This window comes from Rattus norvegicus, chromosome 7 (genome assembly GCF_036323735.1).
Source record: "Rattus norvegicus strain BN/NHsdMcwi chromosome 7, GRCr8, whole genome shotgun sequence".
NCBI classification, from domain to species: domain Eukaryota; kingdom Metazoa; phylum Chordata; class Mammalia; order Rodentia; family Muridae; genus Rattus; species Rattus norvegicus.
The window spans coordinates 111,325,688-111,458,187 of record NC_086025.1 but is presented as its reverse complement, the minus strand read 5'-3'; the positions used below and the strand labels follow the sequence as shown (position 1 = coordinate 111,458,187).

Sequence of the window (132,500 nt, the reverse complement as noted above, 5' to 3'; positions counted from 1 at the left end):
AGGGAAGGGCATAAGACTTTGCAGGGACCCTCAGAGGCTCTGTAGACTGGCATTCATTAGACTATTCCCACGGACAGACATGCCCCCTCGCCGAAGAGCTGCCACCCTCCCCTCTGTGGACACTTTGCCTCTTGTCAGCCAGGCCTTCTTTGCTCTCTCATTCCCAGGCCCTGAGTGTCTCCTGTTCACGCTCTCTTTGCAGTTAGTCAGTCTGCTGGTCTTTCTGGGCCGTTTTGTTCGCACTGGAGATCTCCTGTGTCTTTGAAAAGAGTGAATAAGGAAGGAAGCTATAAAGAGAAGATATAGCCCTTTGGGCTCTATGACTTACGATGAAAATATACATATAAACATGCACTGAATGTGGCAACTGTCGCTTACTGCCCCGTGAACGCATTTTATAGACCCAATGCCTGAGTGACGCATTTAACTGTCACAGTGCTCCTTGGAGACAGACCATCGCTGTCTTACTGAAGTGTGGACACACAAGATGACAGTTCCAAATTTAAATAGCTAATAAATGCTACGGCCAGATTCCAGTCCAAGCCCTGTGGTTCCACCTGCCTCCTGATGTGCTCAAGTGTCCCCAGGCATGGGGGGGGGGGGGCGGGTATGATAGATTTTATATAAAGAAGAAGAAGGTGTCACAGAGGAGGGGACTTGGAGCTGGGCTTTTGCAAATGAGTAGAAGTTTGTAGAGGAAAAGAGAAGGGTCCCAGTGAGAAAGCTACATGTGGCAAAAGTCAACAGTGTGAATGATATGTCCCAGGAAGCTGGCCATGTCAGGGAAGAAAAACATGGAAGCCAAAAGGCAGGAGGCTGGAGGGGGTGAAGCCTGAGTGACACAAGGCCCTGTGTATCTGACAGGGTGCTGGTGTCTGGTCCTAAAAGTCATGGAGAATCTCTAAGGGACTATGAGCTGGTCAGGGACCCTCCTTCCTCCCCTTCCTCTCACTGCTGAACCACAGGGACACCAGGGCTGTATCCCTGAGGCCCTGGCCCCTGTGTACTATCTCCCAACACCTATGAGACCTCCCTGTATTATCTCTCATCATCCCACCCTTCTGCCCCTCACTGAGCCTCTGTGCTCTGTGTTCTGCAGGGGCCGTGAGGGCCTCGAGTATCTTCCCAATCCTGAGTGTGATCCTGCTCTTCATGGGTGGTCTCTGCATCGCTGCAAGCGAGTTTTACAAGACACGTCACAACATCATCCTGAGCGCTGGCATCTTCTTCGTGTCTGCAGGTAAGGCACGGGGTGTGCGTCGAGAGGACGACGGGGGTGGGCATCTCCTGTTCTAGCTACAGGCTGGGCCCAAGGGAGGGGTTGAACTGAGGATGCAGTGCACAGACCCCTGCTCCCATGCCGATGCCCCATCTTCCTCCTACCTCAGAGGAAAGGGCGCCAGGTCCACCCACCCCACTTGCCTTCTGCCCTCCCAGAACAAGCAAACTGAGGAAGAGGCAGAGAGAGAGGGAGAGTGTCCAAGGGACCCACTGTTCCCCAATCTGCCCCACACTCATACCCAGCTGCACTCTGGAAGCCAAAGAAGACTGCCCCCTCCCTCATTGCCCCCTCCAGGAGAGCAGGCAGGCAGGCAGGACCACACCCAGATATCTGTGCTGCTACATGACCTGTCACAGGTTTGCAGATGCCCAGGATGTGACAGGAACAGGAATCACGAGCCATCTAAGAAGCCCGATGCTAACCTAAGGGAACCAACCATGTCCCAGGTGCAATGTCTTTCAAGAACATTCACCTGTGTGGCCTCATCAAGTCCCCTCTGGAGTCCTGAGGGAGTCTAAAGCCTTCTCTTAGCCCCAGTTTTCTGCTTGGAAAACTCAGACTATGGCCAAATCGTTCGGCTCCCTTTGCCCTTCCAGCTGTGGGCTGAGCAAGGTGTTTAACCCTCTGGGCTCTTTTCCCCGGTGCAGCCTATGTGCGCCAGTTGTAGCCTGTTTGCTGAGCACGGGATAGGGAAGAGTTAGTGCGTACTCTGTTCACAGCACCTATTTCTATCACTACCCCATACTTTATAGGACACCTCGGTCTGCCCAAGTTTGTTACCATAGGCCCCATCCTTTGTAGCCAACATAAGATATTAAGGCAGGGCCAGCAGGGTAGCACAGTGGGTAGGAGAGTTTCCCACCAAGCCTAAGGACCTGAGTTTCATCTCTGGGACCCACACTATAGATGGAAAGAACCAACTTCCAAAAAGATAACCTCTGATGGCCACGCCTAGACCATGGCTCAGTTTTACAGAAAGAAAGAAAGAAAGAAAGAAAGAAAGAAAGAAAGAAAGAAAGAAAGAGAGAGAGAGAGAGAGAGAGAGAAAGAAAGAAGGAAAGAAAGAAAGAAAGAAAGAAAGAAAGAAAGAAAGAAAGAAAGAAAGAAAGAAAGAAAAAGTTTAAGGCTTAAAATAGTAATAGGAGACTATAGGAGACTTCCATACCCCACCACCACCCTGCACCCCAGGTCCATCTAGTCGAGGAAGCCCCACCCCACACCTCTCCTCCTGCTAGCGTCTCCCGCTCTTCTCCCTGACTCGCTCTTCCTCTCCATCCAGGTCTAAGTAATATTATCGGGATCATCGTGTATATATCAGCCAATGCTGGAGACCCCTCCAAGAGTGACTCCAAAAAGAACAGCTACTCCTACGGCTGGTCCTTCTACTTCGGGGCCCTGTCCTTCATCATCGCCGAGATGGTCGGGGTGCTGGCCGTGCACATGTTTATCGACCGCCACAAACAGCTGCGGGCCACGGCCCGTGCCACCGACTACCTCCAGGCCTCCGCCATCACCCGCATCCCCAGCTACCGCTACCGCTACCAGCGCCGCAGCCGCTCCAGCTCGCGCTCCACCGAGCCCTCTCACTCCAGGGACGCCTCGCCCGTGGGCGTGAAGGGCTTCAACACCCTGCCGTCCACGGAGATCTCCATGTACACCCTCAGTAGGGACCCCCTGAAGGCTGCCACCACGCCCACCGCCACCTACAACTCGGACAGGGATAACAGCTTTCTCCAGGTCCACAACTGTATCCAGAAGGACAGCAAGGACTCTCTCCACGCCAACACAGCCAACCGCCGGACCACGCCCGTATGAAGACCGTGGGACGGGGAACCCCCGGGAGGCTTGGCCCGCGGGCGGGGGAGGGACCACAGCAGCCACGGGGAGACCTTCCATACGCAAAAACAAAAAACAAAAAAAAAAAACAAAAAAAAAACAAAACAAAAAACAAACAACAAACAAGCAAACGAACGAACAACCAACAAACAAAACAAAAAACAACAAAAAAAGAGAAAAACATAGTAAGTAAATTTAAAAAAAAAAAAGAACAAACTACAAGAAGAACAAAATCAAAACCACTGGCTATGCGGGGAAAATATAACCGAGGGAAGACAAACTTTAAACAAAGCAAGAGGGATAAAATTAAAATAGAAAATAAATCTAAAAGAAAATGCATGATTTCCCATGTACCATTATTTTAACATTTAATAAAAACCAATTTAAATGAAAAAAAATAAAAGGGAACCAAGATAATGTAAAGCAAAAAAACAAAAAACAACAAAAAAAAACTTTAAAAAAACAAAAAAAATGAGGAAAGCAAGAGAGTATTTATTAGGGTTTTATGTTGCCTTTTTTGTTTCTGTTTTTTGTTTTAACTGCAGGGAGAGTTTAAAAATAAATAAATAAATAAATTTAAAACGCGTTCTTTTCCCTTTAACCCCAGCGGGCCCTGCCTCCCGGGGAGAGTAGGGGGTAGAGACTCAGGGCCCCCAGGGCCAGGGGAGCAATGGTCACTGCCAAGCCCCTGGATCTCTGGCTGGACCCTGGGATGCTGGAGAAGTTCAATGGCTTTGCGGCCAACTCTATCCAGCACTAATGGGGCAGTTGCAGGCCTCCAGGTGACCCAAGCCCTTGGTCCGCCCCTATCCGTTAGGTGCCTGGAGGTGGTGCACTTGGGGCTTCCCCGGGGCCCCAGGTTCCCAGTCCTTAATGGTCCTTAACCCACTGTGATGACTTCCTAGGCCTTGTGGAAAGGGAAGGAGAAGGAATGGCTGCTAGTGGCTCACAGAGAAGCCAGACCCCTGGAATCCTCAGGGGGAGCCTTCGGTGGGGCCAGTAACCCCGAGGTCCTGTCCTTGGAGGCAGGAGACACCCACCCCCAGGGGATATAGAGCAGCCCTCCCTCCTCACCCCTCACCTCAGGGCCACTAGATGACCCTGGGGTGATGGTGGACCCCCACATTCACAGGCCCCCGGCCCCCTGGGAAGGGGGCTCTTTGACCCTTTGGGGGTCCGTGGACTCACTGATGCCCCCCTGGGGGCCCGGGGAGTCCAACAATGACATTGCAAAAAGGTTTCTTTTTACAAAAGAAAAAGGAAAAAACAAGTGGTGATTTTTTTTTAAATAAAAAAACCACAGACTATAAATAAATGTAAATATATAATAAGTGAATTTACTTGCAAGAAAATCAAGTAGTATTTTTTTCTTTTGATTCTTTTCCAGCTTTAAACTGTGAAAACAAAAATCGGGGTGGGGTGGGGGACTTAAAATTTAGCAGGGAACTTGTAAAGACAAAACAAAACAAAACAAAACAAATATAGAAACCATTAAAACAAACAAACAAAATCCATTGGGAGAGATGTGAGCTGGGCACAGAGCCAGAGGGAAAGGAGAAAGGCCCCTACATCTTCCTTGGGACTGGAGAAAGAGTCTCTTTTGCCTGCAGGGAGGTGCTGTTGATGGAGAGAGGAGACACACACACACACACACACACACACACACACACACACACACACACACACTCTTCTTCCTACAGTCACACCCACAGCCACTGCCCCCTAGGCTCAGTCCTGCAGTCACAGCCCAAGTTCACCGCTCTATGAAAACCATTCCCATTCAACACACAGTCAGGAGTGTGGCTCAGTGGCAGCTGACCTGTGCCCCAAAGCCATGGAAACCAGCCCAACTCTATTGCTGGCCTTTGTGCTCCTGCGTGCCCCCTACCCCCATACCTTGCATATGTGTGGATGCACCACATTCTTGTACCTGGAAGGGCTCCAATCTGTAGTCTAGACGTCATGGCTGTGTGGCCTCTCTGGGCCTCAGCTTCCCACTGTGTCACCTTGTGGACACACAGACTTGAGCTCCAAAGGGCTCATTCTTATCTTTTGTGTCTGTGTGTGACTTTTAAGATCTGCCACCAGACCAGCTCAGCGGAAAATGGCCAGGAGCAATCAAAGCAGTCCGGATAGCATTAAGAACATTTCTAAATTTCTCTCTCTCTCTCTCTCTCTCTCTCTCTCTCTCTCTCTCTCTCTCTCACACACACACACACACACACACACACACACACACACCATGTGCCTCCTCACTGTGTTCCCCAGACCCCAACCCCACATCCAGTGTCAAAGCAAAAATTCACACACGAGAACAACCTACCCTGCCATGCAGACAGAGGGAGATGCGCAGTTCCAAAAGTCCTCAGCACGCCTTCCCTTTCTGAGTGAGTGGGGGAGGGAGGCGTCTTTGAGAGACTATCTCCTGCTATCTTTGAGGTCAGTGAAAAAGCAGGCCTTCTTGGATGGAAGATCTCCCTGTGTGGAAGAAATGTTTGCAGAATACTCTCCAGAGCAAGTACCAACCGGGTCAGGCCTGCGCCCCAGAGTGAGTTGAGGGAGCGCTCAGGTTTCCCCTTTCCCTTCCCCAGAGTGGCAAGGGCCAGATCAGACAAATGAGAACCAGGCTAAGCATTTCCTAGCAACCTCGCCCCTCCCCCAACTCCATGTGAGAGCCCTGCTCCTCCAGCATTAACCGGCCTCCTGCCTGTCTTTGCTACCCTGACACCGGCCTGCTCTGAAGGTTCTCTGCTGGAACTCTCTGGGAACTGGAGGGCATGCTGAGGAAGGCTCTATAGCTTCCTGTCTTGTGTCTGGAAGAGGAACCTTCTCTTCCCAGGTCAGCTGCAAGACAGACCACCTGCTAGGCCAGCCCAGAAGTTCAGGGAGGCCTTGGACCCCATGGCTCAGATATGCGGACCAGTTAACGTGCAGGGAGATCAGAGCATCTTCCAAACTGGGCAGAAAAACAGCACCTTGTCCTTCCTCAGCCCTGCCCAAGGCCCAGCAGATTCCAAACCATAACAGATAAAGGCCTAGAGACACAGGGAAAGGTCCTACAAGCACCTCTCTGTGGAGAGCTCTCTATGCTCTGGTCAAGTACTTGGACTTCTTCCCAGGAAGTGAGACCTGGGGTCAGGTCACCCAAACAAGACTCGTGGGTGAGAGGTAATGTCAGTGTGGCTGACCAAGAAAGGGCTAAGGGGACTGGGGGGAAGGGGCAGTGCTTCCAGTGGTGACTGACAGCTCATGCCAGCTCTGATCAAGTCAAAAAACAAAAAAAAACAAAAAAACAAAAAAAAAAAAACAAACCAACTTCCATTTTATTTTCTTGGCGGGTTCTCTTTTTTTCCAGACTGTTAACAGAAAAAAAAAATTTTAAAAAGAAGAAACCTAAAAACAAAACAAAACGACGAGAAAACAAAATCCTGGTACATGAAATAAAGATTTTTTTTTTATAGCCTGGTCCTTACTTCCATGAATTCCTTGAATTGCTTTCCCAGCTCGGGCATCTCACTTTAAGAAGTTCTCAGAGTTGAGGGGTGATAGATAGACTTAGACCACAGTCAGTAAGGTGTCCCAGCATCCAAAGTCATGAATCCTTTCTCTTCAGCCCTGGTGATGGGGCTCTCTGACACAGCTCTCTGACAAGTCCCTGAGGTCACTGCCCATCCGCTCCCTTCATGCTCCAACAACACTGGTCCTTTCCAACAAGAGCTTATACCATTCTTGAGCTCTCCTCCCCCATCGACATCCCACTACCACCTTGTGTGTACAATCTGAAATGGACATGGTGCTGGGGTATGCTCTGAAGGCTTTCTACAGAGAGAACCAGAGGTCGGCAGGAATGGGGAGGGTCTTGTAGGACCTCCTCAGTTTGGCAAAGTGGAAAAACAAGCAGGGATACTATGGAGGGGAGGGTGACTTGAACTTGACCTTGGAGAGAGGCCCCATCTGATGGCTGGTGGAGACCAAGGCCTGCCTCCAGCCTAGGCTAGTCAGCTCATGGAAGGAGGGTCTTTAACACATCTAAAAGTGAATTGGATCTGTTTAATTTGGTTCACTTCTAACTTTAAAGTCTGTGATGCCCAACAGGACTAGAAGAGAGCAGGGGTTTCATATCAAATAAAGACTTAGAAAGTATAAACCAAAGCCAGGCACTAGTGGCTCACATCTTTAATGCTCGAACTTGAGAGGCAGAAGCAGGCAGATCTCTTAGTTCAAGGCCGTTCTGGTCTACAAAGTGATTTCAAAACACCCAGGGCTACACACAGAAACCCTGTCTTTAGAAAGAAAGAGAGAGGGAGAGGGAGAGGGAGAGGGAGAGGGAGAGGGAGAGGGAGAGAGAGAGAGAGAGAGAGAGAGAGAGAGAGAGAGAGAGAGAGAAGGAAGAAAGAGAGAGAGAGAGAAGTAAAGAAAGAAAAAGAAAAGAGAGAAGAGAAAAGCAAAACCACTCACCTGGTACACAGAGTTTGGAGGGCGTTCTTTAAGAATATCCCTTTATTCCAGTGCTGGGGACCAGACCCAGGACACCATCAATAGATGTTAGGCAGGCACTCTATCGACTAAGCCATCTCCCAATCTGATAACCAGTTTGACATCCCACCTGCCTGTCACCTTTCTGAATCTGTTTCCCTTGACCTAGATATAGGTCAGGTGGCTGTGCCATGGATGAAAACAGGGCCAAGTTGATTTATAGTGAAGCCGTTAGCTTGCCAGCCAGAGCTCCAGCTACCACACTGACAGCCACCATCACCATTGACACACTGAGTGTTAAAATGGGTGGCATTTACTTGCCTGCTTTATTGGTATTATTGGAGGGGGGCACACACGTTGTCATAAGCTCTTACAGGTATATGGGGTTTCAAACTCATGTCTTCATGCCTGTGCAGCTAGTGTTTTACTCACTGAGACATCTTTCAAGGCCTCACTGGCTATTTCACTATTATCATTTGGAAAGACAAGACAAGGCAGGGGCAGGGGATAGAAGTCACTATAGACAAGCCATAGTCCATCACCCAGCTCTGGGGATTATCGAGTCTCAAATGCTATGGTCCCAGTGCTGACTGTGCCTAGGGACTTCCAGAAGGTCTTTGGGAGGCAAGTGGCAATCTGTGCTAGAGGAGGGAGCTGAGCCAGTATCTAGATCCAGGGACTGAGGAGGAAAAGACCACACCCACCCAAGAGGAGCAAGAGGCCCAGAAAGATAGGACGGCCCACCATTCAGAATGACTTGCTCAATTCAACCCTGAGGCAAAACATTGTCAAGGCCCCACAAATCTCAGGCTCTTTGGGGTTCACCTTCCATGAGCATGGGGTCCAAGGCAAGCTCACCAAAGGAGGTTCAGGGATCATAAGCAGAATGGCAACAGCTACAAATCAAACTGAGGACCTAGCAACTGGTTCTCTCCTGTCCCGACCACACATCTTCATGGTGAGAGAAACTAAAGGTTCGTTTGGAGAATTTGCCTCAAGGTAAATAGCGTGGGTAGTAGTCCTGACCCCAGCTTCTCCGCCCCTAGCGTTCCCTCTCTCATAGCCCCCATCTCCACTCAACAGGAGCGGGATACCTTCCACTGAGGGACACAGTCTCAGCCTCCTCACCTTTGGGAGCACAGTGGCTTCAAGCAGCCTCAGGATCCAGTTTCTTGCTCCCTCAACCCTGCCCACCATCCCATGGGATAGAGGTCTGAGGCACACCTCCCTCCTCCTCCACTGATACACCGGACTGGTTCCTTTTCCTCACCCTTCCAGCCACCCAACTCTGTCTCTCAGAGCATCTGCACAGAAAGGCAGACCGTGCTGTCTCAAAGAGTGTCAAGGCCAGCTTAACAAGGAGCATCAGTTTGGACCAGCTTCCAAGTGACACGTAAAAAGCTGGCTAGTGCCCAACCACCTCCCTCCTGCACCACTAGCACAGAGGTTCCGCATCTCCTGGCCAGTGTGTAGACTCCTCTCTGCCAGCCACAGACAGGACTTGGCCCTGCCTACTACTGGCAGTCACAGATGCAAATCCAATTCCCAGATATCCGGCTGACTTCCACAGCTCCTGCAGTCCAACCGCGTGCGTCTCTTCCCACCCCCATCTCAGAAGGTGCCACGCCTCCTTGGCAGCTTAATGTGGCCCCCGGAGAAGTGTTCATACTACAAACAAAGGCGATTTTTTTTAAAGGAAGAGCCAGTTGTTAAACATTTATCTGAATACCATTGCCTAAATCTCTAACATATAAGCTCAGTTGTGCATACCTTAGTACATGCCCCAAAGCACACATGCATGTGTGTGCATCCATGCACACAATTGTGCATGTATACCTTACACACACACACACACACACACACACACACACACACACACTTCTGGAACTTGATCCACACACAGAAGCATGTTTCTTCAATCTGCAAGACTTGATCTTGCTCCCATAGGACTTGCTGTGGCAAGGAGAGGAGGGAAGACTGGCATGGGACAGAGGGTGTGCCAGACCCCACACATAAATCCATGGACTTCTCATCTCAGTGGCCCAGGTCAGCTATGCACTGATGTGTGTGGGCAGACACGAAAATTTCACTATGTCACAGAGGCCAGGATCACAGGACACATGCACTTTGCATGAAGGGTATGTGGCTGTGTGTATCGTGCTCCTAGCCTCTGTCAAGACAGAGATGCATGGTGTGAGGGCAGATGGCTGGGATCTGTCTATAGTATGCAGCCCAGCCCAGGGCCAAACTCTGTTTCTCTCTCTCTCTCTCTCTCTCTCTCTCTCTCTCTCTCTCTCTCTCTCTCTCTCTCTCTGTGTGTGTGTGTGTGTGTGTGTGCGTGCGTGTGTGCATGTGCATGTCTGTCTGTACGTCTGTCTCTATCTATCTGTGTGTGTGAGAAAGACCAACACCTCTTTTTCAGTCTTCCTCTCCTGCATTAGCCAGAAGGACAGAAGAGATAAAACAATCATTGAAAAAAGATTTATTATCCTTACTTACAAGGTACTGTCACTGTCTGAGTGGTTCAACAATGGCTGTCTTAGGCCTGGTGATGGTGACACCCACCTTTGATCCTGGCACTCAGGAGGCAGAAGCAGGAGGAACTACATAAGTTTGAGGCCAGCCTAGTCTGCAGTGAGTTGCAAGACATCCAGAGCTACACTGAGAAACCAAGTCTTGAAAAAACAAAAAAAGGAAGCAAACAAAAAAGGCTGTCTTCACACTAGAGAGGCTGAGAAGTCAATAAAATCCCAGCTCATGTGCCTCAGTAGCCCCAAACCAGTGATGAAGGCTTGGAGGATTTCATGGTGGGACACATCTGCAATCTCAGCACTCAGAAAGCAAAAGCAAGAGGATCAAGGGTTTAACACTGCCTGGCTTGTGCTGGCTTTAAAGGCTCACCACCACAGCTCTGCAGGCAGCAAGGATGGGAAACCCGTAGTGTGCTCTGAGCTGCTGGCCATCCACTGAGAGTTGAAGGATGAGGAAGACAATCCAGGCCAGAGTAGGGTATGAGTGGCATGAAGAGAGAAGGAAGGGCATGAGAAGGGTTTATAGGTGCACGTGAAGCCACATATAGCTACTTGGACATTAGGACATGAGTTTGATTCCTCAGCACCCACATAAAAGGCTGAGTGTAGGGCCAAGAGAAGTGGCTCAACAGTTAAGAGTACTGCTCTTACAGAAGACCAGCACCCACTTCAGGTGGCTCACAAGCATCTGTAACTCCAGCTCTAGGGCATCAGGCACTCTTGTGGCCGCTACAAGGACCAAGCTCATATGTATAAACCCACTGACACATAAACACACACGTGCATATAATTAAAAGTAAAATTTCAAATAGCTACATGTGGCTGCACATGCACCTATAAACCCTATCACCGGGAGGAGTGTTGAGATAAGACCCTTGCTGGCTATCAGCCTAGCTCCAGGCTTAGTAAGAGATTCTGTCTCAGGGAAATAAGGCAGAGAGAAATAGAACAGGACACCCACAGCCCTCCTCTGGCCTTCATGTACACACATGATCATGCACACACCCCTAACTAACCCCTATACACTCACATGTACATACACCATATACATATACCACACACATATTCATGCATAGTAAGTAAATAATATAATTAAATTGAAACGAGCCACTGTCCACAATACAACAGAGAAAACCACTCTGGAGCTTCTGTGTAATCTCACCAAGCCAGAGGCAGAGCCAGGCCATGAGAGAGGGAGGGGCAGACACACTCACACCCTGTCCCCCGCAGCCTGTATTTTCCTTTACAGCAGCTCCTTGTGATTTGTAATATTACATCTTTGATTCAGCTTCTGCTTATGTCACTCCTCTGTGAGTAGAGCAGCTCACAGCAAAAGACACATAAATCATAAGGTAGACGACACAGGCCATACAGAAAGAGAAAAGACGCAGCATGACAAAGGGTACAAGCTTCCTGACAAGCGAAGCAAGCATCATGACTTCTGTGGTGTTCACTGTCAAAGTTGCATTACAGAGGTTTGGTTGAGCTTTGCTGGGAAAAGGGAAACGCAGAAAATCACCATTTTTTTTTTTTTACACCAAACCATTATTTTAAAAGTTTTAACGAATCATTGGGAAACTAAATATTTGCAATAACAACAACAACAAACGAAGGAAGGGAGGAAGGAAGGAAGTCCAAACTGGAGCCCAGATAACCAAAGAGTGGATGCCTCAAAGGCTTTGCATTTCAGAGAACCCAGTCCTTAAGAAACAGCAAACCCGGGGCTGGGGATTTAGCTCAGTGGTAGAGTGCTTACCTAGGAAGCACAAGGCCCTGGGTTCGGTCCCCAGCTCCGAAAAAAAGAACCAAAAAAAAAAAAAAAAAAAGAAAGAAAGAAAGAAACAGCAAACCCTTGACTTTTGAAATGCAGGAGAGAGTGAGAAGTGAAGAAAAAAATGTCTGTCCTGGATTCAACACACACGCACATGCACACATACGCCTACATGCACATGCACACATGCATGCACGTGCACACAAACGTACACGTGCACACATGCATAGGGTCGGGGGAGAGAGAGAAAGTTGTGTGACGTTAGCATAGCAGGGCCTCTCTGAGCTCATCTTTCTTTCCCATGGTTCAACAGTTCTCATACAGCACCAGAAGCTGGAATTCTCAGAGGAGACAGCGAAAGTGAAAATTCTCCATCTGGTGCTGGGCACTGGCTCAATGCATAGAAAACTTGTCCAGTATGCACAAGGCCCTGGACTTGATCTCCAGAAACATATGAACTGGACATGGTGAACCATGTCTGTGATACCAACAACACCCAGAAGCTCAAGTTTATCTTCAGATATGTAGAGGGTGGGAGACCAGCCTGAGCTATATGGGACCCTATGAAAAAAGTGAGGGGGATCAGAGGGAAGGAGGGGAAGGAAGGGAGGGAGGGACACTATAGCACAAAACTGCTGCTCTGTCCCCACGCCAGGCACAGATTTAAGCACTTTAAGTGTTTGCCCTAATAGCAATATTATACAATAACTCTTAATATTGCCCCATTTTTTAAATTGGGTTCAGAGAGGCTAGGCTGTATGTTCAGGTCACACAACAAGAAAATGATGACCCTGTACTAATAAGCCAGGCAGGACACTGCCGCGGCAGCTTACACCTTTCCAGCTTTCACAGGCCCCTGGAGACCACGTTTCTCCAGCAATGGTGTCCTCACCCATTTGTTTGCCTTCTTCCTCTCCCAAGCCACGCCCACACATCCCTGCTCTACCTTAGCTCACAGACATTGCCTGCCTGGAGTCCACATCCTACTGGCTGGCCTCTCTCCCACCTCAGCCAACTCCTATGTGGTTCATGAAGGCCAACACTCTCCCACAGGACAGCCCTTCAAATCCAATGGCTTCTGCTAATGAGTTAGTGGAGGTGACAGTAAGAGTGAGGTCTCTACCTACTGGCCCCTGCTTAGCACATGGCAAAGCCACTAATCTTGGGAGTTCAGTAGTCAGGCAAAATGAATTAGTTCAACTGTACTGTGTTAAGTCTAATGAACCAATGTTAAATTATAGGATAGATGGATGGATGGATGGATGACAGCTGGGAAGATGGATAGATAGATGAATTAATGGATAGATAGATGAGTTGATGGATAGGTAGATGGATGGGTGGATGGATGGACAGTGGGTGGATAGGTAGTGGATGGATGAGTAGTGGATGGGTGGGTGGTGGATGGATGGACAGTGGGTGGATGGGTGGTGGATGGATGGATGGATGGATGGATGGATGGATGGATGGTGGGTGGGTGGATGGATGGATGGTGGGTGAATGGGTAGTGGATGGATGGGTGGTGGATGGATGGATGGACAGAGGATAGTCTGTGAGAACAACAGATGGATACATAGATGTCTGAGAAGAGATTGTTGGAATTGGTGACTGCAGGTACAAAGGCTAGACTAACTGGGGCGTTTGGGAACCAGGGCTCATGGAGGGGAGAAGCAAGAGCAGGTACTCAAGTTCCCTCCTAGAGAAAGGTGGGATGGGGCTTCCTAGTTGTGCACACAGTGGGAAGCTGATAGCAGAGAGGAGGTAACAGCAGGGTGGCTCCCCAGCTAGCTGTGCCCAGGGAGACACTGACAGATTACAGTGTGCCTTTACTCTAATAGCACTGCGGCGTGCTCCTCACGCTGCTACAGCCAGCTCCAACCCCAGTGGATCGATACCAAGAACCAGCAGATGCAGAAGGGAGGAACCTGGGGGATCAGCTCGCTGCCTGGAAATGCTGTTCCTTTGGACCAGAGCTGCTTCATGGGTTCCAGCTAGGACCTCCTCTCCACAGGCTTGCTGGATGAAGGAGCTGAACTCCTGGACAGTGCAAAGTCCCAGGCTGTGTCTATGGCATCTCAGTCCTAGGAGAAACTTGCACTTCACACACCCTCACACACCCCAGCAGCCAGAGCTGCTGGGTTAAGTCACCATTTTTACTTAATTCCATGTCTTTGGTTTGTCCTTGGACTTCTGTTTCCCAATCTCTTCTTCTTGTCCTGTTCCTAACCATCCAGTAACCTAGGCCTCGGGTCTCTGTGATGAGAAAGACAAGGGAAGCCCACCCCACCCCCAGCTAAAATCCCCATGGACATCTCTTAAGGGGGGCCTCTGCTCCCCTCTTCTCATAGTGTCAGAGATGACCTGAACCCAAAAGTTCAGCCTTCAGCCCCTCTAGTGCTGGGATTACAGGAGTATGCCATCACACTCAGTGGTGCTAGGGGTGGCTTTTTGTGCATTAGACCAGTACTCTACCAGCTGGGCTATAACCCTAGCCCTCCCATATTATCCTGTCAGCCTCAGATCTTTCCAGAAAGGATTCAACAGGTCTTCGATGGGTCCATACCCAAGGGAAGCAAAGAGACTGGCGCAAGGCATCTAAAGCCCAGGGACTGCATAGATCAGGGTTCTCCCTCCACAGCTGGTATTCTCCTCCTCCCTCTCCCCCTCCCCCTCCTCCTCCATCACCAGATGGATCTCCAAGCTATATCACTCATAGATGAAACCCAAGACTTACTGGAAGCCAGAGAATCATTGGGCAAGGGCTAAGCCACGCTTCCCATGTGTCAGGAAGAATAATAGGAGGACATTGGGAGAGCATTTTTTAAACAAAAAGGAGAGAGGAAAGTCGAATGTAATAAGACATCTGTTCACTGTGCTTCTGGAACCACAAATCACATGTAGTATTGTGTGTGCATATCTGTGTGCCTCTGTGTATGTGTGTGCGCCTCATGTGTGTACCTGTGTGTGTGCCTCTGTGTATGTGTGTGTACCTCTGTGTGTATACATGTGCATGTGTGCATGTGTGTGCTTTTGTGTATACCTGTGTGTGCATATGTGCATGTGTGTGCCTCTGTATATAAGTGCCTCTGTGTGTGTGCCTCTATATGTGTGTGCCTCTGTGCCTGTGTGTGTGTGCCTGTGTGTGTATGTGTGTGTGAGTGTGTGTGTGTGTGTGAGTGTGCGCGCGCGCACACACACGCGCCAGTGCGCTATCCTGCCCAGGGAGCTTGCAAGTCTGTGGGAAGCAGTCCCCGACTGCAGTCCATTTCAGCTCACAATTCTGTCTCCCAAGTTCCCCGGTCCTACTCCCCTGTTCCCAGCCCTCACCCTACTCCTCCCTGCATTGTTTAGAAGATGGTCATGGGCTCATGCATGGCCCTGACCTACACAGAAGTCTGAAGAGAAAAATGACCTGCTCAGACTTCCCGTCATGCTCAAGGGCAGTCCTCCTGTCTCCTGAGTGCAGAGCTCCAGAATGTAGCCCAATGGCTAGAACTGCTCCAGGTGTCCGTGTGAGACCCACAACACACCCCACAGTCCTGGGAACTGCACAGAGGCCTTGTCTCTGTCTCATCCCCATTTCATATCTCCAGAGATAAGGGAACCCATCTCCTTATCTCTACCCTATCAGCCACCCCCAAACATCTATGTCCCACCCCTGCCCTTCAGACACCTCACTCTTAAGTCCCACCTTGCTCCAACCAGAATTTTGCACTAACACTCTCCAAAAAGCCAAGATGGAAACCTTCCAGGCTCTTTCCTAAGGCCTACCCTGGACTCCTCACACACTGGCTCCCATTACCTTCCTGCTCTTCTCCCAATAAAACTGAAGGAAAGCACAAGAAAGGGTCCCAGTAAGGGGGAGGGGAAAGGACAGGGGCACATACACACCCATAAAAAGTAAAACCAGAGGACAAAAAAAAGGAACGGATGGTTGACTAAGTCGTAGAGCCCTTGCCTAACATGTTCCATCTACTAGGCTCCATTCCCAACAGATCTCTGTCTGTTTGTATTATGTATGTATGTCTCTGTCTGTCTGTCTATCCATCCACCTATGTATATATCCATTTATCTATCCATCTATCATCTATCTTTCTATCATCTATCTTTCATCTCTTTATCTATCCATCTATCATCTATCATTAGTCTGTCTGTCCTTTTCTCTGTCCCAACTCCACCAGTGCAAACTTTTAGAATGTTGGACAACTTCCACCATCCAAGCCTCAGCTAGCCAATCTATAAAGGGGACGTGGGATCAATACTCACTTGTTGGCCCTCAGATGTGTGGTGGACATGCTTTGACAGCTCTTCCCTGGACACATGCTTTCCCCTCTGCTGCCCCAGGCACCTTTCCTTACCTAGTGTCTTGTGAACTCACCTGGTTTTTCCTTGTGCAGCTTCTTCCTGCTCACGGTACTTAGCTTTTGAGCAGTTTGTCCCAAACCGTACTCAGCTAACTTGCCCTTTATCCAGGAAGCTACAGGGCACTGGGCTGTGTTCATACCACTATATTCCTACCGCTTACCATGGAGCAGTCCCTAAAAGAATGCTGGTTGTGCTGGGGATTTAGCTCAGTGGTAGAGCGCTTACCTAGGAAGCGCAAGGCCCTGGGTTCGGTCCCTAGCTCCGAAAAAAAAAGAACCAAAAAAAAAAAAAAAAAAAAAGAATGCTGGTTGCATGAATGAATGAATGAATGAATGAATGAATGAATCATTCCTGACCACTCTACCACTGGCAGCCTTGGGGACCAGATTCTGGTGAGTCATCAATGCCCTGTAAATGCCACGTGGAGAACAGAATGACCTCCTCTTTGCAGTCTTTTCCGCCAGCTGCATCCCAGAGTCTGCCTCTCCCAGCCAGCACACCCAAAGAGCCTTCCAGGACAGCAGAGGCTGCACTGACAGGCCACACTGAAGCTCAGGAAGGCTGAGCACCCAGCGGGGAGCCCAAATCTTCCCACCCCTGCCACCGAGGTTCTCCAAAGCCTTTGACCATGAACTGGGCTAGGAGTGGGGACAGTCCTTGCCCCGGGTCCAGAGGCATACTCAGGAAAGGTGGGGACACACTCTGCCAGGCTGATTGATTGGCTGAGCATCATGTGCAGTCCACTCTGAGCTGCCCTGTCTCCTCCATGCCTCACTTTCCCCCTCAAAGAGCGATCATTGAAAAGAGCCTCATCTCACTGGCTTGGACTGTGTGACAGATGGAGCCACCTAAGCAGGCGAGCTGATAATGCAGGAAGCCCTGTACCAATGCTAATGCCGTTGCTCATATTAAGATTATTTATATGTGTTAACACAGCAGTCATAAGCAGCCAGTGACTCACTTTTAAAGGGTATCCGATGCTCTGAATTGCGGCCCTGGAGCTGGCTGTTTTCCTGAATTGAGCAGCAGCGCCATCCTGTGGCCACATTGTAGAATACAAGACCTTCCGATGGGCAGCCCTGAGATACCCGGTGGAGGGGAAGCCGCTGAGGTTCCATTAGAACCAATCAGTGTGACACCAGAGGATGAGGAGAGACCTCTTCACCCCTGCAGACAGTTTTGTCAAGATATAAGTATGTATCATAGGTGTTTGAAGCAATATTGAGAACGTTTCTCAACATAGATTAAGAGAGAAACAGCACCCAAGGGGAAGTCCAACCGCATGCTCAGGTCTAGCCAGACCCTGCAGAAAACACTGTTCGTTCTCCGCCTAAGAAGACTTGAACTTCCCTCTGGTACTTGCACACTGTGTGACCTTGAATGCTAAGACACTTGGATCTTGGGTTTTGTTGTTTTCTTTGTTTTCTTTTTGAGACAGGGTCTCCCGTAGCCCAGGCTGGACTTAAACTCATTATGTGATTATCATGAGCTTCTGATCCTCCTGCCTCCGTGCCCATCACCCTCAAGTGCTGGAATTACAAATGGGCCTCACTGCACCCAGCCCCCAGCTCTTGCATCAAGCCTTACCAACAGGGGACTTGATGGGAGTCAGGCACACATGCCTGTAGTCCTGACGCCCAGGAGGCTGAGGCAGGAGGGTGGATTCAAGTTCAAAGCTAGTGTAGGCTACCTGATGAGATCCTATCTAAATACACATACTGGAGAGTGTAGCATGGCTTCACTGACCTTGTGCACAGCACCTTGCTTTCCTCATATCCCCCAGCACAGCCTTTGACCTTGACACCTTCTAGAAGAGGGAGCCCTTGGCCTCTGCACCCACAGCTCTACTCACAGCCAATCTCAGAGGAGGATCAAACATTCTTTCCAAGATCCAAGCCTAAAAAAAGGCCCTGTGTGCCCTAAGAGGGGCCAGTCAGGCAGATGTGGGGATGGGGTCCTTTCAAGGTCTCTGTTAAGCAGATGGCACCAAGTCTGCTGGAGACGGTGGCTCTTTTCCAACTGCCATAGTGACCCTCAAATGTCTGTAGTGTCCACAAGCCACTTTGTCAGTGTTTGGCCCTTGTCCTGTCAAACCATCAGACTCCCAAGTCCTGTTGGCACAGGAAGACACTGGTTCAAGGAGAGGAAATGGCTAATCAGAGGTCACACAGCGAGTAACAGGCACAAGCCTCTGGTACAGGCTCCTAGACCTTCCAATCCCTAAGAAACCTGGAGCTGGGGAGGCAGGGCCCCAGCTGCTCCAGTTCCAGCCTGCAGAAGGCTGTGTGGCCACAAGCAAGCCATTGGCCTCAGCTCTCTGTGCAGATGTCCCTGCCGTCTCTGCCTTTGTGTCCTTGGTCCCTCTCCTTGGTCCATAAAGAGGAGGGCATTCAGCCGTATCTGCAGGTTTTGTGGAGCAGCAGCTGCGTCTGTTCTCCCTTGAGGAGGTTTTTTTTTTTTTCTGAGCTCCCTAGCTGAGTTACTGCCCCTCTCCAAGCACCCACAGCATAGCACTGCAATTTATCTGCTAATCCCCAGAGGACCACGGGGAGAGTGTGCGGGAATGAGGAAGCCTGGGACTGGAGTGATAGGGTATGATGGGGACTGCAGCAAATGTGTAAGACCCGGACCGAGGGCACAGGTCCTCTTCAGATATCAGGAAGGGCAGAGTAGTATGGCCGGAGTTTAAGGGAATCCCTACCAGGGGGTGGTGGTGCACACTCTTAATCCCAGCTCTCAGCAGGCAGAGACAGATGGATCTCTGTGAGACCAGGCCAGTCTGGCCTACATAGTGAGTTCCAGGACAGCCATGTATAGAAACCCTATCTCCAAAACAAAAGAGAGACACAAGGAAAGAATATGCCAAAAACCTGATTTATGTGTGAAATACATAATTGAAATGTAAACTCGAAGTATATTTCATAGCCAGGAGCACGGCTTAGCGGTAGAGCATTTGCCTCTCGAGTCCAAGATCCTGGGTTCAAGCCCCTGTACCGCAAAATAAGCAAATAAGCTTATAAGTTATGAAATGTATTTCACGAAGCACCTCTTTAAGTATCACATCCCCAGCATGAGCCGCATCTCCTCCCTAGACTCTGAGCAGCTTAAGGACTTGAACTAAGTTGCCAGCCACAGATGACCAGTGATTGCTTTTAGAATCTCTTTTCGAGATTATGCCCCGGGCAAAGTTCTACCCAGGCTCTGGTCAACTGACCTGGGCTCACGGTCTTAAGCAAAGTCACCATCCTCTGACAAGAGTCTCACCCTTCCCTGAGGGAGAAGCATTTAGATTTCTTGCATCTACCCAAGGTCATATGGTTACTGGGAACCTGGGTCTAAAGTCAGTCTGAGCCCCTCATATGTCTACAGGCATTGCCTGAGAAGATCCCTGAGTAAGGCCTTGTAGTCACTTTGCCTCCATGATTAGGCTCTGCATGCATCTGTCAGGACAGTGGGAACCAGGTTACACATCACAACAGAGATGAGACCAGCCTTCTGCTGCTCAAAGCAGGACTATGGACCAGAGAGGGGAACCCTCCTAACCCCACACAACACAGCCAGACAAAGCCAACACTGATTTGCCTTTGGCCTCCGGACCCCAGACCCTGCTTCCAACAGAGAAAACTGTGGGAGGCCTGGTTGTTGCTCATCGCACTGAGACAGTCCAACTCTGTGAACGAGCTAAATGATTCTGAGGGAAATGGGGATCTATTTTGTCCCCTGTCGTCAGGGCTGAGCATCCTGATATATCTTGGGCATAGCGGAGAAGTGGATGGCTCAGCACTTGGAGAGATGCCCAAAAGGCAGGAAGTGAGGAGGATGGCCCAACAGGTGCCTCTCTATTCTGAGCACGGTCCTGTGATGGGTGAGTGTACATCCAGCTGAAATAAAAAATAACTTTCAATACCCGTCACCGGCGTGAACGGCCAACAGCCTCCCTTTCTTCTGAGGACAAGGAGTACGCTCCAAGGCTTGCAGTTGAATTGGCAACTTTGACTGTTTTGCTGGGGCAGTCCACCCACCCTGAGGCTGAGGTGGGCTGGTGAACTGAAAGTTTCTCCTTGCCTGCAAGCATCCTCCCACAGAAAGTAAAGGCTGCACATTTCTGGGCTGTCTGCCTGGGCACTGTGTCCTCAGTCCTGAGTCTTCTGTGAGGAAAGAGGAGGACAGAGTTCTGAACTTTGCCTCAGGGGGACAGAAAAAGTGGGCTGGAGGAGAGGGGGAAACAGTCTCCACTGAAGTCCTTGTGGTCCAATTTGCTTTAAAGATTAAAACTCATTTTTAAGGTGTGTGTGTGTGTGTGTGTGTGTGTGTGTGTTGCAGTATGCACGTGGAGGTTAGAGGACAACTTGTTAGGACTCAGTTCTCTCCTTCCACCATGTGACCATGTGGACTCAGGGAATCGAACTCAACAAACGAAGCAGCAAGCACCTTAACCTGCAGAGCCATAATAGCTAGTCCTGGAGCTCTCAATTCTCTGACGGTAAAATACTTTCCAGTGGGCTGACCTCATTGCTGATGAATTCTGAGTGAGTCCCATGAAGAACTCCATAGGTCTTGGGTCCTTTCTTCAGCAAAATATATAAACATTCACAATTTGTCACACTTGACATAGACTCTAACCACTATCCATCCACTTCACCTCAGGGGTGTAGCCAAATGCTTGCCCAGCCTTGTGAAAAACTCTAGCTTCAGAGTCTGGGAACTTTAATGCTGCAAAGGAGTAACACCTCAGTCCTAGTGGCCTGGGGTCAGTTTCTAAATTACCTTGACTAGCTGACCTTGGCTCCTCTTAGAGCCTCAGTTTTCTCATTGATTGAAAAACCTACCCCGTGTTTTAAGAAGAGCAGAGGAGATGCGGGTTGGCTCTCTAGAAGTGGGGCTGCCCACATCAGCTGTCCCATGACACATTGGTGAGCCTGCTGTAGAACCTGGGGCCTGTCTGCATAGGAGGCCAAGCCTTTCAATCAAGCGAATAAGGCTGGCACATAAGTACAAGATCTGTCGGTAATGAAGAAAAAAATCTAGCCACAGGCCAGCTGAGACACTTTGTCACCCTGACTAATCCAAATACCATGACACCTAAAGAGCTAGGAGGTTCTGCAGGCTCATGGGGCTGATTGGCAGGAGAGATTAAGTTGAGTAGTACCTTTATCCCAGGAAGTGTTTGTCTACAGACCAGCATGTGCCCCCGGCCCCTTCAGAGTCGTGGCCTTGTCCAGGAAACAGTGATGCTAGAGCCATCGGAGCTCAGGTCCTAGACAATGGCAGATGGCTCCATGACTATCCCCTTCTTCATCCCTGAAACTGAGGGACACCTCCATGCACACTGGGTTGCTTTTCCCACTGCCGTAATAAAATACCTGATGAAAGCCACTTAAGGTTCGAAGTTCCTGGGCGCAGTTCACCTCGGGGTAGAGGAGTCCTCATGGCAAGAGTTTGAGGCAGCTTGAACACTGCATCCAGAACTGGAAAGCAGAGAGAAATGTATGGTGATATTCTGCTCACTTCTCCCTTTCATTGACACTAAGGTCTCCAGGTGAGGGTGGGGGTGAGGGTGAGGGTGGGGGTGCCATGCACGTTTACAGTGTGTCTCCCACCTCAGTTATCGGATAAGTCCCCGACAGACACACCCAGAACACCCTGAGGTTCTAGATCCTGTCAAGCTGACATCAGTACTAACCACAACACGTGCTTTCTCTAAAGAGGCTCCCTGGATGTGCCCTGGTCCCAGTCCAGGCTCTTCCCTGGGAGGAACTCCACTGTGTTCCAAACCACTCAGTCATGCATTTGCAGAAACCAGACTGATGATTCTTAGGAAAAGCCATATTTTATAACCCCAAGCAACACCTCCTGCTCTACCTGCCCTCCAGAGACTTGTACCTTACCCAACATGACATCTTAGTCTCTTTTCCTGTGATAAAATACTCTGGCAAAAGTAACTCCAGGGAGAGAGGGCTTACTTTAGCTCACAGACTCAGGTTACAGTCTATCATGGCAGGGGAAGTCAAGGCCTCATGGGCTTGAAAGATCTGAACACAGTCCATCTACAATCAGAAGAGACCAGGGAATGCACCAATGCTAATGTTTGGTGCTCTGTTTTATCCAGTCGGTACAGCCCCACTCCATATTAAGATAGGCCTTTCCACAGCTATTAGTATAATCCAGACAGCCCACCACAGCATGGCTGAAGCCCTTCTCCCAGGTGACTAGATTTTGCCGAGTCGACAGTTAACACTGCCTTCACAGCGCCAACCTTCATCGCTTTCTTTTGACTCTAGAAAAGCTTTTGGCTCACTTTTGACCTTGAGGAGCTGAGAGACTGCAGAGGCAACATGGCAGAGGGTAGGTGATGTGGCCTCTGGCTTAGAAGTCACCAGTGCCCACATAAGTGGTCTGACCACCCCACGATACCATGTTGAGGAAGCCCAGACCCACGTGGGCTCAGCACCCAGGCAGACTCATAACCAAATGGAGAGAGGGAAGCAACCATTATCTGCCAGCTACTCCATCTCCATCGATTCTAACCCGGCAGCACCATAGACCGGAGGCCAGAGTCTATCAGCCAGTGCTCCCAGGCCCCGACCCACAGGAACTGAAAGACCAAAATAGGCTTGCTGCTGTTTTAGTGGCTGAATTTTGGAATGGTTTGTTGCACAGTTTAAATTTATATATTCTGTGACCAAAACACCAACAGGAAAAGAGGATTTAGGATCTTGGTTTCAGGGGATCTGAGTCTGTCACAGTGAGGAGGTGTGGTGGGGTAGCCCCATCTGTGAAGGCAGGAGTAGAGGGGCAGTGGCTGTTCACATGATGGAAGGCCTGAAGGCAGAGGGAGCCGGCTAGAGGTAGAAGAGGATATGACCTTCAAAGGTTCACCCTCGGTGATCAACGTGCACCAGGCAGATAGATGCCATCTCCGAAAGGTTCCTCAGCCTCCCAAAACAGTGCCAAGACATGAGCCTGTGGAGAAGAGTCTGGGCTCACATGCTCACACATTACAGATAGCAGAACCCAGGGTGACCACATGTTGTGGGTATTCTTCCATGGGGGACATAAACGAGGACGTACCCCTCCTTACAAGGCCTCAATAACAAACAAATTTGAAATCCACCAAAGTCCACCCTGAGGAACCAATGAGTTTGCTGGGCTTGTTTACAGACCATGGGCAACCCCAAAGTGGCCTCACCCCAACATGGATGACGACTTCCACACAGCTGATGAATAGAGGCCACCCCCACTCCTTCTGGCAACCTTAAATGACCTAGCATCACCTGAGTCCATGAGGCCACGTACACTCAGGGGAAGAATCACCTATTGTCTGGGCATTGGGGAGAGCAGCTAGCCTCTGGGAGCCACATCGAAAAGAAGGGAGAAAGGAGGGAAAGACATGATGGGAACAGTTCAGCAAAGATACGCGCCTCTTCATATTTTAGGGCATTTCGACTTTCTGTTCATCTGGGGCCTTGCTATAGAGCCCAAGCTAGCTTCAGGGCTGCCCAGGCTGCCCTCCCGTTTTCAGCTGTTGGGAGCTTAGGATCAGGTGACCCAGTGAGAACTTGCTTCAACTTTTTAACAACTGATCTAGAGCCAGCAGGATGGCTCAGTGTTCAAAGCAAGTGCCTTTTCTCACAACCTCCGACTTTGCCAGCTCCTGTCTGATGTCATGCTCCCCTCAGTTTCAGAGTAGGGGGAATCCCAGAACATGCTGCCAGACCTGTCTAGACGCCAACTCTTAAAGACATATACATGACAGGACCAAGGCAGTGACAGTACACCCTCGGAGCAGAAAGAACAGCAAGTGTAGGACCTGCTGAGAGAGGAATGAGAGCAGGTCATGGTGGCCAGAGCAGAGGTTGTGCAGAATAGCAGGGAGCTGGTCAAAACAGGCAGGGATGTTGGGCCATGGGAAGCTAGTCCAGCTCCACGTTGAGCTTCCCTAGGAAGTGTGGGAAGAGCTTTGATCATGCTGAGGAGCGACCCACTGGGAGTATGAATGATTGAACAACAAGAGGAGATGGTCCTATGAGGAAGACAGCACTCAGATATGGCTGAAATTACAATACAGACTAGAATGTGGTGGGGAAAGGAAGTTAATGATGAGGACCCAGCAGGACTCACCAGGGAACAAAACTTGGGAAAACTGGAAGGCAAGCTCATTGGTAATTTAATGAAATGGGTAACCCCATCCACATTGCCATTTTCAGCACTAGAAAGTGGAATGTCCTTTGACAGCCATTTATTTTACCCCTTATTATCTAGCATCTAGCATTTCCAGCTTGCATTGGCTGGGGGCGGGGCGGGGGGGGGGGCCGCGGGATCTGAAGGCCATAAAACTAGTCTTGCCTAAACCTGGACACCACATGTGTCTAAGATGTATTTTCTAAAAAAGATCTGCTGGGAAACTATCAAGGAGACCTAGACAGCCAGATAGAAGGAACCAACTTTAAATAAAAGTCCATCCTGAGTTTCTTTACAGGTTTCATAATTGCCTAGCACTCTTTGGCTGCAGGGGGTGTTAGAAGTCAAGAGGTCGCACTGAACTGCACCGTGTGAATCGTGATAATCAATTAACACGCAGACTCCTAGCCTGCAGCTTGGATAGCCCTGACTTGAATATCAATTTAGAGCGAGACACTCTAAATCTGCTTTAAAAAAAAAAATCAGAAATCTCCGTTGAAAGACTCTTGAGATCTGTGGAACACCGAAGCTCTAGCAACCCGGACTACACAGGTCATTTGCCACCCTGCGTACGTGCCACAGGTAACAAGCACAAGTAACGCGCCGGGCCACCCTCCAGGTAAGGCTGAGCCAGACCAACAACCAGACTGGAGCAAGCGAGAACGTCGGGGAATTGTGGGAGGCAGAGGCGGACGCGAAGCATTGTGGGACACCGCGCGGGTAGCTCTGGCTCCCCGCCCCAGCTTCTCTCGAACCGAGCGTGACCACGTTTCAGTTCTGAACCGCTCAGGGCGTCCCCAGATGCCGCTGACGTAATCACCTCACTGTGTCTGGCACCTCAGAGGCGAGGTAGGACTTTTAGCCAAGAGCTGTGACGGACTTCCGGTTGGGTCTCGCTTTACGGCTTGACGTTTTTCCGCTGACTAGAAGGACGTGATGGGCCATTTACGACAGCGCTGGTCGCGTTTTACGGCACCGGCCTGCGCGCGCATCTTCCCTCCTGTCTTGGTCCCTGCGAGTATCGAGGCTATCGCAGTTTCTTACCCGGGCTATCTGTCGCCATCCGGGCCCGCGGAGGCCGTTGCAGGTGAGCGGCTTGTTTGGTAGGACCCTGCAGACCTCGCGAGCCAGCCTGGGCTAGGCATGACTTCGGGGGCTCCCGGAAGAGCCTTCCTTTACGTCCTCTCCTGTCGTCGGTGCCCCTCCGCTGGGCGGGGCGGGATTCGGCCTCAGGTGGTCCCAGGCACGACACAGAGTGCAAGACACCGGACATTGTGTGTGGATCCCTCTCCCGACGCTTTGCTGAGGTGGATTGGGGGGCGAAGTAGCCTCCTCTAGGGGTTCGAACAGATTCTTTCTATGCTCCGAAATGGACGACTAAGAAGAGTAGGTTCCAGCTCTGGTCCGAAACAGAGCCCAGGAGTTGATGGCTCCATCTGTAGTGTCCACAGTGATCCACACCACATTGTGGCCAATACAGCTGTCGCGTCGTTTTAGTTTTTCCCTACCAGTTTCTTTCTGGTTCATTTGTGCAGACGCCAAAGGACCAAACCCTGCCCATCCGGGGAGATGATGCATGTCAAGCCTTGAGCCATCTTGAACTTGTGACACCTCAAGTTTACAATTGCTTTTGAGGCAACCTGTTGAGTATGGCTTAAAGTCCCAGATGGTCAGACTGCCAGCTAACTACAGGATAGCCAGAAGAAGGACTTAAGTAGGCCACCTTGGAAACTTTTCGTTAGCAGAGCTAACTTTGTGTCTCAAAGATGGGGTGTGAGGGAGCAGTGGTGGTAGTGTCCGGTATAGTACCCCGATATCCTGGGGCCTCTTACTTCCTGTCAGCTGTTTGAAGGCAGCCACCCCACCCCCGTGTTCTTCCTACAGCCTAGCATAAGCTCATATTTGGAGAGTGAAGCTCCCAGGTTTATTCCTTGTCCCTGTCACCTAAATATTTAGAGAAGGAGGAGAGGTTACTAAGTTCTCTACTGGTGTTCTGCAGTTGCTCTCCAGCCTTCAAGAAGTAGTGTGATGACTTTTTCTCTGGACAGTGCCAGAGGGTTTCTTTGTGCCCCCCACCCCCCTTGGTTTGGTTTTTGATGGGAAGTGTCCAGCAAACCCCTGGATTACACAGCTGTTAGCTTTTACTTTTCTAAAATGAGCGTAGTGTTGGACACTATACTATATATGGACTTCAGGGCCAAAGATACACTACCAGTGTTCAAATTTCTAATCATCTAGCACTGTGACTTTTATTTCACTGTACCTTTAAGTTTTCACCCAGAAAATGGGAACAGGACTTACCCCACAGGACTGTCTGAAGGGGTTAATAAGTTCGTGTGCTGTATGCAGTCAGAACAGTGTCCTGGTGCTACTGCTTATGGGCTTTTGACACAGCCACTTTTGCAGCCTTTACCCACTGAGCCTTCTCACTGACCCAGCCTGACCTTGGTCACCAATGGTGCTTTTGCCTGGTCGCATGCACTGTACAGGATTTGTGCTGATGGAAGATTGGAAGGACCGGGTCTAGCCAAAGGTTCAGGGGGTGGTTTTGTTTGTTTGTTTTTAGTCCTTTGTTTTTTAGGATTTCTTTGTTGCCGAGTATGCACGTGTGGGGAGGTTGGTGGTGTGAATGCCAGCGTGTGCGTGCCATGGCATTCAGCTGGAGGTCAGAGGCCACATTTGGGAGTCAGTTCTCGCCTTCCACTTCGGTTCCACCTTGACCTGCGGCACCTTCTCAGCAGCCCGAGGATCTTTAAAGCACCCCGTGCTGGTGCCTTTGTATAGCTGAGTGGTAGTTGTGCCGGATGACAACTGTCAAAATTGATGATGGCTCTCTGATATAGACTGTTTTAGAGACTGAGCTTAGAGAAGTTTGCTGTTGGATGCTTTGGTGAAGGTGTTTCTGGGGGAACTCATCAGTTTTACCATCTTTGATAATTGGGGACACCTTTCTCATATGTTATACTGAGAAAGAAAAGACGTGACACCCATCAAGCATAAGGTACACACACAGCTTCATTTCAAAGATGTTCCCCAAAAAAGAACCTGTCCTAGATTAGTGAGACATAGGAAAATGTTGCTACTGTTGGCAGTGTTATGAGTTTTAAGTGTTCTTAGACCAGTTTACAAGAAAACCCTGTCTATAGTGCTTGAGAGCTAGGGCTCTGCCTCGTGTGCACCTCTGTAATGCAGCTTCAGGGGAGGGTGGAGTGCCTGGGACTTAGCCCTTCCTTCTAAAGCTTCTCACACTGCTTATATTTACAGGTTTTAGAAGATGGCGAAGTTTATGACACCTGTGATCCAGGACAACCCCTCAGGCTGGGGTCCCTGTGCCGTTCCTGAGCAGTTTCGGGATATGCCCTACCAGCCATTCAGCAAAGGAGATCGGCTGGGGAAGGTATTGGGTTTCTTCAGCTGGGGCAGCTACTCCCCAACTCCCCATTTCCTTTCTGTTCTCTTTTTTTTTCTTCTTTTCTTTTCTTTTTTTCAGAGCTGGGGACCGAACCCAGGGCCTTGCACTTGTTAGGCAAGCGCTCTACCACTGAGCTAAATCCCCAACCCCTTTCTGTTCTCTTGATGGATATACTTCCTATGGGGATACCAGCTGAGGAAGGAATGAGTCAGATGCGGGGTAGCCGCACGAAGAGCATCAGAGGCAATGCTGAGGCCTTTGTCGCCCTTGCTGTGTGAAGTTTCTGGGTCAGCAGAAGCCTACTCGTCTAACCTGTCCTCTTCCTTGTCTTTGCTGTCCCTAACAGGTTGCAGACTGGACAGGGGCCACGTACCAGGACAAGAGGTACACAAGTAAGTCCCTCAGTGGGCTGCCCACACCTAGGCCTTGGGAAGGTCACTACTTTTTTCCGTAAGCCCCACTTGAAAATATTTTAGAAAGAAAAGGAAATGGTAGTGGTAGTTATTGGGAGTATACTCTAGAATGTGTGCATAACCCATGGTTTTGAAAGCAGTTCCTGGACAGCCAGAGACTCCTAAATGCTACCATTTACATTGTATTGCTTGGGACTTTCTGAAGCCATCAATCAATGGACTCTAGTCTTTGGGCCTTGTTTTAAAGTTCTGATAAGGGAAAATGCTTTTCTTGGTGCCAGTTAGATGTTTGGAAGTGGCTGCCTAAGGTACCAAGTTAAGGTGGATGAGATCAGAAAGAAAATCTGTCATGATCAATGGCCCTGTTCACAGCTCTGGGTGATGGTCAGGGATGGTGTTACAGCTCAGATTCTTACGTGACCACGCAGAGGTAAAGTGAGTTAGAGTGAGAATCTTGGGCTCTCTTGGTAAGTTCTTTAGCCCCAAGCTCTTAAACCTTAAATATGCATGTGAATCACCTGAGATCATGTCTAAATACAGGTTCCCATCTGTCAGGTCTGGGCAGGAGCTTTGAGTACCCATCTCACAAGCTTCTGGCCAGTGCTTCAGGTCAGAACCACACTTCAGAGAGCTGCCCTGAGCAGTCTGTAGGCAGCACCTAGCACACACTGTCACCTTTGCCTGCAGACAAGTATTCCTCTCAGTTCGGTGGGGGAAGTCAGTATGCATATTTCCACGAGGAGGATGAGACGAGCTTCCAGCTAGTGGACACAGCGCGTACACAGAAGACGGCCTACCAGCGGAACCGGATGAGATTCGCACAGGTAGGCCTGCACCTCAGAGCTCTTGCTGTGGCAGTTTCTGCTGCTCAGCAACCATCTTGGGATACTGATGAGAAAGGAAAGACTTGCAGGACTTTGGCCAATCCCACGTGGCCATTTAGTAACCAGTTGTATCAGAATAACTTGGAGTGGGTCCAGGGACGTGTTGAAGGATTTCAGGTTTCTGTTCACAGTAGTTCAGACATCACACAAGGCTGGGAACCCACTGCCTTGCTAAATTGCTCCATACAGCCTTTGTTAATTAGGTGGTTTGGTAGGGTGCCTCCTGCTACATAAAGTTGCAAATTAGCAACTCCAATAAAACTAGTAAACCCACATTAAAGTGGGAATGAGAGTCCAAGCTAACACAAGTACTTATCCCCTTAGCCCAAATTCTGTAGATGCTACAGAGCAAAAGTAAAGAGACGTAAAACTTAGAACTTCACACCCTAAACTTACTCTCAAGAGATCATAAGCCTTGTCTCCAAGGAGTTAACATGGGTCTCTCTCTGCTCTGCAGCGGAACCTCCGCAGAGACAAAGACCGGCGGAACATGGTGCAGTTCAACCTACAGACACTGCCCAAAAGTGCCAAGCAGAAAGAGAGGTGAGCATCCCTTCCTCCAGGTCAAAGTCCTGTTCCCGTATGGGCTGTGTTCAGAAATCACAGAGCCAGGACAAGATTGACAAAAGAAACCAAAACCTCCTAGCCTATCGCCATCCAAGACTAGGTCATGCCAGACGGGCAGGAAGTAAGTGGTTGAGGCGGGCATTTATGCTGTAAAGCTGTAGGTAAAATTGAAGTGGCTCTGTGGCCTCTAGATTCAGCGTACCTGGTTCCAGGAAGCATTGTTTATTCTCTATCCTTTGGGCCCTTAGGGTTGAGCACAGCAGCCACCACACCCTAGCCAGGGCTGCCTTGATAGTAACTGGGCTGAGTACTGGTCGGTACTAGTAGTATGCCTCTGCTCACATCCCCAGTGTGTGCCTACAGGGTCTCTGCACCTAAGCCCCGGTTTTCTATCCTGGTAGCAGCTAGAAAGGAAACTGCAGTTCAGCCTGAAGCCGACACTAAAAGCACAGCATTCTGTCTGTCTTTTCAGAGAACGAATTCGCTTACAGAAAAAATTCCAGAAGCAATTTGGAGTGAGGCAAAAATGGGACCAGAAGTCACAGGTAGTGTGTCCATACTGGGACTCTGTTGGGAATTGGATGGGTTTGTTTTCTTTTATGTGTAGAGATAGGAGTCACCGTGTACAGTTGCATGGTCTCTCATTCACTATTCACTGACTTGTATAAAGAAACCTTGTGGCGGAAGGTTTCTATGATCCCAGTCCTAGACAACGCTGCTCTTTGCTATCTCCAGATTTCCCTGATGGGGGCACTTCATGTAAAATGGAATCATAATTTGTGCCCTTTATTTAGTGTGCCACTTTTAAGATCTGTCCCTATCGCAGCCTGTGTTGGTGCAATCTTTTCATGTTTTCTTCGTGTCTGTTAAGGATTGGTTCCAAGCACCCTCAGAGATCATGTATCTTATCTGCATGTATCTTATGTGAGTCTGCTCGTGGACTTTAGCCCGCCTCTGGACTGTTTCTGTGGGTTAAGAGTATGGTTTTTAATCTCGGGTGATGCTCCTCTGTCAGCCACCTAGTGGTAGGTAGGGTTTCAGCATGCTGACCATCCTGCGTGTTCAGTTTACGTGTGAGTGGGTATAGACCGCTGGTATAAAACTTGCAGACATGGAGTCAGCTGTACTGACAGCTTCTCGCCCAAGAGTGGTTCTTTGTATAGATTGCCACATTTCCTTCAGCCATTCATCTTTCCACTGTGGCACTCTTACGAATAACACTGCCATCTTTGTGGGAGCTGTGAGCATGACAGACATGAGCGAAAGTGGAGTTTGGACTAGGAGTGTTGCCAGCAGCAAAGCAGTGCCTTCCGTGCACAGAAACCCGACTTCACTCCTGAGTGTTGCAGGGTGATAAAATCGGGAAGAGGCACTTTTGAGTTAGCTACCTGTCCTGTTGGGGTGCTTGACACCCTGAGAAGCCCCATGCTGAGCCCCTGCTTCCTTCTCTGCCACGAGTCACAGACCCTGTTTAAAAACATCCAGGACCAGGATGAGATGGCTCAGCAATTAAGAGCACTGGTTGCTCTTCCAGAGGTCCTGAGTTCAAATCCCAGCATCCACACTGTGGTTCATGACCATCTGTAAAAGAATCTGATGTCCTCCTCTGGCATGCGGTGTACATGCAGCAGAGCACTCATACATAAAATAAATAAAATTAAAAAAATTAAAAATAAACAAAACCCAGCCAGGACCATAACTGAATGAAAGTCCTTCCTGTATTACTCTGTCTTTTGCTTATTTGCATAGGATGTGAAGATTTTCTCTGTTCCCTCTACAGAAACCCCGAGACTCCTCGGTTGAAGTTCGCAGTGACTGGGAGGTGAAGGAGGAGATGGACTTCCCTCAGCTGATGAAGATGCGCTACTTGGAGGTGTCAGAGCCTCAAGACATGTGAGTAGCTTCTGCACTGTTACCCACACTCTGGAGCATGTCTACCTGCTGGGGATCAATGTCTCCTTAAGTCCTGCCCGCTCCAAAGCAGATTTTGAAACCACTTACAGTGCTATGTAAGACTACTGGGTATGTTTTTGAAAAATCGAGACCCACAAAAAAAAAAAAAAAAAATGCATTAAGTTTACTAAAAGTTCCAGTTTCTTTCCACTCCTGACATCCAAGAAAAAGCACGGTAGGTCAGTTGCTAAGCTCTTGGGGTAGGAGAGGCATGGCAGATGTTCAGGAGACTCCACTTCTGCCCTTGTATACCAGAGCGCAAGGAGAGAGCTTCATTCAACCCAGAAGTCCACCCGTGTGCGTGCTTCCATAGTGGGCTCAGTTCCCCAGGGAAGGTTTACTGTGCTCTACAGAGGAACATGGGAGCTAAGAAAGCAGGAAGCTAAACTAGCATTAGAGTTTGTCTCTCTTTTTTTTTTAATACTTTTTTATTAATTTTATATGAATATACTGTAGCTGTCTTCAGACACAGTAGAAGAAGGCACCAGATCTCATTACAGATGGTTGTGAGCCACCATGTGGTTGCTGGGAATTGAACTCAGGACCTCTGGAAGAGCAGCCAGTGCTCTTAACCCCTGAGCCATCTCTCCAGCCCTCTCGTCTCTTTTTCAGAGAGATTAGTTCCATCTCTTTCCTATGTACTGGACTTCTGAGATGGGCCTCCCTTTGTAGCTGAGATTTAAACTTGGCATCCTCCTGCATCTGCCTCCCTAATCCTGGGATTATAGACATGCACCACTGCAATGCCTGGCGTGCACAGTAGATGTGCCTTCTGACTCCATGGCGTAAGAGGTGGGCGGACCTCTGATTTTTCTCTCTCCCCTCAGCGAGTGCTGTGGAGCACTGGAGTACTATGACAAAGCCTTCGACCGCATCACCACGAGGAGTGAGAAGCCTCTGCGGAGCATCAAGCGCATCTTCCACACTGTCACCACCACAGACGACCCTGTCATCCGGAAGGTGTGCACCCTTTGCCCACTTTTGGGAATGTTGCTGAGGCTTGAGAAAGAACAGGGCATGAGGTGTGCAGGTGTCCTTCAGTATTCACAGGGTTTGAATCAGGACCATCCCATAGGTACCAAAAGCCATGGCTGCTCCAGTCCCGGTGATGTGACTTACCTGTCAGCCCTAGCAATCTTCCTTCCGTGTTTCAGTTCCTTCTGGGTTGCTCACAACACCTAGACATTGGCTACTACTACGTAAGCAGTTGTTACACTGTTATTTGAGGAACCTGACGGATAGAAGGTGAACGTGTTTATCAGGCAAACTTTCTCCCCCTGAACATGTGGTAGACATGTTGGACTGGTGGATCCCACAGAAACAGCTGACTATGTGCATAGCCAAGCCTTAGATGAGGTTCTGAATCATACAGATGAGACTTGTTGCTAGGTGCACTTAAATATGTTAAGAGACATGCTCAAATTCCAGCTCTGCCAGGCTGACTTTGCTGCCCTGGTGCCTTAGCTTTCTTACATACAAAGGTAGAAGGATAGCTAGGCTGGCACCTACTGAGTGGAGCGTGTCCCGTGCATCCACCACAGCCTGCTGCAGTGACTGAGAGCCTCACCCAGCCTATTTGCTGCAGCCTCCTCAGGTGACTGGGGTATCTTCCTTCCCAAGTGACCTCAGAGTCCTCAGTTCACTCTAGTCTCTCTCCTTCCTTTCAGCTGGCAAAAACGCAGGGCAATGTGTTTGCCACAGATGCCATCCTGGCCACACTGATGAGCTGCACCCGCTCCGTGTACTCCTGGGACATTGTTGTCCAGAGGGTCGGATCTAAACTCTTCTTTGACAAGAGGGACAATTCTGACTTTGGTAGGCATGGGTGTTTTCAGTTCAGAATAATTACTTAAGAATGAGTAGTGTTTTGATCTCTCCCGTCCACTCAAAGAGACCACTTCGGTGCTTCTGTGGGCTTCAGCTCTGAGTCCTCACACCACTGTGGCCGTGAGTTACTATATGCATAGAAGTGTCCTCCGTTTCCTCTTCCTCTCTGTACTATAAAGAAGAATGCATATGCGTGTATTTTATGACACATGTGTATATACACACTGTCAATGAATCACTCACAGAATTATAGCCGTCTGATTCTGTTTGAGTCTCAAGCCTCATTTGTTAAAATGCCAAGAGAGACACATTCTCTTGAGGAATCCAGAAAGAATGAGAAGGAACAACTGAACTATGTGACCAGTGTTGTTGGGTCGCACCTAACGTTTTCAGTGAGCCTCCACTTCCCTGTGCATGCCACATTCTGGGGGAATCCTCTGTGAGCAGATGGCAGTTCTTTGGAGATGGGCCCCTATGATCTAGGTCCGTACCTCTACCCATACTGCTGTGCACACTGCCAGTGACTCTTGGCTACCTGAGTGGGTGACATCCATGCTTGGGCTTTTCCAGACCTCCTGACTGTGAGTGAGACGGCTAACGAGCCCCCTCAAGATGAAGGCAATTCCTTCAACTCACCCCGGAACCTGGCCATGGAGGCCACCTACATCAACCACAACTTCTCCCAGCAGTGCCTGAGAATGGTGAGTACACAGGAGCAGATGCACTGGCTTCTGGGTTAGGTCCTGCTGCTGAGCCTCTGCTCTGTGCTAGACAGTGGTGTGAGGTTGGCCAGGCACAACTCCTCCTGGTAGCAGGGATTGGAGCCACAAAAAGGTCTGTGTGCTCAGGCATATTTCCTCTCTATGGAGTAACTAATAATGCCTGTGTCACATAGACAGGCTGTGGAATGCCTTTGGATAAAAGGCCTTTCCATGCCTTGAGGATATGACATTGAATGAAGAGCATTGCTTGCTTTCCTGTTAGCTCAGCAGTCTGCTTGTGGTGGAGAGGGAAGCAGGAAGGAACATGATGGCTCTTACTCTGTGGAGTGTGTTAGGCTTGGTCCTTGATACATAGTGAGCCTACACCCTCAAGGACAGAAGCACCTAGCCAGGGCTGTCAAGAGCAATGCTGGGTCTGCCCACTTGTTATCAACCCCAGCTCCTGAAAGCTTTGTCACTTCTGCAGGGGAGAGAGAGATACAATTTCCCCAACCCAAACCCATTTGTGGAGGATGACATGGATAAGAATGAGATCGCCTCCGTGGCTTACCGGTATGTCGGCTCTGGGGGGGGTCTGACCAAGATTAGAGCACAGAACCTGTCCTGTGCTGTCCAGGATGGTCCGTCCACGGCAGTGGATCTTGTAGTGAATGAGTCTTGCTGTCTTCTTAGTTACCGGAGGTGGAAGCTTGGAGATGACATTGACCTTATTGTTCGCTGTGAACATGATGGCGTCATGACTGGGGCCAACGGGGAAGTGTCCTTCATCAACATCAAGACACTCAATGAATGGGACTCCAGGGTGAGGCACCATCACAGTTGTGTTCCGGCAGTGTGTAGTGGGGTTGGCTCTTGGGTACTCACACAACCATTGTGGGTGCAGGGATATCTCAAGTTTCCGTCACTGCCAACAGAGTAGAACAGTCTAAGTTAAGGTTTCTACCTTTATCTTCAAGCACTTTAGTCTGTTCATTCTGGCTATTGGCTCCTGTGGTCTGTGCATCTGATCTTGACCTCACCTTATCTTTGGAAGCTCTGGCCTCTTTCTTTACTCAGCCTCATTGCCACCTCATGATCTCTTTATCCAGTTCTGTCACTGCTGACCTCCAAAGACTAAGATCTGGACAGACACGCACACACAGTCCTCTTTGCGTTATCCATTTCCAGTGCTGCAGGACCTTAAGGTCAGGCGACGTCCTTTCTCCCTGGCTCTGTGTGTGGTGCCCTGAATTAAAGTGAAGGGCACGGGTAGGTGTTGCCTCTGTACGGAATAGAGAAAGGGTAGGCTGAGGTCCAGGCAGCCTGTGATGATTGCTTGCTATCAAGATACGGCTTAGGGAGCCATTGTCTTGGGGCCAGTGGCCTTCTAGACTTCTCCTGTGGTATCTGTGTTTCCACACACCCCTGCCCCACTCAAGCGTGGGGTTTGCCCTGGTGGACCCTTAGGGTAAATTCCCCATGCAGCTTATGTCCCAGAGTACTTTATACTTCAGTGTTCTCTTGCCTCACAAACACATGACAAGAAACTTAATGGCTTAAAACAGCACCCACAACTGGAGTTTAGTGAGCAGGCATTCAGCCTGTTATGGTTTCATTCTCTGTTGCGGTGTCGTGGGTGGCAGTGACCATGACTGTAGAATGGAGTGTGTTCCATTGGAAAGTCCACTGGGAGTTCATTCTGGATCTTGCAGAGGTCAGGTCCTTTCAGTGGTCTAGCTGAAGTCCCTGTTCCTTGCCAGCGTTCAGACCCCCCTTTGCTCTTGAGTCCTCGCCCTGACCCGGTGTTAATTATAAGCTCCTGCTCATTGCAGTCCAGGAACCCAGGCAGCTCCCATCTCATGCCGGTGCTTTTTCCTTATTTTCTTACTCCATTTGGGAGTCTGCTAAGGGAGTCTCTCTTCCTGAGCCTGTCATTTGGTATCTCATCTGCCTGACCACTATTCCATTCAGTTCTGTGTGTAATTGTCCCCAAGATGGTGTCAGAGCTCTTCAGTATCACGGTTCTCTCACAAATTTTAAGGGAATCAGAGTCGGTTAGATGCTGTTCTTGGAATGGTGGGGACTCCCTGCCTTATTACTTTGTCTGCCTTACGACCTTGGACTGCCCCACTCCCCACATCTGGAAGTCGGTATGCCTGTGAAGAAAGCATCAGGTGCTGGGCTCTTCCTGCCCAGTCATCACAGGCTGCCTGAGCCTCAGAGCTGTCCTTACCAGTATTCTTTATCCTGTACAGAGGCAACACCTACCTGTGCCCTTCTTGGCCCTACCTCAGGCTGGCCTACCTGCCTCTCAGTTCTGACCATCCTTCTCTGTGTTTACTGTGAAGCCCCTTTTTACCACACAGCACCCTTGCCACTGAGTTGTGCCGGGTCACCCATCACCATCTGGTTGAGGGGCTGCTGTACAAAGATGGGTGGTCACCACTGTACCTCTGACTCTGGCATACTCTTCCCTTCCTAGTGGTCCCGTGTCTTCTGTAGGAAACCCTGGGGTCCCGTGGGAGGTGCCACCCTCACCCAGTAACCAGCTTTCTTCTGCAGCATTGTAATGGCGTTGACTGGCGTCAGAAGCTGGACTCTCAGCGTGGGGCTGTCATCGCCACTGAGTTGAAGAACAACAGCTACAAGTTGGCGCGATGGACGTGCTGTGCTTTGCTGGCTGGCTCTGAGTACTTGAAGCTCGGGTGAGACTCCTGTGCAAATGCTGGGGCAGGCCTGGATCAAAGGCTGCTCGTCCCTCCTCTACTTTGGGAAAAGAGCAGACCATGCATTACCACGGTACTGACCCCAGGCTTTGCCGTCTCTCTGTATGGCCTAGTGTGACCACCCATCCTCCTCCCAAATAGGTATGTGTCCCGGTACCATGTAAAGGACTCCTCGCGCCACGTCATCCTGGGCACCCAGCAGTTTAAGCCCAATGAGTTTGCCAGCCAAATCAACCTGAGTGTGGAGAATGCCTGGGGCATCCTGCGCTGTGTCATTGATATCTGCATGAAGCTGGAGGAGGGCAAATACCTCATCCTCAAGGACCCCAACAAGCAGGTCATCCGAGTCTACAGCTTGCCTGATGGCACCTTCAGCTCTGAGGAGGACGAAGAGGATGAGGAGGAAGAGGAGGAAGAAGAAGAAGGTGGGCAGAGTGGGCCTCTAAGCCTGGGTGGTTTGAGGGCTGGTGAGGGAGCCAGGCTAGCTCTGTGGTCACCTTCACCTTGGCAACACATGAGAACTTCCTGGAACTTTTTGTGGGGTGGCAGTCAGATCAGAAAGAGGGCAAGGAGAACATTAAGAGAAGGCCTGGGCAGTTTCGAGAGGATCCAAGGCTTTATGGTCAGATAGACCACCTGAAAAGCCTCCCTGGTAGCTACAGAAAGTTGCAGAGGTTAGGAGGGCTCAGCAAAGAGGAGGCCTTCAGCACTCAGGTTTCTTCAAGGTCCAGAAGGAAAGGGTGTGTGGCATCATGGGGTGAAGCTCATTTCTCTTTGTTGTTTTTCTTTCAGAGGAAGAAACTTAAGTGAGTTGGCCTGGTGCCTGCGTGTGTTAGCACCTAGCTGTGCCTGGGCAGCGTGTGTCCAGCTCCTGTTCTCTAGCAGAAGAAATAAAATTTAAGTCCTTTTGGTTTCTTCCTTTGTCCTGTGCTCCCATTGTGATCTGCAGCCCTTCCTTCTCCCAGCAGCCCCTGGGAAAGGGAGACCAGAGCCAGAAGTTTGTGTGGCCTGGCTGCTGCTGAGTAGTTCCATCTCAGCTGGGGCACTGAGAACTGCATTCCCTGTGGAGGGTGAAGGCCTTGAGTGTTAGTTTCAGAACCCATGACAGGCCCTTTCATGCAATTTGAGATGCATTATGGGGGAAGAGCCCTCACAAAAAGTCCTGTTACCCAGTGGTTCTCAACCTGTGGGTTGTGACCCCTTGGGGGTTGAATAACCTTTTCACAGAGGTTGCCTAGGACCATCAGAAAACATGTTGTGATTTGTTAGCAATAATAATCACAGTTACAAAGTAGCAATGAAAATAATTTCATGGTTGGGGTCACAATATGAGAAACTATTAAAGTGTGCTGGTATTAGGAAGTTTGAACTACGATGTCTTCCTAGCATGACCTAGGTGTGCCTTAGAAGTTATCACCAAGGGCAGGGCATGGCTGGGAGGTGGTCCTTGAGGAAGACCTCTTCAGTCTGCTGGGTGGTGATTTTAGTTACTTACAAGGTTGACCTGGGATGGGAAAGCCTCAAACCAGTCTGCACAAAGCAATGTGTCACATAGCGTGTTTAAAGGCTCTGTGGACTGCGTGCTTTTTTGAACACTAGTAATTGTCCCACCCAGGTAATTGCCCAAGTATTCTTGCCTGCCCCTCAGGACTGGGGTATGAGTGGGAGCAGAGCTGTGTAGGTAAGCATCAGGGTTGGAACCTTCCTAAAGAGGTAGGTTTCAGCAACATAACTGAACTTAAATAAGTCAGCGAAGGATGTTGGGCTTCATCCTTGGGTGTTGTAGTTTCTGAGAATCTCAACTTGAAGCAGCCCTGACTCAGAGTGAAAAGAACATTAAAGTAGTGTGACAAATGTCTTGGGCTTCAGGAGTGGACCAGAGTCCAGATCTCTTGCAGAGATCTGTTTGGTCCAATCCTACAAGAAGCTCCTGTAGCTATGGGCTGTATATCAATGGTTGGGAACCCCGCAGCACCTCAGCCAGGCCTGGGGTTCCTTTGACCAGTAAGTATCCATTTCCATCACCAAAGGCAGACCAATTTTATATGGTTCCATTTGGTGCCCGACCATCCTCTCCACAGTATCTGAAATACTCTTTATGGTGAGGTACCTTATCTAGCCAGGGTAGCTCCAGACTAAACCTGTGGGCTGAGGTCTTCACAGTGACAATAAACAGTTTATGTCTGCCCGGGGGGGGGGGGGGGGGGGGCGTTTCTCCTTTTGGTGCAAGTTCTAAAAAAAGCACCTGCATTCCTGGGTGTGCTTTTACCAGGACAATCATAAACGTAAATTTCTAAGCATGAGTGGGTGGAGTTCCGAGTAGGCTTCCAGAAGCATGGCTCCCTTTTTTTTTTTTTTTTTTTTTTTTTTTTTGGTTTTTTTTTTTCCGGAGCTGGGAACTAAGCCCAGGGCCTTGCGCTTCCTAGGCAAGCGCTCTACCACTGAGCTAAATCCCCAACCCCGCATGGCTCCCTTTTAATAGGAAGCTGCTCCAGCCACACAAAGCTGCAAAAGTCCTTCCCAGATGTTTTTCCTAAGAACCCTTGCTTCTGTATCGCCTTGTGAAGGTCGCTGTCCTTCCCCCAACAGGCACACAGTATTCTAAACAGGTGAGTAGTACCAGGGAGCCAGCCTTAATATCCAAATCCTCCTTCCTACACAGGGCTGCAATTTGAGCCTCCGGTTTGGGGAGTCTGAAGCAGGATCTCACACAGGCCTCTTGCCTCAGAATCACGATTGCTGAGATTACAAGAGTGAGCCACTATGCTGCCTCAAAATCCACTTAGCTTATCTTTGTTTTATGCAAACTTTGTCACTTTATTGACCAGTCAGTCAGTTATAAGGTGCTGGGAGTCGCTTCCCTTGCCCACCCTTCGGACAGCTGAACAGTCGAGTCTTTAAATAATTGGTTCATCTGTCTTGGCCTCATACTCTCCTCAGTCCCACAAAATTGACTGGCCAATTAGTTTCAGTATTCTAGAGTAATAAAGGGATATAAATGCCAAGATTTTCACCAAAAACTATCATCTCTGAGACGAGGAATAGTACAAATCAAAAGGAAGAGCCGGGTGTCCCATCATGGACCTGCTGTTCCCCGGGGCACCTCTATCCTCAGAAACAGCGCTCACAGCACGTGCGCACCACTCGCGCCCCGGCCGCCCCACTAGTCCCGGCGTGCCGCGCGTGGCACACGTGACCCGCCCCCTGCTATTGGCCCGGAGTGGGGAGAGGCGTGGCCGCTGTGGCGCGAGTCAGCCGTCGCTTCCCTCCACTGCAGCCTACCGTGAGAGCATCGCTGGGCCACGGGCGTCGGCAGCGTGCGGATCGGAAGTTCAGCCTGGGCACCGCGCACGCGCCAGTAGCAGTGCGGGATAGCGGAGACCGCGGCAGGTGTGCCGGGGCATCCTCACGTGATCCGGGGGGCTGGGGAGGGGCCTTAAAGGCCACACCTCCTTCAGGTCCCCCCCTGAGGGTGAAAGGTGGGTAGACAAACCAGACATCTGAAGGGTCCACCTGGGAAGACCCCTCCCAAAATGCAGGGCACATCCAGAATGCATAGAAACTGGGGAAACTGCCTCTCCTTTGGGGTGGAAGTTACCATGACAATAAGGGAGTCTGACGCCCTGGGAAAGAGGACTATGGAAATGAGTTGGGGGGGGGGGGCGCTTCAGAATTCCTGTGGGTCCTTGATCTTACCTGAAAGGGATGGAGACGGGATAGATGAACTCCTGGGTCCCGGGGTTCAGTCCTGGCCCCGCTCCAGATCCCTGGGAGGCTCAAGCGCTAGGTTTCTCGTTCCTCGGGAAAGCCGGCTGTCACCAGCTGCCAACCACGAGGTGCGAGGCCTCTCCTCTACTGTGCCGCAGGATGGGTCCCTCGGGGCTGCTGGTGGCCCTAGCCTTGCACCTGGCAGTGTGCTCCCGTCCGCACCGGGACTACTGCGTGCTGGGCGCTGGTCCTGCGGGCCTGCAGATGGCTGCACTCCTGCATCGAGCCGGCAGGGACTACGAGGTATTCGAACGAGAGTCCGCACCTGGCAGCTTCTTCACTCGCTACCCGCGCCACCGCAAGCTCATCAGCATCAACAAGCGGTACACAGGCAAGGCCAACGCAGAGTTCAACCTTCGCCACGACTGGAACTCTCTCCTCAGCGACGACCCACACCTGCTCTTCAGACACTACTCCCAGGCTTACTTCCCAGACGCCAGCGATATGGTGCGCTACCTGGGTGACTTCGCACAGCGCCTAGGGCTCCGTGTGTTATACAACACAAACATCACCCACGTGACTCTGGACAAGGATCCACAAGCCTGGAACGGCCATTACTTCATTCTGAGGGACCAGAAGGGCCAGGTTTACCAATGCAGGTAAGGAGCCTCAGGACACGGCTGGATTGGCCTCGAGATCGGAAAGAATAAGAGAAAGGGCATAGCAGTTATACTCCTTGCTCCCAATGGGGCTCAGTGCCAAGCTTTGGTACAGCCAGAACTTTTTTAAGGTGCGTTCTTACAAAGCTGTGGCTGAGTATGGTTGGAAAAATCTAGCAATGTATTCCCTAGGATTTGCCAGGCTCTCTTGACTTCACAATGATCCTCTGGTGTTGAGTACTGTGTGTGAACATAGCTTGTACCCAACAACCCTTGCGGGCAGGTCCAGCCTTTTGACACTACTACACTACATGTTCATCTACAGGCTTCAAACTCTAAAGCCATGCAATCAAGTTGTGAAACACACATATACACAAATTTCATATGTTAAGTAAGTTTGCAAGTTGTGTCGGGCCACAATCATAGCTATCCTGTATCCCATGTGACCCAGAAACCATGGGTTGGGCACATCTGATAGTTTCATAAAAATAAGTGTCCCCAAAACCCATGCTGAGACAAGCAGGGCAACGTGTCTAGGCAACATTAGACACTATCCCGTAGGATTTCAGAACAGAACCAGAGCAAAAGACCCAACAAACATGGCTTCCAGGTACTCGTGTTACCTTGCTTTGGTTTGGGAGACATTATGTGGGCACCTCGAACTTGTTCAATCCGCACAAGAAACCTAGGGAAGATGCTCCCTAATACCCATTTAGCAGGCACAGATCTGAGGCTCTGCTCTGAAGACCTTGATCAACAAGTTGTGTCTTACCACTGACATGGTGGGGCTACATTTGGGCTGAGGTTTTGCTAACCCCTAAGCCTGTGTTCTATCTGCTACTCCATGTTCCCTTCCTGGCTGTCAGCTTCACTCCTAATTATCATTCGTCTGTTCCTGCAGCTCAGAAAAAAGGGGTCGTCTTGACTGGGACTCTTGGGTTTTAGGTAGATTCACTGGAGTAGAAGGAAGTGAGGAGCAGAGAGGAAAGAGGTCAGAAAACAAAGTTATGTTTGCTGTATGCGTCCCTTGTGGCCAAACTATTCTGTAGCCTGCAAAATCCACCCCATTGTAATCCTCACAAGGATAGAGAGCAGAGCTAGGCATGATGGAGCATGTGCCCATAACCCCAGCATAGGGACACTGAAGCAACAGGATTGCCAGACCCAAGGCTAGCCCAGGCTACATATCAAGTCCCCATCCCAACAGGACTTTGGAATCAGGCCCTCTATACTCAGATTGTGGCTCTCCTGCTTTGAAGAGTTCTGATGCCCGAACCCACAGGGCCCCATGACTGTGAAACAGGCCAGTGGATACCAGCTGAGGAGTGGGAAGATTGAGGAGTAGATAAGATAAATGCACCAGCACAGTGTGGACAGAAGATGTGTGCGCCTGGCTTGCAAGTTACGAGAGGAACCTGAGTGCCAGGGTAGAGTACATCCCCCTGGGGAAAACTGACCTCATCACTGTGTTAAAAATTAAAAGAGATGGTTTTAGTTTATCATGATATCAGTGAGCAAACTTAATCCCCAGGTAAGGTCTCCTTCCAGTAAAGCATGAAGGACTGTGGATAGCTTGGAGAGAGAAGGGGTCAGTAAATAGAAGAGTCAATGGGGAAACATCTGAGTGGACATGTCTTGGTGGAGCCTGGAATCAGGATGAGGCAAGGGGATCCACACTGAGTGGCCGTACACCTGAAGAACTGAGTTGTCTTTCCGTGTCCCTACCTGCAGTGTCCTGCTTGTGGCCACTGGTTTGGCAGTCCCCAAACTGGTCGACTTCCCTGGCTCTGAATACGTGGAGGGGTACGAGTCTGTGTCTGTGGACCCTGAAGACTTTGTGGGTCAGAATGTGTTGATCCTGGGCCATGGGAACTCAGCCTTCGAGACAGCAGAAAACATCTTGGGTGTCACAAACTTTGTTCACATGCTGAGCCGTTCCCGAGTTCGGCTCTCCTGGGCCACCCACTATGTTGGAGACGTCAGGTATGCTGCAGCCCTGCTTACATACCCTGTCCCATACATCCTGTACTAACCTTGTACTAATCCTGTACTATAAGAAAGTGCCTGGGGCTGGGGATTTAGCTCAGTGGTAGAGCGCTTACCTAGGAAGCGCAAGGCCCTGGGTTCGATCCCCAGCTCCGAAAAAAAGAACCAAAAAAAAAAAAAAAAAAGAAAGAAAGTGCCTGTGGCCGAGTTCATGATTTCAGAGGCTAAGTCTAGCAGTATGTTCCTCTCTCATCAGCACCTCATAGCAGATGGTGTCACAGCAGCAGGCATATATGTCAGACAGTAAGGCTGCACAACAGGATGGACAGCCAGAACAAGGGGGAGGCTGGGCTCCCTTCTATTGCAGACCTCTACCTGGAACTTACAGGGGGTCCCAACAGAACTGCCTTAATCTCTTCCGAGGGCATTACCCAGTGATCTGCCTCTAGGCTCCACCTCTTAAGGATCCAGCACTGGGGCCTGGGGAGTGCTTGACTCCCGTGTACTAAAGCCCTGGGTTCAGTCCCCAGCTGCACACAAGCAAGGCGAGCTGACACGTACCTGAGGTCTCAGCTCGGCACTCAGGCAGTAGAGGCTGCAGGATCAGAGTCCCAGGTCCATCCTTAGATACCTAGTGAATTTGAGGCCAGCCTGAACTACATAGGACCTTACCTTTACCAAAAAAGAAAGAAGGAAGGAAGGGAAAGAAGAGAGACATTCACAACCTCCTGGTGTTACCTCTATGGGGATTAAGCTTCCCTTGGGTTAGAAAGCCTGGGATATGGGAGCTCCCCCATCCTCAGCCCTCCTGATCTCTTTCTTCTCTTGCCTGCTTGTGGGGCCCCAGAGCCATCAACAATGGCCTACTGGACACCTACCAGCTGAAATCGCTAGACGGACTCCTGGAATCAGACCTGGAGTATCTAGCCCTCGTGAAGGACAGCAAGGGCAAGTTCCATATCACCCTGAAGTTCCTCCTGGAGAACAGCAGCAACCAGAGTGCTGACTCCATTCCCCTCCCCCAGGACGACAATGACAACTTTGCCATGCGGGTGGCCTACGACCGTGTCATCCGCTGCCTGGGCTGGAAATTTGACTTCTCCATTTTCAACCAGTGAGTCTAAGTAGGATGGATGTTGGGACCTCTCAGCAACACCTTCAGACCTCCCTGGGGACATGGCAGGCTTCAGGAGAGCACTTCAGGAACGCAGGAGGAGGGTGCCAGGGGTCGTGTTCCCAGCAGCTCTTGCTCCTAACAACCCTTCTCACTGGCAGGTCCCTCAGACTCTCCTCAGGGACTGAGTTCAGCAAGAAGTACCCACTGATCAAAGCCAGCTATGAATCCAAAGGGAGCCGGGGTCTCTTTATCCTGGGGACCGCCAGCCACTCAGTGGACTACCGGAAGTCTGCTGGCGGCTTCATCCACGGATTCCGATACACAGGTAAGCCTGACTTCCAAAAGCATCGAAAGGATGTTCTCATGGTCTGGAGATCGCCTAGAGGAAGCATGACAGTAGACACCTCTAAGGGTGGCTGTGACATGCTCAGTCCCATGCAGTTAAATTAAAGTGTGTTCAAGGGGGATGGGTAGTCTAAGAGGTGCCAGTCTCACAGGGCTGAATAAGGCAGTGGTGTGTGTGCCCAGGAAGCAGCTCATGTACCCAGCATGTGGGAACACCTCAGTGAAAGTTCTATTGATTATGTCAGTTCTTTGTGCGAAACTTTCAGTAGTAAAAATGTCACTCTTCCACTGTATCTTCCACTGTAAGGAAAACAGAAAGTGAAGGAGAGGAATAGGTTGCAACATGCTGAGTATCTTCTAGATTATTTATAACAGTGTGTGTGTGTGTGTGTGTGTGTGTGCGCGTGCGCGCACACACTCGCACATGTGCACACCGCATGTACCATGGTGTGCATCTGGAGGTCAGAAGACAGCTTGCAGGAGTTGGACTCTCCTTCCACCGTGAGCTCTGGAGCTCAAACTCAGTTTTTCAGCTTGCATGGCAAGCGCTTTGACCCACTGAGCCATCTGGCCAGCGAGGCCTTTGTTTTTTCCTGAGGAAGCAGCTGAGGGCCAGAGAGATTGCTTGTGTTTGACTTGGTTGCTGGTTTTAGAAGGCGGCTTCTTCTGCCCCTTTCTCCCCTCCCTGGAGGAAGCAGTGGGCTGCAGCAGCTGAGTGGCCTGTTTAGCTGTTACCCACATTGGGGCTCAGATGCCGCCAGCTTGGTATGCAGCTGCTTGCAGGGCTTGCCTTGCATTCAGTGGATGGAGGATCGAGTATCTCCTTGGTCTCAGGAATCCCAGGGAAGCTTTCACTCAGGGCTGATGTTGTTGGTCTGCGTATCCTCAATCCCCAGTCCAGGGTCCACAGTGCTGAGGCTAGGGAGAGAAAAATGACCTGTAAAGGTAATGTTAGTAAACCATTTGTGTTCAGATCAGGCCGTGATAGCCCAGTCCCAATCCTCAAACTCCCAATCCTCCTGCTTCAGCCTCCCTGGTTCTGAGACTACAGATGTGCACTACCACATCTGGTTTGTGCTTTGTTTTCTTTGTAAGACAATAAGGCAGACGATGTGGAGATCAGAGGAGGGGCCCCTCACAGATCTGGATGCAAAAAAAAAAAAAAAATTGTGTGCTTATTGTAGAAATGTTGAAAAACACAAAACAGCACAAAATCTGTAATCACTTATTGGGGTCACACATGTGCCACAGCGTATGTGTCAAGATCAGAGGACAGCCTTTAGGAGTAGGTTATTCTCCTTCGACTATGTGGGACCTGGGGATTAAACTCAGGCTTGATGGCAGGTCAAGCCTGCCTACCTGCCAAGCCCTCTTGCCAGCCCGATGAGTTTCTTTGTAAAGCACAAAAAGTGAAAGGCAGTAGCAAGCTTAGCATAGGTCGATAGGTCCTCGTGCCCTCTGATGGGAGGTCTTGCCCCCACTTCCCGGTTAGAGTGGGCACTGTGGGGATGACGCAGCTGCCTCTGCTGCCTAACGCCTGGGAAGTAGTCCGTGGCAGGTGGCAGTGGTGAACACTTAAGCTCATCTGAGCAATCCTGGAGACCACCTGTCAATCTCCTCATCTGTGTCTCTGGAAGCAAAAGGGTGTGACTAGGAGATCCATGCAGGCTCACATCTCCTCAGGTAGTGGCTCCACTTTGCCCGTGGAGTGAGTGCCACATTGCCTGGCTACTGCTACGTGGGCCACAAACAAACCCTAAGGGCCTTGAGTCCATATCCTCATGTTTCCATTTAGTTTGATGACTTGTGTTACCTCAGGCCCAGGGTTTATACTCCAGTACCCTCTCCAGCTGGCAGGGAAAACTACACAGTGAGTCCAAGGCCAGCCTGGCCAAACTTAGACCCGTCTCAAAGTTAAAAAAAAAAAAAGAGGGGGGGATAAAATGTAGTTTAGTGACAGAGCACTTATCTAACATGTACGAGACTCCAGGTTCCTTCCGTGGTTCTAAAAGCAAAGAGGAAATATCACCCTTTGTGAGTTTGTTCGTTCACGGTTTCTCTTCCACCCCCGAAAAGAGAGCCTCAGCATGCTGTCACCTGCTCTGCAAAGGTCTTGCATCCTCAAGGCGCCAGGCTCGGTCTCCATCCCAGGCCCCTCGAGTTTCAGCCGCTCAACCTTATAAACTCAGCTTGGCCACTGGCTCCTTTCCTATGAGCAGCTGGTTTGTGGCCCAGCCTCATTGCATTGCGGTGTTTTATTAACTTTGGAAGAACAAGTAATTGTGTTCGGCCATATCATGATGGGCAGACCAGGTGTGAAGTAAGCCACTTCACTGCTGGCTTGGGCACCAGTTGCCTTCTGCAAGAGACCTCAGAACAAGACAGTGACAGGTAGACTTGGGCTGAGAAAGACAGAAGAGCCAGAACGTTCATGAGACCTTAGAGATGGCCACCAAGGAGGATGGAGAGTTCTGTATCAGGGTTAGACTCACCTAGTGTAAAGGACGACAGCTGGCAGGGAAACTTCCTTGTTCAGATAGCCTCAAGCCGAAGTAGACCACTCACACCCAAAGCCACCCCACCCATACTTTGCCTGATACCCAAGAGACAGAATGAAGAAGCAATGTTTGCCATCTGGCCTTGTATACTCTATATATGCTTTATATATAGTCTACATATACTCTGTATACACTCTACATATACTCCACACATACTCTACGTATACTCTGTGTAGACTCTACATAGACTTATACTTTTAGCTCTCATGCCACTGTTCCCAGGCCTGAGCCTCCCTCCACCGAAGCAAGATAAAATCTTGGCCCTTCCTCCCTCTGGCCATTTCAGTGCGTGCTGTCCACCGGCTGTTGGAGCATCGGCACCATGGCATCACCTGGCCGTCCACACAGTACCCCATCACACAGCTGACCAGCTCCATCATTCGGCGTGTAAATGAGGCTTCGGGGCTGTACCAAATGTTCAGCGTGCTGGCCGACATCATCCTGTTGAAGGAGTGAGTAGCCCTTCTCACTTAATCTCCTCCAACCCTGCTTCACCCAGTCACCCTGCCCCTCGCTTCTGGTTCTACTCCGTGTGCTAAGTGGCCCAGTTGTTTCCTGAGCAAAGGAGGCCTGCAGAGGAAGTCGGTGAGGTAAATAGCACAGGGTCTTCCAGACAGCCCATGTGTAAAGCGCAGATTATAGACATCTTACTGTGTGGTTTGGGGGAGTTAGTGAAGCGCTGCACTTTCTTGCCCCATCTACAGAATGACCATAATTAATTCCCTTGCAGCATGGTAGGGCGAAGATAAGAGACTCCTCAGGCAAGGGCCTGCTTGGCCCTTTTAGATCAAATGATTACTGGCAAATCCCAAGACACCCAGAGCCTGAGGACAGTCAGTACAGGACATGTCAGGAGAAAGCAAGGAAGAACTTTACAGAAAACAGGCAGGTGAAACACAGGAAGACTTCTAAGTCAGAGGACACCCCTTGATCCAAAGCCCTAGCTTCCCAACACCAAGTTCAGGGACATGGGGAGGCCAGGAGCTCATCGCACCACCTTGCTTCATCCTCAGCACCCTTTCTATGAGGGCCAGAGCTGTCTAGATCAGGGCGCTTTTGCCAGGACCCAGGCTTACTCAGAATCCTAGTCCCAACACCCACAATGGCCCAGCAGCCTCCCAGCACAGTCACTCTGCCCTCAGTAGCCACTAGCCATCCTTTTTTTTTTTGGTTCTTTTTTTCGGAGCTGGGGACCAAACTCAGGGCCTTGCGCTTCCAAGGTAAGCGCTCTACCACTGAGCTAAATCCCCAGCCCCAGCCATCCTTTTAAAAGGACAGCCATACTGTTGTCCCGCCTCCCACTCCTCAGAGCCAACCACTCCCCTTCTCCAAACACTGACTGTACATTCACCTCATATATCCTTTACTCAAGCCTGATGACCTCCCTCACCACAGTACTCTCGTCTCTACCTACAGAGACCAGCTTCTCCCCACTTTCCCTCATCCTGGAACACCCTTGCCCCTGGAATGGTATTACAGGGTGGGAGTCCACAGCACTGCACCTGTGGTGAACCTGCACCCCTCCCTGGTCCCACCCACAGGAACGCTACAGCATTTGAGTACCTGGAGGAGTTCCCTATACAGATGCTGGCCCAGCTGGAGATGCTCACAGGGAGGACAGCAAGGCACGGGATCTTTGTCATCAACATGGAATATGGCAAAAACTTCTCTGGGCCTGAGAAGGACGTCTTCTATTATGACCGGTCCGTGGCACACATAGAAGATGCCTGGATGTCTAACTTCCTCCACCCTGTCATCTACTACTACAGACACCTCCCCACCGGTGAGCTGCCCTCCACCCTCCCTGAGCTCAGCCAGGCCTCTTCAGAGGGCTCTTCTTGGACCACCTCTGTCTGTAAAACAGTCACCACAGGACTTCTGCAGCTGACAGAGGGCACCCGGGGGACCCTCGTAAGCCACCCACAGTCTCTGGGCACTCTGTAGTGAAAGGGGTGCTGTCATGTTGTGGTGCCTCAGAGTGGGGTAAGGAGCTGCAGGTGAGTAGTAAGAAAAATGGATGAGGGCAGGTAAGATGACTGGGTGGTGGGCAGAGGCACTTACTGTGGAAGCCTGGAGACCTGGGTTCAATCCCTGGAACCCATGTAAAGGTAGAAGAGAACCGACTGCTTAGATTTGTCCTTTGACCTCCCCCACACAGGCTCTGTGACATGGGTGCCCACACAAACAACAGTGATAATAAAGCAGACAAGGACAAGAACACAGTACAGAAATGCCAGGCCCAATTCACAGTTCTGTACTCACAGCAGTTTGACCTTGGCCATTTTACTTAACCTCTCTGAGCCTTGCTTCCTGGTCTACAAAATGGGATGGTGAATATCAGTTCACCTAGGACTGCAGGAGGATACACTAGATTTGCCAGCAGCCCAAGGGCACAGCCTAGGTACCATGCCTTTCAATTCAGAGCTCGAAAGGTCTCAGGTTGAAGAGGGTGCTCCAGACAGGTGCTTGTTACCCCAGGGGTAAGGAGTCTGGGGCAGGTTTGCCATAAGCTCAAGGCCATCCTTGGCTCTACAGTGAGCTCCTGTCTCAGAACTGAGTGTGGTGAGACATCCCTCTGTAATCTCAGTATCTGGGAAATAGAGGCAGAACAACCCTGGCTACTTGAGACCTTGTCCTGAAAAAAGAAAGAGGTGGCCCAGCTGGGGGTTGTTCCCAAGGGCAGAGGCAGCTTCAGAAGGTGGGGAGTGGGGTGTGCAGATCTATAGTCGGCAGCCTGAACACTGGCCAGCTAGGATTGGTCATCGCCTAGGGTCTGGTTTCCAGGGATGGTCAGTGTTAGTCCAGTGGCCTATGGGCTGGGCGCTTAGAGAGCAGGGGGATTCTAGATGAGCCCTGTGTGCTCACTGAGTGTGTGAGCACTCAGAAACCACAGGCAGCAGCTCTAGTTCCTCTTCCTCCATCTACATGAAGGTGGCTGGTGGCCAAGCTGACCACAGCCAGGCAGAAACACCACAGAGAGGCAATCATGAGAGCAGGGGGATGTGCCAGCATGAAGGACCTGGCTCTGATGCCTCCCTCCTCCCACAGAGCAAGACATGCGGTTCCGTCCTGCACAGTGGCCCCTGCCTCGGCCTGTGGCCATCCACCACATCGTGGAGGACTTCCTGACTGACTGGACAGCCCCCGTGGGGCACATCCTCCCACTGAGGCGCTTCCTGGAAAACTGTCTGGACACAGATCTGCGTAGCTTTTATGCAGGTAACCAAGCTCCCAAGGGGGCAGATGGTGGGGCGTACACTTAGTGATAGCGTGCTGTCATGCATGGGTTTGAGGCCTAGCACAGGAAAAGGAAAGGGAAAAGGAGGGCAGGAGAAAACGTAATGAAGAGCTAGAGACTACCAACATTATACAATTTTGGAAAAGATGCAGAGCAAACTAATGGAAATTAAATATGCTTGAAATGAGAAGCTCAATGTAAGGAGTTGGTAGATTAGACAGAGGTAAAGAGAGAATTGGTGAATTGGACAGCTAAATACAAAGAGGGACCTAGGGCAAGAACTCAGATAGTCTAGAAGAGAGAGTAACAGAAATAAGCCAATGTTTCTGTCCTTTTAAACCCCTGGGTGTTCTGAATCCAATGCTTTTTCTATCCTTGAGAGAATATGTCAAACAGCTGTCAAATGTCTGACGCCATTCATATCAAGTCAAGTTAGAGACTGGCTCCAGCCAGTCAAAGAGCATCCTGTTTTATCCTGAGTCTGCTTTGAAATGATGGATTGGGAGCTGACTTGCTACTGTGTGACCCCCAGCCCTAATCATCTAGAAGCTTCCTGTCTCAGTTAAGCATAGAGCAGCCTGTGAGCAGCCAACCTTGCTCACACAGACCCTGAAAGGCCTAGAAAAGAGAGCCCTGGGCTTCAAACTGCCTGCCCATTCCCCAGGCCTCAAGAGTCCACAACAGTCCAGTGCATATCCCCACCCCAAGTCCTAGATCCCACTGACTTATGCTCCCAGCCTTTGGGGGTGCCCTCAGCTGGGATGAATCCTTACAGAAGACCAGCTGCCATTTAACCACGGCACAGCTGCTAGCCCTGGCCTCAGCTTCGGCTGGGATCGGTCACCCTGGGTACTGCAGAAGGGTGCTGTCATCAGAAGGTCATGCTGGCTAAGTGACCATGTGGCTGCCCTCACATCTATCCTCTTCTCTGCCAAGGCGTCTGCTGGGAATCAGTGGTGAAGCAAGGAGGGGTCCTATGGAGCCCTTCTAAGCTGTTCACCTTGTGACCCTCAAGGCATCGTTCCTTATGTATTCCCCTCTTTTTACAAGAGGTAAAGGGAAGGGGGGAAATGAAAGATCTTCCCCTGAAGACATGGAAGGACTCAAGGCTCTGACTCTCCACTTTCCCACCCTGCCTCTAACTCCTAGCAAGCTGGGGTCTGTTTCAAGGCTTGTTTCTCATTCAAAGCCATGGCACTGGTGCTGTTTCCCATCCAGACCATGCAGGATGCGGTCCAAGACGTCCAGTGAATGCCTGAGAGAATAGAACCAAATCTCATACTCATAGCCAGGGGCTGGGGGTCACTCACTTTGGGGGATCCCATAATGAAATCTCAATTAGGTCTGGTGATGGCTGGCACTTTGAAGTCAGAACATGAATGTGTGTACATGTGTGTTGTGTTTTCCTCCACAAATTTAACGTCTGTTTGTTTTATGTGATATTTATCATTGCCACGTGGATTTCATTCTCCCCTCCTGGGTTCCCAAAGGGAAGATGCAGCTTACCACAGCATTAGCAGCTGCACACAAGGCAGGGATTTTTCTTATTCTGAATAGAACTAGCACGTTTTCACTTAAAGGAAATACTTTAGGGCTTCCCTTTGACTTTCCCAAATTGTGGGATCTCTGTAAAGGCTTTGAAGCCATTACTAAACAAGGTGAGATAAGATATCCTCGTTTGTTTTCCAATGCTGAGATAAAACACCATAACCCCCCTCCAAAAAAAGCAGCAATGTGGGGAGAAAAGGTTTATTCCTGCCTCTAACAGTTCCTTGAAAGCAGGAACTGAAGCAAGGGTAATGAAGGACGACCCTTGCTGGCCTGTGGCCCCCATAGCTTGCTCCAGCTTTCTTATGCAACCCAGGACCACCTGCCCGGGATGCACCAAGCACAGTGAGCTGGGCACTCCCACACCAATCTCTAATCAAGAAACTTTCCCCACAGATTTGCCTACCAGAAATCAGGGAGGCAACCCTGCAATTAAGGCTCCCTCTTCAGCCAGCATGCCTTTAATCTCAGCAGTAGGGAAGCAGAGGAAAGCAGATCTTGAGTTTGAGGTCGGCCTGGTCGACATTATGGGTTCCAGGGTAACCAAGGCTATATAGAGAGATCCTGTCTTAAAAACAAAATAAAACATAACAAAATAAAATAAATGGGGCCCTCTTCCCAGATGACCCGACCCTGTGTCTAGCTGACAAGAAGCTAATCAACACATAAGGGTGACCCAACAGGTACCTTACACCATTGGGATGGTCCTGTTGATGGTGACGGCTGCTAAGTGTGGGTAGTATAGCGTAGCATATACAATATGAAAACCAAAATGGCTACTAAGTAACTGGTGGGGACAAAGTATAGAATATGTGGATACCTAGGGCCCCAGCATTGCCCAGCTCCTCTCAGTGCTTCTCTCTCCAGCCTGGCCTGACGCCTTCTTTCATCTTTGAATAGAGTCCTGTTTCCTGTTCACTCTCACACGCCAGAAGCTGCCGCCCTTTTGCCAGCAGGGATACCTAAGAATGCAGGGGCTTTCAAGCACCAAGAGCCTTCGTCAACATGGTGTGGAAAGCAGGCTCCTGCAGGACTACACGGCCATGGAGAACAGCAGCAGGTGGCTTGATGACCACTCCTCAGCTCCAGGGCCTCTGACTCAATTCCTTGACAGCAACAGAGAGGAGCTCTGAGCATCCTCTCCCAGACTATGATGGCTTGCACCTCTCCAGGAAGCCTTTTCCCAGGGAACTTCTCTCCCACCTTTCAGGCGGCTCAGGACCATCACAGAGGTCACAGACAACAGGACAGCCTGTAGAGTGCAGAAGGCTGGGATAAGGTCACACAGTGATGTCCCTTCCCATGCTGGCCCCTGGTGCTAGATGCAAGGTCCAGAGGAGGGTACCTCCTGTCAGGTATGAGGTCCCTTCCACATCCAGCTAGTGTTCCACTTGGACCATCACTAAACACCATGCTGGTCTTGTGTGTCTGTTCTAGGACCAGCCAGTCTCCTTTTTCTTCGGGTTCACTCTCAGATGGGCTCAGCTTTACCTGGGAACATCTCAAAGCAGACACCCCTCGTTTCCATGGTGGGCATGTGAGGGTGAAGGCTTCAGCAGTGGGGTAGACAGTGGGGATCTTCTAGTGTCCTCATCCAGGAGGCCTGCCCTATACCACCCTTTCTTTCCACACAGTTTCCTCTTCCCTGGCACTTGCTCTCAGCAGGAGTCAGCAGCCTCTGTGTCCCTCTCCCACCTTGCTATCTGGCATCCTGAGCCATGTCTCCCTTGAGACCCGCCTGGGCAGGTTTTTTTTTTTTTTTTTTTTTTTTTTTCCGGAGCTGGGGACCAAACCCAGGGCCTTGCGCTTGCTAGGCAAGTGCTCTACCGCTGAGCTAAATCCCCAACCCCTCCGCCTGGGCAGGTTTAAGATATTGCTTTGCCTGCTCCCTTGGGCATGGAAATGTTGACACTTGCCCAGCTCCTGATGCTCCTCTCCTCTTCCTTGCCTTCCCTCCCCAGAGTCCATACTCAGCCAACAGATTAGCAAAGAAGCCATGAGGAAAGCATGGCCCACAAGGGCATCATGGTGATCACGTGATTTCCATAGCCTCAGAGTGCAGGTACTGTTTTTCACCAGTGGCCCTCTATCAGCCTTCATGGAGGCCACTCAAACGCCCAGGGACACAACCCAAAGCCCCTTCCTGGGGCCATCCTCTTCTCCTTGGGAGAGTCTTGGCTGGGTCTACCTGACCTGCCTGCAGCCACCTTCCTTTCTGGCCTACCAAGTCCTAACAGGACAATTCAACAACTTCATGTCACCAGGAGGAACTGTGTACCCCTGAACCTACTTGGTGTAGTACGCACAGAGCCAAACCTTCTAACTAAGTCATCATCCAATCCCAGGATGTCAGTGTTGCCATATTTCACACAGATTGATTGGCAAGCCGAACGGGGACCCTGCCATCCCACCCTCTTCTCCACAGCATTTTCAAATATGCCTTTGATTTAGCACTACGACATCGAATCCTGTTCCTTACATCTCCAGTCATCGAGGATGGCTGAGCACTTGTTTGGTGCCTTAGCAAGTAGCTGGCTGACACCCTTGTATAAGACATCTGCTGCTTCCTGTCATCTGCCAGATCGTTGATTCCGTCAAAATATCAGGCAGCCTTATTTGTTTTTAACACGGAGCATCCTGTTCTTGCTCAGTTGACTAGAGATGTCTTCTACTTCCCCCGCCCCATAGAGATTCCATGTCCTGTGGCCTGGTACTTATTATATAGCCCAGCCTGCACTTGGACTCATGGTAATTCTCCTGTTTCAACCTCCCAAGTATTCGGATTACAAGCTTGAACCACATAACCTTCTTAAGATTTATTTCGGGGTTGGGGATTTAGCTCAGTGGGGTTGGGGATTTAGCTCAGTGGTAGAGCGCTTGCCTAGCAAACGCAAGGCCCTGGGTTCGGTCCCCAGCTCTGAAAAAAGAAGAAAAAAAAAGATTTATTTCTACTTATGTCTACTCATCTGTGGACATGAGTGCAGGTGCCCAGAGACCAGAAGAGGGTGGCAGAGCGCCTGGAGGCTGGAGTTACAGGAGGTTGTGAACCACCGTGTGTGGATGCTGGGAACTGAGCTCAAATCCTCTGAAACAGCCGTAAGTGCTGAGACAATTGCTCCAGGACCCCTACCTCATAACTATTTTAGAGAAAAGATTAAAAATAAGGCAAGCTAGATGTGGCTCACTCCAATATCCTAGCATTAGGGCAGCTAAGGCAGGAGAATTGAGGTTTAAAGCCAGCCTGGGCTACATGGAGAGTTCCCGTATGGGCAACTTAATAAGATCCCATCTCAAAAAAGAAATTTTAAAAAGGCAAAAATAACTGGGCATTGTTGTTTATGCCTTTAATCTTAGTATGCCCAAAGCACAGGGCGGAGAATCTCTTGTGAATTCAAAACCAGCCTGGTTGACGAAGTAAATTCCAGGCCAGTTAAAGCTATATAATGAAACCTTCTCTCAATCAATCAATCAATCAATCGGAATAATCATGGTGAAGGAACTGGTTGAACTAGGTGACAGGCAGGGAGAGGAGTTACGTAACTTCTCTTGATCATCTCTGAAGAGGGTAGGGAAGGCTGATGAGTATACCTATATATGTATGATGCTGCATGGGACATGGCGCTGGGTGAGGGGGCAGCAGCCGCTTGTAGCGGTGACCATAGGAAACCGCAGTGGCTCTGCTAGGGCTGTGGGACGAGGATCTTCATTCCTCTTCTGATCAAATTTGTGTTTATTTTTCAAATGTGATTATAGGCTACTGAAATAAAAATACATTTATTTTCAAACAGCTTCTGCTCTTGAATTTTGGGATTGCCGGGAAAGAGTAGACATGGGAGCCCTCGCAGAGGCTGTGCTCTGCTGTACTGTCCATGTGGTGGTCGGAGAGGGGGTGCCCTAGAAGGAGTCAGGAGAGGAAAAGGAGCATCATGTATGGTCGCAAGCCTGCCCAGAGGCAGAGTAGGTGGAAACATGTGTAGCCCTAGCACCTGGGAGGTGGGAGGTAGAGGCAGGAGGGTCAGAAGTTCAAGACCACCCTGGGAAACAAAAAGACGTCTTTTTAAAAAGACTTATTTATTTGTGTACTTTGTGCACATGGGTACCTTGTCTGCATGTAAATCTACACTCCAGAAAAGGGCCTTAGACAGGGGTGAGCTGCCATGCGGGTGCTGGGAATTGAACTTAGGAAGAGCAAAAAGTACTCAGCCACTGAGCCATCTCTCCAGCTCCTATAAACGACATCTTTAATCCCAGCCCTTGGGAGGCATAAGGAGAAGCAGGTGAGTTTCTGTGAGTTCAGGGTTAACCTGGTCTACATAAGGAGTTCACAACACTAGCTACATAATGAAATCCTGTCTTAAAAATCAACAAAATGGGGTTGGGGATTTAGCTCAGTGGTAGAGCGCTTGCCTAGCAAGCGCAAGGCCCTGGGTTCGGTCCCCAGCTCCGAAAAAAAGAAAAAAGAAAAAAAATCAACAAAATAAAAATAAAAAATAAAATAGGATGTCCAGGCTAAGGTAGTGAGTGGTTGATGAGCTCCTCATGTGGAGTCTGAACTGAGACACAGCATGGCCATCCTTGGAAGCATCTTCTCTCAAATGATAGGAAATCAGAGATAAAATTCCTCATGTGGGGGAGACCCCACCCCACCCCTGGGCTGGTCTCCAATGCCTTGGACAGCACCAAATTCCTTCTGTCTAATAAAAGCCCCTGAAGCCTACCTGGGAACCAGCTGACCACAAAGTAAATCTGTGGCCTGGGGATGTGGCTCAGGTGGTAGGATGTTTGCCTAAAACACACAAAGTCCTGGAATCATGGTGGTCCAGCCTGGTGGAATACATCTGTAATCCCAGCACCCTTACACCCTTAGGAGGCAGAAGCAGGAGGACCTGAAAGTCAAGGCTGAGCTCAACTCTACACTTTGAAGCTAACCCAGAACGCATTAGATGATAGCTCAAAAAAACAAAACAAACAAAAAAAAAAAAAAAAAAAAAAAAAAACAACCCACAGAAACCCGAGATAACGTTACAGGTCTATAATCCCAGTTGAAAGTAGTTCAAGGTCAACATCAGCCCTGTGGGAGTTTGAAGCCACCCTGAACTACATGAGACCTACCCCAAACTGCAGCAGGGAGCAAAACTGACTCCATGATGTAAGTACCATTCAGTCTGTAAACCTCAGCACGTTGATAGTACCATCATCCAAATGAAGACAAAAACCTAACCCATCGGACTGGAGGGATGGCTCAGCGGTTAATAGCACCCGACTACTCTTCCAGAGGTCCTGAGTTCAATTCCCAGCAACCACATGATGGCTCACAACCATCTGTAAGGAGATCTGTACCCTCTTCTGGTGTGTCTGAAGACAGCTACAGTGTGCTTATATATAATAAATGAATAAATCTTTAAAAAAAAAAACAAAACCTAACCCATCAAAGTCCATAGTTCTGGGAAAGTCTCTAAGTGTCCTAACCTTGCTTTTTAGCTTCTGTAGTTCCATTCTGGCTAACTGTTCTTGTTAACTCAACTATGTCAACCCAGAGCATGTTTTTTGTGCTCAACAGCTCATCCAGAGAAAGGCTCAATGCTACATTGGGATCCTGAACACCCATTATAGTCAGTGCCCAGGTAATAAAGACTTTGCATTGGCTTATGCCCATGTCTGAGCAGTCTTCTCTTGTGAATACCACACAGCAAAACCACGCATACAAGAAGCCAGGTGGCACAGAACTGAGGCCTTCCTACAACCACAGGTGACCTTAATCATGGACCCTACATAAGCAAACCATGCAATGGTAACATCTGCGTTAGTAGTTAACTGCGAGTCACTGATAATGAATGGTATGACATTAAGGAAATAGAGCACTGCCCCTTGGTGTCATTTAATCAAGAGTGAGAGCAATCTCGGCCTCATGCTCCCTGTGTTTTCCACCCACTCTCTGTGCTACAAGTCTGAATTTGAGCCTTGTGAATCCGGCCCTGTGTCTGTCTCTGCCTTGTATGTGTGTCTTTAAGGAAGGGTTTTGCTCTCTCTTTTACTGAACAGTGCGGAAGGAATAGGCACGTTTCAAAAACCTTTAACAGAGTTTTACAAGAGATTAAGTCACTGGCTCCAACTGACCCAGAAAACAAACACTTCTTACAAATGTCACTGCTTTTCGAGCAGTATCTGTATATTCGGTTGACATTTATCAATACTTTTAATAAGACTGCTTTCTTCCTATATTCAGTTTCCAGTGGGCGATTATCGTAACACACTTTCACTACTCTCGTGACGGGCATGGGAGAGCACTTATGATTACAGCTTTGAATTTGTTTAGGCTATAAAGGTTGGTTACACGGGAAATCCAAGGCAAGTTAAGCTGTTAACATTGTTCTCTTAAAGGCGGGTTAAACAAGCAGGTTGAGTACATGGTGGGACAGCACTCAAGTGAGTGATCACAGGGTGTGAGGAGGTCCCAGTTCCCTAGAATGTGCAGAGGCATTGCTTGGCCACAGCTCCACCCTGACAGAGCCTGAGGAGAGGCCCTGAGCTAACACCACCCATTCGAGCCACTACATATCCCTGATTATAGAAACCTGGGGACAGGCTGTTAAAGATGGGAAGTTGTTACACAGTATCTGATGACTAATTCGTGTGCCACAGGGACTCCATTCCCACCACAGCCAGCCACACGTAGTAGAGATGACACACCATGAGGGAGCCCTGGGAAAATGCTCCCGAGGGAAAGTGTTCTCTAGACAGTGGCAATCCACTCAAGAATGGCAACTGTCGCCACTCTTCTCGTTGCTGTGACAAAAGCAATGTAGGGACAAAAGTGTTTTTGTTTGGATTGGGTTGGGTTGATGTGTGGGGATGTTTGGCCTGTATGGATGTTTGTACACCACTGTGCCTGGTGCCAGTAACAGCCAGAGAGGGCCTCGTATCCCCTGCAACTGGAGCCATGTAAGCTGAACTTCGGGCCTCTGGAAGGGCAGTCAGTGCTCCTAACTGCCATCCTTCCAGCTTCAAAGGGCTTTGATTTTGGTTCACAGTTTGGGGATGCAGTCAGTCATGGTGGTAAAGCTGTGGTGTCCTCCAGAATATGACACATTGCATCCCCAGTTATAAATAGAACTAAATGCTGGTTCTCCACTCACTTTCTTTTTTTTTTTTTTTTTTTTGGTTCTTTTTTTTCCGGAGCTGGGGACCGAACCCAGGGCCTTGCGCTTCCTAGGCAAGCGCTCTACCACTGAGCTAAATCCCCAACCCCCACTTTCTTTTTTACTGAGTTAAGGAACCCAGCCCTCGGGCTACTGCTACCTCGTTCTAGGTAGTTCTTCCTTCTTCCTTAAACCTTTCTGGAAAGGCCTTCATAGATGCATATGCTTCAGTGATGAATACAATTAAATTGACGATGAAGATTAACTACCACGGTAGCCAAGTTGTTACTGTTCTCCTCATGTGTTTCCTACAAGTGAGCCTTGACTGACACTTCCTCTTCCTTCTGTGTGGTGCTGTGTTTGGTTTTTTTTGTTTTTTTTTTGTTTTTTTTTTTTGTTTTTTTTTTTGGTTCTTTTTTTTCGGAGCTGGGGACCGAACCCCGGGCCTTGCGCTTCCTAGGTAAGCGCTCTACCACTGAGCTAAATCCCCAGCCCCGGTGCTGTGTTTTTATGCTTGCCTGTTTTCTCTCATTCGATTTATTACTTTTTTCTCACCAACTTCCACGGAGTGTTTGTGCTTGGTTTTTTGTTTTTTTACATTTTATCTATTATTTACTTTGTGTGCGTGGGCATGCTCACCACAGTAGACATGTGGTGATCAGGACAACTTGAGGGAGTCAGTTGTCCCCTCCTACCAGCTGAGCCCCAGGCACTGAACTCAGAGCATCAGACTTAGCAGCAGGCACCGTTATTCACAGAGCCATTGTGCCAGCTAAAAAGACATATGGTTCCCACAGGGGTGGGGGTGTGCCGGGACAACTGGATGATATTGGTCACATAGCAGTTACCAAGTAAGCACCCTTGTCCACGGAGACATGGTAGGTGAATGGGAAGGGGAGACCATAGACTCGGAACATCAGCCCTTGGCAGACTTCGATCCCAGCACCCTCAGCTCTGCAGCCAATTAGAACACCAGCCACCGAGCCAAATTGGATTCTTCTCTCAAAAAATAAGCCGTCAGTGGCATCTTTGCACTGTGAATGCTTATTTTTAAAATACGGGGGAAATGCTGACTGGATAAAGATCTCTGTCAGACTACAGGCTTTAAAAAAGCATTTGATTCAATCTGGCATCCCAGACGGAATATAAATCTGCTACAGAGCAAAGCTGATGGGCAAGGAGGAGATGCTGCAGCCCAAGCGCAGCATCCGACCGATCCATCAACCCAAAATAAAAAATAGCATGCAACAGATGTACTTCAGGAAGGAAGAAAGGAACAACGGGCAACCCTGTCTCGCCCTCCCTCTGGGCTGCATAAACAAGGCTGCTTGCTGCTTTGCTGCCTCTTCCTCAGAAGCCACACTTGCTCTCATCACGACAGCTTCCAAAAGTCTGTCACCTGCTCCTTCATTTCTCTCAGAGACGCTATCGCCGCTAACCTAGTCTCTCGAGATGGTTCAAATCACCAGGAAATAATTGGATGCAAAAACCCCTCAGGAAAAGACAATGGCGAAATATCTCAGAGCATCAGGTATGTGGTATTATTGTCTGGCCTTGCAGTTTGGAAACAAAGCAACAGCCAAAATGCATGACGCAACGCCCTACGAGCAGCTGCACAGTTTTAAACATGTGTGCTGGGAGAAGTACCAGCAGCCCTTGATTGCAAGTACTGCAGTAGATTAAATACGGTCCAAACTCTGGCCACCATAGGGACATTGAATCATGGTAGGCCACAGGACAGAGGTGGAAACACTGATATCCCAGTTACCCCGCCCAGCTGTAAGTGATTGACAGCTCCTACTGTCTAGGCACCCAGAACCATGGAGAAGGAAGCCCCATGGACAGAAAGGCCCACAGGAACGGGGCTGAGGCATCTGCTGAGCGCCAGCCAGCTAGCTCCACAGCAGCCTGAGCGAGCTTCATGGAAACTCAGGCTCACTTGACTCTTCCTACTGCAGCAGCTCTCTCAACCTGTGGGTTGCGACCCTTTGGCAAACCCCTGTCTCCAAAAACATTTTTTTTCTTTTTCTTTTTCTTTTTTTTTTTTCGGAGCTGGGGACCGAACCCAGGGCCTTGTGCTTGCTAGGCAAGCGCTCTACCACTGAGCTAAATCCCCAACCCCCTCCAAAAACACTTACATTAAGGTTCATAACAGTAGGATTCATAATCTGTAAGTTTTGCTACTTGGGAGGCAAAAGGATTACTGGAGGTTCAAGGACACCCAGGAGTACATTGTTTTGTCTCAAATGAAAAACAAAACAAACCATTAAGGCCTGGACAGTGAGCCTGAGGTGAGGACCACAGGCTGCCTCTCCTTGCTCTTCGCTCTGAAGATCCAGCCTTTCTGTAGTAGCAGCAACGCTACAGAAGAGGACTGATGTCGTGAGGCTAGCTGGGCTGGCTTGAGTGACTTGAGAAGAACCCCAGTTGGAAGTGGCTCCATTCTCCAGCACAGCCCTTCTCCGCCCACAGCTGCCTCCTGATGAAGGACCAGAAAGGAGGAGCAAGCTAGGCGAGATCTGGCAAAGAGGAAGAGGCCTGCCCCCTCTTTCCCTCACAGCTGCAGGTTTGCCTTGCCCTGCAGAGCCCCAGCCACCAGTCCTGACCCCAAGTAACATGCAAGCAACCTGGACCCGGAATAAGCCTGGTGCCTAGGCCACCTCCATCAAGCACAGTACTGGAGGGGACATTGTGCACTAGCTGGAAACGGTGCACGAGTCACAGCTGACATGCAACTAACTTAGACCGTTCTGCACTGGAGCTAGAAACATCAGAGCTGACCCTCCAGGACCCTAGGCCAAAAGAGGCCCTTTGATTTCTTCACTCTAGAGGCAGAGGCAAATGGATCTCTTTGAGTTCAAGGCCACCCTTGTCAACATAGAGAGTTCCAGGCCAGCAAAAACTACATAGTGAGACCCTGTCTCAAATATCAGAGTTAAACCAAATGTCCTATATGGGCACCCCTGTAGGTGTGGTCTGCCACCCATAGTTTTCTTTGCTTCTTTTGTTTTCTCAAGGTGTCTCCTTCATACCCTGACATCTTCCAGTGTCCCAGTCACTGAACTGCGACTGTCCTGCAGCCCTGTCCTCTGCAGTCCAGCCCTGCAGGGTTTAGGAAGCCTGTGCCCTGCCAGCTTCTCCAAGGGGAAACCGTGAGTACCACAGCGCCATCGTGTGGAAGCCTTGCTTAGGGCATGCTGCCAAGAATACTGTGATCAGCATCACCCTCCCCGGCTTGGCCTCAGATGGCCCGTGCTGGCTGGCAGGACGCTGGGGGCTGGGAGAGGAGGCAGCACTCTAGAGCCAAGGCAGAGTCTTCTGGGGGTGGAATAGCCCCATTGAGATGCCACCCTGTCCCCTCTGTATCCCAAGAAGGGCCTTGATTTCCACATGCCTCCGTGTCTTCTTCTAAATGAAGGCTGTGGCTTCAAATGCTCCTGCTTCACACGGCAGCAGGATGTGATGAATTAAGCAAGCAAGAGGCTGACAACAGTGCTAGACGTTTCTATGTTAACATTTCAGTATATCGGGACATTTCAAACTCTCCGAGCATAACCCAGAGTAAGAGAAGCATTTAAAGCTGTCATTCCAGCATCTTTGAGAATAACTCTTTTTGGTCACAAAGCAATGTCATACAGCAAGAAATGCCACACAGAGCACAGCTGGTCACACCTGGCATATTCTGGCATTTTCAACTCTGTTTTGTTCTGTATGAGACGAGGTCCCAAGTAGTTCAGATTGGCTATGAACTTGGAAGGTAGCCAAGAACGACTTGGAATTTCTGATCCTCCTGTCTCCACCTCCTGAATGGTGGGATTACAGGTATGCAGTGGCATGATGCAGTTGGGGATCAAACCCCAGACCTTGTGTATGCTAGGCGGGCACGCTACCCACTGGGCTCCATCCCCAACCCCTAGTCTGACCGCTCTTTCTTTTCTTTTTTCTTTCTTCTTTCTTTCCTTTTCTTTTTTCTTTCTTTCTTTTCCTTTCTCTCTTCCTTCCTTCTTTCCTTTCTTTCTTTTCTTCCTTTCTTTCTTTTTTTGAGACAGGATTTCACTTAATAGCCCTGGCTAGACTGAACTGGCTATATAAAACCAGGCTAACCAGGCTGGCCTTGAATGCATAGATCCACCTACCTCAGCCTCCTCAGTGCTGGAACCAAAGACATATTCATCTAATTTTGACTTTTTGAAAAACTGATCACAGCGGGATGGAGGGATGGCTCAGTGGTTAAGAGCACTGACTGCTCTTCAAGAGGTCCTGAGTTCAATTCCCAGCAACCACATGGTGGCTCACAACCATCTGTAAAGAGATCTGATGCCCTCTTCTGGTGTATCTGAAGACAGCTACAGTGTACTTATATATAATAAATGAATAAATCTTAAAAAAATATGTAAATCTTTAAAGACAACAGATCACAGAGGGCTGGAGAGATGTCTCAGAAGTTAAGGGCACTTGTCGCTCTTTTTTTTTTTTTTTTTTTTTGGTTCTTTTTTTCGGAGCTGGGGACCGAACCCAGGGCCTTGTGCTTCCTAGGCAAGCGCTCTACCACTGAGCTAAATCCCCAACCCCTCACTTGTCGCTCTTGCAAAGAACCTGAGTTTGGTTCCCAGCACCCACATGACACCATTTCCAGGAGATCCAACACTTCTGACTTCTGCAGGCACCAGGCAGGCATGTGGTGTACATACACGCATGCAGGCAAAGCCCTCATACATATAAAGTAAACAGTAAGTCTAAAAAAAATACAACTGTAACCTGACCACTACGTCGATTTCCCTAATGCTTATAATTCATAATCTGAAAGACAATTGTAGCTGCCTGTCCTGATTCCCTTCTCTCTGCTTCAAGCTTATGCCCTGAGTTGGACTGGTAAATGCACCAGTCCCTGGACATAGGTACCACCAAGCACCTGAAGGACTGTTTGGCAGCCTGCTGAGACTGTAACCTATGTTACAGGTGTCTACCTGCTGGAGAAAAGAGAACTGACATCAGTCAGCTCCCGTATCCTGTCATTCTTAAAATGTCACAGACTTTCTTGTCCCCCAAGACAGGGCTGCTCTGTGTAGTCCTGGCTGTCCTGGAACTCTCTCTGTAGACCAGGCTGGCCTAGAACTCAGAGACCCACTTGGCTCTGCCTCCTGAGTGCTGGGATTAAAGTTGTGCTCTGCTGAGCTAGCTCACAGCCCTTCATGAGGAAGTCATACTGTTCTCAGATGAGAAGCCCGGGGCCAACAAAGGTGAGATGACTATAGAACAGACAGAAACAGGACTACTGGCCCGGTTTTAGAATTCAGAATGTGGATCAAGCAAGGAAATTGGCTCTCAAGAAACTGCTCTGAAAATGCTGAATAAGATGGGTGGGTGGCTGGGGAAGAGAAAGTGCTGGAGACAGAGAAAAGCAGATATGGAAGTGGGAGGGGCAAGAGCACCAGGGCCAGATGGCTCCTGGCTTTATCAGCAACAGCTGCAGTAAGGGAGGCTGACCTCAGGAGCCCAGGGATCCGGGTAACCCACGGTGGGTGGGTTGTCAACCCAGATAAGGGCAGAGGCTAACAAGGGGTCAAACAAGCTAGAGAGACCACTCTGCCCAGATCTGACCTCGTCTGCCTTCGGGGGACAGGAGACTCTACTAATGGAAGGCTGACATGGCAGTGACTTGCTAGAGCAGTCCACTTGTTTCCCACACTCTGTCCTAGAGGAAAAGCCCTGCACAGCACTGGGACCTGCCAATTGGACAGAGGACAAAACAGAACAGGATGTGGCCAAGACAGGCCTGTTGAGAGAAAGCATGACAGTGGGTTTTGGAAGGCCGTGGAATGTGGTGAGGAAAATGGATCTGAGGGTAGAACTTAATTTGGGTCACTGGGCACCTCTTGATGTCAGGCCCTGAGGCAAGTAATGGAGACAGACCCTGCACTGTGAGCAGCACAGACTTTACTGTGCTCACGGAGAGGCAATACAGAAATCAAGAATGTTAAACATGCACGGTTGTCTCTTCAAAGGCGGAGATGTATAACCTGTTTTCTACCTAGAAGGCTGGGAGTGGAGGTGGCTAGGAGCAGAGGTGGTAACTTTTGTACTATCTGTCTGATCAAAATCACACCAGATACTCCCCCAGGTCACATGTAGTCAATCTATAGAACCCATCTTTGTGGAAGACATGGCATGGACTTTACAAAAAATTTCACTGTAGCCACGTCTTAAGCTTTATTGTGCACCTGGGACTGAGCTAATTATCACCTGGAACCTTTCCCCAAATTGTGTTGTGCTTAAATAGGCCTAAAATAAATCATCCAGCATTGGACTCTCAAAGTGTGGTCCAACACCTGCTACTGACTGGGTCATGTTGAACTAGGCTGCCTTCCTGTCTCACACAGATCACGGATCATTACTCTGCGGGCCGTGGCGTTTGCAGAGACCCACACACACTTCAGAGACTGGGAAATAAAGACACTGGAGCTGGGGATACAACTCAGTTGACAAAGTGCTTGCTTAGCTCAAGGTTAGACGAGGTTCTAAGAAAGGAAAAACAAAAGAGGTGGGGAAGAGAGGGGAGATGGAGAGAGAATAGATGTAGAAAGAAAGGGAGGGGGAAAAAGAGGTAAGAAGACAGAGGGGGAGAGAGGGAGAGAGGGAAGAAGAAAGAAAAGAAACAGTTAACAACAAATGGAGACTGGTGGCTGACAGTTGCAAAGAGGAGAGCCAACCTCCACCAGAAAAGGGAGACAATGCAGAATCTAGAACCCGATAGCACTTTTCTCAAATGGAGAGTTCTGGGAAACCCTTCCAGCTTCAACTGCAGACGCAGAACACAAAGACGCCTCAGCAGACCACTAATTACTGAGAGACTGTGTTGGAATGGGGTGGTAGATAGCATTCTGCCCATTTACCTGCTTCTGCATGGACACAATAACCCTCTCTGAGAGAAACCACTTGCTGAGACGTGCAAAGATTCTCAAACTTAGTGTCTACTGAACGGTCTCTCTGGGCTGGGCACTGTACCAGGTTGGCCCTGAGCATATGCAGATGAGTGACAACCACAAGTCCCTACTCTCGGAAAGTATGGTCCTGGGGGAGAGACACTGTAATGTGTTCCAGAGGGTTACAAGGCAAGCACTAGTGAGAAGGAAGCAATACTATCCAGAGAAGATAAGGTGGGCAGGTGTTCCAAGTACCCAGACACAGAGTTCAAAGTGAGCAGCAACGACCGAAAGAGGCGGGAATACTGGTTACAATATGCATACATAAGGGACTCACACCTCAGTCACTCATGCCAGTGGGAATAGAGGGAAAGGCCCAGCCTCAAGCTTCTCAGATGACGCTTCACCCTGGATACTGCTTCCTCAACAGTTCCATAAAGAAAAGCATGAAGGGTTTTTAGAAGTACCACCAGCCCTTAGGGACAGAGTGACTTGTTCAATCATAGGAAGTTAGGTTGGTCTGAAAGGAACCAACAGAAATAAAGACCACAGAATAACCCCCCTAATCTCACATGTATACACACACACACCAGGATCGCACGTAGTCCCTATGCAGTCAAGGATGACTTTGAACATCTGAGCCCTCCGGGTTCTGGGATTCCGTGTGTGCTATCACACCTGGTTTACTTGGTATAGAGAACCCAGGCTTTGGATGTGCTAGGCAGGCACCCAATTGAGCCATAACCCCAGCCCGGAAATCTCTTCCTTTAAACACTACGCTTCTGGGGAACAGAGCTTCCTCAGCATTAGAGTGAACACAGTCTCCCAGGCCTACAAAGGGCCCAGACCAAAGGGTGGGCAATGCCAAGAGGTCGCAGCACAACAGGAACTTGTTCCAAAGCCACTCCTTCCTTCCCGCCTTCCCACACATCTTCCGGTCCCTCCTCCGGGATCTCATTCCTTCCGGTCGCGCCCCCTTGGCCGTACTTTTTCCGTCATTCTCATTGGTGAAAAATACCGAGCCGCCCCCAAGTTGCAGAGAAACGCTGTCCGGATAGTCGTTCCCGGAAATGACGCTAACCCGCCCCTGAGGAAGTGACAATAGGAGTGCCCTTGACGGGCAGGCCGGCTGGGCTCTGCATCCCTCTGCTCACACTGCCGGGAGGTAGGAGCCCCTGCGGGATGGGGTGAGACGCGGTGGCGGCGCGCTCCTATGCAGGAAGGCGATCGGCAGACCGAAGCTCCTAGAGGGAGGAGGCGGCTTCGGCAACTGCATGTCCCAGTCTCCCTGTTTCCCCCCCAATACGTGTCCCTTCTTTGGGCTTCCCTCTGTGCACATGCCACCCTCTTCACTTTGGTACCCCATGGCTGGTTCCTATACCTCTTAGTTCCTCCTTCCATAATTGGGCGTCTTCTTTACTCATTCTCCGACAGCTCCCCTTCCTTTATTTCCTATGAAAACTTTTATAAAAGAGTGACTGATAGAGTAAAGATTTTACAGACGGCCTTGGGTTCCAATTAACTGTACTTTAAAAACTGGGCTGTTTTGGTCATGTCACTTAGCCTACCTGTTGCCCTGAATGTGGGCGGTATTGTAACGGTTCTTCAGAACTGATCAGTGATGTAACCCACTTGAACCTTGTTCCTCCCTCCAACGACCTTTTATAATTCCACCTGATGCTTGATTTCTTTTTGGTTGTCAACCCAGTTTTTCTGCCCTTCTAACTCAATGTCTATTCGGCGATTCTCATTCCTCACTTCTAAATATCTTTTTTGTTGTTGTAGAGAGGTTTTAGAGACCAGGTTTTATTGTGTCACCCAAACTGACCTATATCCACCTGCCTCAGCCTCCCACCACACACCTGGCCCTCAAAAATCATACATTACAGTATTTCCACGCATTTTGCTTTCAATTCTGCATGTTTCCAACACCTCACTATTCCAAAATACTTTGTTTTCCTAGTGTGTTGACTTCCTTGTGTGTTGAGCATGGCCCCAGCTCTTCTTGCCTTTCTCCCACAGATGGCTCAGCGGCTTCTCCTGAGGAGGTTCCTGACCTCAGTCATCTCCAGGAAGCCTCCTCAAGGTGTGTGGGCTTCCCTCACCTCTACGAGCCTGCAGACCCCTCCGTACAATGCTGGTGGTCTAACTGGAACACCCAGCCCTGCCCGGACATTTCACACCACCAGAGTCTGTTCAACAACCTTTAACGTCCAGGATGGACCTGACTTTCAAGACAGAGTTGTCAACAGTGAGACACCAGTTGTCGTGGACTTTCATGCACAGTGAGTACTGGGGGCAGCAAGAGATGGGGGTCTTACTTAAATAAGTATTTCTTGAGTGCCCACCGTGGCTCACAACCATGTTTAATGCTTTCCCTATGTAAACTCATTAGGAAGACTTTTGAGACCCAGTCCCTGCCCTTAAGAAGCATTCAGTGTGGTAGGAGACAGATTGACAAGTCTTCCTAGCGCACTCGATAAGTACTGCCTCATGCCTACGTCCTGTATCTCGCTGGCCGGAAAGCTCAGAGTCTGCTCCAGTGTGGAATAACATTATTTTCTTTTAACATCCCACCCACTGAAACTGTGGCAAGGGCTGGGCAAACATTAGTAGTAGTTGTAGTCCCCGAGGACGCATGGAGTGGGCAGGAGGTGTGTCCTCTCAGTACCGTAGGAGTGTGTTTTACAGATATATAACCATCTGCATTGTAGCCTGGTCTTCACCTTCAGACCGTTCTACCTGATTCAGCCAAAAGGCCAAGAGCCTGATTACCATCAGGGTTTCCAGACAAGTCTCACTGATTCTTTTGTTTTCCTCCTGGTCCTTTCTCTGACTCAGCCAGTTGCCTTGGACCTGTCAGTGAGTGTCCTTGTCATCTGAGATAAGACCTTGCAGGCTGGCTTTTTAGGTAAAAGTTTATTAATTGACTGACATTTCCAAATGGAAGTTTTGGAGTAGGAGATAGGGGTTGAGGTAGGGTCTCGCTGTATAGCCTCCACCTTCTATAGATGAGATTACCTACCGGCATGCGCCAGCTCAGAGAAAAGGATAAACAGGAGTTGATGACCAGGGATCTGTGGAAGGCAATTAGTCTGACTTCCTGGTATGGTGAAGGGCTGTCGAAAGAAACAGTCAACGGGCTAATCCTTTATTCCCCCATACAAGGTAGGTGATTGCATGGTTTAGGTGTGTTTAGTGCCAGGTGCAGGTCTGGTGCCAAACACAGAGATGATAGCAGCCGTCTGAGGAGAGTTCCTGCCCCAGCCAAGGAGGGAGGGATCCTATCCATTGCAATACGATCCTCAGCAGTTGACACAAAATAAGAAGAAAGTCCTGGAGTGAAAGGGTCCCACAGACAGAGATACTTTGTCTGTAAAAAAACAAACAAACAAATAATTCCAGGGGCTGGAGAGATGGCTCAGCGATTAAGAGCACCCGACTGCTCGTCCAGAGGTCCTGAGTTCAATTCCCAGCAACCACATGGTGGCTCACAACCATCTGTAAGGAGATCTGATGCCCTCTTCTGGTGTATCTGAAGACAGCTACAGTGTGCTTATATATAATAGATGAATAAATCTTTAAAAAAAAAAAAAAAAAAAAGCACTGGCTGCTCTTCCAGAGGTCCTGAGTTTAATTCCCAGCAACCACACGGTGGCTCACAACCATCTGTAATGTGATCCGATGCCCTCTTCAGGTGTGTCTGAAGACAGCTACAGACAGTGTACTGAGATACATAAAAATAAATAAATAGTTCTTTTAAAAAAAAAATCCCAGTGGCTAGAGAGATGGCTCAGTGGTTAAGAGCGGTGGCTGCTCTTCCAGAGGACCTGGGTTCAATTCCCACCACCCATAGTGTAGCTCACAGACTGTCTCTATCTCCAGTTCCAGGGGATCTGATACCCTCGCACCAGTGCACATAAATTAAATTAAAAGAAGAAAAACAAAAGGTTTACCTTTGTTTAGCCGGACAGTGGTGGTACACACCTTTACTCCCAGCACTCAGGAGATAGACAGGTGGATCTCTGAGTTTGAGGTTAGCTTAGTCTACAAGTCAAGTTCCAACCCAACAACTGCTACAAATTGAGACCCTGTTCCAAACCACCACCACCATCCCTCTTCCCACCCCACCCCCGACCCCCCAGAAAGGAAACAAAGATGCTTTGGGCAACCTTGAGGTGATCTTGGCTCTAGCTCTTCTTGTTTCATCAAACAAGACCTGGCTTCACTATGTAGCCCAGGCTAGCCTCAAATTCCTGGTCCTCTTTGTTCCTGCCTTAGTTACTTTTTTTTCCTGCTATGACAAAAGAAACCTAAGGGAGAGAAGGAAGTGGCTCACAGTTCCAAGCAGGGTCCCTCACAGTGGAGGAGCCATAGTGGCAGGGGCTTGGGGCAGCTGGTCACATTGTATCCATAATGAAGCAAAGAGGGATGCCTGGCTCAACTCCCCAGCTCCCCGTCTTTTTTGTCTTTTAACATTTATTATGCATGTATAGGCATCCATACTGGTACCATGTCACGCATATGGAGATCAGAGGTTAGCCCTCCAGACTTGATTCTTTCTCACCACACAGGCTCCCAGGACAAAGTGGGTTGTCTGTCCCAGCAGCAAGCACCCATCTTGCACACTCACGTTCTCCTCCTCAGAATCCTAGCTCGGAGAGTGGTACCCCCACCCACCCACAATTGGTGGACCTATCCCACCTCAGTTTACATCATCAGAATGATCCCCCGTGGGCATGCCCAGAGACCCCTCTCCCAAGTTTAGGAACTGCCAGATTGCACCCCATTGCCAGAGTGTGCTGCTTACCATCCTGTCATGTGCAAGTAGTCCACAGGCCTCAGTTCTTTAGGGGTCCATCGCCTCTGAAGGGTCTGCATATCCCTGAGAAGGTTCCAGAACAAAGGCTGGCCATGGCAGATGCTCCTGGGCTTCTGTCTCCTCAGCTCTACCTTCAGAGTCCATGCAGGGCCCAGGGAGACTCTGGGGAGACATGTGGAGCACTCAAGACTGACTGTCCCTTCTCACCTTCTGAGGTGGTGTGGCCCCTGCAAGATCCTAGGACCTCGGTTAGAGAAGATGGTAGCCAAACAGCACGGGAAGGTGGTGATGGCCAAAGTGGACATTGACGATCACACAGACCTTGCCATTGAGTACGAGGTATGTGTTGGGGCAGAGAGTTGCCTCAGGGAAGCCAAGGTGGGAGCACTGTGGGGACCACCCAATAACGAGTGAGTGACCTGCCTGGTGTTGCTCTGCAGCTCTTCCAAGTTCTCAGGGCTCTGCACGCAAGGCCCTGTTGATCCACATTAGGAAGTGGATTGTGTGGCCCACAGCACTGAGTCGTCCTCTGTCACTGGTTTTTTTGAGCTAGGGTTTCATATCGTTCAAGTTGTCCTACGGATGCTCTCCCTTCAGCCCTTCGAGCGTTAGGATTATAGGAGTGTCCCCATGTCTGGCTACAAGCCATCCTCTCAAGTCTTCCTGTCCTACTCACCTCACTTGCGTCCAGCTGTTGCTTAGAAGCCCTGGCTCACAGGCCAGGCATGCGTGATCTCGGTCAGGGGAGACCCTGGCTCCCAGGTGTCCCTTGTTCTGTTGGGAGAAAACACACACTGAGATAATCATTCCACCCCGAGATGAAAAGTTGTCTGAGAAGAGGTACTGCAGGGTGTTCTGAGGGGGAGTGGCCAGGACAGGGAAGGTGTCTCATTCTGGAGCCTCTGACCCGAAGCATGAGGGAAGGTGCAGAGAGGAGAGAGCCAAACACAAAGTCCTAAAGGAGCCAGAATGGTGCCTTACCTCCGAAATCCAGAGACAGAGGCAGGAAGAAGGCCTCAAGTTCAAGGCCAGCCTGGGCTACAGAGTGAGCCTTAAGTCTCACTGCAAAACCAAGAAAGACAGGAAAAAGGAATTGGCCTGTTGGCGTAGGTATACTGCTCTAGCACAAGTCCTGGGGACAGATACTATTGCTTGGGTCTGGAGAGGTGGCTCAGTTAAGAGCACTGACTTGTGTCCAGGGGACCTTGGGTCAATCCCCAGCACCTTCATGGCTACTCACTCCTAGCATCAGCCCTAGAGGATCTGGCTCTTCTGGCCTCCCCCAGCATGGCATGCACATGGTGTATTTAACATAGCATGCAGAGCAAAACACCCACCCACATAGAGGAAAAATAAAGGGAATTTTGTCAAAACAAAACACTCTGACCTCAACAAATGTTGAAGAGCTGGAGAGACAGCGCAGTGGTTAAGAGCACTGGCTGCTGTTCTAGGGGACATGGGTTCAATTCCCAGCACCCACAGGTCGGTGCACACCTATCAATAATAACTCCAGTCCCAGAGGCTCAGATACCCTCTTCTGGCCTTTGTTGGCAAAATTCCCAGACCCATAAAAATCTTTTGAAGTTTAAGTAAATAAATAAAGAATATTTTCAAACTCAACAGACAGGCTGTGGTAGCTCACACCTCTAATTCCAGCAGTCAGGAGGCAGAGGCAGGTGGATCTCTAAGAGTTCAAGACCAGCCTGAGCTATACAGCACAGGCCAGGGCTACATAGGTAAACCCTCTGTAGAAAAACAAAAAACATTTAAATAAACAGTATCAAAGTTAAAAAACAAATTTACATCTTTTTTTTTTTTTTTTTTTTTTTTTTTTGATAAAGTACTTTGACTGTCTGAAGGGGCGGGTGATTAACACATGAGGCTTTCAGAGCAGTGACTACTGGAGCAGCTCAGCGGCCTCTAAAGTCCCCAGCCACAGGACAAACTAAAGGCCACAGCATGTTCCAGTCACTCTTGAGCAACAACTGAAATTTGGCCTGAGGGCCATGGTCCACTTAGCGCTTTCAAATGTGGGCCCAGTACAGAGGCCTTGGCAATCACGGACATACACTTCGGCTTTCAGAGTGTTCAGAGTTGAAAGTTTTGCTTTGGGCTGGAGAGATGGCTCAGTGGTTAAGAGCACTGACTGCTCTTCCAGAGGTCCTGAGTTCAATTCCCAGCAACCACATGGTGGCTCACAACCATCTATAAAGGGATCTGATGCCCTCTTCTGGTGTGTCTGAAGACAGTGACAGTGTACTCATATACATAAAATAAATAAATATTTAAAAGAAAAGTTTTAGCTTGGGGACACTCAGCCAGTGATAGCATAAATGTCCAAACCTATGGCTGTGTATGTGTGTGTAGGTGTAGGTGGGAGCCTTTTGTTTTCCTTTTTGTTTGGTTCTTTGATTTGGCCTTTTGAGGGAGAATCTTAATGAAGCTCAGGTTGGCCGTGGTGACCTTGCATCTCAGATCCCCTGCCACCCTCCAAGTGCAGTGCTTGTAAGCATGCACCGGCATCACGTCCGTCAGAGGGCTGCCTTCTCAGAGGAGGTAACACGAGAACAGAGACCAGAATGGAGCAGTGAGTGGAGTGTGTGAGTCTCAGGAAAGAGCCACTGGGCAGGGCAGACAGAGGCCCTGGGCTGGCCACCGACCGTGCAGGGGGTACAATGTCCTGTAGGCCCTGGACCACCACAGTTGAGGAGAGAGAGGCCCTTTGTGGCTGTGGGGCTGGATGGAAGGATCAGCAGGGTTGGGAGGCCAGGTGGCTAGGAAAGCAGACCAGACTGGAACAGCGGCTTCTGGGGACCAGCTCTGCTTCGCAGACGTGTTTGGTCCGACTCTCAGAGTATTTTAAAGAAAGGGGGAAGTGGATGCTGATGTTAAAAACTCGGGCTTTGGGGTTGGGGATTTAGCTCAGTGGTAGAGCGCTTGCCTAGGAAGCGCAAGGCCCTGGGTTCGGTCCCCAGCTCCAAAAAAAGGAAAAAAGAAAAAAAACCAAAAAACTCGGGCTTTGTGTAAGCCGGGCATGGTGGTCCATGCCTGGAAGCCCAAGCCAGCATCCAGTCAGCTAGGAAGCAACGAGACCTTGTCTCCAAAAAAAAAGTTCTTTGAACAACCCACCTCTCTTGAAACTCCAAGACCAGGATGAACCTTTCCCACCCTCTGGATGCAGGAGGCTGAAAGGGGTGGAGAGATTTTTCTCAGAGTTCAGATGCACAAGCTTAATTAACCAAATTTACCTCCCCAAAAGCATCGGGAGTACAGTTAGCCATCCTCTGACCAGAACCCAAGGTGGGAAACGGGTGGACGGTGCGGGGAAAGTCGCCCATCTCTTGAGCTGGACTGATAGCAGGATGATTAGTCAAAGGGAGGAAGTCAGGCTGCCTGGGGCAGAAGAGAGGAAATGCATGCTGGGAAGACAGGGCCTCCTATAACCGCTGCTGATGTGTCTCCACCCTGGAGACGTCTAGCACAGGTCACTCTAGGGCTTGGGTGGAGGGAGTCGCTGCTTCTTAAGCCCCACCCATTAGCCAGCAGGGGGAGGGGCCTTCAACCTTGGAGACACCCTTGACTTTCCCCAGCTCACCCATTGCTCACCCAAGGTTCTAACAGGTATGAATATCTGGCCTTGTGGTAAGAACTCAGGGCTGGAGCCACACAGGGACACGGGGCATGGCTCGGCCTACGATTTCCAGGCTCTCTCCTGGGACCTCCAGGTGCTCCCATGTCGGCCTCAGCATCATGTGTTTGGCAGAAAGCTGCAGCCGAAGCTTGGGAACCAGTAACTCACAGAGCAGACTTTACCGATGGGTCCCGTGGGTCCCACGGGTGACTGGAGTTCCCAGCACCGTAACTCCTCCCCCTACATTCCAGGGAGCCCAAGATGGGATGAGTGTGGGCAGCCTGTGAAGAGGAAGGTGGAGGAGTCCTTTGGGACCCTTATGCTCTGCCTGCCCACGGTCCACAGTGCCTGGGTTGCAGAGAAAGGCCTCTGCGTCAGTCTGCGTCTCCTCCCCTTGGCCTCCGTGTTTTGTCAAGCCCTGGGCTGAGGCACTGAGGTCCCGTGAATCCCAACATGATTGTCCTGCCTGTTTCTTTCCCTTCCTTCCTTCCACCTGGTCTTTCTGAAGAGAAGCCAAGAAGGAAGCCGCTGCCACCAAGGAATGCCCCCTGGGATGATTTCTATAGGATCTCAAGCCCTCTTCCGGATGTGTGGGCAAGCTTGTCAGCTGCACAGTTCTCAAAGCCAGCTACTTCCCAAGCCCTCCTGACCCTCATCCTTCCTCCGCTGCCCTCAAAGCGGGGGAGGAAAAGTCCCTGAGGCTTTTGGGGTTTCCCTGACAGCCCCCACTCCTTTTCTGCATAGAATCTTGGGGAGCCCAAGGCTTTCACTCCCCTGGCTCTCTCTCCTGACCACTGAGACCTTGCCAGTGTGAGGAGGGGAGGTTTTCGGCCATCTGCTATCCCCTGAGGTGGCTCTCTCTGCCTTGCACTCCCCACACACACACACACACACACACACACACACACCCGGAGCTGGGGACCGAACCCAGGGCCTTGCACTTGCTAGGCAAGCGCTCTACCACTGAGCTAAATCCCCAACCCCTCTGCCTTGCACTTGAAGGTGTGATCCTTCAGTAGATGAGAACAAGTGGAGTCTCCTGTAACCCGACCACTGTTGCTCCTTGTGGCTTGTCGGAAACTTTTTCTTTTCTTTTCTTTTTTTTTTTTTTTGAGAAGACAGGGGTGGGAATTTCATGATTTATGTGGTCCAGACTGGACCTACACTTAGTATATAGTAGAGAATGGCCTTGAGCTCCTTATCTTCCTGTCTCCAGAGTACTGTGGTTAAAGGCCCATATCATCACTCCCAGTTTATTTTTTTTTTTGGTTTTTTTTTTTGGTTTTTTTTTTGTTTGTTTGTTTGTTTGTTTGTTTGTTTGTTTTTCTGGAGCTGGGGACTGAACCCAGGGCCTTGCGCTTCCTAGGCAAGCGCTCTACCACTGAGCTAAATCCCCAACCCCTGTTAAGTTTTTTTTGTTTGTTTGTTTTTTTTTTTTTTTTTTCTGGCACTCCCAGTTTAAATTGGAATTAACCTGAGGCCTTGAGCATTCTAGTCCTCAACCTGGTTTGTCTTTTTGTTTTGGTTTGGGTTTTTTTTTTTGTTTTGTTTTGTTTTGTTTTGTCGTTTTTTCCTTTTTATTATGTATACCCCCAATAGAGAAATCACTAACTAGTTTAAAATATATGATATTTTAATCCTTTCTAATTCCCGTTTGGAGATAAGTGCCTCTCAAACGTGAGTGTGGCCCGTATGAGCGCGGAGTCAGAGTGGCCACTGTTTCTCTCCAGTATGTGGGTTTCGGCGATTGGGCTCGGGTTGCTAGGCTTCGTGACAAGTACTAACCCACCCAGCGATCTCACTGGTCCTCCTGGAGTATTGTTTCTTTTCCGTGTTTCCTATGTGTATAACGCGCGGTTTTGCTTGTGCGGGGTTCTGTGTGCACATCCCTGTGCATCCATGTGGAGGCCGAGTAGATGTTGGGAATCAGCCTTATCACTTATCCACTGAGGAGGCCTCTCAACCCCAGAGCCCGATAGCCAGATTGCTGTAAGGATCCTTTGTCTCTGCCCTCTGAGGCCGAGTCAACAAACAGGGAGGCCACCACACCTACCTGGCATTTATGGAATTCTCAAAGAGCAGACTCTGGGGCTGAGGCCTATGCCAAAAGCCCTGGGTTTCTTCCTGAAGAAGAGGGAAATAAAAAGCAGATTATGACCCAGGGTTTCGGGAAGACATAATTTCATCATTCCTAAATGGCTGTGTGTACACACAAATGTGTGCGTGGTGGGCGCCAGCGCACATCAGCCTCACAGGCGCTGTCGGTGTCTCCCTTGCTTGTGCTCCACTTTATTCGTTGAGGCAGGCCCTCTCAGTTGAGCACAGAGCTCACAGATCAGCTAGCCTGCATGCTGCAGGATTTTCTGCACCTGGCGGGCTGGGAGTGTAGGCAGTCACTGTACCCACCCACCCAATATCAGCTGGGTGCTGGGATCCAAACTCTGGTCTCCGTAGATGCATGCCATCGGAGCCAACTTCCCAGCCCCAAGTCTGCAGGCTCTGAAGATGACACGCAGGAGTCTGTCCTCCCCTTCAACCATGTGGGTCCAATGGCTTGAACTCAGGTCATCAGGCTTGGCGGCAAGTGCCTTTACCCGAGAAGCCATCCTTCCAACCCTGTTTTGTTTGGTAAATGACGGGTTTGGGTTTTCAGGACAGGGTTTCTCTGTGTAACTCTAGCTGCCCTGGAACTCACCATATAGACCAGGCTGGCTTTGAACTCAGAGATCTGCCTGCCTCTGCCTCCCGAGGGCTGGGATTGAAGGTGACATGGCTGGCGGTAATGGTCTTCCTAAGGACTCTCTTGTATTCGCTTTTACAAGGCCTTTGCTTCGGCGTTTTTTCATCTAAAACATGGTGTCGCTGAATGCCTCTCTGAATCGCCTTCACCCTGCTGGAGTCTCTGCTCTCTCTGGCTCTCACCCTCACCCCGACAGAAGCAGAGTCAAACAGACCGTGTTTCTTGTTTGGAATCCCTGCTTGACTTTTCTGAGCCCTCTTGAAATTGGTGCTTTAAACTCCAGTCTTCTTGTATCTAAAAAATGATGCTATAGGAGGCTTAAGATGTCGCTCGCTCGGTGACAGCACCCGCATGCAAACATAATAAAATGGACCAACCTAGAAACCAGCATTCTATGAGCTTGCATACTTGTAAGCACCCAGGATCTTCCGTGACACTGAAAACATCCTCTACCCACTGTGTGTTCCTCAGTCACAAAGGTCACCACCTTCCTGTGGTATCTGCTGTGCTGTCCTTCGATGGTTTCTTAGCAGAGTTGCAAGCGGTGTCAGGGTGAGACAGGAGATGTTGCAGGTCGGTTGGGAGAGGCCATATGAGCATTCATATTCCAGGCTAGGAGGCCCAGGTGGCTTCTTGGAGCAGGATAGGCAGCATGTCTGAATATGCCCTTTCCCCAGCTCTTCCTTCCTTCCTTTTGTCCCGCAGGAAGTGAGGAGGTGTTGAATGCTTCGTCAATGTCTCTGTTCCCAACACTTTTCTAAGACCATGTACAAAGGCCTGTGCATTATCACTGATGGTCTATTCTAGACACGAGCCTCCACGATTAAGCAGCAAAAACCTTGGCCTCACAGCCCAGCTACCCCTCTACAAACAGTGTTCTGGGGGTTGGGGATTTAGCTCAGCGGTAGAGTGCTTGCCTAGCTCCGAAAAAAAAAAGAAAAAAAGGAAAAAAAAAAACAAAACAGTGTTCTGGGAGCCTGCAGCTACATGTGCAGCTACATGCATGCGGGTTTACATGTGTGCTGCTCAGACTTAGGAGAAAGCCCTTAATCAGTAGTGACCAGACCTCAATCGTCATGGACACCAGCCTGGTCTTTGTGTGTCCCTGCACACACAGCACCACAGGACAGGAGGAAACTCCGTCCACTGAGTGTCTGAGTATCTCAGAGGGAGAGGAGAGGCCTCCTTAGACAAGCCAAAGGGACCAAACAAAGGAAAGCGCCTTGTTTTGTTTTGGGGGTTGGGATGGAACCCAGGCCTCATGCCTACTAGGCAAGATACTATGGTATCTGCTGTGCTGCCCTTATGGTTTCTTAGCAGAGTTGCAAGCAGCATCAGGGTGAGACCTGAGACGTTGAGCCACACCCTCAACTCTAAGCCACACCCTCTGAGCCATACCCTTAACCCTAAGCCACATCTTAAAAATGGAACATTTATTTTAAAGGGACAGAATGTTTCAGCCAAGTTAAAAGCTAGTGGTTGAGCTTGTCTCCTTAATTGAGCTGCCAGCCTTGGGGTGCTGCAGCTCACTCACCAGCCACTAGAGGGCGCACCAACACACCTAAAGGGGATTCCTGGAGCCTGTTTTGCTGGTCCTTGCCGTTTCCTGGAGATAGTGTAATCCTGATTCTGGGCTGTTAATGCCACCACCTATACCAGAGTCTGACAAGGACAAGAGCCTGCACGAAGGCTGTGACCGGGGACACTCATGGTCAGCCCAGTTCCTGGTGCTGGCACCCACATTACCCACTGGACCATCCCTAAAGGGATTGGAGGTACTAAAGAAAAGCAAGGACTGTGTCCTACATGCTGTGTTTTTCTCATTAGGAATGATGCAGGAATTAGGAATGTCACCTGTCATGTGACAACTGACGACTGTAGGATGGGGCCAAGTGGCCTTCACTTCTCTTGCTCACTTTGAACATAATCTCAGTCTGGCCTCTGAGATGACTCATCCCACAGCCCTCAGGCTGTGTGAAGACCTAGTGGGTTTCCGTACATTGCTCTTGTTACTTTGTAGCTAACTCGAATGTAAGCTAAGTCTCCATTTCTCTTACTCTGGTTATATAGGTTCTCAAATGCCAGCAAACACCAGGCCAGCCTCACATACGTTTCATGTAATCTGTATGAGTCTTCAGAGCTGTGGAGTAGTGCCTCATGGGGCAGGCATACCCCTTCCCATCTGCCAGCCCTTATTAAAGCCTCCGATCACATATGACTATCCCCTTCCACTCTGGGCAGGAAGAGGCCGTGAGTTTCTGGTCCCTGATAACCACTAGCTATAACCCACCAAAGTGGTCCTCAGGAGGTCAAGCTCCACCACACCCATAGTGTGCCCTGTGCCCTGCGCTGTCTTAAGAGTGTTACTCGGCATTCCTATGCTCAACTAAAAGTATTGTCACTGTCTCCACAAACCAAGGCCTGAGGTAATAAAGGGCTCACCAGGCTCACCCAGGGTAGGAATGAGGTGGGGCCATCCAGCCCTGGAGCTCGCCTCCCTGACCCCCGAGTTTTCTGTGGGACCCTGAGCTCAAGCATCCAAGGCAAAGCACGCATGCCTAGTGCACAGAGAAAGGCCATAAGGCTTGGGAAGCAGCATGGCGCCCAGCACACACACGGGCTGTTTTCATCTTGTCATTCTGGCCAAACCGCTAGACCAGCGAGTCAGTCCTGTGGTTCAGGGGGGAGGAAGCTACCAGGAGCTTTGCAGTAGAAGAGGCTCTAATGGGTGGGCCTCCTCCCAGCCCCACACCCATTTTCTTTGGCTCTTCCTGTGACTTTGGCCTTCTCAGCAGAGACTTAGGGAAGGCTCAGAGACATATTCACCTCCAAGTGATTTGAACTCTGGTTCCCTCACCCAGGTGTCTGCTGTGCCTACCGTGCTGGCCATCAAGAACGGGGACGTGGTGGACAAGTTTGTGGGGATCAAGGACGAAGACCAGCTGGAAGCCTTCCTGAAGAAGCTAATTGGCTGACAAGCAGGGAAGAGGCCAGACTGCCCTTGCCTGCTGGAAACCCATTTGGGGAGGAACCTAGTAGAACTCCCAGCCCTCAGCTGTCATCCTTCGTGCCCTGCCCCCGTTTTGTCCTTGTGGGTCTTGCCTTTGGGCAGCAGACTTCCAAACCTAGAAGCCACCAGCACTTCAGAGCCAGCCCTCAGCCAGGATGGCCAGGAGAGGGGCAATGCTGCCGATGGTGTGGAGGAGGGGCATCCTGAGCACCTCCTACTGTGTGCTCCTCCTGTGCACCTACTGTGTGCTTCTTCTAGGGCTTGTTGCTATTCCCCTAGATGCTAGACAAAGCCTGGGCCAGCCTGTAGTCACCGCCCAGGCAATGGCCCAGTCCTCGTCTCTGAGGTCCTCTGATCTGAAGCCTCAGCCCCACACACACACATTTGCCTCTGGTGTATTTCCTCTCCTGCCTCTGCTTGAAAAGGAAACAAGAAGCTGAACAAGTGAGAGTAATGGATAATTCTCTCATCTTTTGTAGGTCTGTAATAAAGAACTTTATGTGATCCTTCTACCTCTTGCTGTGAAGAACAGAGCCCACCCCATTCCCTATCTCTGTCCCTTCTCTTCCTTGTCACCTCCCTGGGTTAGCTGGGCCTTGGTTCTGGTTCCCTGAGCAGGAGGAGGAGCTGTGAACAAGCAGACCAATAAAACCAGGTTTGCATTGCCACCGGCTGCTGTTCTGTGGGCGGCGCATGGGATGTTCAGGTATTCCCAGGCCCACCACTGTCCCCAACTCCCCTTGGGTTCTCCACCCCTCTCGTGACTCGTGTTCCCATCCGGCATGGCTCCTGGTCTGGGCATGCCATCACACATCCCTCCTAAGGCCCAGGGGTGGTTGTGCTGTTTCCCAAAGTGCAGACAAGGGTTCAAGGAATGTAGGCTGGGTTCAACCAAAAGTGGTGTTTGAACCTGGATTCTGACCATTGGTCCCCTCAGCCTTTTGGGACCTTCTTCCTGGGCTGGCTTCTGACCCCTCCTGGCTGGGTGGCACTACTTCCCATGTATGCCCACAGGAAGTTCTCGTCCTAGGGACTGGACCCTCCACCCATCCTGTTCCCTCTCCAGCTCCCTTACCTACACAGGCCACAAGGCTACCCAATCAAGAAAGCCCAGCCTATCTATTGCCCTCCCAGGGCTAAGGGACCACTGTCACTTGATGCCTGTTTTCAGCAAGTCCTGAGTGCTTGACAGAGGGTTCTCACGCCCTCTGAACTGAGTTCACAGTGTCCTTTGGTGTGTACATTTCCTCACAATGACATGCACTGCTCCATTACAACTCACCGAGAGAGAGGGATCCACCTGAGGACAAACAAAAAGACTGCCAATGCTGAAGCAGAGCAGGGCAGAGGGTGGAGGTCCAAAAGACCTCAAGGCTGGGAGAAAACTGGCCTAGTGACTGTTCTGCAGAGAGACCACAAGCAAGGTGAATGAAGGACTCCCTTTGGTCAGAGCCCCTCCTGGGTACTGGGCGTGGCCAGTGGCTTCATTCATAGTAGCCTCCAAGGAGTACATTAGAGTCAGAGGTTAGAGAGCATGGCCAAGCCACCAGTGTCCAGGCATTTGTCTTATGTGCCCTCCTGCTGTTTTGAGACAATCTCATGTACCCCCAGCTAGCTTCGACTTGCTAAGGATGACCTTGAACTGCTCATCTCCTCCCCCTCTGAAGTTTTGGGGTTACAGGTATGTACCACCACATGATAAGCAAGGATTTTACCAACTGAGCTACATCCCCAGGCAGCCCCCCCCAACCTCCCCACCTCCCCACCCCCTATCCCCTCACCCCCCCACCCCATCACTATACAAAATGTGTGGCTTTTATGTCACGAGCCGAGGAGGAGTGTGGGCCTGTTTTACCGAAGACTAACCCAGCTGAGTTGAGTAACTTGAGATACTCTGTAAGGAAGGGGGCGTGGCCAAAACTCAAGACTCTGCCCACTGCCACCCCTTAAAAGGTACCGTTCACCAAGCACTTTTACATACATTACCTCATTTAATTCCACTCTGATGAGGCCAGGATCATTTCCCTATATAAGCAAAGGAGCCCGAGGTTCAGAGAAATGGGCCTGCCCAAGATCACATCGAAAAACTGACTGACGTTGCCAGACTCAAACCCAGGTGGGAGTATGACTCCTAGATAGATGTGGAGAGCCTGGCAGACGGCAGGAACTAAGTTCTCCTTAAAAGGTGCTTCCACAGGCAAGGTGAGCCCAGGACTAGAGACACAGCTGTCCCAGGTTAGCAGCCTCTGCCCATGATTATGGGTCATGAGTCACTGCTGTGAGCACAGCATGCACTGGGTGATCTACCTAACTCTGGCTGCTGACCTCACCAGGGATGTGGCAGTCCCACAGTGGCCTCAGATCCCCCATGGGGCCTCAGGGTTATGGATCCGGGGTGGGCAACCCAGCTGCAATGTGGAGAAAGACAAGTCTCTTTACTTATTGATGTGATCGGACAGAGCAGGCCAAACTAGCCTCGAACTCAAGACGATCCTCCTGCCTCAGCCTCCTAAGTGCTAGAATTACAAGTATTACCACCATGCTTGATGTTAATGAAGGCCTTTCATCACCAGGTGGGAAGCCTGAGAGAGACAAAGGACCACAGGCACACTAAGCCATGGTGGGCTGCGGTCTGAGGCTGGGCCTGGGGGCCGGAAGCAGAGAGGGAAGCACCTTAACCTACATCCCTCAACTAACCACCCCCAGGCAAGCGGGAGCCTCCCTGTCACAGGAGATTGAGCACAGAGGGACTGCAGTAAATGCTAAGACTGCATTCCACAGGGAAGGCCGGCCACCAGGAGCCTTGGCATTTAGCAGAGGCATTTGGGGTGACATTGGGGAGGTCACAAACAGATTCCTTTTACTGCATGTCTGTAAATGGGATCCAGGGCCTCACACACACACACACACACTCAGCACATGCTCTACCATTGAGTCACGTTCCCAGGAAGTGAGTTTCTTCTAGTGTTCAGTACTGCAAGGAGACTGGCTGTGCTAACTAGAAGCTTGCCCTCCAAAGACCCCAGAGGAGGCTGCAGGTGACTTTCAGGTGCCATCCCTCCTGAGTGGGTGGGGAAGGATAGACTGGGACTGAATCCCAGCGCTGTGACTCCTGCCAGCTGTAAAACAATGCTCTCTCCCTTGGCTGTAGGAGAGGCGAGTGTGGAAGTCACTGTGTCTCCATGGAGGTGGCCTTCAGGCCCAGAACCTGGACTGTTCAGAGGATGTTGGCAATGTCTCCATAGTTGCTCTTACCAGAAGTCTGTGCCTGGCCAGGGGAGCAAGGCCTATTCAACCCCCTACCGTGGCTACCACGGGACAGCTTTCCCAGAAAGTGAAGGCTGTTTTGGCCAGGCTGCGGAAATTCCTGACCTGTGGGCCCTCAGCAGGCAGGGTCCAGAAAACAATGTCAGGGCCATGTCCTCCCTGGACAGGATGCCAGGCAGCAAGCAAGGCTTCCAGGCATTCTACTGTGGTTCCTCACCAGTGCCCAGAGCACTGGCTACTAGCCTAATCCTGAACCCCAGTCCCAGAAGCCCAAGGCCGAAGTGTGGCTACACAGGAAGTCTAGGCTATGGTTATTCCAAGGAAGGTCACTCCACAGTGCAAGAAGCATCAGGTCCTGCCCAGATTCTTCCATCGTATCTGCTACTTGCACATGACCTTAGATCGGCCAGTCTACTGTTCAAGGACACGTCTTGCATCAGGAAAATGCTGATGATGGCTTGCACCCTCCGAGCGATATGGCCAGTATTACCAAGTGCTCACAATGACCCAACACCACATAGGGGCTATTATTGCCAGTTTATATATTGCTTTCCCTGTGGGGCAAGGTTCTCACCATGCTGTGGCCCAAATCCGTCCCTGTAAATTGGGGCTCACAACGGTGCTGGTTGAGGATCTGGGTAGGATTAGGGGGCATAGCAGGTTTCAATGCTCAGTCACACAACAAGAGCTTAAGAAGTGTTAGGTATTAAAAATAAAATAGAGGGTTGGGGATTTAGCTCAGTGGTAGAGCGCTTGCCTAGCAAGCGCGAGGCCCTGGGTTCGGTCCCCAGCTCCAAAAAAATAATAATAATAATAAAAATAAAATAGAGAAAAATAAGATACATAGATAGGTAGATAAATAGATGATAGGTAGATGGGTAGGTAGGTAGATGATAGATAGATAGATAGATAGATAGATAGATAGATAGATAGATAGATAGATGATAGACAGAAAGGTAAACTTTCTCTGCCCTGGCTCCTCCTGCTCTAACCTGCTCCATGCCTAGACCTTGCTACTGGTCTTCCATTGTGCTTTGAGTCCTCCTTCCCTGATCCCCTCCTGCCCTGGACTCCAGCAGCCCCAGGGAGCCAGAGATGACCTCACCCCTGGAGAATGCTTAGTGGAATTCACTGAGTCCTCATTTTGCCCCGCCTCCTCACCAGTTCTCATTGCCCTCTGTTGACACCCAACAGGAGCGGCTAGAGGGTAGGTCAGGGCCCTACCTGCAGCCAACCTACTGGGTAAGCACTGGTAAATGGCTGTCTCCTCTGGCCCACTGCCTTCCTCAGCCTTCTATGGGTCTCTTGGTTCTCACACGTCCCTATGAGTCTTACCATGCCCATCTGAGCTCACAGCTTCTGTTCCTACTTCCTACATGTAGGGAGATGGTGTGCTATGTGAGTGACTCCCTGGGCTTCCTGCTGCAAATTAGAAAACATACTAATACTAGAAAAGACGGGACACTGGTGGTGTATCCCCTTTAATCCCAGGACATGGAAGGCAGAGAGAGGCAGGGGACCTCTGAATTTGAGGCCAGGTGTCCTACAAAGTTCCAGGACAGCCAGGGTTCCACAGAGAAACCCTGTCTTGAAAAAAAATCAAAATAAGAAAGAGGAGAGAGAGAGAGAGAGAGAGAGAGAGAGAGAGAGAGAGAGGAAAGATACCATGCTCCCAGGAGGAATGGGAACTGAATGGGGTTCTCCTACCCAAGAAGGCAGGCTGATGGCACCTCAAAGTCCTGTTGCCTGGCTCCTAGCTTGCCACCCTCCCTCCCATCAGTGGTCTGTCTCTGAAAGGAGCTGAACCCTTCCTCCTGATTGATTGTCAGTCAACCTGAGCTGATTGAGGGCACAGTGTTTTCTCCATTTCAGGAGCAGAACAGATTGTTTCTGAGGTCTATGTCCTTGGCCTGTATGTGGACACTTTCTTGCTATGTCTTCATGTGTACCCCATACACACACACACACACACACACACACACACACACACACACACACACACACACACACACACACACACACACACCCGTGCATAGGTACACCTCTACTGCTTCCTGGTTTTTTCTTTTTTTCTTTTTTCTTTTTTTTTTTCTTTTTTTCGGAACTGGGGACCGAACCCAGGGCCTTGCGCTTGCTAGGCAATCACTCTACCGCTGAGCTAAATCCCCAACCCCCTGGTTTTTTTAAAATGGGAATTTTTTTTCCTTTTTGTGGGTTTTTTTGTTTTGTTTTGTTTTCAATTAGTTTGACTTAAAAAAAAGATTTATTTATTTAATGTATATGAGCACACTGTTGCTGTCTTCAGACACACCAGAGGAGGCCATCAGATCTCTTTACAGATGGTTGTGAACCACCATGTGGTTGCTGGGAATTGAACTCAGGACCTCTGGAAGAGCAGTCAGTGCTCTTAACAGCTGAGCCATCTCTCCTGCCCCTGTATTTGTTTTAAACAGGGTCTGACTTTGTGGCCATCCTAGAACTTGCTTTGCTGCAGGTCTTGAACTCACAGACATTCATCTGCCTCAACTTCCCAAGTATTAGAATTAATGGCATGCATGAGAATGCTTGATTTTCTTTCTTTCTTTTTTCTTTCTAGATTTGTTTATTCTCTCTCTCTCTCTCTCTCTCTCTCTCTCTCTTTCTCTCTCTCTCTCTGTGTGTGTGTGTGTGTTGTGTGTGTGTGTCCAGAAGAAGACATCAGTTATCTTTCTCTATCATTCTGTATTTACTCGGAATCTGAGGCTTCCATTTTCTGGGCTGGCCTAGAAGTCATCCCTAGTGACTGATCTCCCTGACTCTGACTCACCAAAGCTGGGGTTGGTTGCAGGCCTGTGTTGGACACCCAGCTTAGGACATAGATGCTGAGACCAGAACTCTGGTCCCCTCATGATGGTGAGCCACTCTTAACCTCTAAGAGAACTCCAGTACCTTCTTTTGGCTTTTTGAGACAGGTGTCATTTAAGCCCAGGCCTGGCCTGTCATTGATGATCCTCCTGCCTCTGCCTCAAGTGCTGGGATTATAAGTGAGTGCCACATGCCTGCCTACCAGGCCAGATTTCTTCTTATGAGGACATGGGTGAGAAACAGGTTAGGGCCATCTTAATAGCCACATTTTAATATAGTTGCTTCTACAAAGGACCTGTCTATGAGTTCAGTTCTAAAGTACTAAAGTATAGGGGGGTTGGGGATTTAGCTCAGTGGTAGAGCACTTGCCTAGCAAGCACAAGGCCCTGGGTTCGGTCCCCAGCTCCGAAAAATAGAAAAGAAAAAAAAAAAAAAAAAAAGAATAAAGTATAGGGGACAGGGCTTCTTCACCTGATGAACTAGGAGGAAACAGAGCTCCACATCTGGCTCGTGTTACATAGTTTAACAATAAAGGGATTCAGCCCAAGGGCCCAGGTCATTCTAATGCTCTCCATGTGGCAAATTGCTCGCACAAGCCAGGAGACTGGTCCTATGACCAGTTAACCTTTATGCCAAAGACCTGGAGATAGATAACCAGGCCTTGAGGTTGTAATAACCCCAGAGAACGCAGCTAGGAAGGGCCAAAAGAGGATTTATATCCAACCTTCTGACACTGACACCACGGCTCTCCTCATCCCTAACGTCACTAACCCACTAACCGGCTACCACCCAACGGCCTTTCCTCAGCCCAGAGCGGTGGTTCTTCCCGCCAGCAGCCACCCCACCCCTCGGTGTGTCTGTCCTTCTCAGAGGGAATCAGTCAGCCCGGGGTCACATTGCTGACCTTGGCTCTCTTGTGGGATATTCAGGTGTTTTTCAGTTAATTGCTTTTCCACTGTAAACAAGGTCAAAGCAAACATGCCTGGACCTAGCTTTTAGATTTTTATAGACCAGGATTTCCAGGGTAAAGGGAGCCTGTTATTGCCCTCAGTGCGTGGAAGGAGTGTCTCTAGTCTGAAACCAGAGGAGCTGGCCTCGGCCTGTACCTCCCACCTGCCAGTTTGCTTTGGGGGAGGGGAGGGTGAACAAAAGGACCGTCCTCCAGCATGGCTCAGCTTGTCCCTTAGCCTTTTCCCCCTTTGTCCCCTCCACCTATGCCTTACAAAGCGCCAGGCTCTGATTCTGGTGTTCCTGAGAGCTGGAGTCCAAGAGCCATTTTTTGTTTGCTCTGGCCCAGGTCAGGGTCTGGGTAGGAAAGCTGAGAAGGTTCATTTTCAAGGTGTCAGTGATGTTGACCCTAGGAGCCTCAGACTGTACCCATGCAGGTCGGTCCCTAAGCCACCAGCGCCATTTGAGAGACCCTTGCACCTGAACCTGAAGCACCTGCCATGTCCTATTTCTGCCCAGGGTCAGGCATTGAGGGGGCACAGTGATCAATCTGGGTGGCATATCGCACTGGAGCCCTGCGGCACTGAGCTGGAGAAGGGAGCCTCAAGGATTAGACCAGGACAGAGATTGGAAACCCAGAGAACTGGGGCCTTGCCTGGTTTATTCAACAAGAGGGGGATTCCAGGAATGTGACCTGAGCTCCTCCTTTGAGTCCTGGGGTTCTTCAAGCACGGGTCAGTGATGACGAAGGAAAGAAATTGCTTCTAATGGACAAGTCCTGTCCCCTGCCACATCCAGTCCAAGGACTCATGCATTGGCCTGACCAGAAAGAACTCCACATAGCTCAGAAATGACTAGAAGATGGCCACAGGTGGAGGATTGTGCCTAGTAACCATGAAGTTGGGCCAGCATTTGGCCCCGACCACTGACCACAGGATATCTACCATCAGGTCCTGAGCCTCCACCTCAGCAAAGGAAATAGGACTCTACAGGGCTAGGCGCAGTCCTCCCACCTGGGCCTCTGTGGGCTGTAGGGACAAGCAGAGGCCAGCCTGACCCAGGAGGATGTAGCAGGCCAGCAGCTGGGGGAGGCTAAGCTCTGTGCTGACCTCTCCTACCCACTCAGCAGAGCCTAACCTCCCAGCTCTCCTCTAGAGGCTGCATTTCCCAGCACTCAGCCACCCCAGATGATTGGTCACGACCTCCTGGGCAGGAGGCCCTCAGAGACCAACTCCTACACAAGAGCAGACAGAGCAGGCCCAGGCTCAGTCAAGGTTGGGGTGGGGGATTGGGTCAGCTGAGTGACTGAGTCAGGGAGAGCTTCTCAAAAACTTCAACTGACCCCCAGCTTGCCCAAGCAGGGGCTTACCGGCCCTGGGAAGACACAGTGTGTCTAAAACTCAATGCTTGGTCAGAAAGGTTAAATAGTGGGTAGAAAAGTCAGGAAGAGAATATTGAGGGGTGAGTGAGTATCACTGTATGCAAGTTCACAGCAGCCTGTGGGGGAGAGCTGCAGTGCACAGATTGGAAACAGGGACCATCACAGTGCAAACAGAAACAGGAAGTCTGAAGGCTCTGTAACATGTTGGCACCTGTCTTTAACCTAGCACTCTGGAAGCAGAGACATGTGGATCTCTTATGAGTTCCAGACAACCCCGGTCTACATAGGCTAGCCAGAGCTACATAGTAACATAGTAAGACCCTATCTAAGAAAGAAAGCAGGGAGTGGGGGGGGGGGGGGGGCGCCTGGAGAGATGGCTCAGTGGTTAAGAGCACTGACTGCTCTTCCAGAGTTCAAATCCCAGCAACCACATGGTGGCTCACAACCATCTGTAATGGGATCTGATGCCCTCTTCTGGTGTGGTGTGTCTGGAGACAGCTACAGTGTACTCATGTATATAAATAAATAAATCTTTAAAAGAGAGAGAGAGAGAGAGAGAGAGAGAGAGAGAGAGAGAGAGAGAGAAACAAAGAAAAGAAGGAAGGAAAAGAGAAGAAAGAAGAGCCAGGGACAGTGATGATTTACGCCTATAATCCCTGAGTTCGAGGCCAGCCTGGTCTGTATAATACTAGGACAACCAGGGCTAAACAAAGAAACCTTAGCTCCAAAAAGAAAAAAGAAAAGAAAAGAAGAAAAAGAAGCTTAGAGGGGTTGGGGATTTAGCTCACTGGTAGAGCGCTTGCCTAGGAAGCGCAAGGCCCTGGGTTCGGTCCCCAGCTCCGAAAAAAAGAACCAAAAAAAAAAAAAAAAAAGAAAAAGAAAAAGAAAAAGAAAAAAAAAAAAGAAAAAGAAGCTTAGGCCTGTATCCTGAGCTAAGGAATGTGAAGGACTTAGGACGAGTTGAAGCAGCAGAGAATCGAACCAGAGATCTGGATTTTTAAGAGGCTGAGGAAAGTGGGGGCTGGAGAAATGGCTCAGTGGTTAAGAGCACTGACTGCTCTTCTAGAGGTCCTGAGTTCAAATCCCAGCAACCACATGGTGGCTCACAACCATATGTAATGAGATCTGATGCCCTCTTCTGGTCTGAAGACAGCGACAGTATACTTAATCTTTAAAAAAGGAAGCTGGGGGTTAAAAAAGGAAGCTGAGGAAAGCTGGAAGGGAGAAGGCAATAAGACGACCAGTAGGTAGCCTCACGGTGGACTTCCCCTGTGACGGACACGCCCAAAAAGGATCAAATTAACCATATACTTCTGACGGAGCAAGGTCTGGGCTCAATCTAGGGTTAGAGACTTCATTGCACCCTTAGAGAAAGTCTGTCCCGGTAGGACTTGGTTAGTGACAGTTCGCTCTGACTGTGGAGATTAGCTCCCTCCTGTCCCTGCTGCCTAGTGAGCTCCTTTGCTGGTGAGAAATGAAGGTTAAGTCAAAAAGTCAGCCAGCACCTTACTCAGCCTGGCCAGAAGAAGGCAGGCACCGGATTTCTGTGCAGATTGAGCCCCAGGGGTGGGCACGGCACGGGGGCGGGGCCAGCAGAGTGGGATGCCCTGCCCTTTAGCGCAGCGCATGCCCAAATAAGGCGAGCAGCCCAGCCAGGCTCCTACCCAAGGCCGCCCCGCCTCTGCCATATCTTGCTGGGAAGTGTGGCAAAATCCTGTCTCTCTAGAGTCTCGGGCAGCTCGCTGGGCATCTGCCAGCGTGTCCACAAACCAGCAGTGGGCCAGAGTGGGCTTAGTAGATGCTGGGGAGGGGGGAGGGGGGAGGGGGACCACCTGAAAGTCTGCGGTTGGTCGAGAGCGTTCTGTAAGGCTGACCTGCAGAACTTCTGCTAGAGGAGTTGAACTTGTCTCTTTATTTTGTATTTGTATGGATGGATGTTTTGACAGTTATGAGCCATCCTATGGATGCTGGGAACTGAACTCCGATCCTCTGCAAGAGCAGCCAGTGCTCTTAATCGTTGAGCCCTGTCTCCAGGCCCGGGCTCCATAGTTCTCACATCTCAATCGATCCTAACTAAGGTCGAGGAGAAAAACAATTCTTATTAGTAATCTCTCCTTTTAAGAAAAGAAGTCTCAAACTAGACGCCTGAGGACAGGAAATGGAAATAGGTCCGTTTGTGATGTAGAGTTTCTTTTTTTGTTGTTTTGAGAAAGGGGCTCAGTGTCTGCAGCCCGGCCTTGAATATACTATGTAGGAGTTCTGAAACCATGATCCTTTCCACCTACAGACACACTTGGCTCGTTCTACCTCTCCTCTGTCTATCCCTCCCCCCACCCCACCCCCACCCACACACACAGGAGAGTACAGAAGAGGAGAAAGAGGAAGCCAAGAACGAAAGGGCACACCCGGAAGCTTACTGATGACCTCCAGGCTTGCTGTGTGCACCTCTTGTAGCTACAAATCATCACACCTGCTGAGAGAACAAATTGGAACCTCACCCCTCAGTGTTCCAGGGACAAGCACCTGGAACCTGGCTGTGCCTGCGGGGGGTGGGGTGGGGTGGGGGCCACACACCTGCTACACACAGATGCTGGCACATCTGCGCACTCTTTACAGCTTCCTCTACACCTCTGGGTGTGACAGCCTTGCTTTTCACTGCCCACCTGGTCCCAGGGCATCCAGAATCTGAGGAATTCTGAAAGCTAGGAATCAGAGTACCCTGACTGAGTCTTGCGCCATTGACATCCTCCCACGACCCCAGCACCTGCAGGAGAAAAACCACGCTCTTCCCAGGGTACGCCTGCCGTCTGTGGCATGCCAGACCCCAAGCCCCTCTGCTACATTGTTTTAAATGGCGTGGATTTATTATTGTGTGTGGCAACTTGCAGGAATCAGTTCTTTCTTTCCATCACATGGGTCCTGAGAATGGAAGGCTTCCTAACCCACGGATTCATCTCTCCAACCTGTCTGCTGCGTGCAGTACACTTTCCTTCCAGGCTAGCTCTTTGCAGTTTCCTGATACATTTGAAGGGCTAGAGACCCACTCAAGAACCCTCAGGCTTAGTGATGAAAAGGTCAGGAGGCATAGTCCAGGCAGGCCCTCGTGAAGGTTACACAAGAGCGAGACTTAAAACAGAACGGGAAAAGAGCTAAGCAGGTGAGGCTCAGTTGTAGCTTCCTACCTGCGCATGCACAAAATCCCTGGATTCAGTTCCCAACGCACGCACATGCAGTGGCATGAGTGAGCAGCAAGGGTATGTACAACCAAAGTGAGAGGTGGAGGCAGGAGGATTACCATGAGTTTGGAGTCATTCTGGGCTATGTAATGAGTACCAAGCCATCTAGGACTACTGGCAAGACCTGGTTGAAAACAAACAAAAAGGCAGCCAGTCCCCTCTCACAGCAGTCCAGCTTCAATCAATTTCATCTCTTCCACGATCTCTACACCAGAGCCAGCGAGCTCCGCCTCCTGTCAGATCCTGCTCTGGACCAGCTAATTATATAGGGGAACCCTGTGCTGTGGCATATTGCCTTGTGTGGGGACATTGGGTAGGGCTCCCTGGGAGAAGGAAAGGGAGCTCTCAGGCTGAGAGGAGGGTTTTGAAATAACCAGGCATAAACGTGTGCAGCTGCATGGGCCACACGTGAGCAGGGAGGTCAGGCGTAAGGAAGGAGGAAGGAGGGCTGCAGCCAAGTGGGAAAGCCTCTTGAGCAGGCTCCCTTTGTCCTGCAGATCTAAGGCAGTGACTGTTCAGGGTTTTGACTGTGACTGGGAATAAGAAACACATTGCCTTACAACCTGGCACAGGCTATAATGTGAAAATGAGTTTCATCAAGTCACTCCTACTGCCCCATTGCATGCTGGGCTTTTCTTTTTTTTTTTTTTTTCTCTTTTCTTTTTTTCGGAGCTGGGGACCGAACCTAGGGCCTTGCGCTTGCTAGGCAAGTGCTCTACCACTGAGCTAAATCCCCAACCCCTCTTTTTTTTTTTTTTTTTGGTTCTTTTTTTTTTTTTTTTCTGGTGCTGGGGACCGAACCCAGGCCTAGCGGCTCTACCACTGAGCTAAATCCCCAACCCCATGCTGGGCTTTTCTGTCCTATCACCTTCATGATTAACTAACTTGAGGGGCCAGTGAGAGGGATCAGCAGGTCCAAATGTCAGGCCTCGTGACCATCCCCTGGACCCACCTGGTGAAAGAAGAGAGCTGACTGCTCCAAGTTTTCCTCTGACCTCCCTACGTGGGCTGTTGCATGTGAATGCATATCCATGTGCAAAACAAATAAAAATGTAATCATTAAAAAAAAAATCAAAAAACAGGGGTTGAGGATGTAGCTCAGTGGTAGAGCGCTTGCCTAGCAAGTGCAAGGCCCTGGGTTCGGTCCCCAGCTCCGAAAAAAAAACAACAACAAAAAAAACAAACAAACAAAAAAAAAAAAAACAGAATTTTGGAGCTGGAAAATGTAGCTCTCAGCTGGCAGAGTGCCAACCATGCACTAAGCTATGGGTTCAATTCCCAGTACTGCATAAACTGGGTATAGTGGTATATGCCTGTATACCCTAGCACTTAGGGAGGTAGAGGCAGGAGGATCAGAAAAGTGAGGTCGTCTCCAGCGACATAAGTCAAGAGTCTAGCCTAGGCTAAATAAAATCCTGTCTTTGAAAGTAAATAAATTAACTTAATTGATTCAAGCAAGTGTGGTGACATGTGTCAGGAGGCACAGGCTCTCTGTGAGTTTGAGGCCAGCCTGGGCTATATAGTAAGACCCTGTCTCAAAATTAAAGTACCAAAATGGATTCCCCAGGCTTGGTGGCCCACACCTTTAATCCAGGTACTCAGGAGACAGAGGCAGGTGGATATCTGTGAGTTCCAGGACAACCAGAATTGTTACACAGAGAAACCCTGTCTTGAAAAACCAAAATAAAATAAATTAACAACAACAACAACAAATAAAAGAAAGACTATGCTTTAAACATTCTTTAAAAAAAAAAGGCTGGAGAGATGGCTCAGTGGTTAAGAGGACTGACTGCTCTTCCAGAGGTCCTGAGTTCAAATCCCAGCAACCACATGGTGGCTCACAACCATCTGTAATGGGATCTGATGCCCTCTTCTGGTGTGTCTGAAGACAGTGACAGTGTACTCATATGCATAAAATAAATAAAACTTAAAAAATAATCTTTGGGACCAGAGAGATGGCTCCGTGGTTAAAAATACTTGTTGCAGGCTGGGCATGGTGGTGCACACCTTTAACCCCAGCACTTGGGAGACAGAAGCAAGTGGATCTTTGTGAGTTTGAGGCCGGCCTGATCTATAAAGCTAGACAGCCAGAGCTACACAGAGAAACCTTGTCTTGGAAGAAAGAAAGAAGGAGAGAGAGAGAGAGAGAGAGAGAGAGAGAGAGAGAGAGAGGAAGGAAGAAGGAAGAAGGAAGGAAGGAAGGAAGGAAGGAAGGAAGGAAGGAAGGAAGGAAGAAAGAAAGAGAAAGAAAACAAAGCAAAACCACTTGTTGCTCTTGCAACAAGTCCGGGGTTCCATTCTAGTCCAAGGGCTGGACTACTTTTGTCGGACTGCCGGTAAGGGAGAGTTGGGAGGGGAAGAAAGAATTAGAAGTCCTCTCCTCAGGCCAGACTCTTGCCTACACCAGCCACCTTGCCTCCAGGGCTGACGTCTGGCTCACAGGGGCTGCACACCGGGGTCAGACTTCCTGCCTTCACCTCAGTCCACCCTCGTCCCAATCCAAGCCTCTGTTCATTTTTTTCCTTCTGTCTGGAGTCTTGGGGCCAGAAGACTCTTTAGTAATGGAGTCCACTCTCTCCTTTAATCAATGTGGAAACTGAGGTACAGAGAGAGGAAGAAATCACTGGCTAGCATTAGAGTTTGTCTCAGAGTGCAGCGGAGTCCCGGGTGTATCTCCACTCTCCTGTTCCACTTTGTGCGGTGTGGGTTCTTGCTCTGAGGATAGTGGGGTGAATGTGGGGGTGGCCAAGGAAAGACTTCAGGACAAAAATCCATCTGGGAGAGCCTGTGCCGTGTGCTTACCAGCCTTGGAAGCCAGCACCTCCAGATACCCTCTGTCACCCTCTCTCCATGCCCTTCATAGGCTGGAGAACCAGGTGTGGCCATATGTTCTGGAGCCCTTCTGGTTCTGAGCTATCCCCAACATCACGTCCCAGGTGAGGGGTGTGTGTGTGTGTGTGTGTGTGTGTGTGTGTGTGTGTGTGTGTGAGAGAGAGAGAGAGAGAGAGAGAGAGAGAGAGAGAGAGAGAGGAGTGAGGGTAAGGTGAGGAGAGATGGGGGGGGGTGCAGTCTCTTCCGCCTGAAGACAACAGAAGAAAGATAAAACCTGTGGGAACTTGTTTCTTCTCAGGAAGAGGCTGCTTCCCTGGGGCCTCAGGATTAGGATGGTGGGTAGCTTCCAGGCGTTTTTTTTTTTTTTTTCTTCTGTAGACACCAGATAGGGCCTGCAATCCAAGCAGAGATGCCTGCTTCCTCCACCCCACCCCCACCGGTTCCTTGGCCTCGGGGCATTCTGTCTTCCATAGGAGTGTCAAGGATTGGGGATGTAGGCCAGGCTGCCCCTGAACACGTGGCAATCCTCCTGCCTCAGCTTCCTGGGTGGTGGAATTACAGGTGTTCCTCACCTGGCCAGGCTTTTTCTTCCAAACCCCCTTTTAAAAATGCACTTTTATTTATTTGCGGTCAGATGTGTGGTCAGAGGGCAACCTGAAAGAGTTGGTGCTCTCTTTCCACTGTGTGGGTTTCAGGGATCAAATTCAGGTTGTCAGGCTTCCTGAGCTATCTCAATAGCTGCCTAAGCCTTCCTCCCTCCCTTCCTTCCTACCTGTCTGTCCATCTGTCTGTCCGTCTGTCTCCTGTCTCCCTATCCATCCCCACCCCTGCTCTTCTCTCTCTCTCTCTCTCTCTCTCTCTCTCTCTCTCTCTCTCTCTCTCTCTGCAATATTGAGTATCGAAGCTCAGGCCTTGGGCACACTAGGCAAAGGCTATATCCCTAGCCTGCCTTGATGGTTTTAAAGCCACTAAGCATGAGCTGATTGACTGCAGCAGCCATAAGCACTTTGTGCAGGACCCTGTCTTGGGAGGATAGGGAGGAGGGACTTACATGGAGTCTTTCTGTGTTGCTTAAAACTCCTCAAACATGTTGACTCAACAGCCGGCCAGGGTCAAGCACCAAAACCACTTATGCAGAGAAGAACATTCCCCAGGGAAAGCAAAGAGGAATTTTGCTGTTTTTAAAACATTGAAAGAATCATCATGGGAGCAGCAGTTTCCATATTTGGGCCAACTCCAGTTGGTGAGAACTGGCTGCCTGGAGCTCTGTGAAGAGGAGCCGAGCCCAGGCTGGAAGGGAAGTGTACTGCGATTGATGGGCAATGCCTGCTCTGGGTGAGCAGTAGTTCCTTAGACTCCCTGGGCTCTGCCTGGCTCACAGGCCTAGCACACAGCTCCTGTTTGAGAGAGGGAGAGGAGGAATGGTGGGGGAGAGGGAGGCTGGGAAAAACTTTTGGTGGGATCTGAATTAGGGTCCTGGCAGTCCACAGAGGTTCTTTTGCTTCGTTTCCTAGTTATCTCCAACCTTTCCTTGTTTTGTTTGTTTTGCATATATTTCCTTACAGAGAGCATGCACCCCAAGCCACCACACACATGGAGGTTAGAAGACAACTTGAGTTGAGTAAGGGAGTCCTTACTCCCTTTCTACCACATGTTCCCTGGATGGAACTTAGGTCGCCAGCCTACGGGTTGAGCCATCTGGCCAGGTTCTCTTCAGATCAAAGCAGCCTCTTCCGAAGGGGCTGTTTCAGTCCACTCACCGCGGTAACAAGTTCCCAGAGACTGGGCAGCTTCCAACAAGAGGAGCGCTCATGTCTCAGACTTCACTGAAGACACACTTCTGGAAGCTGGAAGTGTGAGCTTAAGGTGCCAGCAGACCCTGTGTCTCAGAGGGCCCTTTCCTCCCTAGACAGGGGTCTTCTCACTGTGTGAGAGGAGCAGTCACACATGTCTTTTAAGATCACTAATCCTGGGGCTGAAGAGATGGCTCAGTGCTTAAGTGTGCTGGCTGCTCTTCCAGAGGACCCAAGTTCAATTCCCAGCACCCATATGGCAGCTCACACTTGTCTATAACTCTAGTTCCAGGAGATCTGACACCCTCACACAAACACCAATAAACATAAAATAAGTTATATGTTCTTAGGAAATCACTAACCATTCCGCTAATCCTAAGGGCCCATGTATGAACGCCATGTCAGTGACACAGGATTTAACATACGATTTTTCAGAAGACAGAAACATTCAGTCTGTTGTAGCAATCATCCGTCCCTCCCCTCCCTGTTCTGTTTATTTATGATGGGACTTCCCCTCCTATCCAGCACAGACCCGTGACCCATAGCAATGGATTCCCTTTCCCAGGAACTGAAAAATCTCAAGAGACTCAGATAGAAGGCGACAGATAGAAGGCGACGGTTATTATGGTGTCTTGTCACATCCTGGGAAGACTCACAAGACATTTCTAGCCCTAAAGCGCTAAAGCAGGGGTTCTCGACCTTCCTAATGCTGCAGTCCTTTAATACAGTTCCTCATGATGTGGTGACACCCACCCCCCAACTGCCCCCAGTCATAAAATCATTTTCTTTTTTTTTTTTCTTTTTTTTTTTTGGAGCTGGGGACCGAACCCAGGGCCTTGCGCTCGCTAGGCAAGCGCTCTACCGCTGAGCTAAATCCCCAACCCCATAAAATCATTTTCTTTGTAACTTCATCACTGTACTTTTGCTATGGTGATGAATCATAATGTAGATATCTGATATGTAGGGTGTGTAATATGAGACCCCTGTGAAAGGGTCGTTCGACCTCCCAAAGGGGTCACAACTCACAGGGTGGGACCACTGTCCTAAAGCACCTCTTTTAGGACCCACTCACTACCCAAGGTACAGAAGTATTCAGGCTGGGAAGAGGCTTCCCGAGGCTGCTGAATGTGGACATCAAGCCCTTCTCCCTCCCTTCGGCCCGATAAACCCCTTCCCATACCTCCACCTCACTGTGCTCAATCAAAAGAGCCCACGCAGACATGACAGTCTTTCTAGAAAAAAGAGCAGGCCAACCATCCTAGCCATTCAGCTCTTGGCAGGAAGGACCTGAGAATCCCAGGGAATCTTCTCAGTGTCAGACTGAGGGTCCTTTAAGAGACACTAGGCGGGCTGGAGAGGTGGCTCAGCAGTTAAGAGCACTGACTGCTCTTCCAGAGGTCCTGAGTTCAGTTCCCAGCAACTACATGGTGGCTCACAACCATCTGTAAAGAGATCCGATGCCTCTTCTGGTGTCATGAAGACAGCTACAGTGAGCTCACATATATAAAATAAATCAATTAATAAATAATTCTTTTTAAAAAAAAGAGAGAGAGAGACACTAGGCAATGGGCACCCTGGCCTCTGGTCCCTGAGAGGTACCCTCAAGACCACAGACAAAAAAGCACTTCCCTCGATTCCAAATTGAACGAACAGATCCAGGCAACACAGCTACTAAGTGTCTGCCACATACCGGCCACAGCAGCTCTGGAGAGGCCAACAGTCTCTCCTTCACCTTCCAAATTCTGAGAAATCTCAACACAGGATAGCTAGACAGGATTCCCTGCGACCACCAGCAGGACAGCAGTGTGTTTCTTGGACCCTTTGCTGGCCTTGAATGCTGGCTTCAAAATCACAGCCCCCTCCCTTGATTCTTTTTTTTTTTTAACGATTTTTTTTTTCGGAGCTGGGGACCGAACCCAGGGCCTTGCGCTTGCTAGGCAAATGCTCTACCACTGAGCTAAATCCCCAACCCCCCTCCCTTGCTTCTTAAGGCCTGGGACTGAGGTATGTACAACCACAAGAAGTGACCCGGAGTGGGACCAGGCACAGCACTTGGAGCCCCAGCTGGCCTCAAACTTTGAATTCTTGATCCTCCTGCCTCCACCTCCCAGAGTGTGTCATCATACAATGCTGTGAATCAAACCCAGTTTCATGAGCTCCAGACAAGCACTCTGTCTACCTTCTATGCTATGAAGCCCAAGTCCCTAGATGCTGCGTTTCATGGGAGATTTTGGTGGTCATGGGCACGGATGGGTACCAGAGAGAAGCTTGGGAGTCCCTGGGCCCTTCTTACCACTTCTCTTCCTTTGGCTGTGGTGATGAGGGGATGGGGTGGGGAATTGTGGTGTGTGTGTGTGTGTGTGTGTGTGTGTGTGTGTGTGTGTGTGTGTGTGTGCGCGCGCGCGCGCACGTGTGCATGTACATGCTCTTTTCATGGTAAGGTTTGTGCTCAGTGCCCCAGGCTTTGTGAGATCCATACCTCCTTTTTACTTTTCAGAGATCCTGAGTAGGAGTCCTCTTGGGGCCTACAGTGTTTGAGCCACAAAGCAGCTGGTTAGGGGGTTGTGAGACCTGAAGGAGACCTGAAAGAGAGAGGCTGACCAAGGCTACACAGGTAAGAAGCTGGCTTGTGGGTGACAAGAGGCAGAATTTGTGCTCTTCCAACATGAACCAGGATCTATCTGGGCCCCTCCCATCCCACTGCCACCTGGACACAGGACCCAGGGCCAGCTGCTGCAGAGGCAGCCCCGCCCAGGCGTTCCCAGGGCTCAGCTCAGCTCAAGCCCTGGGATCACTTCCCTCCTCACCCGTCCTGTGTAGTTTGGGGCAGGGCAGTGCATGCAGCTGGCAGTCTTTTCGAGTCTAATAACTAATTCACACTCAAATACAAATGACTGACTGCGACTGGGGATGGGGGCTACTTGTTCCTTTTTAGGACATGTTCCTGGGAAACAGGAAGGAAGAGAGCTGGTGGTAGGACTTCAGCATCTTGTCAGGGCTGTCCAGGGGAAATGGGAACGTCTTGGGGGAGGGGCTGTGGACTTCTCAAGTGTTTGACAAAATGAGATCATAGAGATGGCAAGACCTGGTTTCTGGAAGACCTTTGTGGCTTCAACTCAGAGTTACCAGCCTTATAGGAGGCAGAGCTGGGGGTTTAGGGCTCAGGGGTCTAGCTCTAATTGGCTGCACCTGACCCTGGGTCTTTCACAGTTCCCTGTTCCTCTCTGGGCTTAAAGCCTTACCTAGACAATCAGGGTAAGAAGCTGCTGTGGGCATATTGGCACATGCCTTTAATTCTAGCGCTTGGGAGGTAAGGCCAGCGTGATCTACATACCAAGTTCCAGGACAACATAGACTGTGTAAAGAGATCTAATCGAAGAAGAAGAAGAAAAGAAGAAGGAGGAGGAGGAGGAGGAAGGAGAGGAGGAGGGGGGGAGGAGAAGAGAGAAGAGAGAAGAAAAGAAAAGCGAAGAGAAAAAAGGAGAAAAGAAAAAAAAAGATGTGGGTGGTTAGGGAAATAGCTCAGTGTTTGCTCTTCCGGAGATCCTGAGTTTGATTCCTAGCAATCACAACCATCTATAATATGATCTGATACTCTCTTCTGGTATGCAGATGTACATGTAGATAGATTACTTATATACACAAAATAAATAAATTAAAGAAAAATAGGATGCGATGCTTTGTGCCAGCTAGTGCCCTGCAGCCCTGCCTGTCTCTCAGACCTGACCCTGAGGTACGTCCACTGCAGTTATGTCTGGATTCTGTACTTCTCCTGCATGACCGTAAGTGTTCTGCCTCCTACTTTGCTCAGGAGAGGCAGACACTGTTAATTCAAGCCGGAAAGACACTTCAAGGAGGCCTCAGTGTGAACTAGCTGGAACATAATCCTGTTCAGCTCTTTCTCTCCTGGACCAGGGCCACACTCCAAGTCCTCCAGCTCACTCCCTGTCATCCCCTTTGTTCAAGATGATCCCTCCGCCTGGAGGGATCTGGAGCTCTGTTCTGGGCTCAGCCTACATGTCGCCCCCTCCAGGAAGCCTTCTCACATCCTCCTCCTGGCAAGGGAAGCCCCCTTGAATCCTTGGTTTAGTGAGTGTCCCTTTCAGACAATGAGGCTGCTGTTTTCACTGCTCCCAGCCCAGAGCCTGGCACACCCAATGCATGGGATGGGATTCTTTTGAGTGACAGTTCGTGGCCAGCGGGAAAGGGGAGATCTGCACATGGCAGACAGCTGGAGGCTAGGGTGGCTGTGACTCACTGCACCCTTGCAGAGCGTGGGGCAGCTACAGACAGGCTGAGTCAGGAGTCGGCTGCCTCCAGGAATTCTGATAAGAATAAGACCAAAAAACCGCTGGGGTATTTCTAGAATGCAGAGGTTGGGGGAGGGGAGTCGGGTCAGGATAAAGCCGCTCGGTTATATTATTTATCTTCTTGCCTGGATGAAATAAATATTCACATTCATGTGGTTCAAAATTCAGAAGGTGCGAATGGGATGTCATGGTTCGAGCATCTGCCATCCTCCCTGTACCTCAGCCTAGGTCCCCTCTTCAGACACAGCTGGCCCAGGCCTTTCTTCTCTCCTTCCTGATACCCATAAGCTTGTCATTCACACCGATCTTCACTGTATTTCTCCCCTTATATCTTTGAGGGACTGGAGAGACGGCTCAGTGGTTAAGAACCCTGGTGGGTCTCACGGAGGAAGGACCCAGGTTCTGTTTCCAGCCCCCACATGGTGACTCACACAGATTGTAACTCCAGTTTCAGGCCTTCTTCTGGTCTCCGAGGACACTAGGCACACACGTGATGCCTGGTATACACACACACACACACACACACACACACACACACACACGTAGGCACTCACATATACACATAAAAACAAATATGTGTTTGATAATGCTGGTGTTGGGTATCCTTGGCCTCCAAGTTTATATATGAAACTTACTCCCCAGGGTGTGACCATTGGGATTGGTGCTCTATACAAGAGCCTGAGAGAGCTCATGAGCCCCTGACCCCTTCTGCTGTGTGTGGAGGAACCTGAGAGAGGCACTGTGTGTGCAGGAGGAGGCCTTATCAGATACAGAACCTGCTGCCTCCACATCTTACCACCTCCAGGATGGTAGCCAACTTTGGTTTATAAATGACTCAGTCCAAAAGGTTTCACTATGGTGGCCCAAACAGATGGCCAGAGAGCATGTCACGGCAACAGAAAGAGTGAGTTCTCATTGTGTAACTGCTTTCAGGGTTGTCAGATAGAATACAGGATGGGGACAGGGGCTTGAGCTCAGGGGCAGAGTGCTTGTCTAACATTGCCAAGGCCCTGGGTTACTTCCCCAGCACCAAGAAATGAATGAATGAGAGAATGAATGAATGAGAGAATGAATGAATGAGAATACAGGATACCTAGTTGCATTTGAATTAAATAAACATCTGATAAATATTTTTTTTCTGTAGGAGAATTATACTACCACCCAACCTCTACTATAAGGCTGGCAGCCCTGAGAACTCCCCTTTTAGTGTTGCATGTTCTGGATACATTCATGTTCCAAAGAGAATGGGGAAAAGGTATTTCCTTTTCTTTCTTTTTTTTTTTTTAAGATTTTTATTTATTTTACATATGTGAGTACACTGTAGAGTGAGTATACTGTCGCCGTCTTCAGACACACCAGAAGGTTTTGGATCCCATTACAGATGGTTGTGAGCCACCATGTGGTTGCTGGGAATTGAACTCAGGACCTCAGGAAGAACAGTCAGAGCTCTTAACCGCTGAGCCACCTCTCCAGCCCGAGAAGATATTTCCACATGCAATTTTTTTTTTATTAATCGGTGTCATGTATGATTCAGGATAGACCTAATCCAAAGCTGAACCTCAAGTTTAACAGCATCCTGTGATCTAGTCAATTAAACGCTCCTTCCTCCATTGTGATGGTAAGCCCCTTGCCCCTTCTCCTATTGACAGGGAGATGATGACTTACAGAAATGACTGCCTCAGTGTGTGGGGAAACATTCCCTCGTCACCACCACCACCACCTCCTCCCCCTCCCCCCTCCTCCTCCCCCCCTCCTCCTCCTCTTCCTCTTCCTCCTCCTCCTCTTCCTCCTCCTCCTCCTCCTCCTACTCCTCCTCCTCCTCCTCCTCCTCCTCCTCTGCCTCCTCCTCTCTTGTTTCCTTGAGACAGGGTTTTTCCCTGTAGCCCCAGCTGTCCTGGAACTCACTCTGTAGACCAGACTTACCTCAAACACAGAGAGCTGCCCGCCTCTGCCTCCCAAGTGCTGAGATTAAAGTGTTGACATTATGCCCAGCACTTTATGTCTTTGTACATTTACATATTGCTAATGCAAGTGTGTATTCGTGTGTGTGTGTGTGTGTGTGTGTGTGTGTGTGTGTGTGTGTGTGCACGTGCGCATGCCTGCGTGAGCACCTGTGCGTGCATTCATGCACCTATGGAGCCGCCTGGCCAGGGCTCTCAGGACTAGGCTGACTTCCAGGGCCCTGGGCTAGTGACTGGGCGTAGCAAACAGCAGCAGCCTCATAGTTCTTCTGGGAAGATCTGGCCGTCTCATTCCCCCGAACTGGACTCTGAGGCTTGGCCATGGGCCAGATCATTGTTTGCCAGCCTGTTTGCTAGTTGGGAAGTGGTGATGCTGGGATTTTAACCTCGACATGGTTAGCTCGGAGCTGTAGATCCTTTCACCACCCCTCATGCAGGATCCGTTCTCCAACGAGAAAACCAAGCAGTTGTGACATGCCTCCTACCTGTGACCACTTCCGTCTTACCCGGTCTCAAAGCAGGACTCTGGCCCTGTGGTTCACTGGATGAGGTGTAGAAAATCTTTACTCACCCTTCTCTGAGTTTGGTGCCCACAGTAACTCCCCAGCCCTTTCTTCCTGTGTCACCCTGCTGTCTGGCTTCCTGTCTGGTGAGCCCCTCTTTTTTCCCCCCACAGCACCATACTTAGGCATTTTGAGACAAGTGGAAAAAGTTAAATAGAAGGACTAGAGCCCAACATTAAGGCACTTATTTGCTGTGTGACCTTGGGCAACTCTCTTAACCTTTCTGAGTCTCAATGATTGTAGACTTTCTGCATGTGATGTTTATGGGGCTGCTGCCATGTGTCAAGTCCCTCTAGACAATGTGGACACCAAGGTGGATCTGGCTGACTGGGGAACTGTATCTCTTGAGCCCTGCCTCATGGGGAGGGTGTGGCTAACCGTGCTGTGAGGTTGGGTAACTGAAGCTTTGTGACTGCCAACAGGAGATGAGGGATAAACAAGCAGTGAGGCAGGAAATCTTCCAGATCTGACGCCAGAAAGAAACTGGTTCCAGGTTGCTGTGCCTCCCTAGGGGGAGTCAGGATTAGAACCCAGGTTCTGCGTTTTCAGGAGGAGCCAGGATTACAGCTCAGGTTCTGCGTTTTCAGATCACTCTGAATTGGGGAAGGGACTAAAGCTGGGTTAGAAAGAAATTGTGGATGTAGCTCAGCTGGTAGAGTTCTGGTCTAACCTACACAAAGCCCTGAGTTAGACCCCCAGCAGTGCCTAAAACTAGATGTGGTGGCACAGACCTCCAATCCAACTCTCAGGAAGTACAAGTAGGAAAATTAGAAGTTAATGGTCATCCTTGGCTACATATTGAGTTCAAGGCCAACCTGGGCTACGTAAAAACGTATCTCAAGAAGGGGAGAAGAAGGAAGAGGGGGAGGAAGAGGGGGAGGGGGAGGGGGAGGGAGGGGAGAAGGGGGAGGGGGAGGGGGAGGAAGAGGAAGAGGAGGAGGGGGAGGGACATGAGAAGGGGGAGGAGGAGGGGGAGGGGGAAGGAGAGGAGGAGGGGGAGGGGAGGAAGGAGAGGAGGGGGAGGAGGAGGGAGAGGGGGAGGGGGAGGGGGAGGGGGAAGGAGAGGAGGAGGGGGAGGGGAGGAAGGAGAGGAGGGGGAGGAGGAGGGGGAGGGGGAGGGAGGGGAGAAGGGGGAGGGGGAGGGGAGGAAGGAGAGGAGGGGGAGGAGGAGGGAGAGGGGGAGGGGGAGGGGGAGGGGGAAGGAGAGGGGGAGGGGGAGGGGAGGAAGGAGAGGAGGGGGAGGAGGAGGGAGAGGAGGAGATAGGGGTAGGGGAGGGAGTGCTTAGTTAGGAAGTATGAAGGTTTAGGTTCCATACTCAGTGTGTGAAATAAATAAGGAAGCAAAGAAGCCAGACAGGTATGGCGCCTACTCATAATCCTGGCACTCTGGAGGCAATCTAGGGTACACAGTGAGTTCTAGGACATCCGGAGCTACAGAATGAGACACTGTCTCACTTACTTGTGAGAGGGTGGGACTCCTGACCCACAAGTGAAGAACCAGGCCTTTTATGATCCTTTCGCACCCGCTCCAGCCTGGTCCCCCTGAGCTGTGCCCATGGACACTGGGAGGAAGTAGCTAGAACTGGGCATCTCCTAGCCCTTCCATGTCCACCCAAAGGCACCTGAGCCCAGCGTTAGAGGAGGCACTGGGTGTGGGTGGGTGGTGTAGGGGCTGCGCTGGAGGATGCTTCCAGACATTTCACAGGTTCTCATTCCACTCCTTTCTACCTATGTGCTTTAACCTAACTGGTTCCCTCATCAGTGCCCGTGAAGGGAGGGAGGAAACACAGGACAGAGGCTCATCCCCAGCAGCAGACAGGAGTCCCCCCCCACACACACACACAGTCTCGACACCTCGACACCTCTTCCTCCTCCTCTTCCTCCTCCTCTTCTTCTTCTTCCCCCCTCTCTCTTCTCCTCTGTCCCTCCGTCCCTACCTTCCCCTCTCTCTCTGTCCTTCCTTCCCAACTTCCCTTCCCATGCCCTAAACTCTATTTTATACTAGAGGTGCCTTAGAATGGGCCCTCTGAGGCACCCCTCCCACCTCACCATACCTGGCTCTATTAAACATATCCTTGGCTCTTTCTTTTTCTATAAAGTGCAACATATGGGTTTGTTGCCTTACCTGGTACAGAGGCTTTGCAGATGGAAATAAATGAAGGACTCCAGAATGGGGGAGGAAATTCCAGGGCTGGACCTCTTCAGCCCAAGCCCGGGAGTTCCTCCTGACTGTATACTCCCTCAAGCCCTGCATTACATGCTCCAATGCACTGTGCTCTCTGTCCCTGTTCCTCTACCCGAATTCCTACCCACCTATCTCTGTGTGACCTACTGGTTCCAAGTCCTTGACTGATACATGAGCCCCGGGAAACTGACCTCTGGGGTCTATATTTGGGAGACTACTTAGAACATGGCCATGGTGGATAAAGGGGAGACAGTCTAAGAATAGTCCAGAAGGAAGCGCAAGGCCCTGGGTTCGGTCCCCAGCTCCGAAAAAAAAGAACCACAAAAAAAAAAAAAAAAAAAAAAAAAAAAAAAAAAAGAATAGTCCAGAAGGCCTGGGCCCTTAGATTAGGGCCTGTGTTTCAAGAATGACTCCAGAGATTAGAGGCTAGCCCTACTGACCTTGGCTGTGGGTCGGAGCAGTAGAGTGCCAGCCCCCCACCCCTGTTCCTTGCCCCCAGGCAGCTGACCAAACACAGGAGTCAATACTGGAGCAGGGAGGCTGGGGAGGGCCAGGGAGGATATGGAAAGACAGAAAGGAAGAACAGAGCTTGGGACCCAGGGCGTCTGGGGAAGAGAGTGGATGTAGAGTTTCTGGGAAACCAGAGACATGGAACTGTGGTACCACCGGGCTCTGGGGATCTTGCAGAGGACAAGGCCCTGCCCTCACAGAGCAAACCTCTCCTCCCCACACTAGGGGGTAGATAAACAGTGGCACAGGTAAGGTCTGACCAGAGTGATGGCCCCTCAGCCCCACAGAGGCCACGAAGGAAGCATGTGACTATTGAAGCCTGAGGCAAGAGACGTTGGAGGAGAGAAGAGACTTAGGAGGCCAGAGTCCTAGCTGTCTGCAGACATGAGACCAGCCCATAACCGGGGAGATCAGACGGAGCTCCTGCCCTCCTCCGAGGTATCCATCCACCCGCACTGCTTAACTTTCTTGATTCCTCTCCTACTGCCCAGTTCCCCAGAACCCCTGGTGCCCTGGGACCTCTCTAGGCTGTGGTTTTAGTAAACAATTTGGCTCCTTCTGGAGCCTGGGAGAAAAGGCTCTGTCCCTTCCTTCTTAGAGGGACTAAGAAATTCTTAGCATTCCCAGTGAAGAGGGCTGGGCTTCTCTTTCTGGTCAGCACCAGCAAGACCCACAGGAGCCTTGTGAAGAGGGAACTTGACACCCCTCTTAGGCTCTCAAAGCCCTTCCTGCCATTGGTCATCCCTCAGAACTGCACAGGGCACGGGTGTGTGTGTGTGTGTGTGTGTGTCTGTGTGTGTGTGTCTGTGTGTGTGTGTCTGTGTGTGTGTCTGTGTGTGTCTGTGTCTGTGTGTGTGTGTCTGTGTGTCTGTGTGTGTCTGTGTCTGTGTGTGTGTCTGTGTGTGTGTGTGTCTGTGTGTGTGTGTCTGTGTGTGTGTCTGTGTGTGTGTCTGTGTGTGTGTGTCTGTGTGTGTGTCTGTGTGTGTGTGTCTGTGTGTGTCTGTGTCTGTGTGTGTGTGTCTGTGTGTGTGTCTGTGTGTGTGTCTGTGTGTGTGTGTCTGTGTTTGTGTGTCTGTGTGTGTGTCTGTGTGTGTGTCTGTGTGTGTGTGTCTGTGTGTGTGTGTCTGTGTGTGTGTGTCTGTGTGTGTGTGTCTGTGTGTGTGTCTGTGTGTGTGTGTATGTGTGTGTGTGTGTCTGTGTGTGTGTCTGTGTCTGTGTGTGTGTCTGTGTGTGTGTCTGTGTGTGTGTGTTGTGTGTGTATGTGTGCCAGAAGAGGTCGGACCTCATCCAGCCCTGGGACTTAGGAGCTGGGAGATGAAGATGGGGAGGGGGTCATCCACACAGCAGGCCTGGCCTGATGCCTGCTTTTCTCCTCCAAATGCCCAGCCTAGCCTGGGATTAGGAGGTATTCCGTCCTTGTAAGAATGGGTGAGCGAGGGCAGCATCAGGCAGTGGGACCTCAGGAAAGGGAGACTGGAGCTCAAGCACAGGGTGGGGCACTGTGCAAGCCAGCCACCTCCCCGTTTATTCTCACACCAGCCTTGTGACTGCACACAGCACAGGTGAACAGGCTGAAGCCAGAGAGGGTGACAATTTATCCAAGGACACACAGCAAATAAGTGCAAAGCGGCACTCGGACACCAGAATGTCTGAATTTCAACAGGAGGTTCGATACCCCTAGGGAAGAGGGAGGGAAAAGTGCAGGTCTGGTTAGGTCAGTGGGAGAGACGAGGGGCTCAGGGCTGGGGGCTATGTGGCAGGGCAGGAGAGGCCACAGCCAGCCAGCCAGGTGGACTCCAGAGGACACAGTGACAAGTGTCCCTTTTCGAGTGTCTGGTTTTCTGAACTTCTGTGCTTTGGAGAGGTGGTTTACTCATGGCCGCTGACTGAAAAGAGAAGCCAGTTCCTAAAACACTTCTCTAAGGTCTCAGGATAGCCCTGTGATCAGAAAGGGGGCAGTAAGTACTCAGATCTCTGCAGTGAGAAGCACAGCAGCTTGCTCTGGGCAAGGGTAGGGGACAGCAGGCGACCGGGCCAGAATCTGGGAGTCCTAAGGGCCTTAAACACTACTCTGCAAACAGTGAGACCCTGGGCAGGTCACAGGACCCCTCTGAGCCTCCAATAACCATATGCAGAGAGTGCTAGGGGGTCAGTCACCCTGACTCCACAAGTTAGCCAGCACTTGCTGGCTCATGCTAATGACCCAGAGCCACACCCTTTTAGCCTGTTACAGGGACTTTTTACAATCTGCAGAGCACAATTACACAGCTAATGATATTAATCCTTACACAAACCCAGAAGCCAACGGGGGCATGGTTCATCTTCTAGTTGTAAAGATGAGGAAACAGAGGTTCTGAGTGGAGAAGCCACTTACTGAGCTGTGGTGGTCTGAAGATGCTTGTCTCGGGGAGTAGGTGTGTATTAGGAGGTGCGGCCTTGTTGGAGGAAGTTGGGCTTTGAGACCCTCCTCCGAGCTACCTGAAAGCAGACCTCTGTTGGCCTTTGAAACAAGATGTAGAACTCCGAGCTCCTCTAGTGCCACACGCTGCCATGCTTCTCTCCATGACGATAATGGAAACCCTCAGACACCAGGATTCACTCATCACCAGGGAGCAACTGGCCATTTGGCTCTCAGCTTAGGCTCCTCTCACTCTCACACCAAGCGGATGTTTTCCAGTGTCAGTCAGCACAATTCAGCTTGCCGTGTGACCCAGAATTCTGGTTGGAATCCAAATAACAATATAAGATAACGAAGAGGGGCTGGAGAGATGACTCTGGTTAAGAGCGCTGACTTCCAGAGGTCCTGAGTTCAATTCCCAGGAACTACATGGTGGCTTACAACCATCTGTAATGGGATCTGATGTCTTCTTTCTGTACACAGGTGTAGGTGTACATGCAGATAGAGCGTGTAGACACACACACACACACACACACACACACACACACACACACTCTAAATCTTTGAAAAAGATAAGAATTATAAAAAGACAGTGATGTAGCCTGTAACGGTAGCACTTGAGAAGCTGAGGCAGGAGGATCTCAAGTGTTTTGTTCTGATTATATTTTTATTTAATGTGCATGAGTGTTTGTTTCACTTGCATGGATATCGGTGAGAGTCCCGCCCTGGTATCCACAGAAACCAGAAGAAAGCATCCCCTAAGAAGCTCTGGACCAGTGGTTCTTAACTTTCCTGATGCTGTGACCCGTTAATACAGTTCCTCATGTTGTGGGGACTGCCGACCATGGAATTATTTTGTTGCTACTCTGTAAGTATAACTTTGCTACTGTTAGGAGTTATGAGTTGTGACATCAATGTCTGATATGCGGGATGTCCGCTACGAGACCCCTGTGAAAAGGGTTGATCAGCCTACAAGTTGAGAACCACTGCTTTAGATGCATTCAGATCCTCTAGGTTAGTGTTACAGGCAGTAGTGAGCTATGGTGTGGGTGCTGAATCAAACCTGGTTCCTCTGGTGGAGTTCTCTCTCCAGTCTGTGGATCACAAGATCGAGACTACCCTGGACTACATAACTGACTTCAAGACAGAACAACTCTGTCTCCAAAACTAAGTGGAGGCTGGGGTTGTAGCACAGTGGCGTGGCTGTTATGCGCGAGGATTTAGGTTCAATCCCCAGCACTTCCAAAAAGAAAACTATGATAATTATAAAAGAACCAACTAGGCCCAAGGCCCACCCGCCATGTGGCCCACCTTAGTGGGAGCCACGGCCATGTGCAGTTATATTGTGGAGCGATGAGAGAGACAGAGAAGTGGAGCAGTGTGAGCACGGTGAGGACGGGAAGAACTAGAAACACAACGATGTTGAGGAACAGGCTGATGTGAGGCCTTGTGATGCCACCTGAGGCCATGAAGCCCCAGTCTGTGCTGCCACTGAGGTGCCATGTCTGGGCCTGTGGCCACGCAGCAGACGGGGTCTATGTTGAAGTCTGTGGTCCATGTTACCACCAAAGGCCAGATGGACATTCCCGGTCTAGGCTGCCTCCTGGGATCACGTTGATGTTCAAGGGCTGTGCAGAGCTGGCCCTGCCCCTCATTGGTTGTGGCACTTGGGAGAGCAGGTCCTGCACCTTGCCTGGGCAGCGCAGTAGTGTTGGCCCTGGTGGCTGGGTGTGGTGAGCTGCCCCAAGGGCATGAAATTTAGAGAGCTGGCCCTGCCCCACAGCTGCTGCAGCTGTGGTATTGGAGAACTTGTCCTGTGGTAAGGGTGTGGGAGATCTGGTAGGCCCAGATCCAGGACTTTGAACTGTCCCACCCCAACATCTACCCCATCAATAAAATGCTGGAGCACATGAAGGAGCTGGCCCTACAAGTCCAAAACGACAGGATCCCCACGACACAGTAGCAACGGGACGTCCGAGAGGAGTCCCAGTGAGGATCCAGTATTGATAATGTAGCAGAAGGCAGAGGCCTCGAACCAGACTCATTGCAATGAACAAGTAGACAAAAGGGCAGTTATACTGTGGAACACACTGTGACCCACTACAGCTTCCATAAGGAGGTGGTTTATTTGGTTTTGATTGATTGATTTATTTATTTTAAAATTTTCTTTTGTGGGGGAGATTGTAGGGACGGAGGGCAGATATGAAGGGATGGGGAGATGAATGGGATTGGGGTGCATGCTGTAAAATTCGTAAAGTAAAAAAAGGAGAATGAAATAAAGACGGAGAAAGACAGACAGACACACAGAGACAGAGAGAGAGAGAGAGAGAGAGAGAGAGAGAGAGAGAGAGAGAGAGAGAGAGAGAGAGAGAACTAACTGCCTTTGCAGAGAGCTCTTCCTCCTGCCACCTGCTTTCAGCTTCTCCCATGGTCTACGTCTAACTTGCTCCATGTGGCTCTGTCTGTGAAGCAAGTGGTGTTACTCTCATCCTACACAGACAGGAGTTTCATTTCAGGACACATGTCTGAGAGAAGCTGAGCTGAGCTTCCATTTGAAACCCGTGTCCTCACCCCAGGACCCTCGCACCCTGGAGGTGGTTCTTACTGTCTTCTTCACCTCCGTTGTACCCCCCCACCCCTGGGAGTTCCGACCAACCCAGTCCTCAATGTGATACCTGTGACCCCTCCCACAACCCTCAGCATTTTGTGCTGTGAAGAGCAAGGGCTCCACAAACTGATAAAGGGAAATAAACCCCATCTTATTTTTTATACATCATCCTGGAAGGGTTGGCGGGGATTGCGATTCTGAAGACTGGGATGTCTAAGAGTGCGGCCCTGGGGTCTGCTTGCCTTCAGGGAGAGTCTCAACTCTCTGTAGGAAACATGGAGGCCAGCAGGTAGGGAGTGAGACAACCAGGGGGAGGGTCTTTCTAGAGAACAACCTGCTTTGACAGACATTAGTCTGCCCCACCCCTCAACACCACCATGTGAGGAGTTTAAGTTTAAGCTTAAGAACATTCTGGTGCCTTCAATGCTAGAGATTGAACCAGGCCTCACACATGCTAGGCCGGCAGCACAGGAGCTTTTTTGTGTTTGTTTGACGTGGTTTTGTTTTGTGTTTTGTTCTTTTTAAGATTTATTTATTTTATATATGAGGACACTGTAGCTGTCTTCAGACACACCCGAAGAGAGCATCAGATCCCATCACAGATGGTTGTGAGCCACCATGTGGTTGATGGGAATTGAACTCAGGACCTCTGGAAGAGCAGTCAGTGCTCTCAACCTCTGAGACATCTCTCCAGCCCCAGGAACTTTTGATGTATACTCACACCCGAGTGTCTACTGGCTGAACCAGCGACTGGGGACAGAGTCTTGGGTTCCATCCCCAGCATCCCTTAAACCTGATGTGATGGGGTTGGGGATTTAGCTCAGTGGTAGAGCGCTTGCCTAGCAAACGCAAGGCCCTGGGTTCAGTCCCCAGCTCTGAAAAAAAGAAAAAGAAAAAAAAAAAAAAAACCTGATGTGATAATGTTACACCCCACCCGTAATCCCAGCACCCAACATATGGATGAAGGAGAATCAGAAATTCAAGGTGATTCTCAAATACACAGAAACTTCGATACTTGAAGACCAATGACAAAACCAACCAATCAGAGACCAGGGAGAGGGTAGGGAGGGGAGAACAGTCTATTAAGTAAGGCACAGGCTGGGGCATAGCTCAGTGCTAGACTGCTTGTCTCCAAAGCACAAGGCTCCAGAGCCACAGAGCAAAACAACCCACCCAGGAGAAGTGGGAGATCCCTGAAGTCTAAGAACCATTGTTCCAGTACATTCTCTCTCTCTCAACTAAGCTATAAGGGTTCCCTTTGTACCTGAGTCTCCTAACTGAAAAATGCTGCCTCAATGCCTCCTGGTCATTGTGGGGCAGGGCGGGGGATCTCGGATAAACAGAGCAGTGTGTGATAAATTTCCCACACACCCTGGTGTTCAGTGTTCCCCAGTGAACTCCAAACTCACTGTTGGTTTGGCCTGTTTGTACATATCAAACACAAAAGTAAACCTTTATGTTTTTATTTTCGAAATGTTTGCTCTCACAGATAACAATGGGGTGGCACTCATGGGAAGGACAAGGACAATATGCAGGAGTCATCTGTCCTTTTACCATAATATCTGGAATTAAACTCAAGCTGTCAGGCCAGCATAGTGAATAACTAACTATCTGTTGAGCCATCTTGCTGGTATGTGTGTTCGTGTGTGTGTGTGTGTGTGTGTGTGTGTGTGTGTGTGTGTGTGCGCGCGCGCGCGTGTTTAAGATTTCTTTAAGTATTTTTTTTTCTTTTCTTTTTTTTTTTTTTCTTTTTTTCCGGAGCTGGGGACCGAACCCAGGGCCTTGTGCTTGCTAGGCAAGTGCTCTACCACTGAGCTAAATCCCCAACCTTCTTTAAGCATTTTAAAAGTCATCTTATTTATATTATTTTATGTCTGTTGTGTTGGCATGCATTTGCATACATATCACACGCATGCTTGGTGCCTGTGGAGGTCAAAAGAGGTCATTGGATTCCCTCAAACCGGAGCTATGAATGGTCATGAACCACTATGTGGATGCTCAGAATTGAAACTGGGTCCTCAATATGACCAATGAGTGCTCTTAACCATGGGCCATCTCTCCAGCCTCAAGATTTATTTGTTTCATTTTATGTGTATGAATATTTTATGTATATGAGTATTTGGCCTACATGTACATATATATATGTATGTATGTGTGTATGCATCTGTCCCACGTGAGTACCTGGTGCCTGGGGAGTTCAGAGGAAGGCACTGGATCACGTGGAACCGGACTTACAATTGTGAGCCACCACATGGGAACTGAATGGCAGTCCTCTGAAAATATAGCAGTGCTCTTAACCACTGAGCCTCTCTCCAGACCCTTGTTTTTGTTTTAAGACAGGGCCTTAAGGAGGCCAGGCTGGTCTTGAACTCCTGATCATTCTGCTTCTACCTCCCAAATACTGGGATTACAGGCATGCGCCATCACGATGAGCTAAAAGATTCTTTTAAAGAGTGCTTCGAGGGGCTGGGGATTTAGCTCAGTGGTAGAGCACTTACCTAGGAAGCGCAAGGCCCTGGGTTCGGTCCCCAGCTCCGAAAAAAAGAACCAAAAAAAAAAGAGTGCTTCGAACCTTTAATTGCTTGAGTAGAACAATTCAGGTTAGAGATATTAAAGACCAGGATGGGGCAGGGAGGAGAAGATGCTGAGTGGAAATCACCACCGTGGGATTAAACATTAGCTAGAGTCATCTGTGAAGAGGAAATCTTAACTGAAGGGTTATCTTGATCAGATTACCTATAGGCAAGGCCTAGGGGGCATTCTCTAGTGATTGATAGGAGAGGGCCCAGCCCACTGTGGGTGGTACCATTTCTGAGCAAATGGTCCTGGGTTGTATAAGAAAGCAGGCTGAGCAAGCCATGGGATTTGAGGCAGGAAGCAGCACCCCTCCCTCCATGGCCTCTGCTTCAGTTCCTGCCTCCAGGTTCCAGCCTTGAGTTCCTGCCTCCGTGTCTCTGTTTAATATAATGTGACCTGAGGGTTGTAAGCTGAAACAAACCCTCTCCTCCCCAAGTTCCTTTTGGTTACGGTCTTTATCACCATCGTAGACATAACTAATACAAGGGATATTACTAGGTTTTTATCTGTAGAGATAGAGTCCCCAAAGTGGACTTTGTTTTCTCCCTGCTGATAGCAACTGGACTCAGTACTCAAAGAAACAATGGAATTCATTGGCTCACATCCAAGCAGCATCCTGGGGGTAGAGCTTTCCTTTCAGGTAATGGGGAAGAGGTACTCAGGTGAGCACTATGGAGTCTCCCTTCTATGAGGCCCAGGCTGAGGTGCCTACAGATATCGTACTATAGTCTATCTGGTTAACAAAGGTGGGAGGATGTTGTTGTATTACACTTAAATCGCTACATGAAAGAACACACAACACAATAACCTTTGACCCAAATGATAAGATATAATTGCCCACCTAAACATACAAAGCCCAGTACACATCCCTCAAGAACATTCATAACAACCTGTAAAGTACAGCGTGGAATCTTAACGTCAGCCTCCATGCTGTTCCTCGGCTACTCTCCCCTCCACCCCTCTTCCGTTTCTGTCTCCTCCTCTTTCTTCAAATTTTTCTCCCGCCCATCCTTCCTTCTCGTCCAACGACAGGCCTCATTCTATCTTGTACCTGCCTCACCTGTGACATCATCCCACAGGAGGAGGTTCAGAGTTAACTCTGAAAGCCCACCTCTTCAGCCTTGAGCCTCTCCTTTAAAGCTGGATGAATGAAGAGTTCCTGTCTATGCATTTCCCAGAGCAAAGGCGGCGTCACAGGAATGAAATGTACCCAAGTAAGGCAGGGGGACTGCTTTTCCTCTTGGAAATGGGACAATGTAAGAGGAAAAAGAAAGGGATGCTGAGGAGCTGGAGAGATGGCTCAGCGGTTAAGAGCACCGACTGCTCTTCCAGAGGTCCTGAGTTCAATTCCCATCAACCACATGGTGGCTCACAACCATCTGTAATGGGATTTGATGCCTTCTTCTGGTGTGTCTATATAATAAATCTTCAAGGAAGTTAAATTGGGAAGAGGATGTTTAAAGAGGAAGGGATGGTGGCTCTGTGGCCAGCTGCTGCAGAATAGTTGGCCACAGGCTCAGTGGCTTAAAGCCATCAATATTTGCGATCTTAGATTCTGCTGCACTCTAACTTCATAGGGCAGACAGCATGATGCTGGCCATCCTCATTCTCCTCGTGGTCTCACCTGGCTCTCCTCACCAAACTCACAAAACTGATGACAGCTTTTAGCTCTTAGCCAAAGACCTCCCTCACTTCCTTGCACCATGCTCTCCCACTCCTTGGGTGCCTGCTTTCCCTCAAGTAAGCAAAGGCTCCTCTCAAGATGGTGACTGTCCCACTTCATGTAGCATCAGCCCATGCACACTGTCACCTTGGATGGCCTCTGTTGGTTAGAGACTCAGTCAGCATGCTCTTACTTTGGGGAGGATGTCACCCAAAGGTATGGCCGCCAGGAGATGAGATTTGCGGGCTCACTTCAATACTCAGTTTCCACAAACCCAAGTACAGTGGTGTTGAGCTGAGATACACCTCAAAGGGGCAAAGAACTCATAGGAGTAGGTGTGTGGCTTGAAAGCAAGGCTATGTGGGACTGATGTTGCTTCTCCCTCTCCCTTCCCCCTCCTCCTTTCCCCCCTCTCTCTGTAGCTCTTGACTGCACAAGTCTTGTCTTCTGTCTTCCCCAAGCCCAGCCAGTGCATGTTACAGGCCCTGAGCAATACTTCCTTGTACTGACGATTGGAATAGGTGACAAATCCTGACAAATCCGAACTTTCCTGTGTTTGCTCATTCACTGATTCACCATTCATTCAACAAGCAGGAACTGAGCTCTCACCATGGATCAGGCCCTTACCAGACTCCGGGACACAGCTGGAGTAAGGACAGGGCTCTGGCCCCAAGAGTCTCAGGCATCGTAACTCAGCACCGCTGTTTACAGTCTGTGGTCTTGAATCTTTAGCATATCCTGTGTCCTGACTCTCATAAAGGACATTCTGAAGGAATTCAGAAGTCATCCACAAGGACAGTGACCCTGGGTGAGGCTCACCATGTGTCCACAGCTGGAGGACCTGCTGCCTGGAGCTCATCAGGGCCTGGTGGAAGCAGGATAGATAACCAGGCAGGGAAGGGAGTCCCTGATCCCAGAGTATGGTTGAAGTCTGCCGCCTCTGAGAGTCAAGAATTCCAGCACAGAACTCCATGTGGAGTTTGTCTGTGGAGAGATGGTGTTCCTTTTCTGTCAAAATATTTCAAATAAGAATGTTAAAATATCAACGAGTCGTGCCCAAGAGTCTACAGGTGTATGGCCAGTAATGGTTTACAAGCAAGTGTGGCCAAGTATGGCCTTTCCCTTTTCCTAGCTGTAACATGTGATTTCCTAGGAATCTCACAAGCTGGACTATAAACCCCATTTATAGTGAAAGGCGTGACTTAGCCCAGGGAGAGCCTTTGTGACCAAGGGTTTCTCCTCGTCAGACAGCAATCCTGTCCGAAGCACCTGAGGAACCACCCTGTCATTTCAAGAGAAAGTGGATAAAAGGCCCTGGGAAGCTGTGAGATGTGACTTAAGGAGGCACAGAAATCTTGTATAAGTCTGCAGGGAAGCTCCTTAAGCAGGACCCAGATTCACCAGAACATGGCGTGGCTTACGCCCCCTCTCGGCGTCTCTTCTTCCTCTGACTGCTATGTCATTAAATCTGTGTTACGGGGCTGGTAGATGGTTCAGTTATGACTCCTTGCAGGGGATCTGAGTTCCGTTCCCAGCACCCACTTGGTGGCTCACTGCCGTCTGTAACTGCAGTTCCAGGGGATCAGACATCCTTCTCCCTCTTTATGCGCAGACAAATAGAAACACGCAAATCTGTTTTAAAAGATCTCTTCCTCATTTCTGCTCTGCCTCACACCGACTTGTCCTGAAAAACTTTTTTTCTTTCCAGACAGGGTTTTTGTACACAGCTCTGGTTGTACTGGAACTTGCACTGCAGAACAGGCTGGCCTCACACTCACAGAAATTCACCTGCCTCTGCCTCCTGGGTGCTGGGATCAAAGGAGTTTGCCACCATGCCCAGCCTGAAATCTTTTTTCTTACAGCAGCCAAGAATCCCAGCTTCACTGAGCAAAGTTCTTTGCAAAGATCTCGGGCTGCCGAAGGCAGCAGTGTGAGGCTGCGTTTCTAGCCTGTGTTCTACTGCCGATGATGTGGCCTCAGAACACTGTCTGAGCTGCTTTTCTTTGTGACTCACTGGTTCGGGTTTAGGAGTTACCCAGAATGGCCCCCATTGAACCTGGATGTACTCCTTGGGGAAGTCGCTTGGGGCCCGAGGAACTAGAATGGCCTGACGTGTATCCACTGCCTCCTCCACAAGCATGATGAGAAACTGACCACAATCCCTTTTGGGACACTTTATTACTCAAAGGAGGCACATGGTCTGGGGTGAGAGGGGAAGAGATGGGCTTGGTAACCGTGGAGGACAGACAGAGGTCTGTCATCTGAGGGTTCTGGGCCTTGTGCCTGGGTTCAGGGGGACCTCCAATTGTGCTTTCTTCTTGCTTAGGCAGGAGCAGTCTCTGGGTACTCTCCTGCATGGTACAACTACCAAGACCTGTTCCTGGTGCCACAGTTGGATCTCCTCTCTCAAACCCTGGGGTTCTGACTTGGTTTCAAGGGAAGTGGACCTGGAGGTGGAGAATATGCGGGGTATTAGCTGTCCTCAGACACACCAGAAGAGGGGGCATCTGATCTCATTACAGATGGTGGTGAGCCACCATGTGGTTGCTGGGAATCGAACTCAGGACCTCTGGAAAAACAGTCAATGCTCTTAACCACTGAGCCATCTCTCTGCCCAGAGGCAATACTTCAATCCAGCACTTTTTTTTTTTTTTCCTCCTCGGGGCTGGGGACTGAACCCAAGGCCTCGCGCTTGCTAAGCAAGCACTCTACCACTGAGCCAAATCCCCAAACCCAATCCAGCACTTTTCAATGTACTCTTAGCTCCTCTCACTGGGGAGCAGAGAGCAGAGGGCACACATCTCCTGGTTATGTACCCCAGGGGCCTGAAAGTTGGACTCTGATGCCAAGCTCCACTCAGAAGGTCAAGAGATGCTTCTGGAGGACACTGGTCACAGTGCACAGCCTCTCCGAATAGGGGGAAGCCAGACAAGGAGTCATGATGGGCACTGGCAGTGGGTGTGTGTGTGGGGGGGGGGGTGCCTGCTTCAGTGTGAAGCTACTACAGTTTCACTATTAAACAGAACTATGTATTAGAAAACCTGTGACCGGGCCAGGGAGATGGCTCTGTGGATAAAGTGCTTGCCATGGAACTTCAAGGAGTCAAGTTCAAAGGCCCAGATCCCACTTAAAGCTCAGTAAGCCTATAATCCCAGCATTCAGGGGTCAGATATAGAGAATACCCGGGACAAGCCAGAGTCAGTGAGGTCCTGGGTCCATGAGAGACCCTGCCTCAGTCAACTGAGTGAAGAGAGCTGGAGAAGGACGTACAACATCTCCCTGGGCCTTTCTTTGTACATGCTCACATGCACAATCCTCCAACTCACAAGTACATGGGCACTAACACATGTCCCAACAGGCACACGCACACACGAGACCTCTTTTCTCATGTACACCGTGGGATGTACACACACACACATACACACACACACACACACACACACTAAATAAATGTAATAATAAAAACTAGCCAAACAAAACAGTTTTACATTTTGATTTAATTATAGACAAAGGAAACAGCAACGTACGAAACTCAGCAAAACACTCTCAATGCAGCCAGCCCTCCCCCAGTTAACAGCTGGCATAGCACAGAAAGAGGTCAGACCCAGAAAATGAACTCTCTACAAGCCACAGCCTTTATTTGGATCTGGAGGGTCAAGCGTTATGATGGTTTGTTGTCGGCGCCAGCACCGACACGGTACCGAGAATCGGGCGAAAGCCTGTGGGATGAAAGAAGCACACACACACAGGTTATTCGTGTCAAGCCAGAAGAGGAAGAGAGCGCTTCTGGTTTCTTTATTGACCAAACTATATATCCAAAGAACACCACTTAGCAGGTATCTGTCAAGCACAGTGGGGAACCCTGGCTGAGACTTCGGTAATAAAGGACCGACTAAGTGGCCTGAATAAATTAGGGAAATAACCAGGAAGGCCAGCCTAATTCTGACTCAGGTGAGAAGTACCTGGCCAGACTGTTCCCAGTTGGGGACAAAAGGCTTCCACATGCAAGGGCAGGGCTCAGCAGGGGTCAAACCTTGTTGGAGACCCAGAAGGGTCTTGTTCAGGCTGACAACATTCTGTGAATGTTAACTTCTTGTGCCACACAGTGACAAAGCAACCAGGCCCAAATCCAATATAGCTCCCACAACTCCTCCGTATTTCTTTTATAAAAGACCATTAGGTGGAAGTAGTGGTCTGAGAGAGATCAGACATGCCTCACAGAGTGCCCAGCTCGGCCATGGCGAGCCACTCTTGCAGTTAGGACTGCACCCCAATGGCTAGGAATGAAATTATGTTGTAACACACCGTTTTGGGCTAACTGTGTGTGTGGTTAAGGAGGGAGAAACTGGGCAGAGGAGCATTTGACCGGCCTGTACATTTAAACGGGGCGTAGTCACCTCTGTCTTAGGATCGACCTCTCGAACCCCAGCCTCTCTGACATAGGATCACCTTGTCGCCCTCAAGGGTCTGTGTCTAGATTGGTCAAGGGTCAGAGGAAGTTGCACGTCGCTGAGGAAAACTACATCAGGTCATCTTCTCATTCCTCTTACTTGAGCCCAGGGGCGAAAGAGTAGGAGCCAGATGATAATAATTTAGGAGATTGTGGAAGTTGAGCCTCTCCTGATAAGTAGTGGGCACCTAATCAAGTACATTGTCTTACTGGTTCTCCTCAGCATGTGAAAAGAAGCACAAGGACCGTTGTTGAGCGGCTCCTGTAATAAAATTTAGACCTGTAATACAATTTAGAATTCCCAATTGTAAACAACTACTCCAGAAAGTTCACCCACTGTGTTTGTCTAACAATAGAATGGGGGGAGGGTAACTTTAGACACTGTAGACACAATGTCTGCAGCAGTAAATGGCTGCTACAATAGCAGCAAAAATAACGTATAGCCAGGACAGTTCAGGATCAGCCATTCTTCTCTGAACAACCAGCAGGCAAGGGAACCATGTCTGAGATCTGTAAAACCAGGGCAGAGTTCCCCAGTCCACAGCAGCTTCCACCAAGCAACAGTGCACAGAGGGTCGGAGCGCAGGCCGTGGTGGGACGGGACACAATGACTGTAGCAACGCCAGAATTTTTGTGATGACAAAAGATGAGAGGGAATCCTCCATATTCCTCCAAGGACACAGGAATGACTCCAGGGACCCGAACCAGGAGAGCTGAATCTTCATGTAACCAGGATCAGCAAGTCTCAGCAACCACCTCTGGCAGCTGGCACACTCTTGTAGCATCTTGTAGAAAAAACACAAACATTCCCTCTTCCCCATAAAAATACCTGAACAGGATCATGCCAATGTGAATTTTCTATTTCACCTAGTCAGAAATATGTATAGTTGTAGGGTGTCATAAACACTCAGAGTGTTCCTTGGCACCCAAATTTTAAAATTGAATTTAGCATATAGGGATAACTCCCCCTTTTTATTTATTAAGATATAAACTGTCTAGTATCATTGTCCTCCCTCGTTAAGGGGTCTAGGCAATCTAGTTTGAGTTCTTAAATGTCCTATAAAGTAACAGCTTAGTGTTCTTAAGCCATCTCTCTAGCACCTCACAAACTTTATTTACCTAAACATAAGTATTAATTAGAAATGTCAAATCTTGTAAATATTGTCTAGATTTAGTCATATTAGAAATCCCTGAGCTGGCAGGGCGAGGCTGGGAATTGAAAGTAAGCAAATGGAGTCTTTTTCTTTTCATATCAACTCTATTATCATTTTCAAAGAGCTGGGTCTATGGTTTTGTTTAGTTGTCTGAGCCAGAGCACTGAAAGGACAGTGAGTTGTCAGACAATTTACACTGAAATCACTCACTGATTTCATGTAGAAAACTTGTTCTAATAAAGCATTAAGTAATTGAAATCAATTGTAAAACACAAGCCACACATTGGCTATCAGTATGTGAATAGAAAGCTTGATTTAAAAACAGTGGCTACAGGACGTAATCTAATAATCTGTGCTGAAGCAACAGAAACTCAAGAGAATAAACAAGTGATCCAATCATATATGTAGCCTTTTCATTAGATGAACCACCTATAAATACAGTAAGCGCATTTCTAAAGAGTAAAATTACCAACTTTGTCTGAAAAATTTGTATATGTGATAGGCCAAATATCAGTTATTTTGTAATAACCAATTTAATTGTTGTTTGGAATAAGATATGTTTTACCAGGTTTCTTTTTTAAAATACTTCCATGACTCTAGTCTATAGTTCTGTATTAACACATCTGAAGCTTTATCTCCAATGAGGATAACAAAGACCTAAGTCCTCTGGTAAGGTGAGGTACTTAGCCAATTAACATATCCTTAGTAGCTTAAAATTAGCTTTAAATATTCTTTTCTGGAGTAGTTTAACAGCTACTCCCCAAATATTAAAGCTCATTTTGAGAGCAAAGGTTTGTAGTAAAAATTTTCATATACACTTAAAGATTAAAGTTCTAACTTCTTACATTGAAGAAGCGACAAAATTTCATAATATAAGGCTATTAGCCATTCTTTAGTAAAAATTTTAATGATATCACTTTATGGGCTCTCTAAAATTATAAGCAAGCTCACAAAATGAAAACTCACAATCACCAGGATGTAAACAAATTGTATAAAAATAATCCTCTAAATCTATCTTGGAATGGCCGTTGGAGTAAGCAAACTGGCTGTAATGTTCTCACAAGTTCTAAAACCTCATCAATCCTTCATAAATCTTGTAACAATCTCTACCTGTTTGATTTTTTTTAAAATTATAAATAAGTTTGAGTTAGTCAATGTAACACTGGCAATCTTTAATCACAATCTTTAAGTTCTCCTTGTAACACCAGAGCACAGTCACAACTTTGGAAAGTCACCTGAATTCTGAGTATGTGACTAGGCAGCTGTTCTTGGGGCAGTGGAATTATCATCAGAATATAGATACAAAGTTTAACTGTCAATTCTTATATATGAATTCTTATATATGAATAGACAATGTCTTAAATTCTTTTAGAAGCCTGGTTTCTAGGATAAGAATTCCATAAAAATATTACCTCAATTTAGACCTGTTTCCCTAGGTTGGCTCATATCACATGTTATCTAGAATGACTTCATCCAAATTACAGTTTTAAGCCAACTTTCTTTTACCAATGTTACACCTTTTAACCATATCTAATAACTTAAAAGCCAATAGTACATAACCAAGGCATGTACAGTATATTTATACATTTAAAACCAATCAGAAACAAAATTGAAGTGGCTATACATGTCTTTAATATTTACACCAAGCACCATGTCACCTGTTGAGTCCAATAATCACAGTCAAAGATTTTTCAGTTTTATTATCATAGAAGCTGTGAAGCTCCTAGTGCCTTTAGGATAGGCTAGTATAAACATTTAGCCAGCCCCTGGGGAGCTTGTCCAGCAGACTTAGGCTTCTAGCTACAGATGTAGGCTCCAAAAGCCAATTGAAACTGTTTTTTATTCATTGTTCTCTTCTTGAAACGAGTTAAAACCAAGTCAAGGTGTGAACGACTGGCAGATAAAGTTTTTACCATTTTTTTCTTTTGACCACGAAACATAAAACATTTAAGCAACGAGAAACAAAAACCACAGACATAAACTGACAGACATGGACAGCCTGGTGCACCAGGGACAGACAATAGACAAAGAGGGAAAATTCTAGATGGTGTCCCTCCGAAGGGACCCACATATCCTACCTATGGAACCCAGAACCAGCAATAAGCATTTCTCCAATAGGAGCCAGCAGAGAGGCAGGACGTCTCCTGCCTTTCTTCTGTTCTCAGGAGAGCTCTGAAAAGTTTCTCTTTATCCAAAGCATCTGCGAAGAGTCCGGCAGGACTGTTTTTCTAAGCCCATTCTCTCTCATGTCTAGGGTGTAAACTATCTCTAGTCGGGGTCCAAAGACTAAAACATAACTCTAAAAGAACGCATATGTAAAAACGCTTTACTATTACCTTGTCCCATTTATATGACAAGTTTTACTCAGGCTAGCCCAAATCATCCAGGCCTTTTCTGGCCCATCTTACCCCAATCCGTCCCTGCTTCTATGCCGGCCGGGCTCCCGGGACGTCCCAACAGTACTCCTTTCTTCTCCGATCTCGGTGGGACCTCCATTTGTATATAGCTCCCACAGTTTGTATATGCTCGGCCCAGGGAGTGGCACTATTAGAAGGTGTGGCCTTGTTGGAGTAGGTGTGCCACTGTGGGCGTGGTCTCTAAGACCCTCATCCTAGCTGCCTGGAAGCCTGTAGTCTCATAGCGGCCTTCAGATGAAGATGTTGACCTCTCAGCTCCTGCACCAAGCCTCCCTGGATGTTGTCATGCTCCCAGCTCCATGATAACCCACTGAACCTCTGAACCTGTAAACCAGCCCCCAGCTAAATGTTGTCTAAGAGTTGCCTTGGTCATGGTGTCTGTTCACAGCAGTAAAGCCCTCACTAAGACAAGCATGCATTGTCTGTGTGTATATGCTGTGTACATTTTTTTAAATCACATGTTACCAGCTGCCTTACTCTCACATCAGTCAACCCCAGAGCTACCCTGAAATGATAGACTTTGAACTGTGAGCTGACGTAAAACCCTTTCTCTCATAAATTCATTTAATCCATCTATCCATCCATCCATCCATCCACCCATCCATCCATCAATCAATCAATCAATTTTGGTTTCCTGAGACAAGGTTTCTCTGCGTAGCCCTGGTTGTCCTGGAACTCATTTTATAGACCTTTTTTTAAAAAAAGATTTATTTATTTATTATATATAAGTACACTATAGCTGTCTTCAAACACACCAGAAGAGGGCATCAGATCTCATTACAGATGGTTGTGAGCCACTATGTGGTTGCTGGAAATTGAACTCAGGACCTCTGGAAGAGCAGTCAGTGCTCTTAACCACTGAGCCATCTCTCCAGCCCTTGTAGACCTTCTATTAAGAGATCCGCTTGCGTCTTCTTCCCAAGTGCTGGGATTAAAGGCACACGCCACCACTGCCTGGCCATGAATTGCCTTTGTCGGGCTGTTTTATCATACAACAGGAAAGAAGCTAACACAGTTGCCTACATATCCCTTCTGATACAAGAGGAGACTGCATCAGGGCAAGAATCGAAGATCACTTTGGACAGTCTCTGGAGCTGGCCATGTTGCACATTTGGTAGGAAGGCAGTATGGCACCTTCTCTCTGTATGACAGACAGATGGCCATTTGTGTCTTGAAAGTGTAAGCACAAGTTGACCCTCTAGGTATGAACACGCAACAGAATATAAGGGTGCCTGGAGCTCAGTACCCCAGAGCTTTGGTGCTAGTCCTGGGGTACTGCCCCAGGCTGTACCATTGGGAAGTCAGATATCTTGGTCCTAGCAAAGCAACGACATTTTCTGCTCTTGTCACAGAGGCTTCATCCGTCCTCTAGTGGAGCTTTGCTAATACAGTGACTGTCCCTTCCTCCCAGATCTTTGAACTCTGGGTCTATGCAAGGCTTGTTGGGGAGGGTCCTGGAGGGGGCTCTTGTTCCCCCATCAGCTTCTGCTCCTGACCCTCCTGTCACCCAGGCAGGGCCATCAGTATGGAAAGCAGGATGAATAATCATCTTTATGATCTATTTACACCTCTCAAAGGGCCCCATCCCCTTCTACACCCAGCAGAGCCTCTGCGAAGAGCTTCTGCCTTCAAAGCTTCTGAAAATCATGGGGCTTTTAACCGCCCTAGAGCAAGCCATTAGCACCACCCTACCCGACAGTCCCAGCTCTCTGCCTAGATGTACTAGAAAGTTCTTTCTCACCGATCCATTTGCTTATATGAAGCTGAAAATGATCTTGTCTCCTTTTCTGGAAGGCAAGGCTGAAGCAGAGCTGTCTGGTGACTGGTGAGGGGAAGAAGGGAGACAGCTCGGCTTCTCTGTCCAGCATCCCTGGTCCCCATGGGCCTCTCTCTGCAGCATATATATATATATATATATATATATATATATATATATATATATATATATAGTTGTTGAATGACTGAATGAAAGCAGGGGAGATGAAAGCAGGGGAGATGACTGAGTCATACAAGGGCCCTATGGGAGTTCCAGAAGTGGGGCCACAGAGTGGCAATCTTCCTCATCTGACATCATCCCAGCCCTGTGTGCTCATGACACATATCGCCTCCAAGATGGGGGCCTACAGCCATCTTTCAAAGCCAATGTGCACGGAGCCTTTGTTACTGCCGAGCCATGCCCCATGCATTTTCCATAGATGAACTCAGGTAGGCACTTTATATTCCTACTCTCCACAAAGGAAGCTGAAAACTCCAATAGAAAAATGTCTCCACGCCCCTGACAATCAGTGGTTCTGTCTGAGTCCCACTGCAAAACCCAATTAGAAGAGTTCAGAGGCAGGTGCATGCCTTTGTCTTACTCCAAATTTAAAAGCTGTCATAATAACACATGAGGTGAAGGCCCATGCCGCAGGGCCTGTCCCCTCCCACAAAAGAGTGTGTTCAGGAGACTCTCCCTGGCTCCTAGCAGACCCTCAGAAGTCTCAGTAGATCCTGGGCTTCCTAGATGAACACAGACAGTCTCAAATGGCTTTTTTTTTCCTCTATGAGAATGTGAAGAGGTGAATAGATGGCTGGACGGGAAGATCTACTACATGAGAGGCACTGAACAGGTCACCGGGGCATGAAAGCGCCTTCTGGAGGTATGGCCACTCATTTACAGACTTACACTCCAACAGAAAAGATGGATGGGAAGCTAGTAATGATCAAAATAGCAAACAATTTCAGATTCATTGAAAATTAGAGGGGGTTGGGGATTTAGCTCAGTGGTCCCCAGCTCCGAAAAAAAGAAAAGAAAAGAAAAGAAAAGAAAAGAAAAGAAAATTAGAAGGTATAGTACTTGCAAGTGTTGGTGACAATACAGGGACACACTGGATGTGAGAATTTTTTTTTAAGTGTATGTGAGCACTCTGTTGCTGTCCTCAGACACACCAGAAGAGGGCATCAGATCCCATTACAGATGGTTGTGAGCCACCATGTGGTTTCTGAGAATTGAACTCAGGACCTCTGGAAGAACAGTCAGAGCTCTTAACCGCTGAGCCATCTCTCCAGCCCCTGGATATGGGAATCTTAACAGACATTCTGGCAAACAACTGGGTTATATATGAGCTGTCTCGGGGCCAAAATTCTAGCTCCTGGGGAAGTGTGGGCAGAGACAGTCACTGCAGCATGTTAGGACAAAGTGAAACAGACCACATAGAGCTAGGTGACAATGAGACACAGCAGACTAGACACTAGCACAGGAGGAGCTCCAAACAGAATCATATTGAGTTAGTGGTGTGTATGTGTGTATGCGTGTGTGTGTGTGTGTGTGTGTGTGTGTGTGTGGGCGTGCGCGTGCGCATGCATGTATGTGTCAGCATGTACATGTGTACATGTGTATGTGTGCATGTGTGCTTGTGTGTCTTAGTTAGTTAGGGTTTAGTGTTTCTATTGCTGTGGTAAAACATCATGGCCAAAAGCAACTTGGGGAGAAAGGGTTTATTGTAGCTTACAAGTCCCTATACTATGTCATGGAGGGAAGTCAGGGCAGGGACTCAAGGCAGGCACTGAAGCAGAGACATAGAGGAGTGCTGCTCACTGGTTTGCTCTTTGTGGCTTGCTCAGCTGCTTTCTTAAAGCACTCAGGACCAGCACCCCAGGGGTAGACACTGCCTACAGTAAGCTGGACCCTCTCAGGACAGCCATTAGTCAATAAAATGTTTCACAGACTTGCCCACAAGCCAATCCGATGGAAGCGTTTTCTCAGTTGAGGCTTCCTTCTCTCAGGTGACTCATGCTGACCAAAATCCAAACAAACAAAAATCAAAACAAAACCCCCACACATACAACAACAACAAAAATCTACCCAGCAGTGCATGTGTGCGTGCATGCGTGCACTCATGCAGAGGCCAGGGGTCTACTGAGTGGCATCGTCAGTTACTGTCTTAGTAAGACAGTGTCTCTCACTGAATCACTAGCTCTTGAATTGGACCGCCTGGCCACTTGGGCCCAGGGTCCTCCCTCATCCCCTTCCCAGTACTGGGATTACTCATATATTGCTAAACCGCTTTTTACAAGTTTACTGGGGCAGGGTGTGAAGAGGCCTGTGAAGGAATCTTTAAAAGACTGGAAGGGGTTGGGGATTTAGCTCAGTGGTAGAGCGCTTGCCTAGCAAACGCAAGGCCCTGGGTTCGGTCCCCAGCTCCGAAAAAAAAAAAAAAAAAAAAAAAAAAAAGAGTATGTATTGATCGTGCAGAAGACCTCAGTCAAGTTCCCAGCACCCACATGCTCAGAGCCCATGTGGACCTCAGAGGACTACCTTCAGGACTCTGTTTTCTTGTACTATGTGGGTCCTGACCATTGAACTCAGGTCATCAGGCTTGGTGGCAGTTACTTTATCCACTGAGGCATCTCTCTGGCCCTGAACAGTTTTAAAGATGCGTTGGTACTTGGAAGGCAGAGGCAGGTGGATCTCTAGGTTCTAGGCTAGCCTGGTGTACAGAGTAAGTTCCAGGAGTGTTCAAGTTCTAGGGCTACCCAGAGAAACTCTGTCTTGAAAACAAAAACAAACAAAGAATGAGGATGGATTGGAGAGCTGGGTGTGGTGACACGTGATACTTAGGCAGGAGGATCTCTGTGAGTTGGAGGCCAGCCTAATCTACATACATAGTAAGTTAGCAAGTTCCAGGCTAGACCGAGTTACACAGAAAACGCTGTCTTAAGGGGGAAAAATGAATTGGAGTTAAACGGTTGAATTGAGGATGAGCAAAGGTGGCAAGGTGACACAGTAGACTCCTACAGAGCAGAGGAGAGGAGGCAGGAAGGGCCAGCAGACAGGGAGCATTTCAGGGGTTGGCTTAGCTTAGCTGATGTTGGTGTGTGAGAGTCCAGGACTCATGGCTGTGAACCCACCTGGGAATCAGAGAAGGTACCAGGAAGGATCCTTCAGGGTGGAGTCCTGGTCCTGCCTGCCCTTGGCCCCAGAAGACTTTGCTTGTCCCTGCAACTTGTGACATTCCAGGATGTTCCCAGACATGTGGCTTTTTGTACACACAAGTCCTCGCGGTCAGCCTGGAGCAGTGTTCTCTCATCTCAGAGTAAACACATTTGGGGTTTTATTTGAGATCCCTCCTTGTTTATCACTCTGAGCATCTCCCTGACCCCCTCCCCCGCCAGCTGAGGCTCTGAAAGGAGGGCAAAGGCTCTTCCTCCTCCAGCCAGCTTGAGAGGCCAGGGTGGCCTTTTGTTAAGGACTTTCATCCTGGTCACGTGGACCAGAGCAGTAGTCCTTGGAGACAGCATTTTCTGGTCCTTCACAGACTAACAACAGCCAGGAAAAGGAGCCAGCACAGCTCTGGCTGCTAGTCATAGCGTAATAGAAGACAGATAAACACAAAGCATCTCTCTGGTCACATCGACGGATTCTTTCAATCCCGACTTCCGCCTGCAAGATCGGAGGAGTTTGCCTGTTTCGTGGACAGGCAGTACTAGCACAGAGAGGTCCACTTACTGGTCTTAAGTCACACAGCAGCACACAGGGGCTGACTGACTGGCTCTCTTTTCCCCTACCCTACCCTGAGATCTGAAGCATGGCCCATCCAGGGTCACTGAGTTGATAAAAGCTGGAGAAAACACCGAGACCTCAGAGAAGAGCGAGCTATTGTGTCCCCTTTTCCTGCCAGCTTCACTCCGAGGTAACTAAGGCAGAAATAATCCTAGTTAACAGTACTGAGGACATGGTTTGTCCTAGGTCCCGCTTGAAGCACTGTTGAGGTGAGTGCCCCCAATGTCTTCACTGGATAGGAGAAGATATGAGGCACAGAGAGGGAAAGCAACTCAACTGAGGACACACAGCCTGTGAGCATTAGAATAAGCATTTTCTGTTGCATGAGACAGAGCCTGCAACTAGCCTGGAGCTCTTATTCCTACTGCCTTGGCCTCTGGAGTGCCAGGATTACAAATGTGTGGCACTGTACCTGTCTAAAATGAATTGCTTTTGTTACGTGTGCTCTACCACAATCCTCTAAGCTTTGAAAAAGGGAGACTGCAGCTCAGTTGGGAGCGTGCTCGTTGAACACACTCCAATCCCTGAAGCACTACCTATGATGAGGGTGGGGGTGGAAGGGTAGGACTTGTGGTCCATGCCCATAATCCCAGCACCTAGAAGACAAAGGCAAGACGATCAGGAATTCAAGATCATCCTTAACTACATAGTGAACTAAAGGCCAACCTGGCCTATTTTTTTTTTTTTAAAGTGATCTTTCTGACATTCAGGTGGCAGAGGCAAAAAGACCACCAGGTCCAGATCTGCTTGAGCTCACAGAGAGACTCTGTCTCAAAAACAAATTATTTTTCAGTCCATCCTCTTTGAATGTCTTGTGGTCCCTGGCATTGGAATGGTTCACACTGTCATCCACCGTCCCATCACCTAATCTCCAAATCTTTTCAGCTTACAAACCTGGAACTCACTATGAGCTGAACAATAGGTGCCCGTCCCCTTCCTTCCACCCGGGGGCCACCACACTCCCCCATCTCTACATCAACTATGATGGTGCTGTTGTTTGTTTTGTATTTTTGCCCGGATCTCCCTCCACAAGCCCCAGACAGTCTTGACCTTACAACAACTCTCCTGCCTTGGCTGTGTTGGGAAGATTTTGACTATTCTAAGACCTCTATGATTCTCTAGAGAGAATCATGATGTGTTTTCCCCCCCACTGGCTTGTTTTTCTTAGTGTAATGTCCTCTGAGTGGCCTGCACTGCCCCATGGGTGAGCACCATCTTTCTGTTTCAGGCTGACAATGGGCATGGTCATGCAAACTTTGATGTGCTGTTGAGATGAGTAGAAGTGAGTGGATTAGACACAAAGATAACTAGACATCCCAGTTTAGATCCGGGGAGGAGATCCAGAGACTGGGAGAGCCTAGGATGCTCTTTGGAACATTGATATAAGCACCCCTAGCTGCTGGTAGCCACAGAGTGAGACAGATAGGCTCATCATCTGACATTCGGCCTTCCCAGAAGCTGGGTAATGAGCATGCATCATCTGACAGGTGGTGGCTCTGGACCACTGCAAGGAGAGACCTCAATGCCAGGAAGCCAAAGAGGAGTTTATTGGCTAACATAGAGGAAAATCCAGAATGAACCAGACACAAGTATCCGGTCAGAGTCCCAGTCAGTATATGAATGAAAGCGATGTGGATCAGCAGACAGTCAAGTCCCACACTGTAGCCCCCACTCCCTGATTCACGAATAATATTGCAATCTGTGCTGGCTATTTATTTATTTATTTATTTATTTATTTATTTATTTATTTATTTATTTAATACATTTGAGTACACTGTAGCTGTCTTCAGACACACCAGAAGAGAGCATTAGATCCTATTACGGATGGGCTATGAGCCACCATGTGGTTGCTGGGAATTGAACACAGGGCCTTTGGAAGAGCAGTCAGTGCTCTTAACTGCTGAGCCATCTCTCCAGCCCCAAGTGCTGGCTAGTTTTACGTTGACTAGACACAGCTAAAGTCATTTGGGAAGAGGGAGCCACCAATCAGATTGGCCTGGGGAGCATTTTTTGATGGATGATTGTTGTGGGAGGGTTTAGCTCACTGAGGGTGATCCCACCCGTGGGATGACGGTCCTGGGTTCTGTCAGAAAGCGGGCTTTGATGAGCAAACCAGGAAGCAGCACCCCTCCATGGCCTCTGCTTTAGTTCTTGTCTCAGGGTCCTACCCTGTTTGAGTTCCTGTGCTAACTTCCTTCATGATGGACTGTAACCCATGATTGTGGTCACTGTGCTTCACCATAGCCAGAGAAAACCCAGCTAAGGCCTGGTCTAACCTGCAGGGTACCAAGATGCTACAAGGGAGAAAGGCTGAGACTGGTTAGCATGCTTCCTTCCCTCCCCCTTGTTCAGTAGAATAAGGTCTTCCGTGTGGAGTTGGTCCAGGTTTAGCAAAAGAGAAACCGGAAATGTGTCCAAGGCCAGTGGTGTCCTGGAGCAGCTGGGGAAGGTTGGAAGAGAGTAGCTCCTAGCCTGTGGCGTAGGTAGTGGCTCCTGTTGGACATTAGGGTGAAGGGAGAGCAGCTGCCTGTTAGGGAGCGTTCTCCTTACCTTACAGGAGTGTCAGGGAAAGCCCAGAGGGGAGGAATGACTCAGCCCTGAATACCTCTGAAGCTGGGGAAATCCACCACCAGACTTCCACACAGCTCATTTCCTCCCATAGCCTGTGACTTCAGAGCCGACATAATGTTTACCGAGATGCGTTGTGGGTCCTTCAGAGGTGACCTTTGATGGCGATTGATGTTTTCCTCATTAACCCAAGGACAACACATGACTCTAGCTTTCTGTGGTGAGTTCCAGCCCAGGAGAAAGCAGACCACATTTGATCTCCTCATCCGGGGCGAGATGGAAAACTTTGGTTGATTGTGCCTTTAGTAATCATTGTACACAATTTGTGTTTACATTGAAATGTGTTGCATCCGTTTCTTTTGCTGGGTGCATACGATGGCTGTGAGCGCAGGCCTGTGTGCCTGGCACACACACGTGAAAGTCAGAGAACAACTTCCTGAGTTCAGTGGTCTCCTTCAGCCCTGGTTTGAACATAGCTTGTCAGGCTTGGTGACAAGAGCCTTCACCCACGGATCACCTCACAGGCATTGTGTTTACATTTAAAACAATAGCTTAAAAAACATTTCCCTGCTGGGCAATGGTGGTGTGATCCCAGGAGGCAGAAGCAGGCAGATCTCTGAGTTCAAGGCCAGCCTGGTCTACATAGTGATGGTTCCAGGATGATCAGGGCTACATAGAGAAATGCTGTCTCAAAAAACAAAACAAATAAAAAACATTTTCACAATAACAATTTTTTTGAGACAGGGTTTACATTGATGTAGACCAGAGCTCAGCAAACACGCCATATATATTTATATATATGAATATATGAGTAAACATATATATCCATATATATGAATATAGTGATAATACAGGCATGCAATCTCATCTACTCATGAGGTTGAGGCAGGAGGATTCCAAGTTCAAAACCTTTCTGGTCAATGTCCCAAGGCTGTCTCCAAAAAAAG

The 132,500-nt window shown here is 49.4% G+C and overlaps 4 protein-coding genes, 2 long non-coding RNA genes and 1 other non-coding gene across 11 annotated transcripts in view; 4 read left to right on the top strand and 3 right to left on the bottom strand.

The window, feature by feature from the left end:
* The window catches only part of Cacng2 (calcium voltage-gated channel auxiliary subunit gamma 2), a 127,467-nt gene extending 120,884 nt beyond the window's left edge, over positions 1-6,583 (top strand). Inside the window, exons 4-5 of one of the 2 annotated variants that reach the window (XM_017595135.3) lie at positions 1,100-1,240; positions 2,562-6,583. In XM_017595135.3, the coding sequence (XP_017450624.1) occupies positions 1,100-1,240; positions 2,562-3,097 (677 nt within the window). In that variant the 3' untranslated portion in view covers positions 3,098-6,583. The remainder of the gene's footprint in view (positions 1-1,099; positions 1,241-2,561) is intronic. The other variant, NM_053351.2, reaches the window with a different exon arrangement.
* Positions 6,584-19,116: 12,533 nt separating this feature from the next.
* LOC102553765 (uncharacterized) lies at positions 19,117-25,337 on the bottom strand. Of its 2 annotated transcripts, XR_355817.5 has the most exons (5): positions 25,260-25,337; positions 21,622-21,726; positions 21,408-21,515; positions 20,166-20,406; positions 19,117-19,246 (listed from the first exon to the last, which is right to left on the bottom strand). It is a non-coding gene; the product is annotated as an uncharacterized LOC102553765 (long non-coding RNA). The 2 variants fall into 2 exon arrangements; XR_593640.4 differs by lacking the exon at positions 20,166-20,406.
* Positions 25,338-25,426: 89 nt separating this feature from the next.
* Positions 25,427-37,837, top strand: Eif3d (eukaryotic translation initiation factor 3, subunit D). 2 transcript variants are annotated; one of them, XM_006241938.5, is made up of 15 exons: positions 25,427-25,746; positions 27,704-27,836; positions 28,198-28,243; positions 28,952-29,088; positions 29,606-29,691; positions 30,188-30,260; positions 31,496-31,608; positions 32,496-32,628; positions 33,336-33,483; positions 34,066-34,196; positions 34,684-34,769; positions 34,890-35,019; positions 36,759-36,901; positions 37,064-37,347; positions 37,715-37,837. In XM_006241938.5, exons 2-15 carry the CDS (start codon positions 27,714-27,716, stop codon positions 37,726-37,728), a joined length of 1,647 nt encoding a protein of 548 aa, XP_006242000.1. In that variant the 5' UTR covers positions 25,427-25,746; positions 27,704-27,713; the 3' UTR covers positions 37,729-37,837. The 2 variants fall into 2 exon arrangements, with proteins under 2 accessions (XP_006242000.1, NP_001004283.1); NM_001004283.1 differs by having other exon boundaries at positions 25,448-25,526.
* A 1,294-nt stretch (positions 37,838-39,131) lies between these two features.
* Positions 39,132-55,866, top strand: Foxred2 (FAD-dependent oxidoreductase domain containing 2). Of its 2 annotated transcripts, none has more exons than XM_008765712.4 (9): positions 39,132-40,312; positions 40,789-41,289; positions 43,021-43,272; positions 44,123-44,389; positions 44,551-44,717; positions 47,582-47,747; positions 48,837-49,078; positions 50,344-50,514; positions 52,982-55,866. In XM_008765712.4, exons 2-9 carry the CDS (start codon positions 40,790-40,792, stop codon positions 53,212-53,214), a joined length of 1,998 nt encoding a protein of 665 aa, XP_008763934.1. In that variant the 5' UTR covers positions 39,132-40,312; position 40,789; the 3' UTR covers positions 53,215-55,866.
* An 11,381-nt stretch (positions 55,867-67,247) lies between these two features.
* On the top strand, positions 67,248-80,850 carry Txn2 (thioredoxin 2). Its single transcript, NM_053331.2, has 4 exons — positions 67,248-67,308; positions 68,166-68,428; positions 71,181-71,304; positions 80,198-80,850. Exons 2-4 carry the CDS (start codon positions 68,166-68,168, stop codon positions 80,309-80,311), a joined length of 501 nt encoding a protein of 166 aa, NP_445783.1. The 5' UTR covers positions 67,248-67,308; the 3' UTR covers positions 80,312-80,850.
* LOC102553868 (uncharacterized) lies at positions 69,044-105,793 on the bottom strand. The gene is made up of 4 exons (NR_185125.1): positions 105,607-105,793; positions 71,642-71,739; positions 70,954-71,127; positions 69,044-69,516 (listed from the first exon to the last, which is right to left on the bottom strand). It is a non-coding gene; the product is annotated as an uncharacterized LOC102553868 (long non-coding RNA).
* LOC120094023 (small nucleolar RNA U109) lies at positions 102,094-102,231 on the bottom strand. Its single transcript, XR_005487714.1, has one exon. It is a non-coding gene; the product is annotated as a small nucleolar RNA U109 (small nucleolar RNA).
* Positions 105,794-132,500: the final 26,707 nt, after the last annotated feature.

Coding starts and splice junctions, on each gene's coding strand:
- Eif3d (XM_006241938.5), top strand. CDS start 27,714: ATGGCGAAGTTTATGACACCTGTGATCCAGGACAACCCCTCAGGCTGG. Junction 29,089..29,605: donor ACCGGATGAGATTCGCACAG/GTAGGCCTGCAC, acceptor TCTGCTCTGCAG/CGGAACCTCCGCAGAGACAA. Junction 35,020..36,758: donor TCAATGAATGGGACTCCAGG/GTGAGGCACCAT, acceptor TTTCTTCTGCAG/CATTGTAATGGCGTTGACTG.
- Foxred2 (XM_008765712.4), top strand. CDS start 40,790: ATGGGTCCCTCGGGGCTGCTGGTGGCCCTAGCCTTGCACCTGGCAGTG. Junction 44,718..47,581: donor CCACGGATTCCGATACACAG/GTAAGCCTGACT, acceptor TGGCCATTTCAG/TGCGTGCTGTCCACCGGCTG. Junction 47,748..48,836: donor GACATCATCCTGTTGAAGGA/GTGAGTAGCCCT, acceptor TCCCACCCACAG/GAACGCTACAGCATTTGAGT.
- Txn2 (NM_053331.2), top strand. CDS start 68,166: ATGGCTCAGCGGCTTCTCCTGAGGAGGTTCCTGACCTCAGTCATCTCC. Junction 68,429..71,180: donor GTCGTGGACTTTCATGCACA/GTGAGTACTGGG, acceptor TCACCTTCTGAG/GTGGTGTGGCCCCTGCAAGA. Junction 71,305..80,197: donor ACCTTGCCATTGAGTACGAG/GTATGTGTTGGG, acceptor TCCCTCACCCAG/GTGTCTGCTGTGCCTACCGT.